We start from the raw sequence: 139,888 nt of genomic DNA on the forward strand, positions 1-139,888 counted from the left end.
GCGTGGATGTGAGTTGAGCCCAGCACAGAGGATGCTGCTGGCCCAGGTGGGCAGGGTTAGGTGCTGCTGTGTTTTACACAATGTTCTCCATCCTGTGTTCTCACTCGTGCCCTTGCATCCCTCTCTCCCCCAGGCTTATGCAATGATGCTGTCCCTGTCTGAGAACGCTCCCCTCCACACGTCCTCCCAGAACTCTCTGGGGGCTTGGCTGGACATGGCAGGAGCAGCTTCAGAGTCGGGGACCTTTAACCCCATCAACCACCTCTGAGAGGTCCACAAGGCACTGGCCAGAGCCCAGGTGAGGCAGTGGTGGTGCTGCAGCCATCCCAGCAAAATCCCAGCGAGCAGAAGATGGATGAGAGGGCCTCAGGGAGTCGTCTGGACTTTGGGCTGAGAAGGAAACCTGTCACATCTGACCTACACATCCTGCATTTTTATCTCTCTACAGTTTTCCTTTCTAATTTATCACAATGAACCCCTCCCAAACTGGATAACCCTGAAGCAGCCCCAGGATTTCACAGCCTGTAGGAATAGCATGAGCAAGACACGAATTGCAAGAGTGCAATCAAAGATTGGCCCCTCCAACCTTCCAAACCAGTGTCACTGAGCCAGCACAGCCTGAGCAGGAGCGACAGCTTGGAACCACAGGGCAGCATTTCCTTCCCATCCAGCTGAATGGTGAAGCACCAAGGAAGAGAGCCAGGTGTGACCTGTCCCTGGTGCAATTGTGACACAGCCACTGGAGTTATGCCAGGGAAAGGCAAATTCAACCCACTTAACTGACCCCCCAAAAGAATTTGGAATTCTGCACACCCACAGAAGCACCATCCTGTCCTTTGCTCCCAGCAAACACTGGCACAGTGCAAAGCTCCTTCAAGGTGAGGCCACGCTGCCTGCAGTCCTCGTGAGCCACATGCAGCTCCCAGCCTGGAACAGTGCTGAGGCTGGGGTGACAGATGTGTCACACGAACTTGGATGGTCCCCTGTGCCCTGAGCGAGGCTGGGAGAGCTCCCTGCCCCTCCTGGTTCCTGTGAGGCCAGCACAGGCTGGGAGTGCCTGGGACAGAGCCAGCGTGGTGGAGCTCCTGGAAATGCTTGTATTTGCCTAAGAAGAGAGGTCACGGGGTAAAGCCTTCCCTGGTTGTGCATAAGGAAACGTGTGCTGGGCAAACCCAGGGCAGCTCAGACACATCTGCTCGTGTGTCAGGGTTTCAGGGTGACATCACCCTGTGCTGATGGTATCTGTGGCACGGATCTCTGATTCACACCGTTGGTTTGGCCTGGTTTTCCCTCTGCACTGCCTGCTGCTGCTTGGCCTGTAATTTAAGTAGAAAGGTGAACATTTCCGTGCTCCAGCCGCCTGAGGGGTGCAGAGCATGGAGATAAGAATCCAGCTGTCTCTCTGACTCTAAAATTTCTCATAGAGATTTTATGAGTGATTTCCAATCACTTCCAAACCTCATCTCTACTGATACACAGCAGCCTCCACAAATCCTGTGGGCTTTGTGCTGTTCTCTGCTGCAATTTCCATCCACTGTTGGAGCAGGGAATTTGGAGATGACATTCCTTGTTGGAATGGTTGGGAAAGCCGTGGAAAAGGACAGATGGAGGGTTCTAGTCCAGTCTAGTGTGGGAAGCCTCATTCCAGCAGGCCAAAACAATGGGACATGCTCCCTGAGCAAAGCAGAGTCAGAGTTGGGTGTGACACATTTGCAAGTCAGCTTTGCACCCAAGAGCACATGTGAGGCTGATTTTGGGGAGCCTCAGAGTGCCCCCACAGGAAAGCATCCAGGGTGACTTTGGTACAGAGAGAACAAAAAGTAAATTAGCAGCACCAGTGTGTTTTCCCAAGAAAATTTACCCTCCCCTTTTTGGTTTTCCACAACATCCTGTGAAAGTGCCCAAGGCTCTGAGAGCACCAGGCGGTGTGACCGAGCTGCTTCATGTATTTGCACAAAGCTCCTGGGTAGGAGAGCCAGCCCTGCCGGAGGAATCCCGGCTCTGTGGAGAAGAGGGACAGCCCTGTCCCATCCCATCCCATCCACCCATCGCATCCCATCCCCTCCCATCCCATCCACCCATCCCATCCCCTCCCCTCCATCCCATCCTATCCCATCCCATCCCATCCCATCCCATCCCCACAGGCAGCAGCACAGCCCTGCCCAGGCACTTGGCCTTTAAATTATTCCCACAGGGGCCAACTGAAAATAATAAAAGAATTGTTTCTTTTCCTGATGGAATTTATTTTAATCTGTATATAACTTGTCATTTTGGGCTAATTCCTTTCTTATTTTATTTCTTCCTTAACAGTATTTTTTTACATTATCTATCATTCTTGTGAAGAAATCATGTTAATAGAAGTATGTAGTGAAGGACCAAAATGGTGCTGTTGAGGTTGGATGTTGGATAAGCAGGGAGCAGGAAGGTTTTGTCCATGTGCCAAATGACCCCAGGCAGTGCTGCCAGTGGTGCTGCTGATCTCCAGACAATCATCCCTCGGCTCCCCTTTGCCTGGAAGCTCCTGGGCCATTACAGGAAGGTTCCAGTGACTGGGAGCAGCACAGGAGGAGGAGGAGGAGGCCAGTGGAGATGCTGTGCCTCGATGGCCCTGCTCCAGGAGAACATGGAAACAGCCTTAAACTTGGGGATGGATCCATCCTGTCCCATTCCAGCTGCAGCTCCATGACTCCTGGCAGCTGTTTGGAACAAACCACGTGTCTGAGCATCTCTCTGCCGTGCTGGAACAGGACCTGTGGGCAGCAGTGAGTGTTTGTATGCTCTGAGCATGGTTTGTTCATCCTTGAAGAATCCTCAGGGCAGGTCAGCATTGCACTCCACAGCACGGGGAGGTGACAGAGCAGCCCAGGGAGTGGCACTGAGCTGGACACCAAAATGTGGGCCAATACTAAGGAATGCAAGTGTTATTGTGGGGACTTATTTGGGATATTTATGGTTTCCCTGTCCCTCTCTCAGCCCTGCTGCCAGTTCTGTCATTTCTCCAGAAGCAGCTGGTCAGGTCCTTGCTCTGACTGAGCTCACACTGTCGCTGTCCCCCTCCCCAGGCTCATCCTGTCTCTCCATGGATCTCCTGAGGGTCCCTGGCCAAGGACAGGGAGGTATTATCCAGCCAGAGATTGAGGACATAAAAATATAGGGTTTAAAATAATTATTTTTTTTCTTTTCATATTTCCTAAATCAGTTTCTCCCCATTTTCTCTAGCTTGTGTTGTAGAATCTCCCAACTCCTCTAATTTAGCACTGATTACAAGTTTCAATTTTTCCCATTAAGATGAAGAAACAGGAAGCCTCACTGAACTTCTGTTAACCTCTACCTTTTGTTGGATTGCACTTGGAACGTGCTGCAGCTCACAGCAGGTGTGGAGGTTCCATTTTACTGCTTTAGCAGAGAATCTCACCTTTTCAAGGCTGCTTCCTGAGAGGTTTGTGTCCAGGATGCTCTGCTAGCAGAGCACTGCTGGCTTCCTAGTGCTGGGGAAGCTCTGGGAGCTTTGGTGAGACATGGAGCTGTGGTGGAACACGCTGGGATCCAAGGCAGGTGAGGGTGGCAGGGATGGGAAGTGGCTGTGGTGTGCCCAGTAGCCAGGGCACTGCTCCAGGTGTGGTTTAAACCCAGAGCTTTGTGTAGGATCTATTTATTTAAAGTATTTTCACAGCTGCAACAGCACAGAGGAGAGAAGGAGAAGCCCTGGGGATTTTTGGAGTGGTCAGGTGGGGCTGGGAGCTGAGCAGGGCTGAAGTGTTGGTGCTCTGTGAAGGGCCCTCAGTTTGGCCAGGGCTGGACCTTCCTGCCTGAGCTGCTCAGGGAGGAGGATGTGGGTCTCATGTCTGTGCATTCCCTGCTCCCCACCAGCTCAGAGCTGGGGGTTGTTCCTGGTGTGATCTCTGTGGCTGGTGCAGACAGCTGGGAGCTCTCCGCTGGGATGAGCTGAGGTTCTCCCACGACTTGTGCTGAGGTGCCAGGTCCTGCAGGACACGTTGAGGCACCCAGTTCTCCTGCTGGGCTGCTGGCTTCTTCCCTGGGATGTTCCCTTTGGTGCTCAGGCCGCTCTGGGTGCCTTTCCAAGCTGTCCCAGGCCGTGCCTCGCCGGGCGCCGCGGGGACATCGCCGTGCAGGACCCCAAACCCAACGGGGGCTGCACAAACACCAGCGGGTGTGCTCAGCTGATTCCAGGACAAACACCCTGCTGGGCTCCTGTCCTCCCTCGGACAGCCAGAGGAAGCTTTTGCCCCCTCCCCAATCAGCACTTAGGCCCTCGGTGGCTGCTCTTGGGAGCAGCTCCTCGCTGCCGTGGCGGACGGAGCCTTTTGGAAGCACTTGCACAATGAGGTGAACGTGTTTGGCGCTGAGCATCAAAGCACTGGATGGTGACCCCCCCGTGCCCCCGGCCAGGCCAATCTGCTGAATTCCCACTCGGTTTTTACGTGCTGTACTGTGTGTGTGTGTGTGTGGCGGGGGGCGGGGGGCAGCGCTGGGGACCCTGCCCCTTTTTGGGGGGGATCCTGAGCCTTGGGGACGGCGCTGTCCCCAAGGGCAGGAGTGGCATCGCTCGGGTCAGTGCTGGCAACACAAGGGCAAAACCCTCTGCTCCTCGCTGGTGGTCAGTAGTGTTCTCACAAAGCCATGAAACTTCTCCGTAGTGTTGAGTGAAACTGTGACTAAAACGTTCTTGAATGATTCCGAGGTTCTTTTTTTCTCTTTCTTCTGTCGTTAATTCTTATTACCACTTTGGAAGAAGAAATTTAAAAATTAAAAATAAAAAAAAAAAAATTAAAAAAAAATTAAAAAAAAAAGAACGAAAAAGAAAAAAAAGGCAGCTTTGATTTTCCAAATGTGCAATTCACATGTGAACAAAGTAATTCTGAAAGTAATTCTCAGTGTATTTTACATTCTCATTTCTCTCTTCAAAGCAAGAGATGTTTTGCCCTGATGTCATTTCCAGCCTGCAGAAGATGTAATTTAAAACATATATATATTGTGCTTGCAAGAATCATAAATCTGTGCATCCTATGTCATTCCTTTTCCCATTGTTACAATACAGATATGATTTAGGTTGGATTTTTTTTTTCCTTTAGACCTGTATAGTGTTTTTTTAAATCAATTGTAAATGTCTGGTTTTCATATAATGTTTAAAAAACATTGAGAAAGAGGATGGTGCTTGTTCCATATCATTCTTGATTGTATATTGCTTCTGTTATGTTTATAAGTAAACTGTGCATGACTTGTGTTTAGCAGTCATTATTGTGTCCGTTTGTGAAATTTTTATTAAAAAGAAAAAATTCCGTAGATGCACTTATTGTATATGTGATTAGATTTTGCGTCCGAGGCTCGAAGCCTCGAACTGCCAAGGAAGAAAGAAAAAGTGTTGGCAGTTATTAATTAATATGGAATCGCTTTGTTGGGAGCATAATGAAATAAAAGATATGAAGTGTAGAAAATAATTAAAAAAAAGGCAATTTTACAAATTTCATTTTGATGCTTGTGATAAAAGACAAATGTACTTGTGTAGAGAAATTCCTTTAAAATAATGAATAGAAAAAGCTGATTTTGAGGTTAATGCTGTAGAATAGGAATGTATACCAAATGTAATCTTTCCAATGCTACAATGAATTTATACATGAGATTGATATGCAATAAACCTGTGTGCTTTTATAAGCAGTGGTCCCGTGAGCTTCTTTTAATGGAATAACCATGGAGAACATCCCAAATAATGGGACATTCGGTGTGTCACTGTCTGGCTTTGCTGCTCGGTGGTACCTCTGGGGTTTGATGTCGTGTTTGTGTGGTTTGTAATACTCAAAAGAGCTTCAAAAATTAAATTACGGCCACCCCACTTGCTGCTGAGGTCAGAATCATGGAATCACAGAATGGTTATGGTTGGAAAAGCTCTCCAAGACCATCCAGTCCAGCCTGTGCCCAATCCCCACCTTGTCACCCAGAATGGGGCACTGAGTGCCATGTCCGGGCCTTCCTTGGACATCTACAGGGATGGGGACTCCACACCTCCCTGGGCAGCCCCTGCCAAGGCCTGAGCACCCTTTACATTAAAAAATTCTTCTTCATATCCAGCCTGAACCTCCCCTGGCACATCTTGAGGCTGTTTCTTGTCCTGCTGTCAGGGAGTTGTGCAGAGCCAGAGGCCCCACCCTGAACCTCCTTTTCTCCAAGGTGAGCCCCCCCAGCTCCTTCAGCCTCTCCTCGCAGGACTTCCCCAGCTCTGTGCCCTTCTCTGGAAATGTTTCAGCCCCTCAACCTGTCTTTTGCTGTGAGGTTCCCAGAACTCGTAAAGGACTCGATTTCTCCCCCGTGCAAAGCAGGTGCATCACATCCCACTGAAGGGACGGGATGCTTGCACAGGGAGGAGTGAGAGTATTCCAGGGTGGGAGAAAGTGTTGGGATGGGGCATCAATAAGCTGATGGAAAATGTCAAGCGTATTTCCTTTCACAACCAGAGCGCAGAGCGAATGAACTGCCCAGTGATAGCGGTCAGATGGTTCAGCTCCAGGGGACCCTGGGAGCAGAAATTACTTGAAAGCCGGGTCTTTGAGCTAAAAACCCCATTACACAACTGATGAATGGCCTCGCTTCAAAAAGTCATTCATGGTGATCAAATGATGGTGTCCCACATTCGGGATAATGGCCCTTCCCCGGAGATCGGGAGGGTTTCAGTCCGAGCTGAACCCTTGAGTAGGAGCCCTCCTCTCGCTGGAGCCTTTCTCCTTATTAGCCCCGGAGGGGAAGGATAAAAAAATCTGTGGGATAAGAAAGCTGTGATAATGGGGCGATTGTCAGGCAGGCATTTCAAAGAATATTGCTGACAAGTGGACTTTGTCATGCACAAAGTGCTTGAGATTCACCACAAACAAGTGAGAAAAAGGCCCCATTTGGGGGATGGGGAGGAGCAGAACAGGGGGGCAAAAGAGAAGGTCAAGGAGAAGTCTGTTCCCAGTAAAGACACAGAGCACTGTTGAGCCTTACTGGGCAGCTGTCAGCAGCCTGACCCTCAGATCCTCTTTCCCAGTAGCTGCAGCGCCCAAAAGCAGCCGAAACTGATGTTTTGTGCATCCGGAGGGATCACCCGAGGTTACCTTTGACCACGAAAACCCATCTGAAGAGAACATCAGACATGCCTGTAGTAAGGGACAGTCCCTGGGCTGCTGAAACACCGCGTGTGTCGGCCAGAGCCCGAGGACAGCCGGGGCACACTCGTTTGTCACCCGCTAACGTGACAGGAGAACGACACCGAATAATCCCCCCCGCCTCCAGCGACCTTGCAGAGGCGGCTTTAGGGGATGAGGAATTCCGAGATTCCAGGGGCGCACACACCTGATGAACCCTCATCAAGAAGCAGCAAAACACTGTTTCTAGACTCTCTTAATTAATTTTTCACCCCCGGGAAGCCGGGGCGACCCCGGGACGGGGCGCGGCAGAGAGCAGAGCGCCGCTCGGAGCCGGGATGTGCGGGACACCGCACACCTCCATCCCGGCACGGTCTCGGGGGCCGGACCGGCACCTCCCCCGGTGCCGCCCCGGTCCCTCCCAGCCCTGCCGGTCCCTCCCATCCGTCCCCGCCGCCGTGCTGGCTCCGAGGGGCGCGGGTAGGTGCGGGCGCGGCGGGGTCGGGGCCGGGGCGCTGCGGAGGGACCGGGGAGCCCGGGGAGGGAGCGGCACCGCCATCGGGACCGGCACCGGGAATCCGGGGCAGCCGTGCGGGTGGCGGCCCCGAGCCAGCGGATACCGAGCGCCTTCCGGGGAGGGGACGGCGGGGAGCGGCTGTGCCGTGCCTCCCGAGGCACAGCCGGGCTCGTCCTCCCCGCTGTCCCCGAGGGTCCCAGCGGTGCCGGCGGGTGGTTGGATCCATGGCGGAGGGGTTTGGGTGCTTCCCAGAGCTGTATCCCGCCGTGTTCCCAGAGCGTTTAGAGCCTGCCCCCTGCACCGCAGCCCTGGTACCGAGTTACGGTGCCTGTGCCCGTGTGCCACCGCGGGCAGTGACACGGGCGATCGATGCCCTGTGTGGCCACCGAGCCTCCCTCCACCCCAGCACCGAGAGCTGTGCGTGCTGCGGCCCCCAGCCCCTCTGGGTTCAGGCTTGTTTATTGCCACCAGGGCTTAGGATAAGCTTCGTCCTCAGGCAGGATGGGGTTAAGAGCGGAATGTGGCGCTTTGCTCGTCTCAGGGACACTTGGCAGACCTCAGGACACAGAGCATGGGTCCCGCAGCCGAGGACAGTGGAATGAGCAGCATCTCTGTCAAACGAGCTGTTGTTGATGGGTCTGTGCTGTCCTCCTGCCAGTCATTCATGCAGGGAAAAGCACGGTCCAGCCTTGGTTTGTTTCCTGGTCTTTGAAAGGGAACAGCTTGGAGATGGCATTGGCACACAATGGGATCTCAGTTGAGGACAACTAAACCATACTTTCTCCCGAAGTTATGTAATAGGCAGAGGGCATAAAACGCTCTGTCTGTTCTGTAGGGGCAGAGTTCTGTAGGTGCATGGTTCTGTGCGTGGCACAGGAGGGGATGAGTGACCTTAACCCCACCTGGGAAGCCCCAGGGAGTGGGGCAGCTGTTTCTGTGGGCAGCGTGGAGCGGTTTGGGGCAGGTACGAGCTTGGAGGAGCACAGGGTTCACAGCCGGGAATTCCACAGCCTGGGGGAGGTGGCATTCAGGAGGGTGCAGACCGACTGTGGTGGCTGGCAGCACCCCAAAGGGGAATGAGGGGACATGGAGGTGTGGCAGCAGCGGGGCTCGGGGAGGCTCCAGGCCTGCCTGGCGCAGGTCTGGGCCTGCCCACTGCCTGAGGCACGGCCTGGCTGCTCCGGGCCTGGCTGCTCCAGGGTCTGGCTACTCTAGGGTCTGGCTGCTCCTGGGCATGGCTGCTCCCATGGCCTGGCTGCTCCAGGCCTGGCTGCTCCAGGGTCTCGCTGCTCTGGGGCTTGGGTGCTCCCATGGCCTGGCTGCTCCAGGGTCTGGCTATTCCCTGGTCTGGCTGCTCCAGGGTCTGGCTACTCCCTGGTCTGGCTGCTGAAGGGTCTGGTTGCTCTGAGGCTTGGCTGCTCCCATGGCCTGGCTGCTCCAGGGTCTGGCTACTCCCTGGTCTGGCTACTCCCTGGTCTGGCTGCTGAAGGGTTTGGTTGCTCTGAGGCTTGGCTGCTCCCATGGCCTGGCTGCTCCAGAGTCTGGTTGCTCCCGGGTCTGGCTGCTCCCATGGCCTGGCTGCTCCTCGTTGCTGACCACGTCTTAGAGCCCCCGGCCCAGCCCTGGCACACAGGTGACCCCACAAGGAGCAGGATGGTGACAGCATCCCCAGTGTGTCCATACAGGCCCGGCCTGAGGAGCACCCTGGGAAGGTGGAGGCCATGTTCTGAGCTGTCCCAAGGTTCCCATGGCTCAGCATAAATTCCTGCTGCCTTACTGGGAGGTGTTCAGCCACCTGTCTGTCTGTCTGTCTGTCTGTTTGTCCTCCTCAGCTTGCTGCTCCCCCAGGCCACCACCATGTCTCGGGGCTCCTCTGCTACCTCTGTGGATGACAAGACCTTGCTCCTGGAGTACCGATGCCACCCAGTGCGGCCAGAGCCCCCCAGCCCGACGTGTGCCACTGGGAAGCGCAGCCCCACCACGGCTCCCAGTGCCACCCCGCTGTCACCACTGGGCTCCCCCACCTCGGCCGAGCCCCGTCGCATCGTCCTCAGCACGGACAGCCCTGCCGCGCTGAAGGTGGGAACGCAGCAGCTCATCCCCAAAAGCCTGGCCGTCTCCTCCAAGCCTAAGAACAGCCCCTCTCGGCACCAGAGCTTCGGGGCGAGCCGGGAACCCCTGAGCCCCGACTCGAAGCGGGTGGCTGTCCCCATCCCGGCCCTGGAGGCGGAGGATGAGGATGATGGCGGAGGGGCCCTCAAGCGCAACCTGAGGAACATGTCCTACCGTGCGGCCATGAAGGGGCTGGGGGCTGAGCTGGAGCCAGCCAAGGCCTCTCCTTCACTGAAACCCGTGTCTGAGGATGGCAGCGCCCTGCCCGACCGCAGCCCTGGCAGGAGCAAGGTGGGTTTAGCCCCCGCTGTCACCCCTGTCAGGCAGGGATGAGGTCCTGCATTCCTGGTGGTGACAGAGGAGCTGCAGGGCCCACAGCTGCAGTCGGTTCTGGAGCTGGTTTGCTGAGCCTGGTGTCGTGACTGGTGCCTTGGGAAGCTCCGTGTCACCAGCAGATGCTGCAGGTGACTGGAGAGGCCGGGAATAGCTGACATGGTTTTTGTGGGGAGTGGAGCTGGACGCTTGGCAGGCGGCTGCGGGATGTTTGCAGGGTGGGGCTGGCCGGGAGAGCGGCTCCAGTCGTACACAAACATGGGTGAAGCACGTCTGGGGAAAGGGAGACTCCAGAGCAGGCAAAGTCCAGGTGTGAGAGAGATTTGACAGCAGCAGTGCAAGTACAGAATGGTTCTGAGCGTGACCCTGGTTATATGGGAGGTGAAAGCTGAGTCACCTGGGTAAGGCAAACAGCCCACACAAAAGCCAGGCTGAAAGAACAGGGTGGTGTGGACCAACTGGCACAGGTAACTCCCCCTTTTCCTGAAGGAGTTTTCCCAGGGCCTCAGAAGTGGTAACCACAGCAGGCTCTCCTCTTGCCCTTGCAGAAAACCCTCGGGCGGAAGCGGGTGCAGAAGCGTGGTGGCTCGTTCAAGGACCGTGAGTGCTCCTGTCCCCTGTCCCCTGTGCCTCAGCCAAGCAAATCCCTGCAAGGCCCTTCCCCACTGTGCTGCTCCCTGCCCATGGCCCGGGGCCATGGCTTTTGTCTCTGTTTCCCCGAAGCAACAGGAGCATTGCTGCCCTGCTTTCCCACTGGGGGCTGATAATGCTACTGTGCTCACAGATGGATGGCTCCCAGGGAAAATGGGAGAGCTGTGGGAGGCTGTTGGGAGCAGGAGCCGCTGGGTAATCAGTGCAGTGCAAAGTCCAACCTCATCAGGGAGTTTCTGGCCCGGAACTTGTGGCTCGTGGCCAACAGGACAAGGCAGCCGTGCTGGGAAGGGAAGCCATGAGCTGGGAGGCTGCTGTGCTGACCTCGTGTCTTGTCCTCTGCAGAGCCCCGGCTCTATCAGGAGATCCGTGAGAGAGGCCTGAACTCTGTCAGCCATGAGTCAGACGAGGACTTGCTGGAGGAGGCCCTGCCAGAGGAGCCATCCCCTCTGGGTGCTGCTATCGTGGTGCAGAGCTACCGCCCAGCCCAGGTGACCTGGAGCCAGCTCCCAGAGGTAGGAGCAGCAGCCCAGGGGGTCTGAGAGCTGTGAGGGGATAATTCCATGTCATTAGTGTTTGCACTGTGCTGGCTGGGACACACAGGGTCTGCCCAGGGCTGTTGGTGCTGCTGTGGCTGGGCTTCACCCACAGCTGAGGGAAGGCAGGTGCTCCTTGCTGGGCTTTCCCTGTGGACTGTGGGGAGAGTAATCTTCATCCAGGGAGTGGCAGCAGCTGCTGGGGGCTAGGGGGCAGGGGGATGCCCATGAGTCAGACGAGGACTTGCTGGAGGAGGCCCTGCCAGAGGAGCCGTCCCCTCTGGGTGCTGCTATCGTGGTGCAGAGCTACCGCCCAGCCCAGGTGACCTGGAGCCAGCTCCCAGAGGTAGGAGCAGCAGCCCAGGGGGTCTGAGAGCTGTGAGGGGATAATTCCATGTCATTAGTGTTTGCACTGTGCTGGCTGGGACACACAGGGTCTGCCCAGCTTCCCCACAGCTGAGGGAAGGCAGGTGCTCCTTGCTGGGCTTTCCCTGTGGACTGTGGGGAGAGTAATCTTCATCCAGGGAGTGGCAGCAGCTGCTGGGGGCTAGGGGGCAGGGGGATGCAGGAGTGAGTGGTGGTGGGCAGTGGTGGTGGTGTGTGATGTTTTCTGATGGTTTCTGATGGATTCCTTTAGTGTGTGGTGGTGTGTTGCAGTGTGTGATGGTTTCTGATGGTTTGTGATGCATTGTGCTTGTGTGTGATAGTGTGTAACGGTTTGTGATGGGTTGTGATGGTTTCTGATGATTTCTGATTCACGTCTGGTTTGTAATGGTTTGTAGTGGTTTGTGATGGGTTCCTTTGGAGTGTGCTGGTGTGCTACAGTGTGTGATGGGTTGTGATGGGTTATGATAGTTTGTAATGGTTTGTGATGGAGTGTGCTAGTGTGTGATAGTGTGTAATGGATTGTGATGGGTTGTGACGGTTTGTGGTGGTGTGTCGCAGTGTGAAATGGTTTCTGATGGTTTCTGATGGGTTCCTTTGGTGGGTGCTGGTGTGTGCAGTTTGGGATGGGTTCCTTTGGTGTGTGCTGGTGGGATGGGCCATGGGGTGGCTGACACAGCCAGGGATCCCGTGCAGGAATGGAGGAAGCGTGTGCCTCTGGGGAAGGCGTGGGTGTCTCCGCTGCTGGAGCTGCCCTGCCAGAAGGGATCCAGGCCCCATCTCCTCTGGGAAAACTGGAGAAAAGCAACAGTGGGAACATTCAGTTTGTCCAGCCCTAGTGAGTCATGTGGTGACGTTGTTTAAATTCTCTCCTCAGTTTCTTTGAGGACTTGGAAAAGCGACACCAGGAGCACCTCCTGATCCCTGACATCAGTGACATCGTGGAGGAACACGCCTCGAAACACTTCAACCCCTACATCAGCTACTGCTCCAATGAAGTCTATCAGCAGAGGACACTGGATAAGCTGCTGTGAGTACAGGCTGGCCAAGGAGCTGCCTCTGAGGAGCTCTGGGCTCCAGGGACTGCAGAGCTCCATAGCATGTAGGGGCATGGATGGGCCTTGTTCATCTCCAGGCCAAGTCTGAGTCTGTTGTTGGTACATCTGCGGCTTTACCCACCTTTTGCTGGGCTCACCATCTCTCTCTGGGTGCTTTTCCACCACCTGCTGTGGGATCAGTCCTGTTTCTGCCCAGCTGGGCACTTCAAGCCTGGCAGAGCACCCCAGGCAGTGCCATCACTGCTCTGCATTTCCAGTGTGTGGAGAGCTGCTGGAACATCCTGCCAACTGAAGAACAGAGTTAATGAAGCTTTCTTGTCCTGTTCCAGAACCACAAACCCCTTATTTAAAGATACCCTGAAACAAATTGAAAGGAAACCAGAGTGTGGAGGCCTGCCAATGATCTCATTTCTCATTCTGCCCATGCAGAGGGTAACACGGCTTCCTCTGCTCTTAGATGTAAGTAGTCACACAGTGGCACTGCTTGGCACTTCTGAAGAGGTGACTCTGCTATTCCCTTTGTTTGCTGAGCCTGGGACAGCCTCTGCTTGGAGTTCCAGCCCTCTGGGGCTGGGCCCTGTGTGCTGAGCCTGGATGCTCCTGTATTCAGGAGAAGCATTTGGATAACTCTCAGGCACATGGTGGGATTCTTGGGGTGTCCTGTGCAGGGCCAGGAATTGATCTTAATGGATCCCTCCCAACTCAGCATATTCTGTGATATATATCCAGAGCAATCTGCTCCTCTGGAGGGTGTCAGGTGTGCAGCTTAAAGCTCTGTGAATAACACTTCATGTCTTGGTGCCACCCATCTGAGTGGCCTGAGCTTCTTCTGTGCCGTGTCTGAGTCCCAGGGTGGGGTAGCACAAATGTCCTGGTCAGGCAGCCCAGGAATGGAAAGCAGGTCTTGCATTCTTCATGGAAATCTGCTCTAAATGGCCAAGCTGCTGGATGTGGGATTTCCAGTGACTGTTCCCAGTCTGTGCGGGTTGCAGGGGTGAGGGCCTTGGGTGGCCAGGCTGTGTCAGACATGAAACCCCCAGATTCACAGCTCCCAGCACTGTTAGACCTTCCTTTGACCATCTGGAACAGCTCAATCAATCTGTGGCAACCTAAAATCTCAGGAGAGTGGCTGATGCTCTCTCCTCTGAGGTGCAATGTCACTAAAGCTTCTTATCTTGGAATTCCAGACCGTCCAGCAAAAAACAAACGCGCGCACTGCAGCGTACGGAGCTGCCACCCGCGCTGTGAAGGCCATCAGCAAGGTGAGGCCCAGCTGCCAGCCCTCCACCTCTCCTCCTGCCAGCTCAGCCCTCTGGAGCACTGATCCAAAGCTGCCATTCTGGCTTCTCATTTCCCTCCCAGCATCAGTTCACTTGAGGCTCCTCTGCTCCAAACAGCTGCTGGATGAACACACCTTTTCCCTTCTTGCCTTTGTCACCTGATCTTGGTTTGTTCCTTTTTCTTGTCCTCTTTTCTTCTTTCCTCTTTGGCTCATTTTGTCCTTCCTGAGACAACTCTCACCATGGTTTTTGGGGATTTGGGCAAAGGGCAGTGAATGAAGCAGAGAGGGAAGTGTGGAGTGCAGTAATCACAAGCTGTGCCCTGTCCATGCTCCTGGATCTCATCTCCCTGTGTTTTCCCATCCACTGCTCAGTCACACAGGCCAAAGGGCCACAGAGACTGCGCCACCACTGTGCCTGTGGTGGCTCTTCCTTTCACCCCCGCTGAGGAGCAGCTCTTGGCAGCACATTCCTGCTGCTCCCAGTCTGTCCTGCTCTCACATCCGAGCAGAGTCCTCCCCTCTGTGTGACTGTCCATCCTCCTGCCTTGAGCTCTTCTCAGATGATTAATTCTTCCTCCTCCTGTTGCTCCTCAGTTCTGGTGCAGGTTCACTTGAGTCCTTCTCCACGCAGAGCCCATGTGCCATCTCTCTCCAGCAGAGCATCCCACTGCCTTTTCCCAACCTGGCATGAAGCCTGTGCCAGGAATTGTCTGTCTGTCCTGCTCAGGGCAGCAGGACAGCCCCTAATGCTGGGGTGGTGTGGGAGATGGATGGGCTCAGCTTCTGACCCTTCTCCATTTCCCTTGGGATGTTTTTCTCTTCCCAGCTGGTCAAGAGCTGCAATGAGGGAGCTCGGGCTATGGAGAGGACAGAGCAGATGTACACCTTGCAGAAACAGCTGGAATTTGGGAAGAAGAAGGTGAGGTCTTGTGGAAGTGGTGGTGGGAGTTCTTCTGGGGCCTATTTAGACAGGTCAGACCTGTGCTGGGAATCCTTCTGGGAAGCCTGGACTGGACTGTTGGATGCAGGCAGTTTCTAAAGGGTGTAGTAAAGCCATGACAGTGTCACCACTGTTGGGGTGCAGGGGCTGCATCTCTGGGTGTGCTGGAGTGGGGTGCACAGCTGCTCTGCCTTCCACCTGCCTCCTGGAAAATCCTTTTTAAAAAACACCTAAACACATGTGGCGTGTCCATCCCAACTGACCCCAGGACCACTGCAGGTTCACTTCCTGCCTTGATTTTGCCTGCTGCTGGTGAGGAGGGCAGTGCCTGAGCCTTTTGCTGGCTCTGTTGCAGCCTTTCCCCCTGATCTCGGTGTCCCGGTGGCTGCTGAAGCGGGGGGAGCTGCACCTGCTGCTCTCGGAGGAGGCCGGCATCTTCCGCCGCGGCGCCGGCCGCCTCTGCCACCTCTTCCTCTTCAACGACGTCCTCATCATCACCAAGAAGAAGAGGTGAGGGCCCTGCATTTCCCTGAAGAACAGCTAGGGGGATTAAACTCCGATTTCCCCAGCAGCGCATACCAAAGAAATCAGTGAGATTTCCATCTTTGCGAGCTGTCCCTTGTCAGCCAGAAGAGTCCCACTGGTGGCTTTGCCTCGGTGGGTGGGTGGCCAGCAAGTCCCCAGAGCCATGTCCCACCCTGAGCATCAGCTCCAGGCTGTTCTGGCAATGCCTGCTGAGCCTCCTGTGCTGGGCTGGGAGCTGGGAAGTGGCCCAGATCCCACAGCTGAGGCGCTGATCCCATCTGTGCCGCAGCGAGGAGAGTTACACGGTCATGAACTACGCCACGCTGGACCAGGTCACCGTGGAGAAGGTGGAGAGCTCAGACCCACCCTCCCCTCCTCCTGGCAAGGCTGGTGGGCACCTGCTCCGAGTGGTGCTGGAGAAGGACAGCGAGGGCCGGCGGGAGGAGGTGGTGCTGTCGGCAGAGACACTGTGAGTGCCACACTGGGATTTTGCTCTGGCCCTTGGGATGAACTGGTGCTGTGGGAATCCTCTGAGGCTTCTGCAGATCTCTCTTTACCCCCACACTCCTCCTCCTAGAAATGGGAATGTGCACAGCCTTCTCCCAGGCTCTGTTCCTTCCTCTCTCTTATATTTCCCTTATAATTCCCATATCAACTTCCTCTGTCCAAGTGAAGCAAAGCAGCTGGGCCATGTGTGCCACTTGGGAAGTGTTCTTACACTGAACAGTCTGATCAATGTGACTCCCCTGGAAAGCATTCATCCTGCTGGGAATGTCCCAGCTGCTGCTGGCCACAGGGATGCTGTCCTGAGGCTCTCTTTGTGTTTCCCTCTGGCAGGAGTGACCGGGCCCGGTGGATTGCAGCGCTGATGCACAGGGAGAAGGAAAAGCCTGACACCACTCCCAAAGGAGGTACCATGTGCCAGAGGGCAGCCTGGCTCTGCTGGGATTCTCTGTCACACCAGAGCATTTGCAGGCCCAGGTTTCTACCTGGCTCTCCTCCACTCCTGCCAATGGAGAGGAAACCCCCGTGCCTTGCTCCTTAGGAGTTGCCTCCCATGAAGTTATCAGTCACAATTGACCTTAAATACATTTCCTGGGAGGCACAGTGGAATTCCAGGAATGCCTTCAGCTGTTGTTAAAGGAGGTTTGACGAGCTTGGAGGGATTAGGGGCGGGGACAGGAGGGAATGGAGCATGCTGTGCTGTGGAGCGCTGGGTGGGCAGCTGCGGGGACACGGCTGAGCAGGGGGCTGTGTCTGCTCACTGTCCCTGCTGTCCCCTGTCCTGCAGACCTGAGCCAGGTGGAGATCACCCGTGCCTACCTGGCCAAGGAAGCGGATGAGCTGTCCCTGCAGCAAGCAGATGTTGTCCTGGTGCTGGGGGGAGAGGATGGTGAGTGCCAGGGAGCGTGGGGCTGGGTGTGGGGCAGGCTCTGACCTCAGCAGAGCCAGGCCAGGGGGAGCCTTCAGTGATTCCCAGGGAGTGGGTTTTAGCAATTGCAGAAGCTTCCAGGAAGCCCTGGCTGCTGGTGGGACCCGTGGCACTGGCTGGTGCTGTGTCCCAGCAGGTGACAGTGGCTCCTGGGGGGCTGAGGGAGGTGGCACTGCCATGGGCAGCTGTTGTGTTCCTTAGGGGTGACTCCTGTGTGCAGCCTGTGGCTGGCACCAGCAGTAGAGACCTCAGAAATGAGAGAAAACACCCCCCAGAACAGGCAGTAAACCAGAAACCTCCTCCCCTGCCATCCCTGTGGTGCCTTGTGAAGGCTGCCCTAGAACAGAGACTAGATGGAGCTAAAGAGTAAAGTAGGGATTTATTGGGAGGCTTCAGTGGATACACCTTGGGCAGCTCAAGAGCCCAGCCAGGGCTACACCCCAGGTGAACCCAAAATGGTCACAAAAATGCATGACTGGTCACAGGGTCTCTCAGTTTTGTAAGTTTTGGTCCATTTGCATATAGGAGTTAATTGTCCAATTCCAGCTTTAGCCCATGAGGTCTCATCCTTCTTGTTTTTCTCTCTTCAGTCCACATTGTTTGTGCTCCTGGGCCTGAGATTTGGATCATTTGTCCTTGGTCCCCAGCTGGAGCAGGAATTGTTTTGTCTCTTTGCTCTGTGCAGAGAGCTCACCAACCCCTAACATGAAGCCCAGACCCACACACTAAAGCAGCACAGAATCTGAAAAATAGAAAAGCCAAAACCTGAGGCATCACCTGGATAGCTCTAGCCAGAACCTCCAAGGGAGCAGAGCTGATTCCCCCAGGATTCACAGCCCTTCCTGGCCCTGTCAGCAGCTCTGTTCTCTCCTAGGCTGGTGCTGGGAGGATCAGCTGCAGGATGGGGAGCAGAGCTGGTTCCCCCAGGATCTGCAGCCCTTCCTGGCCCTGTCACCCGCTCTGTTCTCTCCTAGGCTGGTGCTGGGGGGAGCGTTTGCAGGATGGGGAGCGGGGCTGGTTCCCCAAGGTTCCATGGCCCTTCCTGGCCCTGTCACCCACTCTGTTCTCTCCTAGGCTGGTGCTGGGGGGAGCGTTTGCGGGACGGGGAGCGGGGCTGGTTCCCCCAGGCCTGTGCCCGGCCCATCACGAGCCGCGTGGCCGCCGAGGGCAACGTGCGGCGCATGGAGCGGCTGCGCATCGAGACCGACGTGTAGGGACAGCCCGGAGGGACCCCTCTGCCTCAGGGACCCCCAGACCTCTGCAGACTGAGCCCACGGAGAGGAGGCAGCAGCAGAGCCTTTCTTCTTGAACTGTGTTTGTCTCAGGTGGCAGATCTCATCAGGCAGGACGGGTCTGTGTGGCAGCTGTGACACAGTGGCTCTTCTGTGAGAGCTGGCACCGGGCACTCCTGGCAGTGCTGGCACTGGTGACCCAGAACAGGCTCTGGGAGCAGCCAAGGGCTTGGCTCAGGTCGGAAAGCTGGAGCTGTTCTGGGCTCTGAGGTGCCCATGTCACCATCTCCGTCCCTGCTGGCAGCTGGGCCAGCACCTGCTGCACACCTGGTGTGGGGAGAGCACACCCCAGGCAGGCTGTTTGGAGCTTAAATCCATGAGTTTGGTTTGTTCCTCAACCCAGTTTCTGCTCCTTTTTCTCTTTTTTCTCCCCCACAATAATTCTTGGGCCCTTTGGGCAGAGCTGTGCCCTGCACAGGTGAGGTGATGCCAGACACATTTTGGTCACTTGATAAAATACTTGATGCCAGAGTTGTTCCCATGGAGTCAGCTCTGGGACCAGGAATGGGATCTGCTCCAGGCAGAGGGGGAAGCAGGGGCAGGATGAGGAGCAGTGCTGCAGCTCCCACCTGCCTTTCCCTCCTCCCAGATGGGGAGGGGGCTCTGCTGGGGAGCTCAGCTCCTCACACCCCATGCAGGGGACATGGCAGCTACAATTTTGGGGTGAGCCAGCCCCATACACTGCCAACTTCACATTCACAGGGGCACTGTTGATGTAAGGTCTGTTCTGATCAAACAACTGTAAATTAAGGTAACAATAAATCCTTGGATACCCATGAACCACGTGTTCTCTGTTAGTGGTGAGTGTCCCTGAGCATGCCAGCTCCAAGGAGCCAGGTTGTGCCAACCATGAGCCCTAAAATGAAGCTTCGTTCTGCTGGTGGCATTGCATGTTCTGACACAATATCTACACCTCTTGAAACACCCTCCAGAGCCCCTGCCAGCCTGCTGTCACCTGGAGCAGCTGTCAGGTGCATTTGAGTGAGACACACAAGGTAAGTAGAAACTCAGCCAGACGTTCTGTTTATTTCTTTTAACTGTGGAGAAAGTAACATTTTTCATCAGTGCTAAATTAAAGAAGATCCAAAAAGGGACACAGTACAAGAAAAGAGGAAGCAAACAAACCGTATTAAGAAATATGAACAGGAAAAGAACATTATATAAAAATACAGGTACAGGGCTTGCTCTGAGCAGCTGCCAGGAGTCATGGAGCTGCAGCTGGAATGGGACAGGATGGATCCATCCCCAAGTTTAAGGCTGTTTCCATGTTCTCCTGGAGCAGGGCCATCGAGGCACAGCATCTCCACTGGCCTCCTCCTCCTCCTCCTGTGCTGCTCCCAGTCACTGGAACCTTCCTGTAATGGCCCAGGAGCTTCCAGGCAAAGGGGAGCCGAGGGATGATTGTCTGGAGATCAGCAGCACCACTGGCAGCACTGCCTGGGGTCATTTGGCACATGGACAAAACCTTCCTGCTCCCTGCTTATCCAACATCCAACCTCAACAGCACCATTTTGGTCCTTCACTACATACTTCTATTAACATGATTTCTTCACAAGAATGATAGATAATGTAAAAAAAAAATACTGTTAAGGAAGAAATAAAATAAGAAAGGAATTAGCCCAAAATGACAAGTTATATACAGATTAAAATAAATTCCATCAGGAAAAGAAACAATTCTTTTATTATTTTCAGTTGGCCCCTGTGGGAATAATTTAAAGGCCAAGTGCCTGGGCAGGGCTGTGCTGCTGCCTGTGGGGATGGGATGGGATGGGATGGGATGGGGCTGTCCTCTTCTCTGCAGAGCTGGCGTTCCTCTGTCAGTGGCTTCACCTGCCCAGGAGCTTTGTGCAAACAGACAAAGGGGGCCCTGGGCCCTGACCAGGGTGATGTGGTGACACTGCAGTGGTGACATTCCCCGCTGCTGCAGGTGGCCAACTCCTGGCAACGACTGGCATGGCACAATAACTCAGGATTCAGGGCTGGGAGAGCCCATTCCAATGGGGATTTGCATTGACCAGATGAGCCAGCTCTTTGTCTCCATCCATGCAGAATCTCTGACTTCCACACTTGATTTTGGATTCCTTCTTCTTGGAGTAAGTGACGTGGGCAGCACCACAGACTGACAAACTCCTGGGCCATGGACTCACAAACTCCTGGCATGAAGAACAGGCTCCAGGCCCCTGACAAGCTTGTCCAGCACAGCCTGTTCTGTCAGGAGGCACCAGCTCTGCAGGTGAGTGCTGGAGCCCTGCATGTTTTCCCCTGGCAAATGGTCACTTACAGTAAACCACCATGGAAAACTCAAATTAAAAAAAAATAATTCAAGTGAGGTGGTGCATCCACAGGAGGCCCAGTCTCAGGAGAAACAGACATCAGTCCTGACAACACTGTGGTGCAGCTTCCCATAAATATTGATGCATAAATACCTGATTTGGACCATGATTTCAGCCCCCTCCCCAAGCCCAGCACCCAAAAGTTGAAGGCCAGCAATGTGTCACAAGCTGTCAAAGTCCACTGTCCCCTGACCAGAACTGATCCCTCCCGAAGTGCTCATCTGGTCTCTGGCCAAAGGCACGCAGGTCTCTGGAGTGGGCACACGTGTCCCCACGGCCAGCCCGCGCTGGCACAGTGAACTGGTTAAACTGGGCGCTTCAGCCTCACTCACACACCCCAAAAGCAGCAGCTGGGGCTGTCAGGAGATGAGAGCTGCTCATGTGGCTCAAAAATGAGTTCGTTACAGGTCATTGGCTTCTTCAGGTGGCTGCTTGGTGAAACCAAGGGAGCACTCCCACAGCAGGATCTACTTCTCTGCTGGCTGGAGCCCCTCCGGGGGTGGCGGTGGCCTGGTGGGTGGCAGGGACTGCGTGGCTGGAAGAGAAGACAGGACAGGTCAGTCCTTGCTGTGGGCAGCCCTGCTGCAGGGCTGACCCTCCACACCACTGCCCTGCCTTGGGTAACATTCCCTCCCCATTCCTCCTCTGTGGCAGACATATTTTCTGGAAAAATCCCTTCGCCAGGACTCTTCTCCTGGGAAGCTGAGAAGCCTCAGAGAAAAAGGAAAACAATATTATCTCATTTGCTTCTCCTGTGTTTTGCTGCTTTGGAATGTGGTTGGAGATTGTTTATCCAACAAGTGGTTTTTTTAATTGGTTTCATGTGAATTGTTTTTACTTATTGGCCAATCAGGGTCAAGCTGTGTCGAGGCTCTGGAAAGAGTCATGAGTTTTTCATTAGTATATTTTAGCCTTCTGTCTGTATCCTTTCTGTATTCTTTAGTATAGTTTAGTTTAGTATTCTTTAATATAATATAGATAATAAAATAATAAATTATCCTTCTAAGAACATGGAGTCAGATCTCTCAATCCTTCCTTTGTCTGGGAACCCTGCAAATACAAGACTCCTCCCCATTCCCCTCCCCACTGGGAGCTGGGAGCACTGTTCCCAGTCTCTGGGTTTGGGTCAGACCCTCCTGCCCCCCACCCAGCACCCACGGGGGTCACTCTGAGCCCACAGGTTTGGGCAGAGATGAGGTGTGTGGGGGTTTCACTGTGGTTGGTGCATGGGATCAACATTCCAGCTCATGCTCAGAGTGGGATTTGTGCCCTGGCTGTTCCAGGGGCACATTTGTCCAGGCTGTTAAACAGCCTCAATTCTGAGACTTCACAAACCTCCCTGGTGGCTGCAGTGACAGCAAACAGGTGAGACCAACTGAGGGACTTGGGAAGAGGCAGGTGCTCCCCTAAGTGACTGGACTGAGCTGATTTACCCTTCCCAAACCCACCCCCCTGGCACAGGACCCACACCCTGAGCACGGGCACAGCCTCCCCTCGGGTTCTGCCCCGTTGTCCCCTCCGTGGCCTCACCTTCCCGGCAGGTGGGTCCCGTGTGGCCGTTCAGGCACAGGCACTGCCCGTTCCGGGCGTTGCAGTAGGAGCTGCTGGGGGCACACTGGCATGCCAGGCGGCACTCGGGGCCGAACTGCGTGGGCCGGCAGTCTGCGGAGGGCACAGAGCTGCTCAGGATGCTGCCCGTGGCAGCAGCGAGCAGGAAGGCTCCGAGCTCTCCCGGGATGCTGCAGGCAGAGCCGGGTGCAGGAGAGGGCAGAGAGCTTTTTGCTGTGGTGACACAGGACACCGGAGCATCCCCAGGCCACCAGGATGTCCCTTCAGCCTTTGACCCTCAGCCTTTTGACCGTGTCCATCTGAACACACGGGCTCTGGAGGCTGGGGGAGAATTTGCATTCAGATCTGACTGCAAACAGGGGCCAGAGAGATGAGTGCCACTGTCAATGTCATATTTTCTGGAAAAATGCCCTTGCCCAGGATTCTTCTCCTGGGAAGCTGAGAAGCCTCAGAGAAAAAGGTTAAACAACATTTTCTCATTTGCTTCTCCTGTGTTTTGCTGCTTTGGAATGTGGTTGGAGATTGTTTATCCAACAGGTGGTTGTTTCACTGGTTTCATGTGAATTGTTTTGACTTATTGACCAATTAGGGTCAAGCTGTGTCGGGACTCTGGAAGGAGTCACAAGCTTTCATTATTATCTTTTTAGCCTTCTGTAAGTATCCTTTCTGTATTCTTTAGTATAATATAATATAATATAATATAATATAATATAATATAATATAATAATAAATTAGCCTTCTAAGAACATGGAGTCAGATTCATCATTCCTTCCTTCGTCTGGGAACCCCACAAATGCAATATGCCACTGCCCCTCTCGCTCTGTGAGGTGACACACCAGAAAAAAGCATCTCCCAGCTTCCTGGGAGCAAACCCCCCATCACACAGGCCCCTTCCTCCCCTGCCCAGCCAGGGCTCAGCTCACCTGCAGCACACGTGGGGCCGGTTTTGCCCGGGGGGCACAGGCAGCGCCCCGTGACCGGGTCGCAGGGGACATCGCTGGGGCAGTCGCAGAGATGCTGGCACCCCTCGCCATACGTTCCTTCCTTGCAGCCTGTGTGAAACACAGAATACAGCCCCTGGCCTGTGTGCCCAGCCCTCAGGATGCCCAGGGAAGGGCAAGAAGGAGGAGGAGGAGGACGGGGGTACCTGTGTGACAGCGCTCGCCCCGCAGCCCCGGGGGACAGCGGCAGCGCCCGGTGGCGGGGTCACAGCCTGCCCCGTGCTCGCAGTCACAGCGCTCCCGGCAGCCCTCTCCATGGAACCCCGGGGGACAGCCTGGCACGGGAGAAGCTTGTTAGAGAGGGGGTGAGCAGAGCTCTGCAGCAGAGCCCCAGCCACCTGGCAGGGAGGAGCAGAGAGCTCAGCTTGTGCCTGACTCGCGCCCCGGTGCTCCAAGCCCCGCGTTCAGTGCCACGGGATTTGCTCGGTGCCCAACACTGCGGGGCACTGGGGACATGTGTGCCTTGGGATGGCATCGCTGTGCCAGCGGGGTCACACGGGGATCAGAAATCACCCTCTGCCTTGGAAGGGCTCACTGCGAACCCTTGGAAAAGGGAGAGCCCCCCAGGGTGTGACACTGCTGTCACACGTCGCCCCGTTTTTTTTTAAATTTTTCTAAGCCTTCTGATGTTTGCATTCTTGTAATGAACTTTTTCACGCACTTTATGCAAATAACTTGTTGTTTTTCATTCTTTTACGGAGGAGGAGAAATTTGACAGACTGATGGTTTATCCAGTGTCATTGGAGCGGTGGCACTATCACCCTCCAATCCACTGTCACTTTTGGAAATCTATAAATGTCGGAGTCTGAAATTAAAAGCTCTTTATTTTTGCCTTGGAAAGCTGCATGTCCACATCGTTTTATTTCATGTCCTATAGCAACAGTCACACCCACAGAGCACCCCTGGCTCTCCGGACGAGCTTTAGACACCCGCCATGCCCCAAACCAAGGGTGTCCCTGCTGCCACCACTCACTGTGCTCGCACAGGGGCCCGTAGTGGCCGGCGGGGCAGCGGCAGGTGCCGGTGGCCGGGTGGCAGGTGGCGTTGTGCAGGCAGGAGCAGCGCAGCTGGCAGGCGGCACCGAAGCTCCCCGGAGGGCATTCTGCGGGCAGAGGGAGCGGCAGAGCTGCTCAGCAGCCCCACAGCCACCTCCAGAGGGCTGTGCCAAGGCAGGGCTGGCACAGCTGGGATGACAGAAACCGGACCCAGCGTGTGAGCTCCACAGTCAGCAGGTCAGGGATCCGGGCCAGGGTTACCTAATTCGCAGGATTTGCCCGTCCAGCCCGGGGCACAGGAGCAGGAGCCATCGGTGGGGTCGCAGAGCCCCCCGTTGTGGCAGGAGCAGGGCTGCTGGCAGCCCAGCCCGTAGCGGTGCTTCTCACAACCTGCGGGGCCAGAGGCAGCGGTGGTGGGCACAGGGACCACGAGCACAGATCTCAGGGCAAGGAAATAATTTCCTTTCCCAAGCAGTGCCTGACAGTCCCGATGCACGACACTTGCCTTGCTGACAAGTAGGGCCAGCTCTGCCCGGAGGGCACACGCAGTCTCCAGTGACAGGGTGACAGGGAACTCCAGCCCCACAGGGGCACAGCCCTGCACAGTCCTGGCCATAGCGGCCAGCAGGACATCCTGGAGGGAGGAAAACCTCAATCAGGCTGAAGCAGGGCTGGGGAGGTGGGAGGTGAGAGAGGGAAAGTTTTGCACAGCACTGGAGCTGAGCGAGGGGATGAGAAGGAGCCTCCAGCCCTGCCCTGCTGTGCCATGGGTTCATGGAATGGTTTGGGTTGGAAGAGAGCTTAAAGATCATCGGTTTCCAGCCCCCCTGCCATGGGCAGGGACATCTCCCACTAAGCCAGGCTGCTCCCAGCCCTGCCCAGCCGTGGCTGTACAGCAGTACAGCGAGGGCACGGTGTGTCAGGAGAAATCATAAAATATCATAAACTATACGTATACTGTCATAAAATAAACACAGCAGAAAACATTTCCGTGGCTAAGGCAGACAGAAAACACGTTCATCTGCAGGCTCCTTCCCTGGGACACAGCAGGAGGGCACTGCTGCCAGGACAGATGGACAAATGAGCTTTTCCCAGGATTCAGTCCTTGTTCTGCTGCTCATCCCCCACAGGGTTTTTCTGCGGGCAGGGTCTGCCTCTCCCACCTGTCAGACCCCCCTGAGGAAGCTCCCCTGTTTCCCCAGCCCCTGTGGCTGGAGCAGAGCTCACCGATGGCGCAGTCGGCGCCGATGAAGCCGGCCGGGCAGTGGCACATCCCCGTGGCAGTGTCACAGCTGCCCCCGTTCCTGCACTGGCACGGCCTCGCACAGTCCCGGCCGTACCAGCCCGGGGAGCACTCTGAGGGGACAACAAACAGCGGCTACAAATACAAGGAGAAGGTGCAGACAGCCCGGGGAAATCCAGCAGGTGGATTTGCACGGATGTTTAACCCGGGAGCAGGCAGAGAGCTCTGCTGGGAGCTCTCTGTGCCAGCCCCAAAGCACCCAGGACTCACACACATCCCTCATGGCACCGGGATTTTGGGATGGCACAGCCTGCAAAGGGGATGGGAGCAGAGCAGGACTCACCCAGCTGGCAGGCGGGACCATGGAAGCCAGGGGGACAGACACAGGCCCCGGTGACAGGGTGACATTCCTGGGTGGCTCCGGCGCACTGGCAGATCTGAGCACAGCCCTCCCCGAAGGTCCCTGGCAGGCAGGCTGTGAGGAGACAGGGCACCAAGGTGGCTCAGCAGCCATCCCACCCCTCTCTGCAAGGCTTTTTTTAAAACATTTTATTTTAAGCCCGGATTTAGAAAGCCTTTTATGGCAGTAAAATTCTCCGCCACCCAAAAAGCGAAGAGACTCTCATGCAAAAGGTTCATTCACTCCAGGAAATACTTGGATTGAAAGGAAAGGCAAGTACTTAAAGGCATTAGATGACTTTAGCTGTGCCAACCCTTCCTGCCCTCACATTTCTGCAGGCTCCACACACAGACATGGCACACCCAGCACTGTCCTCTGCGTAAGGAACGTGCTCACACACCTCTGTCTCTTCCAGACTTGCTCATACCCACAGGAGCTCATTTTAATAGTGATTTATTACTAATCCTCTGCATAAATACCCAGCTCTGATTTCCCACTTGGCTCCCTCTGCCCTGCTAACATTCCACAGGCATGCACCCAGCTGCCAGCCTGGGAGTTGCTCCTTGGCACAGCTTCGCTCTCGGGCTGTTTGTCCTTATCTTTTTTTTTTTTTCCCCTTCTATTTTCTGTAGGAATTGCTTGGCCCATCCCGTTCCCAGAGCCTGCCAGCAGAGCTGCAGGAGGATCATTCCCATCTCTGTACATTTTTCACATCCAGAGCCGGTCAGTCCTGGCGGGCAGCCGCACCGGCCGGTGACATGGTGACAGGGCACTCCCAGGGGACAGCCACAGCGACTGGCACAGTTCTTCCCAAAGAAACCTGGCAGGCAGGCTGTGGGAAAACAAACAGTGGGATGTCAGTCTGCTGCTGTTGGAGCTCTGGAGAGTTTCAGACTTTCTGTGCTGACCCCACTGCATTGACCTGAGGCTGTGGAGAAGGCTTCCAAAATTGATTGATAGCACTGAGATTATGGGTGTGGAGTTGGTTAGAATTGTGTAATATCACATGGTGGGAAACTTAGAGTTTGGGGTTTTAGAATATAGTAATAAATATAAAGCAAGATGGAGGATTTAGGGTGAGGGCTGGTCCTTCTTCTTCCCTTCTTCTTCCTTTTTCACCTTCTTCTTCTCCTTCTTCTTCATGGGTTTGGGTGGTATTTTGTAATTGGACAGAAAAGTCCACATTGCGGACTCTTGAGTGATCAGTTATTGGGTTAAAAGTGAAAATAATTTAGGTGTCATTTCTTAATTGGATAGTTTAGCCTTCAAAGACCTTGTAATGAAAGATTGTTGGCCATTTGTGCCTTGTTAATGAAGAACTGCAGAACTGACTGCTGTGAGGCTGTAACACAGATAACAAACAATAAACACCTGAGTCTGAACGTGAACCATTGTCTCAAATGCCTTCAATCCTGACCTTGACAGAGGAAAAAGAAAGCTGAAAATGGGCATTCTGCCTGGATTTAAGTTGTTGCTAATTCCTGGAAACCATCAGAGCCTCCTCTGAGGGGCTCCTGCCCCAGCGCCAAACCAACCCAACAGCATCTCATGTCACAGCCTCAAAATACTTTGCCACAACGTGTAACTCTCATGAAAAATGAAGTTTCCCTCTTCCCAGGCTCTGGAGCAGCTGATGTTTCCCTGGGTTTCCCTCACCCAGGGGTGTTCCTCACCTTTCTCACAGCGCCGGCCCCTCCAGCCAGGGGGGCAGTCACAAGCACCGGTGACGTGGTGGCACGAGACGTTGTCCCCACAGTCACAGAGCTCCTCACAGCGTGCCCCAAACAGCCCCTCTGGACAAGCTTCAGGGATGAAAACAGAGAGGACAAGTTGCACAAAAAAAAAAAAATACTTTTGGGGGCTTTTCCCCTGTAGTTCCACAGCTGACTGGGTCTGTCTCTTGTGCACACACAGCTTGAAATAGAGCCATGGGGAGCTGACAGGACCCTAGTCTGGTTCTTTTTTATAAAAAACAGCATAATTTCTACTTTTTGGGTGGGTTTCTTCATTAATTTATATTGGAAGAAACTATAGAAGTGCTTAACACTGCCTGGTGCCCCGTGCTGCTGTGTGGGGTTCTGGGACCTTGTGACAATGCTGGGAGGGGACACTGTCCCTCAGGATGCGGCAGGACCCAGGGAGGTGATTTGTGTGGCCAAGCCTCAGCTGCCAGCAGAGCTGTTCACAGCCTCCTGAAGGGAAAAACATCCCCAGCAGGAAACCTGAGAGTGGCTGGGAGCAGCTGAGGCTCTGGTGGCAGCTCCCTTGTGCCAGCTGCCAAGTGCTGCCACTGCACTTCACACCCTGATTTAAGGAGGTGCCAAGCTGAGGTGTCATGACCCCAGAAGGGAGGAAGCTTGTGGATCTCTGCTTGGTGTGCTGATATGTGATGAGGTCCCTGTCACTGAAGGCCAAAAGATTTTTCAATCCCTTCCTCAGAGAAGGAGATTGCCAGGAGTTTATTTTCTCAGCTTTTACAGAGATGGGCTAATTGAGAGATGTTTTAAAAGATTTTATTCTATTATCAATTATTGAGAGATTGAATTAGAAACTAGTTTTAAGAATTCTTTACAAATCCATTTCCCACAGCCAGGGTGTGTGTCACAGCAGACATGGAGCCACCAAGGGACAGATGCCATGGCCTGCTGGGGCTTGGGACCAAAGCCAGGCCCTGAGGGTCAGTGTGATACAAGGACAAGAAGGAAGAGTGGGAAGGGGACAATCCACTGTTACTCTTAAAATAATCCTGGCAGAGGAAGGTCCTCCCTTGGCATTTTGGTTTCCTCACGCTGGGTTGCTGCCCTGCCTTGATCCCTGCTTGCAGCCTGTGGTTTTGCACTGCTGCCTGGGGGTCTGTGCCTTTGGGAATGCCATCCCCCTCCCACCAGCACTGCCACAGGCTGCTTGGGGTGTGCACCAGCACCTTCAGGACAGCCCTCAGACAACAGGAACCAGGTGGGGTGGAACTGGATGAACTTTAAAGTCCCTTCCTACCCAAACCCCTCTGTGACTCGATGGAAGGAGAAAGGGCACAGCAAAACAGGGGCACAGCCAAAACCACCGCACTGCCAGCTCCCTGCTTGCTGAAATCTGAATTCTCTGTCTGTGCTTGAGCCCCCAGATCCTCCAGGTGCTGGCAGAGCCACGATGCCCAGCTCAGCCCCCAGACACCCCACTCACCTGTGTCACACTTGTCGCCGGTCCAGCCGGGCTGGCAGAGGCAGTGCCCGGTGCGGCGGTCACAGAGCCCCCCGTGCTGGCACTCACAGCGCTGCTGGCACTCCAGGCCGTGCTGCCCCTGGGCACAGGCTGGCAGGGGCACAGGGTGAGACACTGCCCTGGTGCCCACCCTCCCAGCTCCCACCCTCCCTGCACACACAGGAAGGACCGAGCGCCCCAACCCCTCGCGCGTCACCTCCAACCTCCACAGGAAAACTGGTGGAGTTCGGGATGCTGAGAATTTTAGACTTTTTGTGCTGACAGACTCTGACTCCCTAGAGAACACCGCATTTGACCTGAGGCCGTGGAGAAGCATCCAAAATTGGTTGATAGAATTGGGATTATGGGTGTGGAGTTGATTAGAAGTGTATAATATAACATGGTGGAAAATTTAAGAGTTTAAGGTTTTAGAATATAGGAATACATATAAAGAAAGATGGAGGTTCCAGGCCAGAGGCTGGTCATCCTTCTTTACCCCCTTCTTCCTTCTTCTCCATGGGTTTGGGTGGTATTTTGTAGCTGGACAGAAAAGTCCACATTGCGGACTCTTGAGTGATCAGTTATTGGGTTAAAAGCGAAAATAATTTAGGTGTCATTTCTTAATTGGATAGTTTATCCTTAAAAGACCTTGTAACAAGGGATAGTTGGCCATTTTGTGCCTTGTTAGTGAAAAAAAACTCACTGTTACCAGAACTCACTGCTGTGAGGCTGTAACATTGACAACAAACAATAAACATCTACGCCTGAACGCCAACTATTGTCTCAAGTGAATCCTGACCCGACAGAGGTAGAAAAAGCAAGCTGAAAACCATCAGAAAGCCATTCCAAACCAGGCCCTGTGTGCCCCAGAGCTGTTTCCCAGCTGTTTCCTCACCCAGCTCGCAGGCCAGCCCGGTCCAGCCCGCAGGACAAGCGCAGGTCCCCGTGGCCGGGTCGCAGGTGCCGCCGTTGTGGCAGAGGCAGCGCTGCTGGCAGTTCTTCCCATAAAACCCCTCCGGGCAGGCTGAGGGACAAACAGGACAGACATCCCGGTCAGGACACAGCTCTGGAGGCTTGTGCCACGCTGCCAGAGCCGTGGGTGGATGGTCTGGTATGCAGCAACACTGATTTTGATGCAATGACAACTTTAGGTATGTCACCTGCTCAGGTGTGTCACTGTCATATTTTCTGAAAAATCCTTTGCCAGGATTTTTCTCCTGAGAAGCCTCAGAAAAGAAATGTAAACAATAAGTATCTGATGGCTGTGGAACGTGGTCTGGTTTACCAACAGGTGCACCTTTGATTGGTCTCATGTGGATTGTTTTTACTTAATGACCAATCACAGCCAGTTGTGTCGGAATCGCTGTCTGTCAGGAGATTTTATTGACTCCTTTCCTTTCCTAGCCTTCTGATGAAATCCTTTCTCTATTCTTGTTACTATAGCTTTAGTACAGCATCTTTAATATAACACAATATCATAATATAATAAATCAGCCTTCTAAGAAACATGGAGTCAGATTCATCTCTTCCCTTGTCCTGGGACCCGCGAACACAGCGACACGGGTGGGCACCATTCCTCGCCCACCCCGAGGAGTGGCATCCCTCCCCGTGCTGCCAGGGGAAGCAGGGGTGTGGGAAGGGTTACCTTGCTGGCACGAGGGTCCTGTCCACCCCTCGGAGCAGAGGCAGAGGCCGCTGATGTGGCTGCAGGTGGCGTTGTTGAAGCAGTGGCAGGTGAGGCTGCAGTTCTGGCCGTACCTGTTCTCCGGGCACGCTGCAGGGGAGCACAGCAGGCAGGAGTGGTGGGCACAGGGTGGGAATTACAGCAGCCAGGCTCCTGCCAACCCTGCCAAGGGCTGGGAGAGGATGTGTCAGGGGTGGCTGGCTGCTGTGTGAGAGGGTTTTGTGGGGTTACAGGGAAATAATGTGTCCTACAGACCTGGCATCCGAACACAGACACTGCTACCATCACTGTTACATCTTTCATTTGTTTGGAAGCAGTTTTTCTGGATGCCCAAACCCTCATTGCATCCAACCACAAATGCCCAGGCAGAGCCCCCCCAGTCTTAACCCAAATTAAACTGCACACAGAGAAAATCACAAATAGGGAACGGACAACCCAGAACTCTGGTTCCTATGACCTGGAAACAGAGACAGCCCTGGCTCCAGAGTGCCATGGAGGGCAGGGTGGGCATCTCCCACAGACACCTACCCTGGGCACAGCGGGCACCAGTCCAGCCTGGGGGACACTGGCACTGTCCGGTCACAGGGTCACAGTGGGCACCATTCAGGCAGTCACAGGCTTGTCGACACTCCAGTCCGTAAAATCCATCAGGGCAGGCTGTGGAAAACAAAGGAGAAATCCACACAAAATGCAGAGCTGGAGCCCTCCAGGGGGAGAAGGTGCCTGCCCCTTGGTGGCCTTTGTGGCCAACGTGAGGCTGCACCAGTGTGACAGTGCTGCTGAGGGCAGCAAATGTTGGATGCAAGTTCACTGTGGACATTCCAGGTACAGGAGAGGGCAGTGGTGGATCAGGAGAGTGATGGCTTGAGGTTCCTGACCATGGAGAGGCTGCTGGGGGAGCTGGATCCCTGCATCCAGGGATCCTCCAAGAGGCTGCTCCAAGACTCTGTGTGCAACATGTACACACTCAGGTGACCACAGCAGCTGTGCAACCACTGGGTCACCTATTATTTACATTTTCGTAGTGCTTTTTTCCCCCTAAACCTTTTCCCTCCAGAAATAAAACCAAAGGCAGCAGCTTGCAGACTTGTTGCTCCGCCCAGGGCCATCCTGAGGAATTCCCTTTGCTGTAACAGGATAACAAAGTCAGACAGGGAGCACAAAGCCTCTGGGATGGAGGCCTGGTGCCCAGGGTCAGGAACTCACCATGTTCACAGAAGGTTCCTCGCCAGCCTGGGCTGCAGGTACAGGCCCCACTGACGTGGTCACAGGTGGCTCCATTGTCACACTGGCACTGGTGCCGACAGCTCTGCCCAAACCACCCTTCTGGGCACTCTGGAAAAAAATGAGACTGAGGAGTTTGTCCCTTCCTGGATCCCAGAGAAGCTATCTAAGGCAGGAGCTTGCATTCTGAATGGAATAAAAATATCTGACAGCTGAACCCACAACCAGCGGGTTCTAACCCACCCCTTACAGGTGTGTACCCACATCACCCTGGGCACGGGATCAGCACCACAGCCAGGGCAGGGGATGGGCTGGAGCCTTTCCCTGGAAGCCCTGCAGGCCCTGGTGGGTGAGAGGGCAGGCAGGGCAGGGGCAGCACTCACTCTGCTCACAGTGGGTGCCCGTGTAGCCGGCCTCGCACAGGCACTGCCCGCTCTCGGCGCTGCAGCTGCCGTCGCTGTTGCTGCAGTTGCAGGCGTGGGCACAGTCAGGGCCCCAACGCCCCAGGTCACAGGCTGGAAAAACACAGCAAGAGCCATCACTGGTGAGTACCAGAGAGCACGGGATGGGCACAGCGATGCCTTCATCAGCAGGCACAACATCCCTTGGGCACAACGACCAACACAGCTGCAGAGAGGCCAGCGGCACTGCCAGCACAAGACAGACAGCAAAGAAACCAAAAGGATTTCAGAGCGATTTCCCTGGCAGAGGCACGGCACGAAGACGAGAATGGGGAGGTGGCAGCATAGCTTGGCACGGCCAGAGTGGCGTTTCCCTGGCAGAGGCACGGCCAGGACGAGGATGAGAATGGGGAGGTGGCAGCATAGCTTGGCACGGCCAGAGTGGCCCAGGAGTGGGGGTGGCAGAGCACAGGGGCTGTACCTCGCTGGCAGTGGTGCCCCGTCCAGCCGGGCGGGCAGCTGCACGTCCCCGTCACCGGATGGCAATGTCCCTCGTTGCCACAGCTGCAGCTCAGCTGGCAGGCAGGGCCGAACCAGCCGGCTGGACACACTGCCAAGGGAAACAGGAGGGACTGCAGGTGGCTGCTGGAATCCCAGCCCCAGGTGGAGCTGCTGGGTGCCGCGGTGCTCCGGCAGAGCACTGACACAGCCCTGACACCCCGAGTGCAGGTGCTGAACGGGACAACGGGCTCAGCATTCTGCCTTCTTTTCCCCTGCTGCAGAAGTCACTGCAGTGGAGATGGGCTAGAAGGACTTTGAAGGCCCCAGGCTGCACCCCAATGAGTGAGGAACAGAGATGTGCACAGTGCTGAGGGTGGCAGTGCCTGGTCGGTCACTGGATGCTCCAGCTCGGCTGAGATACCCCCATTGCAGCTGGAGGTGAGGAACCCAGCCCAGGCTGCACTCACCATCCTGGCAGCGCTGCCCGGTGTAGCCAGGTGGGCACAGACAGGCTCCGGTGGCGCGGTCACAGCTGGCGTTGTTGGCACAGTCAGGGCAGATCTCCTGGCAGCCCGGCCCCCAGAGACCCTCAGGGCAGGCTGGAGCGTGAGCAGACAGAGAACACAGAGCACCAGGATCAGAGCTGAGGTGGCAGAGGGAAATGTGAGACCTTTTGGGCTCCCTCTGGCCGTCAGTGCTGCGCTCATGCGAGACGTGGATTTTGTTCGCAGCACGTGGCTACCAGCGAGCACAGCATGGCCCTGCCTGTCTCTAAGTGCTATTCTGAGCTCACTCCAGGATTTTCATGCCAATTTTGGATTTGCAGCCACTTGCAGGGAGCTCCAAGGGCTCCTCAGTGGGAAATGGTGCTGCTGGCACAGGGGCTCCACAGCTGCCGTCACACCGTGGACAGCACATCAGTCACTGCTCTGGGACCCACTGGGAGCTGCAAAGAAGGAGCAAAAGGCTAAACTGCTAAAACCAGGGCAGGAATCCTTCTCCAACTGGTCCTAAGCTGCTCCAGGGCCTGGAAAAAAGGCAGCTTGAAACGTATGGTAAGCACTGTGCACACGTAGTTTCATTGCTCAGCCAAACTCTTTAGGAGCAGGACATCTCTATGTGACTAATTCCTTCCAGCTGCTGCAATACTGCAGAATCATGCAAAAGCTTTCCATTTCAGACTTTCTAGTTTTCCAGCAGTTAAAGAGTAATCTGGTGAAGGCAATGAAAAACATGCATCAATAAAGAAAGGTTCCTCTCCTGCACTGAGGACTGCAACAACAAAAAACATCTTCATCTTTTTCATCGTGTTGTTCAAGACTCACCATCAAAAGCTGCAATTTTCTCTAATTTTCCACAAAGATGATTCTAACTGCACTGGGTGTTTTTAAAATGAGTTTTAGTAAAAGAAAAGCAACAGGTCTACACCTAAATCCCTCCCTCCACACTGAAATCCCTGAGTGTTTGCTCTGCTGCCCGTGCTCACCTTGGGCACAGTCGTGTCCTGTCCAGCCAGGGGGGCAGTGGCACTGCCCCGTGCTCCTGTCACAGGATGCTTCTCCACAGGCACAGGGATGCTGACAGCCTGGCCCAAATGTCCCCTCAGGGCACTCTGTGGGAGAACAGCAAGGTCAGAACATCCTCCCCAAGATACCCAAGAGCATTTTACCAACCTGGCCCTGCAGGCTGAAGGAGCCTCTGGGTCTGTGGAGGGTTCCCACAGCTGTGAGAGGTTCCCACCTGTGCTCATGGTTTAGTGGGCATGGTGGTGTTTGCTCAAAGGTTGGACTTGGTGATCTTGGAGATCTTTTCCAACATTTGGTGCTTGCTCAAAGGTTGGACTTGGTGATCTTTGAGGTCTTTTCCAACATTAGTGATTCCAACATTAGTGATTTAGAGATGTGACCCCTCTGTGAGCCACTCTGGTCACCTCCAGCATTGCCACCACCACCTGGTCTGTCTGCCTGATGTGTGTCCTTTCAACAAGTATTTCTTCATGCAAGAGTGACCACTCACACCCACAAAAACTGAGGCCAGACTGATCTCCAGTCTTTGGACAAGGACTCTGGCCAAGGCACGCTGCTGTCTCTGGGCTGGGGTGCAGAACACCAGGGTCACAGCCCCACACCAAACCACCCTTGGCTTTTCCAAGGTGCTCTGGGGGTTTTTACCCCTCTGGCTGAATGCCTCCAGGATCTGAGCAGCAGGATTTTAAGAAGCAGCCAGGTTTGCAGCAGGACACAGATGGAAAGAAGGAAAGAAGGAACATCCTCATCCAGAGGAGCAATAAGTGCTTTTCCTTCCCTCTGCTCTGATGCCAGCGTGGTTCTGCTGATCCCAGCTCGCTTTGATCTTTGCATCCCGTGCCACAATTTAGCAACGAGCTGGTGACATGCAAACTGAGGGCTCCACAGCAAAGATCCTTAAATCCTCTCTGAGTCCCCCATGAGAGCTCCACGCTCACCAAAGCCAATGTTCTGAAAAGCTTCAGCAGAGGGGAACACGCCGGCACCGACAAACCGCGGAGGAAACGCAGCGCCTCCATTTCCAGTGACACAGTGGAGTTTTTGTTATTCCTCCTCTTTGCTAATTGATGGCAGATGTTTGTCTTCACCCTTTAATAATTTCCAGATCCGAACAACAGCCAAGAGCCTACTATTTCTATACAAATATTTGTGTTATTTCCTGTGACTCCCCCCTACAGCCTTCAGCTCCTTTCTTACCCTTTTTAAAAATATCCTGAGCGGGAGCACCCAGCCTGACAAAGCTCCAGGGGCCACAGCATCCCCCCACGGGGGGCTCAGGGCTGTCAGACCCTGCCAGGGAGCACAGCCCTGCAGGAGCTGCTCCCATCTCTCCCTCCAGCACTGTGGTTAGCAATTGCATCGGGATTTTTGCTGCTTTCTGCAGCTCTTGTTCTGTCAGAGATGGGGCTCTGCACCACGACCCTTTGCTGGCAGATCAATGAGGCTGATGGTTGCAGCTTCTGGGCTGGGGTGAAGCAGTGCTTGGCTAAACATCAGTTAGTGCAGAAGCTCCTGGGATGCTCCAGTCCAAATCCAGATGCTGGCCACTTCCAACCTCTCCATGCAGCGTCTGCTGCTGCTGCAGTCTGTCTCCAAATGTCTAACTTTTTGCATTTTCTGCAGGTCCTAACCAGCTGAAGGGGGTTCAGGAGGCCCCAGCCTGACAAGGGCAGCAGTGGGTTGACTTTTCAGTCGCCACTCAGCTCTGTGGTTGGCAGAATGTATTCTTTTCCAAACACTGCGTTCATATTTTGTAATCATCACCTCGGGCCAATGACTCACTGCCTTTAGGTTCTCTCAAAGCACCTTTGTCTGCCCAAAGTGAAGCTCTCTGGCACACAAACCACCCCCAGAATCTTGAAATCTGCACCCTGAGTGTTGGACAGTTAGACATCCACAGAGCTGGGCAGCTCAGTCACCATCCCATCAACTGGCCCTGCATGGAAGAGCACAAAACTGCTCTAGGAGGTTCATACAGAGGCAGAAGTTTGAATCCTAATGTAAATTAAAGGTAAAATTCTCCTTTGCACTTGCAGAGGAAACAGAGTTTTCAAAAAAAAATTAGAGAACAGAGCAGAAAATGTGATACTGGTTGTGCTGGGCAGGGATTGCCTGGAAGGGAAAAGACATCAAGGCCAGGGAAAGATAATTAGATCCCAATCACCTCCATCTACCCACACAGAGATGTCCAGTGGCAGGGTGAAGAGAAACCTTGTTCTCCTTTTCTGAATCTTATACCAGGAATTCTCTCTCCCACTTTCCAGAGGCAGCAGTGTCTCACAGAGACCTGTGGATGGCAGCTCCTGTGTCCCCTGAAGTTTCTGCTGGCCACCCATCAGATCATCTGCAGTGGGCTGGGGCTCTCAGGGGATTCTGGAAGTGCTTTTGTGTCATTTTGTGATGCAAAATGCTGAGGACTGGTGAGTTTCCAGCACACTCAGAGCTGCCCTGCAGGGCCCTGCCTCACCTTGGTCGCAGTGCTCGCCGTGGTAGCCTGGGGGACACTCCTTGTGACACTCCCCGGTGACAGGGTCACAGGGCACTCCTGGAGAGCAGCTGCACTTCTTCTTGCAGCCATCCCCATAAAACCCAGGGTCACAGCCTGTGAACAGCCAGAATTAGAGAGAAAGAAGCTCTGAAGTTACTCCTTGCCCCTGGGTGCTGAGAACCCTTCCAAGCTCCACCAGCCACTGTCACAGCTGTCCCACATCCCACTGTCACAGCTGTCCCACCAGCCACTGTCACAGCTGTCCCCACCCACCACACAGCTCCTGCTGACCACTCAACGTGGCTGAGTGTGAGCACGGTGTGCTTCTGAGTGAGCAGGAGGTGAGACAGTCTGGGAGGGTGGAAAGCAAGCAGAGCTTTTCCCTGAGAAAGTTAATGGGGAAAAGAGGCCGTGGGAGGAAAAAGGGGGATGATCTGGGGATGCTTTGTCGGGACAGAATGACACCAGTGTGTGAGTGTGGATCTGCTGAAGGGAGGGAGGGCTCTGCAGGGGTACCTGGACAGGCTGGATAGATGGGACACATCCAGGTTTAACAAGTCCCAGTGCTGAGTCCTGCACTTGGGCCACAACAACCCCTGCAGTGCTACAGGCTGGGGACAGAGTGGCTGGACAGCAGCCAGGCAGAAAGGGACCTGGGGGCACTGATGGACAGCAGGCTGGACATTAGCCAGCAGTGTGCCCAGGTGGCCAAGAAGGCCAATGGCTCCTGGCCTGGATCAGGAATGGTGTGGCCAGCAGCAGCAGGGCAGGGATTCTTCCCCTGTGCTCAGCCCTGGTGAGGCCGCACCTCGAGTATTGTGTCCAGTTCTGGGCTCCCCATTCAGGAAGGACATGGAGGGGCTGGAGCGTGTCCAGAGGAGGGCAAGAAGGCTGGTGAGGGGTCCGGGACACAAATCCTGTGAGGAGCAGCTGAGGCAGCTGGGGTTATTGAGCCTGGAGAAGAGGAGGCTCAGCACAGCCCTCATCACTCCCTGCCAGGAGGGTGCAGCCAGGGGGGATCAGGAACAAGAAGACACAGCCTTAAGCTGCACCAGGAGAGGTTTAGGCTGGACATTAGAAAGAAATTCTTCACAGAAAGGGTGAGTGGGCTTTGGAATGGGCTGCCCAGGGAGGTGGTGGCATCCCCATCCCCGGAGGTGTTTAAGAAAAGCCTGGATGCGGCGCTCAGTGCCACGGTCTGGGTGCCAAGGTGGTGTTGGGTCACAGGTTGGGTTTGACGACCTCAGAGGTGTTTTCCAAGCCATCTGAAGGTGTGGCCCTGTGCCTCACTCACTGTCCTGGCAGCGCTGGCCGCGGTAGCCGGGCTTGCAGCGGCAGGAGCCGTCCCTGGCGTCGCAGTCCCGCGAGTTGCGCTGCAGGCACCGACACTCCTCTGAGCAGCCGGCCCCAAACGCCCACTTGGGGCACGCTGCAGGGACAGGGAAGAGCTGGTCAGCGAGGGGCAGAAAGCTCCTTGCCAGAAGGGTTGGAATTCAGGGATAATCCGAGCGTACCCAGGTGGCAGAACCGGCCGTACAGGCCGGGATCGCAGAGACAGGCGCCGTAGATCCGGTGGCAGTGACCCCGGTTGGCACAGTTGCACTTCTTCCTGCAGTGCTTCCCGAAAAATCCCTTGGGGCACCCTAGTAACAGAGAGAGGTTTCCTGGGAAGATGAGCCAGTTTCAGCAGCTTGTTTTAATTGAGAGAAACACACCGGAACCAGAGCTGTGTTCAGTTCTCGGAACCGGAGCAGGGATGCAGCGAGGGAAGGGATGCAGCCAGGGGGAGAGAGATCAGATTCCCTGCACCAGCTCCAAATCAGCTGCGCAGTGTCACAGGGGATGTCACTTCATGGTGCTCCAGGGCACCCATCAGCTCTGCACTCACTGTCACCAGCAACTCCGCTGGCTGGGACAGAAAAAACCCACCCACAGGGCTCTGAGAGGTCAAGTCTGTCCTCCGTGAGAAAGCAACCCACGAGGCTGCTCCTGTTGAAAACCCACAGGGATATTTGCACTATTAAGTGAATAAAATTATTGTTTTTTCTCTGTTATGCTAAAGATCTCGATATTGGAAGCACATGGCAGACAGGCTGTGTCAGCAGAGTGCTCTGGCCAGCAGCTGCCCAGCAGCACGTGCCTTGTCCCTACGAACAGAGGAGCAGAGGAAATGCCACCTTGGGACAACAGAGCAATCCTGCACTGTTTATTTTCATTTTACCTTCCTGTTTTCCCTCTGTCCCTCTCAACCACCTCCTTCCTACAGAAAGAAGAGGTCGGGGTATCTCTTGTGTTCATTTGCATTCTGCTTCACTCTCCTCCTTCAGTAATAGTTCCCATATGCTCCCAACATGTGACTGAAGTCCTTTTGTCTGAATCTCTGATTGTCTCCCTCTTTCTGGTTTTCAAATTATGTCCCCCGAATTTTAACCCTTTGGGAGCAAGAAATGAGCATCACCAGCAGTGACACCTCCTTTGGGTACTCTGGGTACTTTGGGTAACTACTGCTGTCACAGCTTTCCAATGCTTTGGGTGGAAAATACCTCCACAGTTTCCATGGAAATTAACCATGGAAATTGTGGGTTTGACATTCTTTTGTGTCTGCCACTGAATGCCCCATGAAATAGAGATCCCTGCCCCCAGTCATGGATGAGCAGAGAACAGGGACTGCAAAGGTCTTTGAGTGCAAAGACAGAACACCTGTAGCACTGTTTTGTGGGGGAAGAGTGCCATTTACCACTCCATTTGCTGTTTAAAATGACATTTTTCCACACAAGGCTCAGTGGCTGATGGACTCAGATGGAGCAGGAATGTGTTGGAGCTGCTCTCACTGGGATGGCTCAACAAGAGAGCTGGAAGATGCTGCTGATCTACCCTGAGTTCCCTGTCAATCCTACCTGGTGCCAACCCTCTGCTTGGAATTCCCTTTCAGAAATCCCCTAAAGTTCAGTATCACCCCAAACCCCTCCCCTAAATCTGTAACTGGAAGATGCTTTTGTGAACCTGCCCTTTACCCCTCCCCAGGATATCTCCAATTAGCTGCTGATTTATCCCCTCCCCTTAAACCGCCCCTGTTTAAAAACCCTTACACACCATCGTCGTTCTGTGTCTTTGGTCCCTGACCCTTACATGGAATAAATCCTTTTGGAAACCATTCTGAATGCCTCTCCCTTATCCTTGCTCCTGCTCTGGACACTTAACAACTTCTGCCATAGGGTTTAAGCCCTACAGGGGGAGAGAGATCAGATTCCCTGCACCAGCTCCAAATCAGCTGCGCAGTGTCACAGGGGATGTCACTTCATGGTGCTCCAGGGCATCCATCAGCTCTGCACTCACTGTCACCAGCAACTCCGCTGGCTGGGACAGAAATAACCCACCCACAGGGCTCTGAGAGGTCAAGGCTGTCCTCTGTGTCCTCTGTATCCCAGACTGTGCTGCTTTCAGGGAACAGCCCACTCCCGGCGCAGTGCTGGGAGCTGGCTGGGGAAAACTCGCACCACATCAAGTGGTGGCAAATCTCTGCTAAGACATTGACACCAGGAAGGAGAAGGAGGAGGAGGAGGAGGACAGGGATGGCCCCCAGCACCACAGAGAGGCTGAGGGGACGCTGGACTCACCATCCTGGCAGAGCTCTCCGGCCACGCCGGGCGGGCAGCGGCAGGCACCGCTGGCAGGGTCGCAGGTGCCGCCGTTCTGGCACCGGCAGCTCTGGCTGCAGTTGACGCCGAAGGTGCCGGCTGGGCAAGCTGGGGAGGGAGAGAGAGGTGAGGGCTGCAGCCACTGCACAGCCTGGAGCAGAGGACAGAGCTGCACTCACTCTGGTTGCAGAGCAGGCCAGCCCAGCCGGCCGGGCAGAGGCAGCCGCTGCCCTCGGCGCCGCACGTGGCTCCGTTCTGGCAGTCGTCGCAGGTCAGGCTGCACTCGGGGCCAAACGTGTGCTCCAGGCAGACTGCAACGAGAGGCACTATCGTAGTAACGGTCCCCTGAACGGGCAATAATTAGCATTGACTCCATGATTGCAGAGGACTGATTAATTGTTTTATTAAGCTATACTATACTATTAAAAAGCCTATAAAATCGGTGCTATGATGCCTGATGGGCAGGAAGAATGATGCATAGAATTCTATGATATCAGAAGGCTAATTAATAACTTTATTATACTATATTACACTATAACTCTATTCCACTAACAAGAACTATCACTAACTAACTAGCAAACCCATGACTCTGCCCGAGAGTCCCGACACGCACACATGGATCCAATTGGTCAATGAATCCAAAACACCATCACCAGAATCCAATCCAGCAATCGCCTCAGGTAAACAACAGAACACATTCCACATGGGCACAAACACAGGAGAAGCAAATGAGATAAGAATTGTTTTGATCATTCTTTTCTCTGCTTCTCTCACAGCTCCTCTCTGTTCAGAGGGCATGTGAATAATACACCATAATCCTTACAGACAGTCTGATACAGCTTTGACCTAATTGGTCAGTCAATCTAAATACCATCACTAGTGTCCAATTAAGAAATTACCCTTTGCTAAATAATCTCCATAACACAGTTCACATGTGCACTTTTCTGCACATCACTGACTCAACAAGTGTAATAAATGGAGATAAGAATTGTTTCTAATTCTTTTCTTTGAGCTTTCTCACAGCTTCTCAGGAAAATCCTGGGAGAGAACTAGCTCTCTCTCTGTTCACAAGATACGTGATTACCACAAGGCACCACGGGTGAGAACCTCCCCGAGGCTGCTGCAGCAGCCTGGGCAGTTTGGAGCCTCCCCAAGTGGAGGCTGCAGCAGAGCTAAATGCAGAAAAGGCACTCAGCAGGCCTGCTGTGTTCACCAAACAATTAAACCCAGCCTGCACCGTCATTCCTGAAGAGCTCCAAGCAAAGCAAAGCACAGCACTGACCGCTGCTGCACCCACCGAACTTCTCTGACAGCGTGTGCTCCCCTCGTGCTTCCACCTCCTCCTCCTCTTCCTCGTAGTCGTCGTTGAAGAGCTGGGTGAACTCATCCCGCAGGATGGCCACGTGAGGGATGGGGCGGATGACGGGGCGCCGGCCATCCAGGGCCTCCACCGTGTCCTCGATGGCTGCGGGGCAGGGACAGAGGGGACAGCGTCACAGCAGGGACCAGACAAGGTCCCTGGGAGGTGAACGGGGGGACAGGACCTCTGCAAGGTCCCTGGGAGCAGGGACAGGGGGACAGCACCTCTGCAAGGTCCCTGGGAGGTGAAAGGGGACAGGACCTCTGCAAGGTCCCTGGGAGCAGGGACAGGGGGACAGGATCTCTGCAAGGTCCCTGGGAGGTGAACAATGGGACAGGTAAACAGGGGGACAGGACCTCTGCAGCAGCAAAGGGAAACCAGAACTTTCTGTGGCTCTCGGGTTTGCAGCACTGATCTTGCCCTGTTCTGGCACATCTGAAGCTGGTACCTCTAGAGTTGGCACTCACCATCACAGCCACAGCCATCCGTGCTGAGCCTGTACCCGGCATGGCAGGAGCACTCGTAGCCCCCAGGGTAATTGTAACAGTCTTGCTGACAGCAGTGAGAACCCGTGTCACACTCATTGATATCTAAACGAGAAACAAAGGGTGTTAATACACTGCAGAGTGGTGGCAGGAGCTGTAAACCGCTCCCTGACTCGTTCTGGGGAGATTTTACTGCTCTGCTGCCAAATGCTGAGCCAGAATTCTCGAGTTCTTCCTGAAATCAGGGAGCTTCGTGTTAACAGATCATCCTCCCCATCCAGGGAGGAATCCTTGAGGGAAGTTCATTGTGATTCCCAGCTGGGGATTGTGGTTACAGGTGTCCTTACAAGCAGGGTGATTCCGGCTGACTAACTCCTGCTTGGGGCAGTTTCATCCGGGAAAAACTAATTAGTTTGGAAGTCATAATTACTGTCCAAGTCACAAGTGCTGTCCAAGTACAGCCTGAGGGAAGTTTGGGGATATCTTTGAGCAGAGCAACATTTCATCTGCTCTCACTTTCCATCAGTTTCTATCCTCTTTAGCCTGTTTGAAGTGCACATACACAGTAGCCAAGAGGGATCCTGACCTAAGATCCCAAGAGGGATCCTCACCATTATCTGGGATGTGCTTGGAAATCAAGGTCTGGCTTTTTCCTGTTCCTTACCAGTGCACGACTTCTGGTCCTCTTCCAGCCTAAAGCCAAAGTTACAGGTGCAGACTGGGCCAGAGCTGGTGTGGTGGCACGTGTGGGAACAGCCCCCATTGTTGGTTTCACAGCTGTTCACAATCTCCATCTCTATCCCTGGAAAAGGCAGCCTGGTTAGGATCCTGTGGGACACATCTGCACACACAGCTGGCCCCTGCCTGCCCCCACCAGCTCCTGGCACTGCATCCCTGCTGAGGAGGGGGATCTGCAGTGGGAAAGGATGGAAATAGCTCAGCACAGAGGCCACTGCTGGGCTGGGAAGTGGGGTATAAAAAGAAACCTCTGGATCTCACGCAGCCTCTCAGGGATGGGGTTGTGGAGCAGGCTCTGGACAGTCTCCGGGATGAAACTGCTCCCACTCCTGCCAAGCAGCAGCGTGTGCTGCCAACCAAAAGTTGGCTCAGCCTCAGAGCAGAGCTGTTCTGGTGCCAGGCAGAAATGGGAGCAGCAGAACACAGCTAAGTAGGGAAACATCCAGATGCCTACAGCGAGAAGCGTTAGCTCCTGACATGTCAAAAGCGGTCGGCGCAAACATCAATTGCAGCCATAGATCATCCGAGCTTGGCAAGGTTTCTGTAAACTTGTCTAGTTAATTAAGCTTTCTTAAACTAAAAGGAACTTGTTTCATGGAGCTTTGACTCAGTCCTGAACCTCAGGAAGACAATTTCTGCCTTCAAGAGCGCTGAGTTTTTCGTGCATTCAGAACCAAGGAGGATGAAAGAAAGGGAGCTTGATGCTTCCCAATGGATCTGTGCTTGTCAAAAACAAAAGCTGTGCCACAGTGGAAGACTCTTTCCAGATTTCACAACGTGATTTTCATCCCTCCCTTCTCTTTTCTTACTAAAGCAGCACAAAACAGGGTTTTGCCTAAAAGAAATGTGCTAGGAAGGGCAGGGAGAAACCTTTCCTGTGGAAAGGCTGCTTTGCTGACCCCAGGGCAATGTCAGTGTCATGGTGTGAGACTGGCTGTGTCCCTAAGAAGAAAGATATGTACATAATCAGGCTCTTCAACCTCATGTCACCATCCTGGTGCCCCATATTGCTCTGTTTGATGCCTTTCAAGACCCGTTTGTGGCCTGCAAAGCCTTGCCCTCCTAGCCTTGCCAAGCTCCAGCAGCTGCACAAGGAGACCCTCACAGCACCCAGCAGCACCAGCTGCCAGCACTGGGACTGCCACGATGGCTGTCATCTGTCACAGGCTGGTGGCTCTGGCTCAGCCTGGCCCTGCTGGGGTGCAGCAGCTGCACGAAGCTGTGAGGACAGTCTGGCTTACTCTTGCATCACAGAGTTTATTTCTTTCCTTGATGGGAGCAGATGTGATCCCTTCTCTGGCTCAATTCCTCCAGTGACACATCTGCAGCTGACTGAGCCTGTCCAGCAGAGTCCCCAAGAGCAGAAGTTGGCTTATTTGAAGCCAAATGGCTCCAAATCAATTGCCTTAACCAGCTAAAGTGGCTTTTGTGGTGACTTTAAAGACCAGAGCAAGATTTTTATCTTGGTGGGGGAGTAAACAGCCTCAAAACTGCTTGTGAAATCCTTCAGCAGAGATTGCCACAGCTTGGCCCTGGCAATTCCCAGAGGGCAGTGACAAACATGTGCCTGCAGCAGCCCAGGTGTGCCCTGTCCTGCTGGGCAGGGCTGAGTGTTGGAACCCTGGTCACTGAGAATTTCAGACTTTCTGTGCTGACAGGCCCTGACCCCCAGGAGAACACTGCGTTGACCTGGGGCCTTGGAGAAGCTTCCAAAATGGAATGATGGAACTGGGATTGTGTGTGTGGAGTTTGGATAGAAGGGTTTTCCACCACAGGGTGGAAAACTCAGAGTTTGAGGTTTTAGAATATAGCAATATATATAGAGCAAGATGGAGGTTTTAAGGTGGAAGGTGGTCCTTCTTCTTCTCCTACTTCTTCACCTTCTTCTTCTCCTTCTTCTTCACCTTCTTCTCCTTCTTTTTCACCTTCTTCTCCATGGGTTTGGGTGGTTTTGTGTAATTGGATAAAAAAGTTCTCATTGCAGGCCACGGGTGGTTGGTTATTGGGTTAAAAGTAAAAATAATTTAGGTGTCATTTCTTAATTGGACAGTTTATCCTTAAAAGGACTTGTAGAAAGAGAGGGGGCTCAATTTTTACTTTGTTGGAGTTAAGTACTGCAGAACTCATAGTTTGTGAGACTGTAAAGTAGATAAGAGCTAATAAACATCTGAGTCCCAACAAGCAATACCATCTCACACATTTAATCCTGACCTTGGCAGAAAAGAAATGAAGACATGACGGCTGAGCCCGCAGTACTCACGGTAGCAGCGCTTGCCATCCGCGCCCAGCTCGTAGCCCGGGTTACAGGTGCACTTGAAGGAGCCCCGGGTGTTGAGGCACTGGTGTGCACACATGGCCAGCCCTGTCAGGCACTCGTTCACATCTGGGAGAGGGAGAAAGCCCAAGATAAGTAGGCTGAATTTTAAACATCCTTCCAAAGGACTGTTGTTATGGTATTTGAGTTCTGCACTGGTTTCTTGCAGCCTGAACTCTTCCTTGGGGTCCAGACCAATGAAGACACAGAGTTAAGAGTTTGGAATTGCTGTAAAGCTTCCCAGGAGATGGGGACACAACAGTGGGACATTCACAGAATCACAAAATCAATTAGGCTGGAAAAGACCTTTGAGATCATCAAGTCCAACCTTTGACCTAAAACTACCTTGTCACCAGACCACAGTACCCAGTGCCACATGCAGTTTATTCTTAAAAAAAGAATAAAAGACTCCACCACCTCCTTGGACAGCCCATTCCAACGCCTGATCCTCCTTTCAGGGAAGGACTTCCCCCTAATGCCCAGCCTAAATCTCCCCTGGAGCAGCTCTGTTGTTGCAGACAGCTCCAGCAGGGCTCTTGCACAGACACCACCTGAGCCACCCAAGGGAAGGCATGTGTGGCAGTCTGGGATTTTCTGGAAAAATCCCCTTGTCCAGGATTCTTCTCCTGGGAAGCTGAGAAGCCTCAGAGAAAAAAGGAAAACAATATTATCTCATTTGCTTCCCCTGTGTTTTGCTGCTTTGGAATGTGGTTGGAGATTGTTTATCCAATAGGTGATTGTTTCATTGGTTTCATGTGAATTGTTTTGACTCAATGGCCAGCCAGGGTCAAGCTGTGTCAGGACTCTGGAAAGAGTCACAAGTTTTTCATTAGTGTCTTTTCTTTCTGTCTGTATCCTTTCTGTATCCTTTATTATATTTAGTATTCTTTAATATAATATAGATAATAAAAGAATAAATTATCCTTCTAAGAACATGGAGTCAGAACCATCCTTCCTTCCTTCATCTGCGAACCCCGCAAATACAAGCGGCATGTCCTTCCCTCCGCTCTGTTCCCACTGAGCACTCCCTGACCCACCAGACACAGAGCTTTTCCTGCAGGGGAGCTCTGCAGGGCACTCACCTTGGCAGGCCTTGCCATCAGGGGCCAGCAGGTAGCCGGGGTGGCACTCGCAGCGGGCGCGGCCGCGGTGGCTGTGGCAGCGATGCATGCAGCCCCCGTTCCTGTCAGAGCACGGGTTCCTCACTGCAGGCAGAGCACAGAGCCGGGTCACCCCACACGGATCCTGCACACAGCAGCAGGAAAGCCTGCAGTCTGTGTGAATCCCAGGCAGAAAATCCCTGTACACGCTGTGAGGTGCTGCAGAAGGCTGGCATTAAGCTGGGTAAAACCCTGCCAGAGAAGCTTGGCATGGGCACATCCCTCTGCAGAGATTACACAGCAAGTGCTGGCAGCTTGCTCCAAATACTCCTACCCAGAGTTTTGCCAATCTCTGACCTGCCCCAGGACCAGGACAGATGCTCCAAACCTCTCTGACTGCTGGTTTTTTACATCCCAGTTGTTTCTTTTGCTGTAGCAACTTCACAGCTCAGGATTTCCCTCCTTCCTGCCTTTTGAATGCCAACTGCCATGAACGAGAACAACCTTGTGTTCTGTCCCCTTCAGCTTCTCTCCCTCCTGAGCCAGGAGCAGGTCAGCCAGACAGGGAGAAGATCCCACCCCACTGCCACACTCTGCTGTCCCTCCCCTCCCAAAGTGCCTGTGCCTTCATACAGTTTCATTTTTGTTGGCTACAACTCCTCCAGCTCTTCCCATCCCTTGGAACAAACCACAGGACATGTCCATGACAACCAAACACACAGAGTTTTTACTGGAAATCCCCCAGTCTGATCTGCTGGACATCTGAGCATCCCCATCCCCACAGCTCCCAGCTGGAATCCCTGGCTCCCCAGCCCCCCAGGACTCACGGATGCAGCGTTTGCCATCCTCGTGCAGCTGGTGGTTGTGCCTGCACTGGCAGCGGTGCTGGGCCAGGGTCACCTGCACACAGTCGTGCTCGCAGCCACCGTTGTTCAGGGCACACGAGTTCAGAGCTGCAAGGGGACACAAGGTTTGGCACAAAAGGAGTTTGGGTTGTTGTTATCCTATTATATCCTATTATATTATATCCTATTATATCCTATTATATTATATTATATTAAAAATGCTATACTAAACCTATACTAAAAATAACAGAGAAATTATATAGGCAGAAAGCTAGAAAGGAATGAATAATAAAGACCCGTGACTCTCAGAACCTCGACACAGCTGGACCATGATTGGGCATCCAGTGAAAACAACTCACATGGACCAACCAAAGGTGCACTATGCTACACTAAAGCTATACTAAAAAGAACAGAGAAATGATACAGGCAGAAAGCTAGAAAGGAATGAATAATAAAAACCTATGACTCTCAGAACCTTGACACAGCTGGACCATGATTGGGCATCCAGTGAAAACAACTCACATGGACCAACCAAAGGTGCACCTGTTGCATTCCACACCAGCAGATAATTATTATTTTTCTTTTCTTCTGAGGCTTCTCAGCTTCTCAGGAGAAAAAATCCTGGCAAAGGATTTTTCAGAAAATATGACAGTGACATTTGGGTGGCACCTGGGGACACAGGGACACAGGTTTGGCACCTGCATGAGGGAAGGGCAGACTGCCCACCCTTAAAGCTGGTGTGAATTTAAGATTGGAGCACATTCAGTGACAAGTTCACCACCAACCTGATGAGCCAGGAGGGTGTTAAGTGGGAGATGCAGCTGCAAAAGCCTGTGGGCAGTGCAGGAGAGGCCACCCAGCTCCGTGCCAGGTGGGCACCCTGCTCTTTCAAGGCAACATCAGCTCAGCAGTGTTGGGCAGAATAAAAGCTGGTGACCCACCACCTCCCATTCCAACGCCTGATCCCCCTTTCGGGGAAGAACTTCTCCCTAACCAGCCTAAATCTCCCCTTAAAATGGCTCTTTCCCACCATAAGAGGTCTCCCCGAAGGTGATTGCAGGACACAGGGAGCTGGGTCAGGTCCTGTCCAGCACTACATGGGAGGGAAGCATGTTTCCTGCCAGGCATCCGCCCTCTCAAAGGGCGCCGTGTCAGCAGCCAGGCTCTGTGCTGCTCCTGAAATTCCCATCCTTTAGTGCCAGGACAGTCCCTGCAGGTGCAGAGGAACAGCTGCCTCAAGCCATTACTGCTGAGAGAGTTGTGCTCAGGCACATGCAGGTTTTCCTGTAAAAAAACCCGAGTTTCTGGCTCTGGGATGTGCAAAAGTCACCGAGGCCCAGCAGGTTGTGGGAACACTCAGGGGAAAATGTTTTAAGATGCATCCTGTGTGCCCATAGCTGGGCCAGGTGTAATAACCCCCAGCTCAGGGCTCTGAGCAGATTTCTGTGTGGAACCCGAGGCACGTGGGGTCCCTGCTGCTGTGAGCAGCAGTGTCACCCAGACAGAGCACACAGAGACACAGCAGCTCGATTTCATCCTCAGCACAGGCAGGACTGGGAATTGAGCTTCCAAACTGGAGTTCCTGGCCGTGCCACAGCTCTTCTGTGTGGCCTTGCACAAGCAGATTCCAAGCAGTCAGGAAACAGAAGGTTTTGCGTGAGCTACAGCATAAAACATACCCATGACCATCTCTCCCCAGACTGATCCTTCAGGTGATCACAGTGCCCTCCACAACCTCAGAGCTCTGGAAGCAGGAGGGCCTGGAAAGCAGCAGCCAGCAGAAGCAACACGCCTCTGAATCCCAAGGCAAGCTGGGTCCTTGCTCTTGTACATGAGTGAAAGCAAATCTTTGGCTGAGGACAAAAACTGGAGCTCCTGGCCGTGCCACAGCTCTTCTGTGTGGCCTTGCACAAGCAGATTGCAAACAGTCAGGAAACAGGAGGTTTTGCCTGGGCTACGGCACAAAACAGACCCCGTGACCCAGCACGTGGACTCCTCACAAGCCTGCTATCATTAATCAGCTGGGAACATCATTAATCAGCCCCCTCCTCCTCCTGTTCCTGTAACTGGGATGTCTCTGCAGGATCAGCAGAGGAGAGGGATGTTTAACTGGGGTGGGAGCACCTTGTGAGCAGCCAGGGCAATGTCAGAAGTTTCATTTTTATTGCTGCTCTCCAGGACCATCAACCTCAGATCCAGGAGGAATTTGAGCTGGGAAACTAAACAGGGAAGGACTTTCTGGAGCTGGATTCATGGACTCTGGTACAGAAGTCATTGTGGGATGATGACATGCCTCCAAAGCCATACAAGTCCCCTCTTGGAGCACTGGATGTCTCCTGAGTTAACCCACCCAACTCGTTATGCACTGAGCTCCTCCAAAGAGAGCTGTCTCTTATGAGAATTGGGAAATTGGTCTTTAAACTCTGTTCTGTCTCTCAGGAGCCACCAAAGTGTCACAACCCACTGGGCTGGTGGAACAAGGCTGGAGCTGGCCCCGGCCCAGGATGGAAACCCAGCCCTGGCTGCCTTAAGCTGAGCAGAACCATCAGCTCTGGTCTCACACGTTTCTGACCTATTTTTCAAACTCCAGAATAAACTCATGTGCTGGCTCAGAGGAATCTTACAGGAAAGCTAAAAATATCTCTAATGAAAACCATCTCTCCCCAGACTGATCCTTCAGGTGATCACAGTGCCCTCCACAACCTCCAGAGCTCTGGAAGCAGGAGAGCCTGGAAAGCAGCTGCCAGCAGAAGTCTCTGCTTGCAACACACCTCTGAATCCCAAGGCAAGCTGGATCCTTTCTCTTATACATTAGTGAAAACAAATATTTGGCTCAGGACAAAAATAAAGGCAAGAAAAATATATATATATATTCATTTTTTTCTGCACACCCTTCCCCTAAAAAAAAAAAAAAAAAAAAGCTTTGACTCAGAGCTGAGGATCACTCTCATTCCAAATGTTAAAATAACTCAACTTTTCATTTTATGCCTCTAATTAGCTAAACAACATTTGGGGGAATAAAAGCTGCTTGACAGGGTCAAGATTTTGCCATACAAATCATAAGGCTGGAGCAAGAACTTGGGGTTTATGCTAGTTGTGCTGGCATTGTTTCCTTTAGTCCATTTGGAAGAAAACAACAGAAATACTTAACGTTCCTGAAAAGCTCTGGGTCAGAGTTACACTACTCAAGCTCTAGCAGAGATGGGTGGTCATTTAAAAATATTCTAATAAATTTAAGTGTTTAATAACATATATTCAAAAATAGCCATAAATAATGTGCTTGTTGGAGAGCCTTTTTGTTAAAGTAAAAAAAGAAAACAAGTCAAACAATGCTGATGCCTGCCAAAACATTCCTTCATCTGGGAAAAGCACTGGGCCAACATGGAACAAGCCAATGCATCTTGTGTCTAAAATAACCTCCCAGGATGCAGTTATTCAGATGAATTTGAAGTTGAAATAACAGCCTCCTTGCACACTCCTAAAAAAAATCCAAAGTCTGGGTTCCTAGGTGCAAGATTTCAGGAGAGAGAGCCCGTGTGAGGCTGGGTCTCCTCAGCTGGCTCCTCACAATCACAGCCAGCAGACCTCGCTGCTGGCCTTGTTTTAATTACTGCTCGGGGTTTTTATTCTGTTTACAGAACCACTCTAAAAATATTTCCATTCCCAGATGCTCTGCCGAGCTTAACATTTCTGTGACAAGGCTGCCAAGCCCAGTGTCATCCTGTACATCACACAGATTTTTGTAATTACAGCTCAGACAGATTTTCCACAGATGATATTTCATTGTCTGAGAGAGGGAGGTTCCTTCCAGCCCCGCTGTCTGAGGGGAGTGCAGTGCTGCTGGAAGATGCTGCTCCCAGATTCTGACCCTCTCAGGCCTGGGAAATGGATAAAGAGGGATGGAAAGGAGATTTTTGCTGCTGATTACACCCGGGAAGTGGATTTGTGCAGCAGCAGCCTAGCACAGCAATTGATTTAATACCTGATCTCTGCACCCTCCAGCTTCCCTTCTGACTTTTCATCTCTCTTCTCACTTCTCCTCTTCCCTCCCTCTCACCTTCCCTTCAGACACAAGTGATTTGCCATCAGAAGCAGAGAGCTGATACCCAAAGAGTGACTGTGAGCAGCTGTGACTAGAACTGAGCAGGATATTCCTCCTGCAGCATCACACAAACCCCCAGCAATTCTAAGAAAAGGCTGAAAAATGTGTGACTGGGCAAAGAAAAGATCAAATTCCCTAAAATGTGCGAGTTGTCTGCAAAGTGGAAAGCCCCACCAAGCACACGTGGTCCCTGCACACACAGTTCAAGCCCACACAAACCTCCTGGCATGGTCCTTCTGTTCATTATATCACCCCTATCACTGAGATTTCTCCATTTGAAGTTCTCCTAATACAAACAGGGCTCCATCATGTAATCCCTAGCTGATTTCTCCAGACCTCAGACAACTTCCAGAAACATGTTGTGTGTTAATCCAGACCATCTCCCTGCTCCTCAGGCCAACAAAAGCAATTGGCTCCCATTAAACCCCTCAGCCTCAGCCTGGCCTGCATCCCTCTGCTGAAACAGTGGAGAAGGACCTGGAGATGTCAGCTTCCTGCCTCCTGCCCATGTGGTTCTGATAAAGAAAGAGGTAATTTCAGGACGCCCAAGGCCTCTCTTTGTTCTGTTTCACTCGCAGTGGAAGCGGCTGCTCCTTTTCTCCCTCTCTCAGCAGCCATCGGAACAAAGACACAACAAAAGGATCCTGCACAAGGGAGCTGCAGAGCACCAGCTGAGAGCTGGGCACAGGAAAGGGGTTTTAAGCCACTTTTGTGCCCTCCTGAGTCACAGCCCCAGGTACCAGCTGACCCTTGGCCACGCTGCTTCATTGTGGGGGAATCGTGGAGCTCCATCTCAGCGCTGCTGATCCATCATCGGAGCCTTTGTGGGTTTTGTGGGGACCAGAAAGCATTTAAAGAATGAAATCTGTGATTTGACAACCCTTAAGGAGAAATTTGACTGCAAAGGCCTCTTTCTGTACCCAGAACACTCTCACTGGGGCAGTCAGGAGCTTCCTACCACCCAAAATTGGGCTTGTCCCAGCATGGAGCTGCGAGCTTCCCTCAGCAGAAGGACAAGGATGGATGGATGGATGGATGGATGGATGGATGGATGGATGGATGGATGGATGGATGGATGATGGATGGATGATGGATGGATGGATGCTCACTGTCTCCAGTTCCCTTCATTCCTGGACTATTCTCTATATCTAGTGGCAATATTTTGTGTTTTAGCAGCACAGAATCTCTACAGAGAATGAGAGGACATCCCAGCTTGAGGAGAAAAACAGCTTTGAGCAGTTAACCCCAAATCCCTCAGAACTGACCACAAGGCAACCTGGTGTCTGTGGGTACAACAGCACAGCCACAAACACCAGCAGAGGAGGCACCTCTGTGCCTTGCTCTGTTCTGAGCTTTTCTAAGGAAAAGATGTTCCACCCTCCTCACAACTGGGTCAGTACAGAGCTCTGTGAAGATGTGACATATACACATGGACAGGCACAAATCTGTAAAGAGAAAAAGCCACCAGCCCTGAAATGAGAAAGCCCCATTTTAGATTCATTTTAGAAACATTATGAGATAATTATGCAGTGAGAGGTTTTTATTTGCCCTGCCTGGTCTGCTTTGCTTTCCTGGGTGCTCTGGATCCCAGGGGTACCAGCACCACAAACTCACTGCAGATCCTGCAGGCTCCACTCCCCAAAGCTCCAGGAGCTGCCCCACTCACTCATGATCAGATTTCCTGAACAGAGACCTCTCACTTTTGGCAGATGAATTCCAGCACTGCACTTCATGGCTAATATTGGCTCACAAGTTTAATGCAAAGCAGGTTTGCAGCGCTGGGCACGGGCAGCAGGAGCGGGGCTGGATCCTGTGGGAATGCTCAGCTACACCAGCAGGGAAGCCTGGAGAGCGAAAGAAAATGATGAAAATTCCTCTTAAAGAAGATATTCCTCCATTTAGAGATGCATTTAATGCTTTCCCTGAGAACTGTTCCACCTTCTGGGGCTGCTGAGCACTCCTGTCCCACGTTTTGTTCCGCAAGGCACGGGCGGCTGCGGGGTTATTGTTGATTTTTTTGCCCCCAAAGGAGAGGAAAGATGAGAACTCTATATATATCAAAAGGCTAATTAATTACTTTATTATACTATATTATTCTATATTATATGACACAATGTTCATATTATTCTATTATATTATATTATTCTATTAAATTGTTATAATTAAATATTAATATATATTGTATTATATATATTATTATAACGTTATAATATTATACTATATAGTATATATTATATATTAAATATATTATCTAGTATATATTATAATTATCTATTATATATTATAATTATATTATTATATTAATTTATACTATTATATTATATAGTATCATATATTATATTATATTATATTATATTTATTATATTTATTATATTATATCATATTTATTCTATTATATTTAGATGTATATTACATTACATCTAAACTGAATCTGTTAAGCACCCAGCTCTGTACATAACTGTACTCTTTTTGTGACTGTCAGCCAACAGTCCAACACTTGGCCCTGATATGCCAAGGAAACAAAACACCATCACTTTGGGTAAACAAATCTCCATATTGCATTCTACTTTTGCACAAACACAAGCACAGCAAGTGAGATAAGAATTGTTTTTCCTTTCTCTGAGGTTCAGAGAATGTGAAACCCAGAAATATTCCTGGGAAGAATTGTGCCTTGCTTTTCTCCATGAGGAGAAATGCGGCTGCACAGGATCACTGCTCACCACAAGAAAGGGAGCAACATATCCCAGAGGCAATTAGGAGATGACAGACCACAGCACACTTACATGTGAGCAGCAGCAGCTCGTCACCCCGACACGAGTGTTGGAGTTCAGTGCTGGCTGCCAGGCTTGGCTTTGTCCCTTCTTTGCCATCTTTTTCCTTCTGGATTTTTTCCAGTGAAATATGGGGATCCTGCACCTTAAATCTCACTTGGTTGGGTGTCACTATGTACTGGAGGCAGCTGTGGCCAGATGTGTGTCAGTGCAGAGCTGGGCACGGTGGGTACAGCTTCCCTGGGTGGATTTTTCCTGCTCACATCACCATTCCCAACTGGAACACACAGGCAGACTCTGGAGCGTGACTGTGTTCTGAGAAAACTCTGCAAACACCATGGCCCGGGAATTTTTTCCACTTTTGAGGGATATGAAAATAATAGTGGAAAATGTGTCAAATGAAGCAGTGGTTTAATTAAAACAGCCACAGATGCTGGAGGCAGATTCCAAATTCCACTCTGAGCCTCCAGTCTGGGGCAGGCAGACAACAGCATTTCAAGGAATTGGCCTCAAAATCAGCTGCAGGGCAAACCTGGTGCCTGGATGGTGATGTTTGGACAAGCACCATCCAAGAGAGTACATGACCAGCATCCCAGAGAAGAAGGTTTTGGATTATTATGGCCACAGTTCCACACACAGCCACATTTACTGTCACTTGTCTGTCACACCTGCTGCCCAGTGAGAAAATACTGAAATTTTGAGGAAATACTGAGGTCAAAATGAAGCCTGACTTGAAATTCCTCATTATTTTTATTCATCTATCTGTTCTGAGAATGCCATATCTGATATATCCTGAATCAAAAGCAGAAGCATCAGAGCACTTGAGAGTTACTTCTCCTGAACCAGAGTAAACTCAGGGACAGCAAAACAGCCCCAGTTTTATGTGACCACATGGAAGAACAGCAAATGTTCTGAACCCAGGGATTCTCCTGAATCAGAATAAACTCAGGGACAGCAAAGCAGCCCCAGTTTTATGTTACCACATGGAAGAACAGCAAATATTCTGAACCCAGGGACAGAAACTGTGAGGGAAGACACAGAAACACAAAGGAACCCAAACCCATTATCTCACATTCAGGGCACAGAGAACGGGAGGGAGTGAGGAAATCAAGGTTTTCTGTTCACTGCCATGGATTTACCGGTAGGAAGAGGGCTGCAAGGAGAGATTGCCAAGGGCTTTGCAGGGCAGCCTTACCGAGGCAGGTCCTGCCGTCCGTGTGCAGGCGGAAGCCGGGCTGGCACTCGCAGTAGAAGGAGCCCAGGGTGTTCACACAGCGGTGCTGGCAGCCCCCGTTGTGCACCTGGCATTCGTCAACATCTGCAAAAAAAACCAAGGGGAAAGTGGGTAAAAATTTAGGCAAGTGCACGGGAGGGGGTCTGAGCTCAGGAATATTTATCCTCTGCTGCCCGACTCTGGATCTGAGGAATGAAAGCAAAGGGAACAAGATTGGCCATTTTGTTATGTTCGGTCAGTCAAGCTGTTTGTGAAATTCCAGGGACAAACTTGCAATCAGTGAACAACAACCACAAAAACCCAATTTGCTTTGTCAGCCAGCACAAACCATCCTCCTCTGATCACCTGCCAATGGTCACCTTTCCCACTGACTCCAGAACAATGGATTAAGTCATATTTTACACTTATACTTGCTTATCAAAGTCTCTGAGGCAGATTTCTCCCTGTGCCATGATCATAAACATGGAGATGATGAGGACAGGGCTGCACAGTTCCTTAATTCCTGCCATTTGTGGGTGTGCACAGCTGTGCACCTACACAACCTCTCAGACTGGGAAGGATCAGAGTGGGGAACCAGATCCCACTGCAGGAGCAGCAAAGCACCCAACCAGCCATTCCCTTCCCCACGGAGAGACAAACTTCAGCACCTTGGGTCTCTCCATTTGGGTTTCTCTTAGCAACTTCTTCACCTCCAGCTCCCCCAAACCCCTCCCAGCAAGGCCAGCCCTGAGCCAGCTCAGTTCCCATCCACGGCTGTTACTGAGAAGATAAAGAAACATTTCCTGAGTGAATCATGGCAGGGTGGGTCCCCGGCCGTGTCCTCACACGCCAGAGGTGCAGGAACGTGCCCAGTGCCCCAGCCCAGCTCTGCTTCTCCCACAGCTCCCACTGGGCAGGAAAAGGGCACCAAAAAAAAAAAGGAGCAGCACAGCCTCGGCTGAGCCAATTTTTATATTCGTCAGACTAATTGCCAAGAAAATCAGCCAGCAGCAAGGGAAGGTCTGGGTCAGGGGTGGAAGGGGAAGAGTGGGAAAGGTGACGCCTGTTTGAGTCTGAGCTCTGCAGTGGTAATACAAAATTACATACAAAATACAAATTACCTGCAAAAACAAAATCTTTTCTCAGAGCACTTTTCTTAGCAAGGCTTAAAACATTAAAAGCTAAAGCTCAGAGGTCATTAAAAACCCCTCCTCTGTCCCAGTGATTCCCAGGGAACCCCCAACCTTGTCTTGGGGTGTCCTGCTGCACTGGCCATGCTGGGCTCCTCCTGCAGAGCTCCCACTGCAGCTGTGGGCTCCCTCAACCCAGCAAAATGCTCATTTCTGTAGTGCCAGCCTTTTGCTTTATTCAGTGGACTGAGCCTTTTAGGAGGTTTTAGTATTTTCTTCCTGGTTTTTTTTTCCACGACACTTAATACTGAAAGAAAGGAAAATGAATAGATTTTTGAGGTGAAACATAAGCTTTGAGTGAGGCTCTGTGAAGAGTGAGCCAAAGCCAAAGTGGCTTTTCAAGGGGAAAAATGTGATGGCATGAGTCTGAGAGCTGGTCAAAGCAACCTAATTCTGATTAAATCATTTTCCTCTGCACACACTTGGGACACTGCAGAGCCATAGAGCCCCTGAGGCACTCCCTACTCATCTCTGTGGGCAGGATTAGCTATTAATACACAGAACTGGCTCTACTCAGCTCAGGAACAGGAAAACCGGGGTTTGGGAAGGTTTTATGCAGCATAATAAAGTTTTTTGGTCTGCATTTAAATGACTATTCCACTGCTTCCCTTCAACTCTAATCTGAAACTGTTGAGAATTCACTGTCCAAGAAACTTAGTGATGTGTTGAGTAAACTTCTTACTTTCACCCCATTACTCATACTCAGTGATTTTACATCTCTCTCCGTGGCTCCTCTTCCCTCTTTGTACTTTTCACCCTCTAAATCTCTGTGATTGCAGAGGGCTGTCCCCATCCCAACCCCCTCCTGGCTGGGGAGAGCGGCCATAAAATCACCTATCACCTTCCCTGCCACCCAGAGTCCCTCTTGGAGCCTCCCTGATCTCCTCTGCAGCACTAGGGAGATTTTGGGACACCCTGCACCGTGGTGTGACCAAAACAACACTGTCCCCAGGGGCAGATCCACCAGCCAAGCCTGCAGCAGCAGCACCTCCAGGACTGCCCGAGGCTCAAGCCAGTGAGTCAGCTGGGAATATGGACTGGTGTGGCATTCATTCTCTGAAAAAAATCCCTTTGCCCAGGATTTTTCTCCTGGGAAGCTGAGGATGCTCAGAGAAAAAGGAAAACAATTCTTGTCTCATTTGCTTCTCCTGTGTTGTGCTCATGTGGAATGTGTTTGGAGATTGTTCACCCACAGGTGATTGTTTCACTGCATTCTGCTGTGAGTTGTTTTCACTCTTTGGCCAGTCAGGGCCAAGCTGTGTCAGGACTCTGGAAACAGTCATGAGTTTCCTTCTTATATTTTTAACCTTCTGTAAGTATCCTTTCTGTATTCTTTAGTATAGTACAGTATTCTTTAATACAATACAGTATCACAAAATAATAAATTATCCTTCTGAGAACATGGAGTCAGAGTCATCATTCCTCCCTGCAAATACAACAGACTGGGAAGCAGCAGGAGCAGCTCTGGGAAGGCCAGGTTGGCCCTGGTGCAGGTGCTGGCAGCAGCACCACGAGCCCTACGTGACACCGCGAGCAGCGCTTCGTGGCACGCCGGGGTTCTTTTCCTACTGGAGAGCTGACAAAATCTGGTTGGAATTAACAATACCAAAGGAGAGCAAATGAGAAGCACACAGGCTTCTCTTCAGCTGACTCTGAGCAAGCCAGAGCCGTGCCAGGACAGGGTTTGCCAAGCCCTGCTCTGCATGCACGGGGCAGTGGGTACCAGGCAAAGCCAACTGAGGAGGAGCCCAAGGCAGCAAGGGCTGGGGATGGGGCTTGGATCAATGAGATAGCAGAAATATTGGTCCCTGCTGTGTAAGGAAACTGGAGTTCTGCAAGGAAGGCTCATCCCAGCCTCCTCCCTGAGCAGAAACAACCCCTGAAACCTCAGACACCTACAGGGACTAACACAGGGAACACAGCAATGAAAAACAGGGAAGGTGAACACAAACCCATAAAAAAGGTTTGGTTAGACACCTACATCAAGGACTAAGACAGGGAATACAGCAATGAAAAACTAGGAAGGTGAACATAAACCCATAAAAAAGGTTTGGTTAGACACCTACATGGACTAACACAGGTAATATGGCAATGAAAACCAGGGAAGGTGAACACAAAACCCAAAAAAAAGGTTTGGTTAGACACTTACATGGACTAACACAGCAAATACAGCAGTCAAACATACGGAGGATGAACACAAACCCAAAAAAAAGGTTTGGTTAGACACCCACATGAACTAACACAGGGAATACAGCAATCAAAAATAGGGAAGGTGAACACAAAACCAAAAAAAAAAGGGGGCACAGAGTGAGGAGATGGCTTAGGCTGGCTGCACTGCCTGAACACACACAGATCCTTCCAGAAGGAGTACTGATTTATCTCCAACAAGAGCTACACATCAGGGAGAAGAAAGTGGCAACAGCAGCTCTGCAAAGTATTAAATATTTGGTAGGGAGGCAGTTTATCTCCTTGCAGGGCTGAGGAGGAGGCGATGGAGCCCAGCTGGAAGCACAGGCAGGAGAACACTGGAGGTTTGCTCTGTCTGGCTGAGCAGCAGTGCCAGGCTCTAATCCCTGCAGCAATTAGCCTGGATTACAGAGCAGGGCTGCAGGGAAAAGGTTAATTAAAATCCACCACGATGAGCATGTGTGGGATTTAGTGACTTTATCTTTCCAGTACCAGTTTGTTGAAGATAATTCAGCAATTTCAAGGAGTAAAAAGACTGGATGGAGAGGACCCAACAGTCCCTGCTCGTGGGCAGGGGAGCACAGCCATCCCACATTATGGACACAGATTAGAATGAAAAAACCCTCTGCATTACTTCATTTTTTGCATGTGTCACACAGTCCCAACACGAATAACCTGAGGAATTCAGATATCCTGTTATTCCACACTCCCTGTGTGCAGACAAAGCAGCCATGGCAAGGTCCAGCACTGCAAGGAGGCCATGGGAGAGGACAATGCTTCATCTCCTCTCTGCTAGCCTGGAAGTTTTTTCCTCCTCTAGGCTGAGGAAGCACGGCTGGGCAATCAAAAGGCCATTTGGGGCAGTCAGAGCACCTCCACACCCTCAGCTTTCATCTCATCCTAAACCAGGCATTTGAGAAAGGCCTTGAAGAGATGCAGGGAATTATTGAGGCCAGAATTCCTTCCACTGCAGGTGGGAGATGCCCAGCACTTTCCCACACCACCTGTGCCATCCCAAAGGCACCTCAGGAATGGATGCATCGGCTTCAGAACAATCTGCTGCAGGGAAAACTCTGCTTTGCCTCAGTTCCTGGCTTTGTCCTCAGCTCACCTCTTCCTTCCCCCGAGCAGTGGGGTGGAAGAGTTGCCCAGCTCCCTCTTGTGCTCCCCTGAGTGCCTGGGGATGGGGCTGGAATCAGGAATTACTCAGCGTGGAGCAGAGGTGCACGCAGCAACAAGCACCTGGACTTGCTCTGGACTTGCTGCTGCTCTCACCCTCTCCAACCTTCTCTCATCACGGTTTTACCCCATTCCCTGTGCAGGCTGTCACTCTGAGTGAAAGATCTCCCTGTGCCACGCTGTGGATTCCCAGACACGGAGCTGGGAATGGAGCCCCTGTATCGGGGTAATTTTGCCTGACTGTGGGAAGGATGATGAGCAGGACTCCATGATATCAGAAGGCTAATTAATTACTTTATTATACTGTGTTATTCTCTACTATATTACATGATATTACACTACATCTACGCTGAAACTGAACAAGAACTCAGCTGAACAAAGTCTCGTGACTGTCTCCAGCCCGACCATCAGGACACAGCTTGCAGAGATTGGTCAAGAAAACAAAACACTCACACCAGAATCCAATTACCAAATCCCTCCAGGTAAACAATCTTCCATAATGCATTCTGCTTGTGCACAAGCACAGGGGCAGCAAATGAGATAAGAATTGTTCTGATCATTCTATTCTCTGCTTCTCCATGAAAAAAACCTGAGAGAGAGAATTGTCTCTCTGTTCAGAGAAGGTGAATCCCACACCCCCGGCTGGAAATGCTGTTGAAGGAGCTAATGGAACAGGATCAAACAACAGCTCTGCTGGTTTCTGGCAGCTTTAGAGAGGAAATCACAGCACCAGGCCCACCTCACTGTGGTGATGGATTGTGAGTCCCCAGCAGAGCACAAAGCCCCTCCTGTAGGGGTGGCTGTGCAAGGACACAACACCCAGCGCTGCCATCAGCCCCAGCAGAGCCTGTCTGCACACACGGGGCACATCAAGGCACCCCCGAGCTCAGTGACAGCCACTCCTCCTGCACAGGGGGGCTGCACAGGGCACCTCCTCCCTCTCCTGGCTCACGCAGAGCTGCCGGTGATGTGCACACAGCAGAGCTTTGTGCCTCGTGGCAGCTGCCTGCTGAGGGGACACGGCTGTGGGGACGTGCGTGCCGGCTGGGCAGATGGGAGCGGCAGGGAAAGCAGCACATGCACACCCTAAAAATCACACCGAGGCAACATCTGGGGCTATAAAAGCACACCAAGAGAACTCCTCAAAGAGAAGCTCAGGCAGCAAAGGAAAAATTAACCAAATTAAGCAAACGCATGGTGATACCAGTTCAGGGTGAGTCACGAGATGGATAAAAAACCCAAGAGAAAACCCCTCAGCTGTGCAGCCCAGAGGCACCAAGGATAAAGCCAAGCCTGCACAGAGCTACCTGTTCATGGAGCTGAGAGGAGCAGAAACAGGATCAGGATCCTCAGGATCTGAGGAATTCTGCACTAGGGAAGGGAAGGTTGGATCCAGCACAAAGCTGGATCTCAGGAGCTTGTCTTGGAGAGTTACTTTGAGCCAAAACAGTTGGATGGAGACAGCAAGCACAATGTGAGCCTGAGACAAACATCTGATCTATAAATAACAAAGCAGCAACTCGCCCCTTCCTGAAACTCTGGCACATCTCACAACTCTTCTGATATCACTGCTTGGGGCATTTATTTATTAGCATTATCCCAGGATGAGATAATGCATTCCTTGATGTCTACATTACGCCCAAGCATCCCAATTCTTCAGTGACCTTCACACATTCTCTATTATCTCCTAAATCCCCACAAGCTTTTCCTGCCGTGGAGGCAGCTGAGCACACCCAGAGGAGGAAGGGAGGGTGCAGAGGCAGAATTCACACCTGGCTCCGTGTCCCCATCTCCCAGCCCACGTGAGCCACGTGCAGTGGGAGCACCAAGGGCTCCCTCCCCTCCACCTGCTCCATGGGAAGTCTGGCCAAGCGCTTCCCACGCTGCAGCAGGCTGGGAATTGGCTTCCAAAGGACACTGAGGCTGAATGTTCCAGGGCAGTGATCCCTGACACGGCTTCTCTGCCTGCACCCCCTGGCTGTGCCCAGCTCTGCTGCTGCCAGAGGATTCCCCTTGCACAAACCCAACCCCAAATAACAGCGAGCCCTGTCCTGGGGGAGAATCTGCCGAGCAGCACTCACACAGCCCCAGCAACCCCACAGCCTCACCCAGAGAGAAAGGCACCATTCTTTCATGCTAAAAACATGAAAATTGCGCTTTTTGCCCTGGACTGAGGAGAGATCCTTGGGAGCTGGGGAAAAAAATTAATCTACATACCCTAGCAAAATGCATGCATTTGGCTTTTTAAGGAATGTGGCCCAGGAGCTATCTTTAACCCAGCTGGACAGCAACAGATGTGAAGAAACTCCTGTTTCTCTCCCCCTCTGCCAGAAGTGACTTTTCAGAGTAAGAAATGCACTGAAGAATAATAATAACAATAGCAATAGCAATAATACTACTACTACTAATAATAGCAATAATAATAACAATAATAACATCAGTATTAATAATAATACCAATAATAATAACAATAATAACATCCATAATAATAACAATAATAACATTAATAGCAATAATAATAATAATAATGTAAAAATAAATATAACAATAGAAAGCACAGGTACATATACACTATATACAGCCAGGTCACCAGTCTGTCACTTGGGTGGCACCAGCCTGGGACCTCCACGCTGCAGCTGGGGGGAATCCGGGGACAAACCCCTCGAGGCAGAGCCCTGCAGGGAGCCCCAGCCCGGTATCCAAAATCCGCCAAGAGCCCTGTTCTAAAGGGACCTTCCCCGGCCGCCCACGTACCTGGCCGCAGGTCGGGGTACCCCGCTCGCCCCAGGTAGCAGGGGTAGCAGCTCCTCCACAGGTACCGGTAGTGCTCGCCGGAGGAGCCCGGGATGCCGCTCAGGCAGCCCAGGCACCACAGCAGCGCCCAGGGCCGGCCCATGAGCGCGGCACGGAGCGGCACGGAGCGGGGATGGAGCGGGGACGGAGCGGGGATGGAGCGGGGATGGAGCGGGGACGGGGCAGGGCAGGAGGAGGGATGGAGCGGAACGGAGCGGGGACAGAATGCGGACGGAGCGGGGCAGAACGGGGCAGAACGGAACGGGATGGGGCAGAGATGGAACGGCACAGAGCGGGGACGGAGCGGGGATGGAGTGGGGACGGAGCGGGACACGGCAGAGAGGCAGCAGGGACGGAGCGGGACACGGCAGGGATGGAGCAGGGACGGAGCGGGACACGGCAGGGATGGAGCAGGCACGGGACGGGACACGGCAGGGATGGAGCAGGGACGGGACGGGACACGGCAGGGATGGAGCAGGCACGGGACGGGACACCGCAGGGATGGAGCAGGCAGGGGACGCGGGCGCAGCGCTCGCAGCTCGGAGCAGGGTGCGCGGGCGGTGCGGGCGGCTCAGCCGCGGGGCGGTCCCGCTCCGCCCCCGCTCCGCAGGTACCGCCGGGCCCGGGAGCGCCCCGATCCCCCCGGCATGGGGGGAGCTGTCCGGGCACCGCCGAGCGCTCTCGGGGCTGTCCCCGCGGGGAGAAACGCGACCCTCCCGCGGCCAGGGGGACACGGCTGCAGCCACCCGGGGCTGGGGCTGATCCTCCACCCTGAAACAAACCCGAGGGTTTGCCCCAAACCAGGCTGAGGAGGGATGGAAGGCAGGCGGGGGGGGGGGGCAGGATTTTCCCCTGGAGCACCAGGCTGGGGTTTGGGACATTGTTGAGTAGATATTTGAATAATTTAGTAATGTAATTTGTATTTTTTTTTAATTTTGTAAAGTTTAATTAATTATTTTTTTATGGTAGATAAATTGTTGTGAAATTTTTGTTTGTTACTGTTAGGAATTTTGTTTTGGTTTTAATTATGCCCTGCCAGCCCCAGGGCTCTGGTTGATCATCCACCCTGAAATAAACTTGTGGATTTGCCCCAAACCAGGCTGAGGAGGGATGGAAGGCAGGCAGGGGGGGTCAGGATTTTCCCCTGGAGCACCAGGCTGCTGTGGGGTTTGGGAAGTTAATTGAATAGATATTTGAATAATTTAGTAACGGGGTGGTTTTTTTTATTTATTTTTGTATTGTTTAATTAATTTTTCTTTTTTTAGTGGTAGATAAATTGTGAAATTTTTGTTTGCTATTGTTAGGAATTTTCTTTTGGTTTTGATTATGCCCCACTGGCCCCAGGCCTCGGGCTGATCCTCCGCTCTGAAATAAACTCGTGGATTTGCCCCAAACCAGGCTGAGGAGGGATGGAAGGCAGGCAGGGGGGTCAGGGTCTCCCCCTGGATCCCCAGGCTGCTGTGGGGACCCCGGGGCCACACCAAGCAGGGAGTGTTTCACTGTGGAAGTGCCTCGTTACCATCACACCTCCCCAAAACAACGCCAGCTGCTGAAACAGCACCAAACACCAAAATCCTGTTCTTAAAATAACGACAAAAAGCAAAGCTTAATCACCAAATTTACGCTGAAATGAGGAACAGCCACCACGGCTGCTCCAAAGAAAACCATAACGCTCACTCCCGCTTCCTGCAAGAAAGGGAATTTTATTTTACCTTTTTCATTAAATAAGAAGTAGGAATAGCTTATTGGATTTTCCAGAGGCAAGCTCAAAAGCCTCATTTAACTTCCTGGAATGTTTTGAAACAATGTGCTCGCAGGGCTGAGCTGGGGGGAGCAGGCCCTGCTACTCGGAGGCGTTTTCACAGTATTATTTGGCCATAGTAAAATTCCAAATTAAAACTTGTGGTTTAGGCTGCAGTGAATAGCATTCCGCGAAAAATTTTGAAACAAGCTGAATCCAGGAAGAAAACAGGGATTTCATGCTATTGCTGCAGCAATTTCCAAAGGAAGGTGGACTCCAGACACGAGCCCCCTTTGCTGACTGTCCCAAGAGCAGCTTCCTAACATTGGAGGGACCACTTCAGCTCATCTTAATATTTACACAAGGCAACAGCCCACATGCTTCTCATTAATATTTTGATTTTAGCAAAAAATAACAGACAAATTTTTGGGTCAACTGCTTTGTGGAGAAAAAAAAAATGACCTCTGAAGGATGCTGTGTTTGGATATGGTGTGGAGAAGCCCAGCCTGATGTGTGCACACACACCTTGCTCAAACTGCCTGGTGGGTCCAGCAGAGTCCCCAGGGAGATGCTCAGCACTGAGGGAGTATTGTACTTGCAGGGACCCAGGAATGATGGATCTGACTCCATGTTCTCAGAAGGCTAATTTATTATTTTATTACACTCTATTGTATTAAAGAATACTGTACTATACTAAAGAATACAGAAAGGATACTTACAGAAGGTTAAAAAGATAATAATGAAACTCATTACTCTTTCCAGAGTCCTGACACAGCTTGGCCCTGACTGGCCAAAGAGTGAAAACAACTCACAGCAGAATGCAGTGAAACAATCACCTGTGGGTGAACAATCTCCAAACACATTCCACATGAGCACAGCACAGGAGAATCAAATGAGATAAGAACTGTTTTCCTTTTTCTCTGAGGCTTCTTAGCTTCCCAGGAGAAAAATCCTGGGCAAAGGGATTTTTTCAGAGAATGTGAATGCCACAAGGGAGCGAAGAGATGGGACAGGAGAAGGGGAAATGTCAGAGGGGTCACTGAGAGCCGCCAGCAATCCCAGCTGCACTCCCCATGTCCCACAGTGAAGCCCCTGCCCTGCTGTGCTGCCACCCTGCCAGGAGCCACTTGGAGTTATTAAATACTTCACCCATCCCAAAACACCCCGTGGCAAGACATGGATTGTCCCTGCTGGCCCAGAGCAGGTCCTGGGAATGCTGCCTCCAGCCTGAGGCACTGCCATGGGAGCTCTGACACCCAGGTGCTGACAAGCAGAAATGAATGCTCCACAGAGCTGTGAAAAAATGGGCTAGGCTGGGTTCCTCCGTTCAGAAATGTCACCAGGACTTGTCTATCTTAAATTATCCTTGCCTGGAATGCAGATGGGTCACAGTGAGCAGCTGTTCAGGGAGTCCCTGACTCCTCAGGCAGCCACTAAAGGGATCTTTCAGGACCTGGGAATTCCTCCTGCAGCTCCCAAAACAAGTGGGACTTCTGTGATAAAACTGCTCAATCCCCTTTCCTTGGACTGTGACAAAAACCTCAGCACAGGGAGGATAATATAATATAATATAATATAATATAATATAATATAATATAATATAATATAATATAATATAATATAATATATTGATAATGCTTGTGCTGCTGCACATGTCCTTCCTAGTTAGGGATGGAAGGGAGAGTGATAATTGAGGGTGGTCAGCTTCTGTGCTTGGCACACCTTGTGAAGCCACACTGCCAGTTGTCAAACTGGGAATGAGACTATGAAGAGTCACAGATGGGAAATGAACAGTGGCCCATCCATATTAACAGCAGTTAATTAATTCTTGCATTCAGAAATGTTGGAATTGCTAATCAAAGAGGCCAGAATTACTGGACAGGTTGGTAAACTGACAGAAAGCCATAATCCTTATCCTCATTGCAGCTGTGGCTCTGTGTCCTACAAGTTTGGTCACAAAACTGAGACTACTCCAGGCTGGGCTGACTCAGACTCCTCCAGACAGCTCAGGCATCAAAAGCACATCAGGCTCAAACACAAACTGAGCCCTGCTTATGTAATAAGTTATCCTTGGCCAGGCCAGAGCCAGCTCCAGCTTCCTCCTCACCTAATTTACTTCAGCTGATTAAGTACCAGGAGTTGTTTGGAGTATGGCAGCACGCAGGCTCTGCAGCAGGTCATTACTGCAGCTGGGAGCCAGCCAGGAGAGCAGCAACATCCTTTACCAGGGACAGGGATGGGCCCCTGCCTCTCACAGAATTTCATTCAGATTCAGTCTTAAAATTCGTGTACAGAGCCAAATAAATCAGAGCTGGTGATGTGGTGCTTCACAGCTCAGCAGCATCACGAGCCCCGGAGTTAATTCATCCCTGCACAGGCACAGTCAACCTGCTCAGGTAAACAGGAGTGCTGGAATCATCATCCTAAACCAAAACTAAAACCTAAACTAAAACCTAAAACCAAAAACCAATCTAAACCTAAAGCCAAAACTGAAAAATTAAAACCAAAACTAAAAAACTAAAAAAACCATGAACCTAAAAAAACCCTAAACCATGTTTCTTCTGACATACATGTAAAAAAAAAAAAAAAGGCACTCCAGATAAAAGGAAATGGCCAGATGGAGACTGGGAAAGCAGAAACATGCAGGAGATGGAACATGGAAGAGGTGAGGAAAGGAACAAGCTGAAGGATGAGGTCTGTGATTTGGGGCCAGCGTGTCCTGGGCTGCATGCTCAGATATATTCCAGACAGATTTTTGAACTTCTCTATGTGCAATATCAGCTGGGAACTAAACTGAGACTCCCATGTGCTGAATCAGGTTTATGTTTATGCACAATCCAGCTCAAATGTGAATTTTCATTTACATTTGGAGCTAAATCCCTTGTCCTATGAAGGCCGTGCAAATTACAAATATACTTCTCTATGTCAAGTGGTGCTTAGAGGGATAAAATAAACAAGAGCTTGTGAGAATTGTGGTTTAGGGGCTGGTTTATGATGTTTCCTAAGAGCTCTCCACGCCTGCTCCTGGGGCAGAGCCCAGGGCACATCAACACCTGAGCTCCCCTGGAGCCTGCCATGCCTCACAAACCCTGGCAACACAGCAAACCTCTTTGTTTCCTGTAAAAAAACCCAACACATCACGTCTCAAACGCCTCTGCAGACAGCTTTTCCACTGGAGAGCAGATCAGAAATCCAGGCCATGCCCGTGGCTCCTCCTGGCACTGATTCCAGGAGCAGCTGGGCATCACTTTGGATGCAGCCAGAAGAGATGCCAGCCCCCAGCCCTGCCCTGCCCTCACCCAGCTGTTTTGCTTCCCTCATCGCTGCTCACCTGGAAAACAGCAGCAGAAAAAAGGAATTAAGTGATTTTTTTGGGGACAAAGAGCAAATATTTAAGAGTTTCTCCCAAACTTGGAGAGTTTGGTTCTTTCTGAGTGTTCCCTTCCTCCCTGCAGAGTGAACCAGCACCTCACTAAAGGGGTTATAAATTATCACTGAAGAGGTATTGGGGACAGACAAAGGTGATAAAGAGATTTTATCATCAGAAGACATGAAAAAGGCACTTTATTATTAGAAATCCACAGTTCTTATAGAAACAATGGTGGACCTAAGGCCTGATTGGCCTTTAGGAATCTTCTCTCACCTATTGGTCAAGAAGGGATAACTCCTTCTTGTAAACATCTTGGACAAAGAGAGAGTGCCTGCCAGGTGCAGAGATTGGGATAATAATGGTTTTAATTGTTTCTCTGAGCTTTCTCACAGCTTCCCAGGAAAACCCTGGGAGAGCTGTCTCTCTGTGTTCAGAGGATATGTGATTGCCACACCAGCATCTCACCAGGTGTGTGCCATTGACACTGGCCAAAGAGAGTTATGAGCACATAAACTGCATTTCTCTGCCACTCTGCATCACCCACTCCAGCTGGTAAGTAAGGATGGGAGCTGGTGGCACCTGGGGACTCGGTGCCAGCGCTCAGGGAGGGTCTCAGCCCAATCCCCAAGGGCCCAGCACTGACTTGCTCCTCTCTGGTGGCTCCAGCAAAGCAGCCCAGCATAAATCCCTGCTGGCTGTGATCCCTCTGGCTGGAAAGGGAAAGGGAAAGGGAAAGGGAAAGGGAGAGGAGGGGGTTCCAGGTCAGGAATCACTCCTTGACAAGGTGCCAGCTGAGGGGTGACCAGCAGTACATGGACACACTGACATGGACCCCACCCCAGTGTGGTGGCATCCTGTGGCTCCCCAGGTGTCACATGTGGCCATCCCACCCTCCTGACAAGCCTGCTGAGCTCCCACAGCCAAACACAGCCAGAGGTTTTGGCCTTTCTCTGCAGGGCTCAGATTCTCCCTCCATCTGAGGTCCCAGACTGCAGCCAAGCAACCCCAGCACGAAAGGAACTCCGGGGTTTGCCCTGGATCCTGCAGTGGTTCCCCACCTGGGGAAGAGGTTTTACAGCAACTTCTGTGAGCCAGAGAGAAGTTTGATAAGAGGATCCATGTTTACCCCTGAAAGAATTTTCTACCAAGGTTTTGACATAGAAACCAATAAAGAAAAAGCATAAATAAGAGAAACCTGCAACTGTCTATTCTAGGTTCCAGAAAAAAAAAAAAGAAAAGAAGGATAAATAAGAAAAACCTGCAGCTGCCTATTCCAATGGCACCCTGCTTGTCTCTCATGACCAATAGGTGTAAAGTTATGAGTTTTGAAGAATGTATAAAAAGCATGCATGCCAGAATAAAAGCAGTTTGAAGCCCTCTGAAAATGGAGTGTTGCTTTGGATTGTCGCAACTACGACACTCACCCACAGCCTGTGCTTCTGCTGGTAGTGAATCAACACAATTTAGGCAATTCTGGGCAGGAAAAGCAGCACACTGAGCAACAATATCCTTCTCCTTCTGACCAGAGATCAGGTTGGAAGCACTTGAGTGGCTGAGATGAAGGTTTTTTTCCTTCAAAACCTCTCCTGCCTTAGCAGCACACTCTGGTCCCTGGTATTTTCCTGCCTCTCCACACGAAGCTGATGCTATTGCAGAGCAGTTTGCTTAGCAGACACTTCAGAGAGAACTCTGGAAGTCCCAGCTTGATGTCACTCCAGGCCAGGAATCAAATCCCAAGGATGAAGCCTTTTAAGTGCTGACCTCTGAACCCCCAGCTCCTCTTCTTGGGCCACCCTCAGGAGAGGTGTGGGCTCCAAACCCTCCCAGCCAACACAGGCCTCCAAATATCTGACCCTGTGGTTTGGAGCTTTATTCAGGCTCCATCAGGACTCTGACCAACACAAGCTGAATATTTTTGCAAACTGTAAACATTAATCAGTGCCTTAAACTCTTCCCCGTCTGCACAAACACAGATCCAACCCCGTCCTCTGCTGAAAGCATGTGAGAGCATGTGGGGAGTTTGGAAAGAGCTTCTTATCTGATGTAAAAATAGAAATTAATGTAAAAAGGGGTGAGGACAGCAGGGTGCCCTCGCTGACACAGTAGTGGGGTTGTTTGAGAAGTGCAGCCATGGGGGAATAACTCAACTGGAAAGATTTACACCCCAGCAAAGCAGGAGTGAGGCAGCTCAGTGCAAACTCTCCTCTCACTTCATTTAAGGCTTAATCTTCCCTAAGTGTCCTGTTCTGGCAGGATGGGACCTGCAGACAGGGCAAATCCACACAGGATGGATGAGGGGCTCCAGGATGCACTCAGGGCACCCACTGCCCCCAGAGAGAGTTAGAGGCAATGAGGGAGAGACAGGGAGCAAAAAGCTACAAATTATTCCAAGAATATGTGCAAAGGGATTGACACTGTCCCCCCCGTTAAAAGTATAAGAAATAAAGACAAAAAAAAACAAAACCAGAAAATAAAAAAAAAATTTAAAGGATTGCTTGTTTCCACCAAAATCCTGAACCTCTTAATCATCAGAGAAGCTAATCCTCATCAGGGGAATTCTGGGGAAACTGGAAATATTTTCACTTGGCTAAGATAAGGGCAGAGCTGTTTATTTCACACATCTCTACAGTGGTACAGAGCCAGGAAATACTTTTCAGTTATTTTCAACAAAACAAGACAAATGTACCAAATTGGCAAGAAAGTGACATTTTTCTGTGGAATTCTTTAATGTCCGAGCCGATATCCACAGAAACAGCTCTTTCCCTGTTCGTCAGCAATCTCTGTTAATTATTTGAATACTTTTGGTCTTCTGCTAAGCAAACCAGGGCTGAAAACATGCAAGAGCTCTGCCACAAAGCCACGACCGTCCCAAGCAACCCCCAGCGTGCCCTGGGTGGGTGTTTCAGGGTCTCTCCAGGGAATCCAGGGAGATTTGGGGCTCTGCTCTGCAGGAGCCTGGGGAAGGCTTTGCCTGCCCTGTCCCATGAATCCTGGAGCTGTGACACCATCCAAAAACTGTCCTCTTGCTCTTGGCTCTGATGAGCAAAGGGCTTTTTGCATTTCCCCGACTCTGAGCCGAACCTGCAGGGCTCACACCAGTGGAAGATCCCACCCGGAGCAAGGCAGGGCGATTCCAGCTGTGGGAGCCCAAAGGGCACCTGGAGCACAGCTGGCACCGAGGGTTTCCATTTAAAAACACACTGGGGCCTCTCTTCCACTCCATTTTGGGAGCAGGTTTAAGGCAGAGCAGGGAACAAACTGGGAAAGAAAAATCTCATCTTTGAAGCAATAAAATACAAGGGACGGCCACGATTCCCACCTTGATCACCACAGCACTGTCTGTGCTGGAGATGCTGCACAAAACCCAACCCAGCTGCTTTTTGCTTTTGCTGAAGCTTTTCTTCCCATTTGCAGCTTTCAGTGCCAATAAGAAAAAGCAACATTAACAGGTACGAAATGTCCCCCCCTCCTTCCTTGCCCAAAAACTCCAGATGTCACCCAAAAGATTCCTGTCCTGGAGGAACTCCCAGGGATAAGAACACTCCTGAGATCCCAACTCTCTGGCTCACTCTCTAACAACCCTCTTGTTCATGAAAACGAGAAGACAAAACTTCTTTGCATTACAGACCTGTTGTTTTAGAAGTTTTATTTCTTGTCTTAGAACTGTTACCCCCTTCTACTAAAATTCCTTCAAATAGACACACACACAAGTACCCTGGATAGCATTAACCCACAGAAATCTAGACTAAAAGGTCGAAAAATATAAAATAGACACCTTTATGCATTTTCTACCAATTTTTGAACTCAAGTCGAGAATGAGAAACGTTCCCCTGCCGAAACCAGAGCTCTCCCTACCCCTGAGCAGGGCGTGGGCCAGACCTTGAAGGCACAGAGAGCACTTTTCTCAAATTACCCTTTATTAGAGTGAGTGACTAATCACCAGGTGAGAAGGGAGGAATCACCACCCCCTTGTTACCGGATCCCTCCTCAGCAGCTCCCACTGGGGAGCTGAAGGAGCTCAAACCTGGGTTTCTCCCCCGAAGCATCCTCATCCTCCCCCAAATCCTCCTGGAAGCCATGAACCAGCACTGGAGATGCTCTCCACCCCTGCATCGCTGCTAGACCACTCCATTATTTTCGGACGCAGATCAAAATCACCTAAAGTTTAGGGAATTCCAAGTTTCAGCTGGATGTGTGAAATATATGGGGCGGTTTCAAAAAGATTTATCAGCTGCTGGCAAATTTCTGACATTTGGCACCGAGCGAGGCACTTCAAAAATGTATCTGTGCTTAAGAAATTGCTTTTTTTTTTTTTTTTTTTTTTTTCTCTGTAAAGCAGCATTTCCTTCTTACAAGAGAGCAGAAAAATGGAGACAAATAGGGTTTGAAGGCTTTTGGGCTGGATGGGAGAAGAATGGGCTGCAGCTGTGCCAGGAACGCGCTTCAGCCACGCCGTGCTCCGGGTTTCCTTCTGCTACTGCAGATAAATCTTGGTTTTTCCCTTGCTCACCCAGAGCCAGCCCCATCCCCATCACTCCCAGACTTCTGCTGCCTCCAGGGCCAGCTGCAGAGGGAATCCTGTGGCAATCCCTGGGGATGGTGACAGGGAGGGTCTTGCAGGGCCACCCCTGGAAGTGACACTTTTATTCAGCATAAACCCAGCCCCAGATCAGCCCTGCAACAACAGCAAGGAAAGTTTGTGGGCAGCACACCAGCCTGTCAAGTCATGAAGAATTAAATGTATTTCCAGCCAAGAACAGAGCTGGAGAAGGACAGCAATCAAAACACGGCTGGTGTGATCAAAGAGCCCCAGCCTTTAATTCCCTCAGCCTCTTCTAATTCGGTCCTGTCTGGGCTCGGAGCGCCCTGGCTGCTCAGAAACACCAGACCCTGCAAGTTTTGGTTTACTTTTCAGAAATCCTGAGACCTGCTAGAGCTTAATGAAATCCCCAAGGGTTTATATTTGCTTAATCCCCTCTCTGCAGCAACCTGCAGACAGCTCGTTCCAAGGGCTCGGGGCAGGGCAGGGAGCTGGAGGAGGACTCTGGGCATTCTGCACTCGGCAGGGCCTTAAGAGTATGGAATCCATAAATTCTAATTCCATTTTCACATTAGAATATCATAGATTCTAATTACATTTTCAGAGTAAGTGCCTAAATGCAGGGTCTCTTTGAGGGGAGGTGTGGATCCACATGAAGCCCAGCATACCTGAAGTATTATTATTGTTATTATTATTGTTATTGTTATTATTATTATTATGTTTAACTGAAGCTTTCATATAAAATTCCCTTTACTCTTTCTACCAGATCCAGTCTCAGCAGGTCCCCTGTAAGCCCTGAGTTTCTCCAGAGCTGGAATAATCCTTGCCTCCACATTCTGTCAAAATAAGCTTTGTGGTTGGGCTCTGCAAACACTCCTGCAGCTCCCTAGAGCTTGTATTTATCGAAGCATTATGGAACTTCCTTCCTCCCTGACTGAAACACACAATCCATAAAAAAAGGAGGAGTGTTCCTCATCCCCCAGCTCGCCACAGGCTCGGCATCACTGCCTGAGGGTGAGGATTTTCCTCTCATCATTTTAGGGCTGAGTTCTGTGAGCTTTGGACAAACTCTGCAGTTCAAATCCAAGCTGAGGATTGATCCTGGCTTGGACTGGACACAGCACAGATGACTCAGGTGCAGCTGCTGTGTCCTGATCACTCCTCCCCTTCACATCACCCAGAAATGTCATTTTCAGGTGATTTTTCAAAGCAAAACAAGCCAGTGTTCAAGAATGCTACAGAGCCACCTAGATCCTCAGCAGTGAGGGGTTGATTTTTCTTTATATGAATATATTTTTTAATTTATATATATCTCTATATATATATATCTATATATATATAGAGATATATATCTATATATATAGATATATGGGGCTGACATGTTTATGGTGGTGAGACACCAAGGGACTCGTGCAGCAACTGGAGCAGGCACAGAGTTCTGTTCACTCCTCCTGGAGATTCCCACACACCCTTGAAACCAAGTATGGGCCGCCCCAAATCACCCCACAGGCTCCACCAACATTTGATTTCCAAGGTCACACACAGTGGACGTTGAGGAGCTCCTGGAAAACTTCTTAGTTTTAATCAAAGTGCTGTGGAAACCTAAATAAATTCAGTATGAAGCTTCCTCCGTGATTTCTGTCAAAACGGTTTCAAATAATCTGCGTGTGAAATACCTACGTTTGCTTTTTGTTTCCAAGGAGGAGTTAGGGAAGAGAGCACTGCTCTGAACTTTCACCCATATAGCACACTTTTTCCCAGATAATCCACGCTCATTCAAAAATGAAAAATTCTTCTTTTGAAAGAATCCCATCCTGCTCCTCCAGCCTCGCACCTGTGCGAGATTTGCTTCAGATACATTCTGAGCACAAATCCCTCCCGAGGAAGGGACTGACAGCATCATCCCCTCCCTGGGGCAGGACACTGTCCCGGGGTGTGTGCTCCACCATCCTCCTGCAACACCTGCACCAACATCCTGTGAGCAGACAGGCCCGGGTTTGGGGGATTTACAGGTAAGCCTGGCTTAATCTGGAGGGTTCAGAGCATCAGGAGATTTGATGCTGGATGTGGTACCCACCCTGCTCCGCCCCGGCATCCACCAGCTCCCCCTGCGTGGCTCCTGCCAGGAAAGGGTTGAAATAAACTCCTGGCATTCCTGTTCTTTATGAGAATTCCCAAGTCGTTTAAAGGGAAACAGAACCCAAGCACATCTGGTGTTTTATTTATGGAAGTTACACACTCCCACATGAAAGCAGCCGTCCACTTTTAACCTGATAACAAACCCCCACTTCTCCCCCTGCCTTCGGGCTAAAATCCATTAATATTCATGGGCTGTTGTCAGGTGATTTTACAGCTCCGGTAAAAAAAAAAGGTCTGAAGGAAGCTCAAATGCCAGAGGCCTTGAACAACTTCCCAGTTTTCCCAGAAGGTGACAGCCATCCCCAGCTCCGGAGCACAGACCACAGCCAAGAGGAAAAAGGAATTTCTGTGCATTATCCTGGTGACCCCGAAAGGGGAGAGCTCTCCAGAGCACACAAAGCACCTCAACCAACTGCATGCTGACAATTCCCTGGGAAGGAGGACAAGGATCCAGTTCTCTGGGAAAGGAGGAGCAGGGTCCAATTCCCTGGGAAAGAAGATCAAGGTCTAATTTCTTGGGAAAGGAGGACCAGGGTCCAATTCCCTGGGAAAGAGGATCAAGGTCTAATTCCCTTGGAAAGGGGGACCAGGGTCCAATTCTCTGGGAAAGAAGACCAGGATTCAATTCCCTGGGAAAGAGAACCAGGGTCCAGCCCCCTGGGAAAGAGGATCAAGGTCCAATTCCTCCTATTCCCTGGGAAAGGAAGACCAGGGTCCAACTCCTAAGGAAAGAGCACCAAGGTCCAATTCCTTGGGAAAGGAGGACCAGGGTCCAAGTTTTGATACCAGTGTGCCAACCTCAACCCTATCCCAGCAGGTTCCTCACCTTGGATAGAGCCAAGACTGGATTAATTCCCAATATTCAGGGAATTATTAATTATTAATTAATTATTCCTCACCTTGGATAGAGCCAAGAAGATTGGATTAATTCCCAGTATTCAGGGAAAGCCACCTTGCTGCTGGGACTCTTCCTTCAGCAATCCTATGGAGATTTATTTATAAAGAAATGTTCTCTACAAATATAAGGAATATACTCCAAGATCTGGGAGTCCAAAACCAAGTGTTCAAACCCAGGATTATTGTCCCAGGAAGGTCAGGGCTGCTGAGCTCACAGCACACACCTGGAGCCAGCAAAGGCTGGAGGATGCCCTTCCAAATTCCAGATCAATTTCTTAAAAAGGATGGTCCTGAAGGAAATAAAACATGTGAAAATTTGTTTTTTCAACAGAATCTGCACTTAGAGCTGCAGTGTTGTATACATACACATATAAGGAACTGTTATCTGCAATGCTGGGGTTTTTTTAAATTTCAATAATCTTTAAAAAAGCTTTTTTCCCCGGTGGCTTGGTTGGCTGGTTTTGGGGTGCTTGGGTGGGTGGTTGTTTTTTTTTGTGGTTTTGTTTTGGTTTTGGTTTTGTGGGGTGTTGATTTTGGGGGTTTTTTTGGTTGGTTGCTTTGGTTTTTGTTGGGTTTTTTTTGGTAGGGAAGTAAATTTTCATAAGACAGAAAAGCAAACAATGGTTTCTGCATTTTGTTTGACAAAAAAAAAAAAAAAGAAGAAGAAGAAAACTAGTAGAGTTTATACAGACTTAAAGTGGTCAAAACTGGGGTAAAACAGTTTGGTTTTTTCAGTCCAAAGGGATAACTCTGCAGGTTTTGGATGGGAGACAGGCACTGCAAAGAGAGCAGCTCCAGGGACAGATCCCGAGCAGAGCAGAGCCCAGCAGAGATGCTCTACCCCCTCCCTCTGGCCGAGAGGACACCACACACACTCTCAGAGAGAAGCTTTGGGTAATTATTCCCTAAAAATGAGGCTGCTGTAGAGCACCTTCCTGGAACCAGCTGTACTGGGAGAAAGGCTGTGATGTCCTGGGGATTTGAGCCCCTAAAAACTCAATATTCCCCCAGGACCACGCCCTCCTGAAAACCTAAAGGAAATCAGACAATTTGCTTTCTCCAGCAGTAAAATGCTGAACTAAGGAGTTAAGCACAGGACTGGCAGGACACTGTGGGTCCTGCAGGCACTTCTGCGTGGCTGAATTTGGGATGAAAGAGGAGCTTGTCCTTTCTTTCCTCTGAAATTGTGCCAGGGGGATGAGGCTGCACAATCCTCCCAGTGTTGGGGGCTCTGCTGAAGTTTGCCAGCACAAAAATCCAGGCTCCGTGGGGTTTTTGTTTCTTTGTTGTTTTCCTTGCTCCTTTTTGTGTCGTTTCCCCTCTCTCCAGCTCAGCACCCTCTGGGATTTCCATCCCTGTCTCCCATGGTGCCTCCAGGAGATCCACCAGCAGGGGTGGCAAGGACAAGATGCAAGACACAAAGGTGTAACCAGAGTTGTGAAAAAGAGAAACTGTAAGGATGTATTTTAGATTTTCCCATATCTCCAGAGTTCCTGTCCAGATTCTCCTCCTTATTAATCTAACACTCTGTAAACCCAACTGTAAATCTATAAACCCAACGCCTTTCTATGGATTATATCAAATGCTGAGACAAACCCAGCCTGGCTCCTCCTGACCTGCAGTAACAGAGACATCACAAAAGAGCCCTGACAGACAGCACCTCCAGGAAATCTCAATTTTTTTTTTTTTTTTTTTTTTTTTTTTTGGGAATAAAAGGAGCCTGTGCTTGCTGGGAGCTGCGTGGTGTACAGGGAGCAGATTATCAGCACAGCTCTGCAGCTTCCTGTGGTGCTCAGATAACGCTGACTCCGTGCCACGGGCACTGCTTCCCACAGGCTTCTTCCTTCACCCCTTATTTCTTCCCTCATTTCCCAGACTGATGTCATCTGTCATCCTTGGGTAGCTTTTCAAGCACTGCTGATGTAGCTGGTGCTTTTTGGTTATCATGGTCCTGAACCTGACAGGAGGGTGCAGCCAGGTGGAGGTCACAGGGAACAAGGGGAAACAGCCTCAAGCTGTGCCAGGGGAGGGTCAGGTTGGACATCAGGAGGAATTTCTCCATGGAAAGGGGGTCAGGCCTTGGAAGTTGCTGGGGTTGCTGATCCCCGACCTCTGGGCCCTCCCTGGGGGTGGAGTCCCCATCCCTGGAGGTGGCACTCAGTGACAAGGTGGGGATTGGGCACAGCTCGGACTGGGTATCTTGAAGATCTTTTCCAAAATGAATGATCCTGTGATTCCGTGATGTTTTCCTCATGCAGAACCATATCTGTACCTGCTCTGGCAGGAAGATCAGCGTGAGGCGCTTTTGGGATGCTGGTTAAGATGCAGGAAAATGTAACACCACACGTGGAGAGATCCCACATGCACAAACACACTCACATACGTGCCCTGTCTGGGTTTGGGGAGTCCCAGGAGAGATGAAGAAGGGACCACAGGCTCACTTTATCACAGTGGCATCATTCCCACACATACCAGCCGTGCATGTGCAATCTGACACCCCCTCTCCAGTGAGAGCCAGCCTCCCCAGAGCGATTGCATTATCAGTCTTGGCTCCCTCTGAACTCCTCACAAATATAAATATGTCAGATGGCCAAATAAGGTTTAATCAATACCATAGTCAGGGCTTTCAATCCTCATGAAGTTAAAAGTTTCAGAAGCAAGCTGTCTGTAAATTTTGCAGGTCTTTTGGAACTCGATTCCTTGACGCAGAGTTAAGGCGTGAAAAGTTGTGAAGGGTTTTATCTGCTCTTTAAGGTATTTATTCTTTAAAGAAGAGGAAAATTGTGCTCAAATATTTCAGTTCGGGTAAACACATTTCTGCTCATCGCTTTTCCAGCTGCCTCCTGCAAGGTGAGGTAACCACACTTCCAGGGAAACCATTCCCACTGGGGAATCTTCCCCACCTAAGGGAGACTTCTGGGATCTCTTCATCTGCCTCCATCCTGCTGGAATGTGTGTGCCAGGTCAGGGCAAGGTGCTGCTTTGGGCTGTGCAGATGTTTTGGGGGAACATCCACAAGAGAACCCAGCTGACATGGATCCAAGAGTATTCCCATACCTGTGCCAGGTGTCCTCCACACAGCTTCTGTTAATGGGCATAACAAATGCCATTATCAAATGTCCCCTCTCCACTCAGATCACACTTTTTTCCCTATGGATGTCACATCATTTGTGGTTTTTTCAGCTCTTTGACCAACGTGAGCCTCAGGCAGACTCACCAGAGTCATCCTCCTCCTCCTGCCCACTCCTAAATCCTGCCACTGGTTTCTACCTGCCGCCACGCCCAATTTGTGGAGAGTTTGGGAAAATTTCTGTTTGGTCCTGCCGAGGCTCCTCAGGAGCTGGAGAGGGGGGACAGAAGAGCTGTTCCTTTCCCCAGGTCACCCTCAGGCTCCCAGAGCTGCTCCCATGGAGCCAGAGGCAGAGCCTGGCTTGGCTTAGCCAGGGTAACCTGAGACACTCCACTTCTGCCATAAAACCCTATGGACTATAAATATCTCCCCATAGTGGAGAGAATTCTTTTTTGACACATTATATAATGGATGCAATAAAAAATATACTGTGCCTGGCAGCCTTTCCGAGGCTTCCCTTCAGGAGCTCAGAGCACAGGCTGGGCTTTGATGATTTTTTTCCACTGTATGGCCAAAACTGTATTTAATGGGAAGACGGGAAGATGACTCTCCTGGGAAAGAACCTGTATTCCTCTTATACAGAAGTGAAGAGACTTCCTTCAAAGTTTCCAACCCTTTGAAGCAACCTCAGCTCTGTGAGATCACAGAGGCTTTGCCAAGGCTGAAGTTTAAGTGTCTCCAGCAGGTTTGTCTCAATTTTTAGTTGTTTCTCACACCAAAATCTGTGCCAGGGTGAATCTCTGTGCTCACCTGGTGACCTTCAGTGGTGTGTCCCCATGGCAGGTGGCTTCTGAATGGACACCAGTGACCAAGACTTGCTGCCAGCACAGCAGTGAGAAAAGCACAGAGCTTCCTTCTCTCTGCTTACAAAGCCAAAGTGATTCACACAGAATTAAGGGGAAAAAATTAGCAAGATCTAGTTGAGGTTCAGAAGAAATGCTGCAGCACCAGGCTAAGCTGCAAAGGGTTCAGACAGGGGCTGGAGGAGTGGAAGGCTCTGAGCACCACACGTGCCCAGGCAGCAGGTCTGGGCTCCAGACACATCCCTGGGCTCACTCCCACAGCCAGGGCTCACAACCCTGGCTCATTCCCAGGTCTCCAGCTAAACATCAAAAGTCTCTCCTGCCTCCTGAGTCCTTCTAGCTGTGATTCCTCACACAAGGAGCCTGTGAGTGCCCATCTCTGCACTGGGGGGACCAGGCTTCCAGGTGTTTCCAGGGAAGCAGCAACGACAAAGGATAAATCTCAGCTACCAGAGTGAGACATGAGAGCTGCAGGCATGGCAAGAGTCAGTGTGACATCCAGATGTTTCACTGTCCTGGGTTATAAGATGTGAGTGGGGGTGTGTGTTCTATCACCATCTGTCAGAGGTGGGGCAGTTCTCTTCTGTTCATTGGGCAGTTAAAGTGGGGGGAGGCGTTTTTGGAGGGTTCTCAAGAGCCACGGTCACGTTTATAGCACAGGAAGGTCTGTGTAAAATTATTGATCATCGATCTCGTTATTTATATTTCCCCAAAAATATTGCCCCTCACGTTCCCAGATGCATAATGGGTGTCAAGTGTAAGAACCTTGGAAAATAGATGGAAAAAGTTACACTAGCAAATGGCTTGTTTATGCCATAATTGGTATTAGGCAATTAATGGTGGGATGAAACATCACAGTGCTGCTGAAAACAAAAAGCAATGCTGGGTAAAGAGCATTTAATGAGCACGTTTTATGTCGTCCTCAGCAAGTTTACTGCCAAGCCACAAAAGACATTTATACACACTCCCTTTTGTCTCTAATGAAAGGGTCAGGGCTACTCGCTTCTGGGGAGATTCATGAGTTTAAAAAAAAAAAAAAGCATAAATGTAATGTTTTAAACTGGAAATTCACCTCCTCGAAGGAGCAGTTGTTTTGTGTGGGAGAGGTTTCTGGCCAGGGCCAGTCCTGGCACAACCAGGTGCAGATCAAACACCTCCCCACAGAAAGATGGGGCTCAGTGACAGCCAGCCACAGGGACCTATTGTACAGCTCCAATAGCCAGATATGCCAAATATCTGACATTCCAAAATCTCCACTATTAATGAGGTGAGATCCTAAGCAACTGGGGGAAAAGGAGACTGAAATAATGTATTTTTTTTGCCAGGAGTCACTACTCTGCTGTGCAATCCAGGGCAGGTTCCCAGCCTGTACAGAGGGGGATAATGCCTAAATCATTTTAAACCAGAAAAATTACCTGGTCTGCTGCTTCCCAAAACTCATTTTCTACATCTGTTTCTGCTACGTATTTCAAACACCCTCACTCTCCACTGAATATTGGGAAAGGTCAATGCCAATTCTGCATTTCCAACCACGGAATGTGCCAGGATGGTGGCAGGGAAGAGACAGGTACCTCCAAACACATTCCTTAGAAGAGATCCAGGTCTTTTTCCCCTCTCCCTTCCTTCATCTCTGCCACAGGAGCCCATGGAATGCTCCTCATCTTCCTCCTCCTCATCCAGACACAGCCCCAAGGCAAGGCCAGCAGGGAGCCAGGTGGGAACAGCCACGGGAAGTGCTCAGGGGAGGGAGTTGTTGTCCTTGTTTTCTTTATAATGAATCTTTCTTTTCAGTTTGGAAAAATAAAAAAAAGACCTTTCAGGCTATTTCTAGAAGGGAGCTTGCTAAAGTGGGAGATACAGGCAGGAAGGAATGAGCTGCCAAGGGCCTGGAAAATGGTGTATCCACAGAACTCCACAAGTGGGGTATCAAACACATGGAACCTCACAGGAACCTCAGATTCCTGCTGAAGAAAGCTCTAGGTAAAGTGTGAACATTTTCCTAATGAATTTATCCTGTAAGCATTCTGTACTCCTATTTTTTTAACCATTTCTTCAGTTTAAGAACACACATTTTTTTAGGAGTATATCCTGTTGCACCAGAGACCACAAAGTGAAAAGCCATGTCTTCTTCTCACATAAGTACAAAACCATCTCCAGCATTCTTCCAGTAAAATCCTTGGAGTTTTCTGGGGATTCATTTTGCAAGTTAAATATAAAATGTCATTTTATGGGCAAGTTTATCACGGCAAATCCTCACCGAGCTCCTGCAAAGATACGAATCAACACAGAATGCCTGATTTTGCCACACGCGACTGGTTTGGGCTGCAGAAATCCAGCTAAAGAGCAGCCTGACAACATCTGAGAGGGCAGGAAATAGCGGGAACTCAAGCTTCTCCCGGTGAAAACAGCAGAGGAAGCGATGGACAATTTGCAGCTGGTAAGGAGAGGTATCCTCTAATGACACACATCTGGCATCCATCGGCGGGGCCGAAACCCAACACCCCTCACACAACACAACAGCACGCCAAGGAAAGGCACAACATCCCTGGATCCTCTTGAGCTGCTGAGAACCCTCCTGCCCCTTCCTCCACTTAACCCAGCCCCTGCCTTTCTTACACCGGGCTGGGTTATTTTGGCCCTTTGATCTCTGACAATCAGATCAGGACCGTGAATCACAGAACTGACTCCCATTAGCCGTGATTCGAAACAGCTCCTGGCAAGGGGAGCTGGGTTGGACCTCTGGGAATGGTCTAGCCAGTCTTTAAGCAAGCCACATCAATTTCTGAAGGAAAAGAATCCCTATTTTAACCGGCAAACATGGGTTATTCTGCTTCTTTTTGAATCTGCAGCGGGGTCCCACCTCAAACCAAGGCTCTGCCACCTACAAGACATGATTGAAGAAAGGCAGATTCCCTCAGTGGGGTGAAAACCACCAAAAACTGTTGCAGCTGAAATAGCTGCTAATAAAGTCCGGGGTAAGGAAGCAAAAAGGGTTTTTCCATAGTATCCACAGATGTTTAATTCAGCTGTGCAGTAAGATGTTCAGGGTCAAAAAAGGGGCCACTCCTGGGGAGAGTTTTTGGTAGGGGCTGAACAGTGGCATGGGGGCAGTGCAAAGATCAGGGCCATAGGGAATAGGGAGGGAGTGGCTGAGGGACATAGGAACAAGGGGAAGGAGCCAACAGGGTCTAACAGAACAGGGTTGTCACTATAGGACACGAAATAAAATGATGTGGGCACTGGAATCTCCAAGGTAAAAAGAAGGGAAGTTTAATTTCTGACTCCAACATGTATAGATTTTCAAAAGTGACAGTGGATTGGAGGGTGACAGTGCCACCTCTCCAATGACCCTGGACAAACCAACAGTCCATCAAATTTCTCCTCCTCCAGAAAGGAATGTAAAACAATTAATTATTTACATAAAGTGCGTGACAAGGTTCGTTACAAGAATTTAAATATCAGAAGGCTTAGAAGAACAGGGTGACAATGGGTATCTTTTGAGGGAAGCTTCTTGTGTCTCCCTAACCCAGGGAACACCTCTTGGGGTTTCCACAAAAAACTGCTTCCACCACCAACCTCCTGGTGGCCACTCATGGGGCTGGACCAGCCAATGGCAAAGAGCAAGACAAAACCCAATCACCATGGCAGTAAAATAGAGATTTTTGGAGTTCACTTGAGTTAGCAATATGAATTAAGCATTTAAATTTTAGCTTGTAGAATTAGCTTGTTGAATTTTGACCTTTTACTTAAGAAACCTCTGCCGTGGTACAAAGGGTATAGGAGAAAGCAAATTTCTGAAGCTTCTTGCATAAAGAACAATGCCGGGAGAAGACCAAGGGATGCAAGGAACCCAGATAAAGGGTAAAGATAAAGGGGCTCCTCTGTCTCCAAGCTCATCATGACAGACAGATGTACCCAGGTAAGAACCAAGGGACCAAAAGCACATGCACAAAGGAGAAAAGTTCAAAAGCTCAATCATGAGGAAGACCACAATCTTCGGCCTTAGAGACCATCAAAGACCCTCGTGTGACCACCACAGCAAACCAGAAGGGCGTGGATCTAATTCCCATGCGAGGCGAGGACAGGCGGGCCAGGGGTTGAATATGCACGAAAAGGTGCAATGTCATGCGTGTGGAACACCTTTGTGGATAAAGATGTGGCTCAGAACGAAGCTCAGGGCACAAGTTTTCAGGAGAGCTATCTCACTTGTACAGGGTGCTGACATACATACCCACTTCATAACCACATCAGGGTGTGGAGTCTGTTTATTCCGCGGATCGCTTCAGCCGTGCCCGAAAAGCCGCAGTGTGCCAGGCTTTCCAGCCAGCATCCCGGGCTAAATGGAAAGACAAACACGAAGGAATGACTTCAGAGAGCAGCTCGGGGCCTGTGCCCAGCCCGTGAGCTCGCTTGGCCTCTTGGCATCCCGTGCTGGGCCTGCTGCTGCAGCGAGGAGTGGAGGATTTCCAGATCCATGGGTTTATTGGCTTGGAGAGGCGGGAAGACAGGCAGTCAATATCCATTAATGTACCGCAAACTAGAAACACCTGTTGGTCTCCAAAGCTGGGTTTTGGCTGGTTTACAGAGAGAGAGGGTGGAACAGGTGGCCCTGTGGCCAGCAGGAACGTTGAGGGGGTGCAGAGGCCCCACAAATATGGAATTATGGAAGGGGAAAGCGGCCGCACCGTTCCACGCAGCACATGTGTCACTGTCTGCAAGCTGAGCCACGGGAAACTGCAGCCCCATAAAATTAAGTGTGTCTGGGAGGAAACCAGCCATGCTGGGGCTGGGGAGTCTCAGCCCAGAATGGTGAGGGTCCCCTGGACTCTCCTTTCAGTCTGGAGATTCCTCTGCTGAGGAATGTGTGGGGAGAACCAGTCCCAGGGCCACGGTTCCAGCCCCAGCACGGCTTTGATGGTTCTTGTGGGTCCCTTCCAACCCAGGATGCTCTATAATTCTGTAATTCCATGATAAAGAAGCTGCAGAGGAACAAATTCCCTGAGCTGGTGCTTTGATCCTGGTGTCATTGATGGAAGAGGAGTCCCATTTTCCAAGGTAACATTTTCCATTTGAACTTTGTAGAAAAGTAAGAAGTGGCCATTAAAAACTCCTCCACTGGCTGGTGCCACCTGGATTTCTCTGTGGGGGTTGTTAGTGGGAGATTTTCTTCCTCCTCCACTATCAAACAACTCAGTTGGGATCCAGGCTGCCCAGAATATCAAGCTCCAGCCCAAGGGAAAAACACAACAGGATCTTGCACGCACTGAAACTCGGATCAAGAATGTGTGGAAAGTGTCCTACTCTCCTCACATAATTCACATGGATTAGACCTCTGGGGAGGGAACCCTCTGAGCATCTTCCCAGGAAAAAAAAGGTATTTATAACGACTGGAATCTCAACATGTGTTTGTTTCTGAATTATCAAACCCATTATTCTGCTGTGCTGAGCCCATGCAGCATGGGAGACAAAACAGAAACACAACAAACAAGGAAAAATTGAAAGGCAAACCTGTTGCTGAGGTGGGGATAAGGCATTTCAGAGGCTGCTTGAAAGATGTTATCACCTGCATGAGAATACAGCTTCAAAACGATGCCCCAGAGAAAGCAGCACTTAATGAATTAAAAAAATGTTTTCTCCAACCTTTCCAAACCCAGAAACGGAAAGCATAACATACCAGTGATTTACTGCAGAGTGGGCTGTGTGTTTAAGCATAAATTAATTCTACAAATTCCAGGCAGCTTTGCAGCAATGCTTCTCGTTCCTGCTGCTGCCCTCACTCCTCATCTCACTCTCCAATCCTCCTCTTTCACTTGGAACCTGGCCCCTGTGCCCATGGCTAGCGTGGCTCCTACACCACTGACTTGCAGCAGATCCTTTGAAAACAGGGGAAGATTTGGTGAATGATTGGATTTGATGGCCTTAAAGGTCTTTTCCAAACTAAAGGATTTGATGGTTCTGTCACAGTCAGGGAATCAAGCTGTTCACTGTCATTTTTCTTTTGTGAATCCACTAAAGACCTGAAGATTTTAGTCTCTCACTCACAATCCTGTTCTCACTCACTGCAAGAAAACAGTAATTGGTGAGGAACTGTGAGCTTGGAATGGTCCTTGGCTACCTGACCAGGGGGATGGGCTCATTCCTCTCCAGAAACAACCCAAGATTTCACCTTTAATTCAGTCTCCTTTTCACTCGTGTAACAAATCCTCTTTATTACCAATTACACGATGGGATCCCAGAGGTCCAGTTACACTGGACCATTTCACAATTACCTGGAAAATAATCCATTCTCCTCCATAAATGTCCCTTGACTCACCTTTGAGCTCACAAGCCTGGCTTTCCCCAGGTGATTTACAGGAAGAAAACACCTCGGGCAGACTCTGCCTCTCTCAGAGCCATAAACTCTGCCCAGCCCTCACCCAGCTCTGTGAGAGGCTGTGGTTTTGCAGCCCTGGCCCCTGTTTAATTGGTCACAGCTGGCTGGGAAGCTCCAGGGAAATCCTTTGCAGGGAGATTAGAGCAGGGGCTGTGGCAGAGGAGATCACGGGAGGTGCTGGGAGCTTCAGCCCTCACCGAAGGGGATGCAGAGCTTTGAAGATGCCATCCAGCACTTCACATGACTTGGCCCAAGGTACCCATCCCTCACAACAAAACAGGGGTTTTGTCTTCTTCAGGTGGCTCAATGAGTCATTTCCTTCCAAGTTTTCTTACCCTTGGCAGATCTTAACATGAGGAGCAGTAAAGATCTGTGTGACCATTTCAAATCAGTGGAAAAGATTCCACTCTGATTTATTTGCCAAGACCTAAGCAGAGGGCTACAACTCATCCAAAGGACTTGAGCCATATATTTTCTTCAACCCAATATGATAATCTCTTTTAAATGATCATGAAATCCTTAATTCTTGAGCTCAGCCCAAGGACAAGCTGAAAAGAACAAAGCCAGTCATATTTCAAATCCACCAGAGCCCATCAGATTTAACTCTGCTTCACCCACTATCGTGTCCTTTTAAACAAATGGCCAGCAACGCTTTTTACTTTTGCCTCTGCACACTCTCCATCACTCACCAGTGGAGCTGGACAGAGCTGGACAACATCACACACATCCAAAAGGCTGTTGGTGTACTCCAGTTCACCTTTAGAAACTCAGATCATATGAACTACCCAGTTACTGACAGAGTTACTGCCCTGCAGCTCCGTGGGGGCTGGAGGTGGTGCTGGGTGTGATGCAGCGCCGTGTTTGACCAACACATCTCAGTGAAGGACTCTGGGCTCACCCCCTGGTACAAGTCCCAGGACACTTCTTTAGCAGGTACAACAGCAGACGTTCCCTGGCTCCAGCACACTCCCTCTTTTCTTCCAAACTCCCTTTACAAAAGATGGTTTTTAGCTGAATAAGCCCCTACATTGCTTTGGCTTGTTTCCTCTCACAGATTTCTTCAAAGAGCTCGGCCTTACCTGTTTGCCAGCTCTTAAATACCATGCTTGGCTGATGGACAAGCCGATAGCACAGGATGTGGCCAAGCTCTGCACAAGCTGCCCTTGTTCCACTGCCTTCCTGAGCCAAAATACAAGAAAATCCCAGCAGGAATCTCCTCTGGCCTCGCAATCCTCTCCCCTCCCAGCAGAAGGCTAACCTTGTGAATCAGGAGGCTGCTTATAAATAAAAGTATTCGGACTTCTTGGCTGCTGGAGAAGTGCTCTGCTTAATTTAGCCCTGGTATTATTAACCGTGGATTCCCTCCAATGAGCTGACAGCTGAAGAACAATTGCAGCCATTTAATTCCACAGAACGGATTTTAAATTGGCCTCGTGCACTGGAAGCATCGATCACAGTATCTTGCTACCGTCATTCTGAAGTCTGCACCGGGCTCTGCTTGGCCTGGGGAAGTCACCTGAGCCTGAACTGGCGCTGTCACGCGAGTCTCTCCGCCTTGGAAACAGCATCTGGCTCCTGGATCCAAGAAAATACTGCCAGTGCTTTCCTTTGCTTCCAAAGACTAAACCCTTCCCACTTCAGCTTCCAACACCTCTGAGCGTCTCGCAGTTCCATGCTTCTCTGGCCTCCAGCAAACCCCTCTCTCCCAGCCCTAACACATCCAAAGGCTTCCATCTGAACAGCTCCAGAGAGATTAGCAGGAGAAATCAGGTCCTTAGTCAATCAAACAACACGTCAGAGGCCGGGTAGATGAGGGCAGCGCTATAAGAGAGACAATACTGGTCCCCTGAAGCAGGGTGACAAAGCCACCCGAGCCTGCTCGAGGCACAGACACTAATCACAGCCCTGCTGGCCACAGCTGACCTCTCCTTTGTGCCAAGCCAAAGGAGGTTTGGGCTGGCCCATGCTTCAAAACACAGCCAGGCTAATTAGGAACAGTGCTGGGCCCCCATCAGAGCCCCGGGAGCCTGAGTGTGGCTGAAACAATCCACTCTGCTGGGAGGCTCCAGGGAGGGAAGGGTGAAGCTGAGCAGCTGATTTCCAGCAGGACACACAAATAACACCAGCAACAGCCACCTTCCCAGCCCTGGCACAGCCACCTCCCACACACACAGCCCCCGTCCTGCTGCACCCGCTGGGGTCACCAGCCCTTGGAGCACTGGGTGGTCCAAGGATTCCCAGGAAGGCTGGGCAGGCTTGGAGCAGAGCCCAGGCTCCCCGACACCCCCTCCCTCCAGCAATGAGCCTGCACTGAAAGGTCATTTACATCCAAACCTCCAAGAAGGAGCTCTAAAGGGAGCCTCACCCCAAACTTTGAATACTCCATTTACAACCCTTTCATCTCTCAAGGATGGAAGATACCAAAGGAGCTCAGGACAACTCGGCTGCTTCCTCAGTCTGTGGTCACTGTAATATTTAGAGAATTCACAGAATTCACAGAATCACTGGGTTGGAAGAGACCTTCAAGATCATCGAGTCCAACCCAGCCCCAACACCTCACCTAAACCCTGGCACCCAGTGCCACATCCAGGCTTTGTTAAACACACCCAGGGATGGTGACTGCACCACCTCCCTGGGCAGCCATTCCAGAACTTTATCACCTTTTTGTAAAAAACTTTTTCCTATTATCCAACCTGTATTTCCCTTGACACAGCTTTAGACTGGACTATTGTCCAGCTCAACCTCTGCTGCAGTTTGCTGCAAAGCAAAGCTCACCTGATGGCAGGTAGACAAGCAGAGCAGGGGGGGAAAAAAAATCAATTCCTACACTGGCAGCAGCTGACAGGATCAAAAAGCCACTAAGAGGCAACAGAAAAGGTGTTGAAACCTGGACAGGCACATGCAGAGCTTCCTGCAAGAGCTCACACAGCCCCACCAAGGGCTGTGCCTTCACCACGGGGTGATTGAACCCAGAGTGAGCCAATGCTCTCCCTGTCAGCAGCTCAGGGAGCAGGAAGGACAGCACCTCACCCTGGAAAAGGAGCACTGGGGAGCTGCTGGCTGCCCAGCCAGGGTAAACACCCGACTGCTGCTGCTGCTCAGGGCTGGCCAGCAAAAATATCCCGTGCTGAAAGCTCTGATAGGAGCCTGGCCAGGACAGGGAGCGTCCTGCCTCTAAAGCAAACACGTCTGTGTTTCTTCCCAGGCAAGAAAAAACGGTCCCATTCGGATCAGAGCCGGGTTTCTTGAAGATGAGTGAGGCGTGGAATAGCACGGCTTCGCTCACGTGGGTTATTTTTATTTTCATGTCCTTTTCACCAAACAGCCTCGTCCTGCCCACATCCAGAGCCACTCCAGACTCACTCCATCCTTTCTCAAGGAGGAACCATCATCTCACACACCAGGAGAGCTCCTCTGACAGGTGACAGACAAGGAAACAATGAGTCACTGATGAGGTGTCCCTCCCCAAAGCAGCCTCTCATCCTATTAAGAAAATCCAGCACAAATGTTGACTGATGAGCAAAGCCAACCACCCAGAGCACTTTTAACAGTGAAAAAGAAGATAAAAATCCAGACAATTAGGGGTTTTCACCAGAAATTTGTCCAAAAGAAGTATTTACCAAAGAGAACCATTGATAGGAGCCAGTAAGAAATTAAGATGAAGGGAAGGATGATCTTGTGACTTCTTCCTGTATCCTCAATCAGCACATTCTCTGTGGCAAGGACTGTGAGTTTTGAAACATGCTACAAATAACCAAAGGCATCAAGAAACAGACAAAAATAATATAAATTTTCTGCAAGCTAAGGCTAATACAGCTGTTTCATTGGTATTTTGGAATTTTTCAGGGGCAACATCTCTTTAAAAACAGGATGGAAACCACAGTTAAAATGAAACTGGAAAGTCAGGAGAGCTCTTTGAAAGCTCTGTCCTTCACCTGTGGGTAATGAAAATGCTCAAACCTTTACAAATTATAGGTCTGGGAAAGAGCAAAGTGTTGTCTGGCAGAAGGGGATGGCAGAGAATGGGATGGCAGGGGTCATCTCTGCCCTGGGTGTGAAATATAAATCACCCTGGAATGAAAATAATTTGAGCTTGCAAATGCAGAGGAATGTTCCTGGTTCAGCTGAGCTTTCCTCTGCCAGGAGGCAACAGGGCAATTAATGCTTTACAAACTCAGGACAAGCTGCACAAAGAATGATTTATCCCCTCTACTTCACATTCTTGCCTGTTCCTTGTAATTAGTTCACTCCAAAATGCCAGAGTTTGGACTGCTTTCTGCCTTTAACTTCAGGTAGCAGAGCCATAATTTGTGTCCTCGTGTCTCCTTGGCCATCCCTTTTTCACAGCCCATTCCCACCACTCTGCCAAAATGGTGACAGTGGGATCTGACAACAGATATTCAGGATCTCAGACCTTGATTTAAAATATGACAGGCGTGTTACACCCAAAGCCCCAATTTCAGGTTCCCTGTGCAAGGTATTTTCACTCCAGTATTTTCCTCTCCTCCAAATCAAGCCAACTATTTCCCTTTTATTAAAATATTGGGGGTCTCCAAAATGTGTGTTTGATTTTCAAAGCTGCAACCAATTATAACTGTGGGAATGGCTAAACATTTCCAAGTGTGAAAATGCTTTTTACCTCTTAGGTTTTGCACAGGAAAACACACAACATTTACCCCATCAGCTTGGGTGAGAGAGGACGTGTGTGTTCCCTGCACTGATGGATTCACACTTCACCTTTTTGCCCTTGCTTCTGATTACTCAGGGTTAGAGGGTCTGAGGTTTTGATAAAATGCTCCTCTCCAGCCCTTCCAGGTCAGCTGCCCTACCTCCACACATCTCTGGTTCCAAAAGAGGACAGGACTGAGGGTCCCAGAAGGAACAGACAGAGTCATGGATGGCAAAGGAAAAAAGTCTCGTTATTTACTGTGGTGCAATAAATCAGCATCACCTGAGGATGATGTGAGCAATCACTACTGCCCTGGACTGCTGGAACCCTAGCTGCTGAGAATTTCAGACTTTCTGTGCTGAAAAAGTTTCTCCCCAAGAGAACACTGCATTTGACCTGAGGCCGTGGAAAAGCTTCCAAAATGGAATGATGGAAATGGGATTGTGGGTGTGGAGTTTGAACAGAAGTGTGTGATGTCACAGGGTGGAAAACTTAGAGTGTAAGGCTTTAAATATATATAAAACAAAATGGAAGTTTTAGGGCAGAAGCTAGTCATTCTTCACCTTCTTCTCCATGGGTTTGGGTGGTTTTGTGTAATTGGATAAAAAAGTCGGCATTGCAGGCCATGGGTGGTTGGTTATTGGCTTAAAAGTAAAAATAATTAGGTGTCATTTCTTAATTGGACTGTTCATCCTTAAAAAACCTTGGAGAGAGAGAGAGTTAGGGCTCCATTTTTAGTTTGTTAGAGTGAAGTGCTGTAGAACTCAGGGTTTGTGAGACTGTAACATAGATAAAAACTAATAAACATCTGAGTCCCCACAAGAAATACCATCTCACACATTTAATCCCAACCCTAATAATAAAAAATAAAAAAATTTAAAAAAAAAATTAAAAACACCACACTGGACCCTGCAGACTTAGGAGTGAGAGGGAGAAGAGAGACAACCATGTGTCCCTGCAGCCCAAGGAACATTCCAGCTTTTAGGGGTTTGCTATCAACTATCATGTTCCCAAACCAGAACATCTGTGAGCCACCAAATATAGGAAACCCAATAACCTTCAAGAGGGAGCTTGTATATCTCACAAAGGTTAATCAAATAAAGCTTAGCAGCCCCAAAATGCAGCCTGGCCAAAGATACGAGGTTCCTTTCCGAGGTGGCCACACTGCCCTGGGCCAGCTCGCCCCACAGCCGTGACCCCGGGGTTCTTTTGTTTGACCCAACTTTAATCAGCTTCCTTCTCCGATTCCAGCAAATCCTGCCACGGATGGCAGCCAGGAATAAAGGCTATTGTACAGCACCGAGCTGTGTTTCACAGCAAGTCACGATAAGTATTTCCTTTCCAAACATCCAAGTTCCCCAAGCACCACAAAAGCCAAGAGGAGATTGTTGGAGTTTTGCAGATAAAACAACGGCGACGATGAAACGTAAATAAATCAGGGCATCCCTCGCTCCAAAGCCTCTCCTCTTCCAGCTCGGAATTCAAGGAGGAATTTGGCAGGGCTGCTTACTGTGCTGGCAGTGAGGGCCCTGGAAGCCAGAGGAGCAGTGACAGAGCTGCAAGGATCCCTCTTGGCAACTCCCACCCTTGAGACTAACGCCATAACCACAGGTGGATGCAAGGAGGAGGATGAGGATGATCCCATCATCAGAAGGGCAAACATCCCATCCCTGGTGATATGCCCAAAGCCCCAGAGAACACTTGAATAGTCATAAAAAACCCTGTTTAACTGTTGGAACCCTGGTCACTGAGAATTTCAGACTTTCTGTGCTGACAGGCACTGTCCCCCAAGAGAACACTGCATTGACCTGAGGCCATGGAGAAGCTTCCAAAATGGAATGACAGAACTGGGATCATGGGTGTGGAGTTTGGATAGATGTGTGTAACATCACATAGTGGAAAACTCAGAGTTTGAGGTTTTAGAATATAGTCATATATATAGAGCAAGATGCAGGTTTTAGGGCAGAGGCTGGTCCTCCTTCTTCTCCTTCTTCTTCACCTTCTTTTTCACCTTCTTCTTCTCCTTCTCCTTCACCTTTTCTCACAAACACACATGTGTTTGTGTGGTTTTGTGTAATTGGATAAAAAAAATCGGCATTGCAGGGCATGAGTGGTTGGTTATTGGGTTAAAAGTAAAAATAATTTAGGTGTCATTTCTTAATTGGACAGTTTATCCTTAAAAGGCCTTGTAGAGAGAGACACAGCTCCATTTTTAGTTTGTTACAGTGGAGTGCTGTAGAACTCAGGGTTTGTGAGACTGTAACATAGATAAGAACCAATAAACATATGAGTCCCAACAAGAAATACCATCTCACACATTTAATCCCGACCCTGGCAAAAAGAAGTTAAGACTCGACATTTAACCCTTTTGGAAAGTTGATTTTTTTCTTTTGCTTGACAGCACGATGCTCAACGCACAAACTCTCAAAATTTAGGATAGGAAGGAGATTACCTCAGGGAATGTCCAAGGGCTTTCCTTGAGAATCATAGGAAAACATCAGGGCTGTGGTGAAAGGATGCTTTTCCAGCCAACAAGTGGGTAAAACAGCCAGAAAACGACTCATGCAAGATCTCGAGGCAACAAATACAAGCTGCTTGTGCTGAAATCGAAGGGATCTTTCTAGAAAAGTCCACTGGGAGCTGCTCCCACCTCTGCACTGAGCTTCCCTGGGAGCTGGCTGCCCCATGGTGGCGTCACCTTCGGGCAGCCCAGAGGGTGAAATGGAGCTAAACTGTAAGTAAGCCTGAGCAGCCACGTTTCTCTGTTCTCACCCAGCGGAGTGTAAAATGGACACGGAGACACAGAATGCTCAATTAGGCTTCTGAAATCCACCTTTCCAAATCGTCCCCATAAACCCACTAACAAGGTTATGGTTTCTCCAGGGGAGTGTCTGCTTCTCAAAACTCGTGAAATGCAGACCATGGTTTATATTTCCCACTGGGAATTGCTGATGTCAAAAGCAGAAATGTTGTGAACAGGGGCACTGTCATGTGTGTGGTGCTTTGTTGGAGGGTAAGGATGCAGAACAAGCATCCATCTTCCTTTCTAAATCTGTTTAAAGATTTGCACAATGAAATTTTCTCTCTGTTCACTGATCTGGACAGAGCTGTGGTGATGGCCAGCTCCTCTCTTCATTCTTTTTCCCTCACCTCCTCTTTTCCTCCCACTTTTCATTGAAGAAACTGCTCTAAACTCCAAGAGTAATGGGACTGGTAGGAATATATCTCAAAAGAATCTGGCAAACCTAGAGCAAGGAGCATCAACTGATGACACAGAGCAAGACAAGTGGTGGCCCCTGGTCCAGCAGCTCCCTCTCACCCACCCCACCCCTCTGCTGAGCCCAGGACTGTGGAGAGCCTTGGCCTAAGAGAAGCCATGAGGATCAATCTATTCCAACTGATGCATCCCAGGAAGGAGCACACTGCAGCCACCAATAGTGTAACAGGGCCTTCAGGTCAGTTACCAAATAAACATACAAAGCTGTGATTAAATTACAGCCTCTTGTACAATCTGGGACCACCTGGCAACAATTACAGCAGCACTGAACCGAGGGTCCCCCACGCACGTGGGCTGTGCTGGCTGCAGCTTCTCCCTCCTACTTGCAAGTTGGGAGCCCCCCTGGCTTCTCTTCCCATTCCAGCTAAAGCTGTAACTAATTAGTGACAGAAAAAGCAGGTCTGTGATTACACATTTCATTCCGTGTCATTATAACTGGCACCCCGCGCAGGCTTCCAAAATGGCTCCAAAATTCTTGGCACAAAACCGCCCGCGCCGGCTCCAAAACACTAATTGTGCACTCAGAGAAAAAGGGATCACAGATGGAAACAGTGCAAGGCAGGGGTTGCAGTTTTGGGGCAGGACAGCTTGTGCACACCAGGAGATAAATCTGCAAAGTTATCAATTGTCAAAGGCAACTCAAAAGTATGAGGCAGCCACACGAAATCCAAGCTGGGAACAGGCAGGGATTACCTTCCCAAAAGGAACCCAAAGCTGGTGGGTGTCAACTTGTCACGCCCGAGAAATCAGTTCTAACCCACTGTACATGGAAATTTAATAACCACGTTACTGTGTTCCCACTATTGAATCTCCCATACATCCAATATTGGCTCTGGTTTTTCCTACAGGAACACAATCGACTTCCTGATTTCTCTTCTGTGCTAAATCCTGCTCCTGGCTCACACAACACCTTCTGCCAAGGCTGCACTGACTGGGGAAGTTGTGATTAGGGAAGTTTGGTGATTAGGGAGGTTTTGTGATTAGGGAGGCTTGGTGAAGGTTTAGGTCAATGTGCCATTCTCCAAATATTCACATTTGCCATCAAAATACACCATCTTGCCAGACAGAGCTATGTGCCTGCTTAAAGAGCCTTTCTTTTATCAATTCTTTTACCACACAGGGACACCCTGGGTTAGGCCAAACCCCACAAACTTTGCACCTTCGATGCCCTAGAGCTGAAATCCCCGAGCCTCAGCACTGGCTCTTTTAAGGACCTGATGGTTTTTCAAACCCCCTCCCTCCAGGAGAGAAGATTATTTACAACACAAAGGTAGCATTGAAGCCCAAACACTCTCTCCTGGAACTAATGAACCCGTGATGAAATGCTGCTTCACAAAGCCAGTTATCTTCTCATCTAAGGCTTTAGTCCTTTCCATGGCCAGGGATCCCTGGGGACGGCAGTGATCCCCTATCAATCCCGTGCTGGCAGAGCACTGGAAATTGGGAAGCTCTTTGCCAAGCATCCTGCTCATCCTGACACCTGTGGGTTGCAAATACTTCCCTGCACAGCGAGGCAGGAACAACTTCCCATCTCCAGGTGTGTTCCAAGGTGTTCCAGGGCTGCAGCCTCCAGGTTTTCCCAGCTCTGATCATGCAAGAAAGGCTGTATTTCTTTTAGTCCTTTCCTTCAGGCCTCAGCAACGTAAGAGGGAATGGGATGCCAGGCCAAATTACACAGTGGTTTGGTTTTTCCTGAATCTTTCACCTTAAACACCTAAAAACCACATTTTCATCAGGCTCCCAGCAGAGCCAGGCCTGGCTCCAAGGGAGCCCAACTCCCTCAGCTCTCAGAGCAGCTCAGCGAGACCCAAAGCATAACAATGGAAAATATTAGAAGCAATTTCAGCGACACAAATCAGGGGTTAGAAGACAGGGGTGTTATTCTTGGCAGTGCCCCAGATTTCCTGAATGAGCCGGACAATTCCCTGCTCTGTGCTGCAGGCTGGCACATACCGAGTGGAAATCATAATAACCTACTTCCCAGCCCGGGGGCGGCTGGGGGCTGCGGGTCTCCCCCTCTGTGCCCTCCAGGCCTCCTGCAAACGAGCTCCTAATTCAGAGCGACAGAGTTTAATGTGATGAAATTTGGGGAAAGGGTAATGACACTGTTCGGGGGGGAAAAGGGAGAGAAAGAATAAATTATGGGAAGCATCACCGCCTTCTGCTCAGAGGCCAGGCTGTGTCCTTTGTGAGAGCTCAGCCAGGCGGGATCCTCGGGAAGTCGGAGACATGAGACTGATTTAGGAGGAAGAGCCACGAAGAAAAGCAATGTTTGGGCTCCCCGAGGCACAGCCCGGCCACCCCCTGCCTGGGCAGAGATGTGCTCCCCGGGGAACCCACGATGGACTTTTAACCAGCACTGAGCTCCATCTCAGGGGAGAGGTTCAGGAGTTCAGCCACAGCCCTTCAGCTGACTAAACAAAGAGCCTGCAGCAGCCAGGAGGTGATGGACAAAGCAAAGCCGCCTCTCAGGGAAATTAAACTGTCAGCCAGACGCATTTCCTGCATTTCCTGACGAGGCTTCCAACCTGCACCACAAGCCTGAGCTGCTCGCCCCGTGATGGTGCACATGGTCGGGCTCTGGGGCTGTGCCCAGCTCCAGGGCTGTGCCAGGCTCTGGGGTTGTGCCAGTCATGAATGCTGTGCCAGGCTCCAGAGTTGTGCCAGCCTCCAGGGCTGTGCCAAGCTTCTGGGCTGTGCCAGGCTCCAGGGCTGTGCTGGGATCCAGGACAGAGCAGGGCTTCTGGGCTGTGCCAAGCTTTGGGGTTGTGCCAGTCATGAGTGCAGTTCCAGGCTCCAGAGTTGTGCCAGCCTCCAGGGCTGTGCCAAGCTCTAGGACAGAGCAGGGCTTCTGGGCCGTGACAGGCTCTGGGGTTGTGCCAGGCTCCAGGATTGTGTTGGGTTCCAGGGCTGTGCTGGGCTCCAGGACAGAGCAGGGCTTCTGGGCTGTGCCAGTCATGAGTGCTGTGCCAGACTCCAGAGTTGTGCCAGGCTTCAGAGTTGTGCCAGGCTCCAGGGCTGTGCTGGGCTGCAGGACAGAGCAGGGCTTCTGGGCTGTGCCAGGCTCTGGGGTTGTGCCAGTCATGAATGCTGTGCCAGGCTCCAGAGTTGTGCCAGGCTCCACGGTTATGCTGAGCTCCAGGATTGTGTTGGGCTCCAGAGTTGTGCCAGGTTCCAGGGCCATGCCAGGCTCCAGGACATGCCAAGTTTCAGGGCTGTGTCAGATTCCAGAGCTCTGTCAGGCTCCAGGACTGTGCCCAGCTCCAGGGACAAGCCAGGCTCTAGGGCTGTGCTGAGTTCTAGAATTGTGCTGGGCTCCAGAGCCATGTCAGACTCCAGGGTTGTGCCAGGCTCCAGCACATGCCAGGCTCCAGGGTTGTGCCAGGCTCCAGCACATGCCAGGCTCCAGGGCTGTGCCAGGCTCCAGGGCTGTGCCCGGCTCCAGGGCCATGCCAGGCTCCAGGGTTGTGCCAGGCTCCAGCACATGGCAGGCTCCAGGGCTGTGCCAGGCTCCAGGGCTGTGCCCAGCTCCAGGGCCATGCCAGGCTCCATGGTTGTGCCAGGCTCCAGGGCTGTGCCAGGCTCCAGGGCTGTGCCAGGCTCCAGGGCCATGCCAGGCTCTAGGGTTGTGCCAGTGGGGCAAGGACAGCAGGTCCCCACGAGCACTCCTCCCTGCTCACCAGGTGATAGATGAAAACCCAGTGGAGTTGGCAGAAAGAAACCCCATTCAGTGTGGGGTAACTCACTCTGGAGCCTTTTAACAGGCCATTTGTGACTAACAGAAGTTTTTATTTTAATGGGGTGATTACAATTCAGCTGCTTTCTGTCCAGCCCTAGGGTTGATCCCATGGGTTTTCATCACGTCTCAGACTGATGCCTCCTCAAAGGAGCATTAATTCTCCTTCCTACCTAGGGCCAGGCTTTACCTCCACCTGAGCTGAAAATCAGAAGACAGCAGGACCTCACCTGAATAAAAACTTGAGTTCAGGACAACTTTGGCCAGCTTTAGACCAGCAGCTCAGGCTGAGCTTCTCCAGGCCACATCACAACAGTGGCAGTGTCACCCACACCAAACCTAGTCATGGTCTCCTCTTTAGGCTCTATACAGCTCTCCTTGGTGCCTTTGTGCCTCTCCATGTCCTTCCTGAAGGTGTCAGGGCCTGGCCCAAGAGCACAGAAAAGCTGGGGGTGGCTGAGCTCCAGCTCCTGCACACACATCAAGAGTTCCAGGCTCAGAGGGACTCAGATTTTCAACATCTCCAGCTGGAAGTGGAGATCACAGAACTTAGCAGATATGCAGGCCCCTCACCTAATCATGAGGGCTTTACCTGTGTTATTGAACCCAGGTGGAATTTAAGCAGCATCTCAGAGGCCACTTGAAGGCAGGCAGCTCAGTCTGAGAGTTAAACTATCAGTGATCAGGCAGGGAAAGAACCTGATGCCATCCGAAAAATGCAAAGGGTGCCTTGACTTCTGACCTCTCTCCTTCCCAAAGAGATGAACAGTCCAGGACAGAGGGCAATGCAAGGCAACAAATTCCTCTGCTGCCACCAGAAGAGAAGGGACAAAAGACAGAGCCCTGCCAGGGTCAGGGATCCCTGCCTTCCCTTGTGACAGCCCTGGGGTGACAGGAGCAAGGCTGGCTGTCAGAGGGCACACAAGGAGAGGAACAAATACAAATATTCTGTGAGAGCACTGAGGTCTCTGTTTCTATGAAATTTTCCATCTCTTTCCAAGCTATTTGCCCCTAGCAGAGCCCACAGCCTGCCAGTACTGTCCCCACAGCTCTGTAGTGGGGACATTTCTTCACCTGTAAGAGCTCAGAGACACAAATTGCACGTGAGGAAGGGGAGGACAGCCCAGTTCTGCTTCAGCCAGCCTCCAACCTGTGCTAACAGTGAATTCCTCTTCCAGGCACCAGGACAGCTCTGAGAGCCCAAACAACTCCCCTGACCTGGGACAAGGTGCTGGCACCTCCCAGCTCATGATGGTGTTTGGGATCACACCATCAATGTCAGACAGTGCCACATGCTCCAACAAGGAGGTGGCTGGTTGCACACGAGCCTGCAGTGCTGAAAATTTCCCCTCACATGGGCTGGGGTGTCATTGTCACCCTCAGAAATGAAGGGATGGGACTATTTTCAAGCTAAGAATGCTTTATTGCTCAGATAAACATCAGTCTCAGAGGCTGTGGGATTTTAGAGGAGCAAGAAGTCAGCCATAGCTCAAAGTAGTCACAAGTTCTTTGTTACAAGGCAATATAGAACTTTCTAACCCAATGGACAGTTGCCACAGGGTTTATTTTGCTTTTCTAACCTATCACCTTTACTTCTGCTGCACTGTGGATGCTTTTGTCCAATGCCTTCTGTCTCACTTGCACACAAATGTTTAACTGCTATAGCTTCTATAACTGTTATAACTTAATCTGTTATAACTTCTAAATGTTTAGCTTATTCCATAAAACCACACCCCTACATTATAAATCCTTCACCCTCTCACCAATATCTCACTTACTTAAGCATGTTCTTTCTTACAGCTATAAAACATAAGTTTATGATTTTTCTGCCTAGTGTCTGTGTATTGTATTTTGACATCAATCCAAGCTTCTCCCAAGGCTGCAGATCAAACCCTTCAGTGTCTGTGAAGTTTCTGTTTTTCCAATTCCCACAAGGAGGTGTTTTTATTTTTAAGGAGAAATGATGACCAGCAAAGAGCAAACAGAACCCTGCAGTGAGGAGATGCCAGTCCCCAAGGGAGAGCAAGAAGTCCTCCCTGGAGAGATCCCACTGCACACCAGCCCTAATTAAACTGTCAGCAGAGATGCCCTTCCCCTGCCCCGCGCTCCTGGAACACCATCAATGATCTCTGGAGGAGGACAGGAAGGGCCACAAATCCTGCTGACACGTTCTGGCACAGCTCTGGGGCACTCAGCAGCACGCACAGCCTGACCCCAGACTCTACACACCAACCAGGGGAGCTCCCAGCACCCATAAACAACAGCCTGGCTGTGTGCCCCTGCCCCAGCGCCTCGCTGATGGTCACTGACAATTCCCTCCCAGACCCTCCTACATCTCCTCTGCTCCACAAGGACACACTGAGGAGGCCAAAGCCACCAGCAGGAAAAAGCCAGCGCACCCCTGCAAACCCCCAGCCTGGAGCTGCTCAGGGTGAGGGTTTATTTACACAGAGCCCAGGCACGTTCCCTGACGTGGGAAATAGAAACAAAATCTTTTAAAACACTTCTCAGTTACCCTGTGGCTGTAAAGCTAGGAACAACCCAACACCCCAGGACAGAGATCAGCACACACACCCTGGCTTGGGGAACCTGCATGTTGTATTTGTGGGGTCCCTCGTGGCAGGGAGGAATGATGAAGCTGACTCCATGTTCTCAGAAGGCTAATTTATTATTTTATGATGCTATATTATATTATGGGATACTGTACTAAACTATACTAAAGAATACAGAAAGGATATTTACTGAATGCTAAAAAGATAATAATGAAAACTCGTGACTCTTTCCAGAGTCCTGACACAGCTTGGCCCTGACTGGCCAAAGAGTGAAAACAACTCACAGCAGAATGCAGTGAAACAATCACCTGTGGGTGAACAATCTCCAAACACATTCCACATGAGCACAACACAGGAGAAACAAATCAGATAATTATTGTTTTCCTTTTTCTCTGAGGCTTCTCAGTTTCCCAGGAAAAAAATCCTGGGTGAAGGGATTTTCCCAGAAAATGTGAATGCCTCACAGGCAGAGCTGTCCCATTTGCCCGTGGGATGCTCCTCCAGCTGCTGCCTGTGTGGGTCTGGAAAGAGAGAGCACAATTCCCACCTCAGCCCTCACCTGGAGGCTGCCCTGCTGCTGCTCTCAGGGGCTCAGAAGATGATTCACAGAGCAATGTAATTTTATTTTCTGCCCCCTGCCTGTGCCTGTTGCACTTGAGGCACATAAATATCTGTTTTTCTGTCCCAGGAATAAGGTTACAGCATGTCCTGGGTGTGAACCCAGTGGTATCCAGTTGGGTTTGAAGGGCTGGGTGGGGACAGAGCTCACCATCTCCAGGTCATGATCCACCTCAACCTCCCCAGCAGCTCAGCAGCAATTCCTGCAGGAGTTTCTGGGCTGCTGTCACTCTGCTTTTGTCCCTCTCTTCTCCCCTGCATTGAGCAGCCCCTGAGGGCCATTCCCAGCCCTGGTGATGAGAAGGATGAGTTCAGAGCATGCCTGAGCAGCTCTATTTCCTTTTCTCTGCTTCCTTCCTGCATGGAATTACTCATTTCCTTGGCAGGAAAACTCATTACAGAAGGTGCTTTTCTGAGTTCAGCTGAGGTTATTATCTGCTCACTGACAGGGGTTACAAGGCACCCGTGGAGCTTCCTCTCCCCAGTGGGTTGTTCTCCTTGCCACAGCTTGGAATAGGAAGAATAAAGACTGGTTGTTTGACACACCTTTTTATCCCTTTTTTTTTTAAAAAAAAAAAAAGCTTTGCTACAAGCAGCAAAGCCTGAGGAAGGCACACACAGCCTCTCCACAGAACAAAAGGCAAGCAGCTGTGGGAGACACCTTCCTGTCTTGGAGGTCAATCCCAACCCTGCCTGCCTCCACCAGGGAGCTGCCTCTGATTGCCCTGATGGCAGGGCAGGGCAGACCCCAAAATGCTCTGCTGTCTGCTATATCAGACCCCAAAATGCTCTGCTACCTGCTATATCAGTCCCCAAAATGCTCTGCTGTCTGCTATATCAGTCCCCAAAATGCTCTGCTGTCTGCTATATCAGTCCCCAAAATGCTCTGCTATCTGCTATATCAGTCCCCAAAAATGCTCTGCCACCTGCTATATCAGTCCCCCAAATGCTCCATCTGCTATATCAGACCCCAAAATGCTGTGCTACCTCCTATATCAGTCCCCAAAATGCTCTGCCACCTGCTATATCAGACCCCAAAATGCTCTATCTGCTATATCAGACCCCAAAATGCTCTGCTATCTGCTATATCAGTCCCCAAAATGCTCTATCTGCTATATCAGACCCCAAAATGCTCTGCTGTCTCCCTATCACTCAAATCCAAAGCTGCTTTCCTGTGGGGAAGGTGGAGAGCAACTCCAAGGTGTAAATCAGAGAAGAATCAGGCACGGAGGCAGAAATTGATCCCACAGCCCAAGGAGAGGGCAGGGCTCTGCACAAGGTAACATTTGGTTCTGCACATTAAGTTTGGTCCCATTCAAGAGGTTTTTCCTTGCTCTCAGCACCTCAGAAGTAGTTCCCAGTTAAATGTTTCCCCAGCTGGACGTGGCTGCAGGGTTTGGGGAGTGACACAGCAGCTGCCTCCTGTGTCAGACAGAGAATCTGGAGGGAAATGGGGAATGTGGGGCCCACGGGGATAAAGCTGCCTCTGTCTTCCTCAACAACAGCATAAAATCATCTCACAGGCTGATATTTGCACATCCCCATCATGTGCAGACCTGGATACATCTCACAGCTTCCCCCACAGCTGGGAAGGACATGCTCCCTTGCCTGTCTGGCAGGGAATCGCCCTGGAAAAGAGCAGGAATCCAGCCACAGGATCCCAAAGCCTCAAATTCTGGGTGTCCACTCCAGACCTGAGCAGTGCCACCCCCTCCCCTGGCTGTGTGTCCCCTCCTCCAGGCTGCCACTGCAGAATCACCACCCTGAGCCCAGCTCTCCCTCTGCATACAGCAGGGAGCTGGCAAAGGGTGGATGCAGAGATCCCAAACCTCTCACAGGGGAAGCTCCAAATCAGCCCCACAATAACCAACCCAGCCCCTGACAAACCTTCTCAAAGCAGCTTCCAGAGCTTTATCCAGTGGAACCACTAGAAATGTCAATCTGGCCCGGATTTTAAACATTTAGTAGCATTTGTTTGGCAAGTGGATGAATGGCTGGGACACTGAATGTAGAAATTCCCCAGAAATGGAAAACACTGCACAGTGCTTCCCAGGAAGACAGAGCAGCATCCTTCTGATGCAAGGAAATAATAAGAAGAAGAAGAAAGAATAAGAAGAAAGAATGTTGTGCTGGACACAGCAAGGCTCCACAGCTTGGCAGGGAACACTGAGGGTCCCTTTCACTACTCCCAGGAGCTCCCTCCAGGGTGGGAGCTGGGGGAGTAAATCAGGGACTGATCTGAAGCGTAAATAAATAAAAGCGACACATTTTTTGCCCCGGAAATTTGGTGTTGTGTGTTTGTGAGAATTGAAACACAGATAATACTTCTGAAGCTGATTTTTAAAAAGCTCCCTTGGCAGAACATGAAACTGCTCCACCAAAGCGAATCAGGCAAACAACAACAAATATTTGGCACCAGCAGATGTGTTGTGCATGTCCACTGAAAATATTTATCCTAACTCAGTCGACTTGTTTGATTTTGTCTGGATGTTCCTACCAAAAAAAAAAACCCAAATAAAAGTGAACCTTTAATCCCTGGGAAGGAAACCTTCAGCAACTCCTGCGTGCCAACCAGCACGTGGAAGCACAGCTGAGAAAAATAAAAGCAGATACCAATATTTTGGGGTTTTTTTGTTTTCTATGAGCTGTTAACAAATTATGAAGGAAATTGTTGTGTTCCAGAAGCAGCTGAGAAAGCAATTCCCAGGCACCAGGCTCCAGCCCACCAGGATCCTCGTGGTACCAGGAGCTTTCTCCAGCCCAGCAGGAAGGAGAAGGGGAGATGGTGGATGCAGGGTGGTGTGACCATGACAAAGAGGCTCAGGAATGGGGAGGAAAAGCTCGAAATAGTGATGCAGGACAGCTCAGGGCTCCCTGTGCCCCAGCAGTGCCCTGAGCAGCCTCATCCCACCCTCCTGGGTGGCTCTGTTGGACACTCCAGACCCTTCAGGCAGCTCTCAAGGACAGGCAAATATTGTGACAGCCTCGGTGCCTCTGGGTATCTGGGTGCTGCAGACGGGAAAGAGCCACACAGGAGATACTTTATCTTCAGTGTTTCTCTTTTCTCTTGTGTTTTAAGGAGTCTCTGGCACAGAAAACGGGGAATGAGCCAGAAGTAATGGAACACAGGGAATCCTGCTGTGTCCTGCTGCTGGAAAATCCCCTTCCAGCCCCTCTGGGATAGCTGGGATTCCTTCAAGCTTGGTTATGGAGGGCTGAGCAAAGCTACCTGCTGTTGTCACTCACTGGGACGCTGCACAAAGGGATGCACAAACATCCCTTCGCTGGAACACACCCAAGGATGCTCCAGCTGAGCAGATGCTGCTTTTCCCAGTCACCTCCAGGAACTCCAAGGCCATTTTCAGGCCAGATCCTGGAGCTGTGAACACACTTCCTGAGCTGCCAGAGCCGGGTCCAACTGGAGCAGCTCCAGCATCCCTGCAGGTGCCGACACCGCGCTCCGCTGCCCGCACAAGGGAACTTGGCAGGGCAGCTCCCAGCTCCTGGAAAAGCCTGAATGGGAACTCCCAGAAGTTTAGAGAGAGGAGATCTGGGACAAAACCTTGCCCAGGGAATGTTCTGCTGATAGTCCTTTCCCTGTCTGGATTTCACAGCTCCTGGGGTGAGATCCCTCCGTGGCTTCCCCTCTGTGCTTCCATCAGGATCAGTTTTAGCACTGGGCTGTTCTGATATTTGTAACGAAGCAGAACTGAAAGTTGTTTCATTTCAGTCCCTTGATGTGTGATGTCAAACCCATCCCTTAAGGAGCTGAAGGGACTGCTGGGGCTGAAGAGCTCCCAGCCTTTGAAGTGGAAGCAGACAGGACACCCATCCTTTCAAAGCCTTCCCTGAAAACACAGCCAAGAGTCAGACTCTGTTTGCTCCTTTGTTACCAGGACACAAATCTCATCACCAGGGTAATTACCAGCAATTACAGGTTAGGAGGAATTCCTAAAGTCAGGACTTAAAAGCTGTCTTGAGTCCAAGATGTTTCTTTGAAACGACAACTATAATTTCTATTCTGCAAATGCTTGTACTCCCTAATGAGGCCGGAAGAGCAGGTGGAGGGTGGAAGCAGCTTGGGCACATTGTACTTTGGCTGCTGCATAGGTAAGAAAAGTTCCTTTTTATTGTATTTTTTTCAGAGAATGTGAATGCTACACCTTTTTTGTGCTGTAACACTGTTCAGGGCCCCCCTCTGCAGGGCCTGCCTGGGCTCCCATCCCTGGCCAGCTGGGAGCCCAAGGGATGCTGTGATTAGGTGGGCAAGCACTCAGGGTATGTTCCAGCCCTGTGCTCACCTGTGCAAGCCCAGCTCAAGCTCTTCTGACATGGACCTGAGCATGGTCCAGCTCAGGGAGTGAAAGGAACAAGGTGACCTGTCCTGGATTGCCAAGCAGATTGTATTCTATTGCCATCTGTAGGGCAGGTGTCTTCTGTTCAGTGGGCAGTTTTCCTTATCTTTTCACAGCCAATCCTCCCTTGGGGACATCTGCTGATAACAGGCTATGGAATGTCCCTGCATGGCTGATAAGAACTACAGCATCCATGGGAGATGTGAGCCCAGAGGGAGGAGCCAAGCATTCCTACCTGGATATAATCTTGAGAGTCTGGGACACCAGCAGAGCTTTCTCCACTGGATTTCTCAGAGGAACAGCTGCTTCTTCCACTGGATCTTCAGAGGAAGACTGCACCCTTCTACAGGATCCCTGCTCCAGCAGAACCACACCTGGCACTGCAGGAGGGCTGCAGCCACAATTCCAATTGGACTGGTACCAACAGCCTGACCCACAGGGTGTCAGGCTGTGTTCTGACTTTGTCAGCGTTGTTTTAGTTTAATGCATTGCTTACTTTATTTTTATTTTCTTCCCTAATAAAGAACTGTTATTCCCGCTCCCATATTTTTTGCCTGAGAGCCCCTTAATTTAAAATTTATAGCGATTCGGGGGGGGTGGTTTATATTTTCCATTTCAGGGGAGGCTCCTGCCTTCCTTAGACACCTGTCTTTCCAAACCAAGACATGACCCTGCAGCAAATCCTGCTGACCCCAGCAGTCCCTGCCCCACCCCATCCCTTGCACCACAGCCACATTTACTGTTATTTTAGCCATCAGCCCTCACTTCCTTAGTGTCTGTGGAACTTTCCATTTCTCAGGAGGAGCAGCCCAAGGTGGAGGGAGGAGCACTCAGAGCACCCACCTGCGCTCGTAGCCCGCGCACCAGCGGCGTTCCCCGCAGTCCTGCTTCCACACCCGGGCAGCGCGGCTCAGCGCCTGCACGCACGGCTGCCGCAGCGCCACCACCCCCAGCTCCTGCTCTGCGCACACGTTCGGCCTGCAACACAGAAATGCAGGGCTGTCAGGGATGCAGGGGATCCAGAGGGATGGAGGGGATCCAGAGGGATGCAGGGGGTCCAGGGGGGCACAGCTGCAAAGGGCTGCCACAGCCCCATGACCCCCAGCTCCTGCTCTGCACACACGTTTGGCCTGGAACACAGAAATGTAGGGATGGGAGGGATGCAAGGGAACCAGAGGGATGCAGGGGATCCAGAGGGACGGAGGGGATCCAGAGGGATGCAGAGGGTCACAGCTGCAAAGGGCTGCGACAGCCCCATGACCCCCAGCTCCTGCTCCACATGCACATTCAGCCTGGAACACAGAAATGTAGGGATGACAGGGATGCAGGGGATCCAGAGGGGTGCAGGGGGTCCAGGGGGTCACAGCTGTGAGGGGCTGTTGCAGCCCCACAACCCCCAGTTTCTGCTCTGCACACACATTCGGCCTGGAACACAAAAATGCAGGGCTGTGAGGGATGCAGGGGATCCAGAGGGATGCAGGGGGTCCAGGGGGTCACAGCTGTGAGGGGCTGCTGCAGCCCCACGACCCCCAGCTCCTGCTCCACGTGCACATTCAGCCTGGAACACAGAAACGTAGGGATGGGAGGGATGCAGGGGATCCAGAGGGATGGAGAGGATCCAGAGGGATGCAGGGGGTCACAGCTGTGAAGGGCTGCTGCAGCCCTACAACCCCCAGCTCCTGTCTGCTCTGCACACACATTCGGCCTGGAACACAAAAATGCAGGGCTGTCAGGGATGCAGGGGGGCACAGCTGTGAAGGGCTGCTGCAGCCCTACAACCCCCAGCTCCTGTTCCACATGCACATTCAGCCTGGAACACAGAAATGTAGGGATGGGAGGGATGCAGGGGATCCAGAGGGATGCAGGGGATCCAGAGGGATGCAGGGAGTCACAGCTGCAAGGCTGCCACAGCCCCACGATCCCCAGTTCCTGCTCTCAGGGATGCAGGGGATCCAGAGGGATGCAGGGGAACCAGAGGGATGCAGGGGATCACAGCTGTGAGGCTGCCGCAGTTCCTACTCCATGCACACATTCAGCCTGGAACACAGAAATGCAGGGATGGGAGGGATGCAGGGGATCCAGAGGGTCTCAGGTTTAGCCAGGTGTGTATTCTCTTATCATCTCTTAGAGGTGGGGCAGTTATCTTCTGTTAATTTGGCAGGTTTTCTTTATCTCTTCCACAACCAATCCTCCCTCAAACTCAGGGTTTACACCTTGAGTATATATACATTGGTTTTATTTATTATATATCATATATATAATAACAGATATTTTATAAATAATATAGTAAATAATATCTACTTTTTATCCCACTTTCCCAGTGGATTATGCCAGGAAAACCCTCGGCTCCCTCTCTCCAAGGGATCCCACCCCTTCCCTGAGACCCAGTCCCACTTACCCCAGGGGATTCTCTCCTTTTATCTTTTGCCTCATCTCTTTACTGGCCATTTCTAATATGTCATATTATAAACAGAAATTTATATTTTACCTCATCTATTAAGATAGGTTCCTGCCTTCCTTAGCAGACACCTGTCTGTTCAAACCAAGACAGGGGGTCAGAGCTGCGAGGGGTGCAGCGCTCCCACTGCCTGGATTTCCTGCTGGCAGGGCAGGAAGGGCTTGGGCAACCTCCTGCATCCACCCCCTCAATGAGTTAATCACTGCAGGGAAAAGAAACGGTGCCAGGCCCACCAGCCACAGGGGTGGTTTCATGCTCATTCAGAGCTAAGGGCTGTGAGGCTAATTCCAATAAATCAAAGAAATGTACTTTGTTTCTTCTCTAATCCAAACTCTTTCTCCAAGCACAAGTCAGTGGGTTTAACTAAGGATGAAGAGTGAGACATTTCTCCCTAACTCCACGAGCCACTTGGCATTTGGGGCTGCTTCTGCTGCTTCCAACAGGAGCAACAGTTTCTTCGAGATAAGAAAACTTTCTATTCTATTAAAAAAAAAAAAAAAAAAAAGTGAAAATAAGTCATTTGGACATGGTGAAGCTTAGAGGTCACAGCTGGCATCCGACTTCTCCAGGCTGCTCAATTCCAACCCCGGCGTGCTGGCACAGGGCTCTGCTCCAGTGCCCTGTCCAAGAAGTCCTGAAAGTAACTGTCAGGGCAGGAGCACAGAACCCTGACGTGGGGAGAAAAAGCTGCTTCTTCCAAAACCTTTATCTTCTAAAGGACAGGCTTTTTTGTAAAGAATTAAACCCCTCGGGGAGGGCGGCTTGGAGTCTGCACCCCACACCATGGACAAAGGGAATTACAGTGATCCCCTGGCTCTGAGAGACCATCTTCTGGCAGGAGGCCAAATTTGCAAGGAAGTTTTCCAGAGCAGCCAAATGATTAACACCAAACTGTAACTGTAAAATGTAATTAAAAAGAGCAGCCTACGTGCTGCTGGAGTAACAGCAGCGGGCAGGGAGGAACGTGGAATAAGAAGGATTTGTGAAATGAAATAAAAGCAGCAGGTCTTGGAAGAAAGGGCAAAGTATTCACACAGGAATCATCTCTTGCACTCAGACAAGTTTCAGCTAAACCAAGGAGTTCCCTCCTAGAAGAAAACACTATCCACATTTTCAATTTTCTATTCCCCTTTTCTGCACATCTAGAAGTAAATAAAGAAACCCACAACAGCTTGCTCCCCACTGCCCCTTCACTCTGTGATCTGAAAACACTGCGTTTGGCTCCTGCTTTTCCATTCCCTGCCCGACAAAACCCCTCCGGAGCTCTTTTCTTCCTACTCACATGTGGGGCTGCAGTTTGCTGCCAGCAGCCAGCGGCGACATTCGCAGCGCCACGATGAGTGACAGTGCCACGGCAGGAAACTCCATGGCAGCTGCTCCTCTCCCTCCAGGTGCTTCCAGCGGTTATCCCGGGAATCCCGCAGCCTCCTCCCCACAGGCTCCTGCTCCCAACGTGCCAGTGTCTGTCCTTGCAGAGGACAAAGCTATGGGAGTCCTCGTATCGTTCCTGGATGCTTCCTCCCGCTGGGTTCCGCTCAGCGACTTTCTTCACTCCATTGGAAATTACAGCGCAGGTTGCAGCTGGATTTTTCCCCAAACCAAGCCCGGCTTCTCATGCTCGTTTGCTCGCAGCGAAATGCACTGAAGTGACTTTTCCCTCTGGGATTTGCTTCCCGACAAAGCTGAAGGACCTGGGGGCTCACAAGACCTGGGTTGTGCCCGGCAGAGCAGCCCCATGTGGGCTGAGCTGCTCCGGAGCTGCGATCCCCTTCCCCAGGCACTTCCAAATCCAGCCCTTGGCAAGGAGAAGGAGAAGGAGAAAGGAGGGGTGCTCTTCTGGCAGGAGAATCTCACCTCGCAGGGCTCTTCCCGAAGCAGGCAGGGTGATCCTTCACTCCATCCACAGAGGTGCAGGCATCCTCCTGCCGCAGCTCCGCACCTTCCTCCCGCGCACACACGCACCACAGCAGCTTCCCCGCGGGCCAGGGGACTAACAAAACTTCCCCCTGCCTTTCCCAGGTCCGGCTCCTTTCCCTCACATGCTCTCTTGCCTCTTTCCTCGCTGTCAGTCAGAAATCCCTCCCACGAGCAGTGCCCAGCCCCGAGCAGAGGAGGGGGAGGATGGAGGGATGGAGCAGCGGTGCTTCGGGGCTGCTCCTCCACATGCAGCTCTTCTGCACTACCCAAGGCTGTGTGCGGACACACCAGCCCAAATCCCTTTCTCAGAAGCTGGAAAAACATCCCACAGAGATTCAATCATTCAGTCTTTCCCATGCACTCCAACAGACAACAAAATTGATGGCTTCCCAAGGAAATTCTGCTGGCAGCAGCTGGCACAGCAGGATGGGGAGGAAGAGGAGAGCAGGGATGCTGCACTAAACATCTCAAGCACCTGCCAGCAAACCCTCCCCAAGGGCCAGGAGGAACCAGAGCAGCAGCTGGGCACCTCTGAGCTGCCCCAGGGCCCTCCAGAGCTCACTTGGCCTGGGGCAGGTGCTGATTTCCATCAGAGAAGCAGGATAAGGAGGAGGAAGGCTGGGATAGTTTCATGGACATATTTTGTGGGTGAAGGACAACCATTAATCAAGACTAAAGTCCCCAAGGGCCATGCCCAAAAGCTGCTGGCCCTTGGAAAAAACTGAAGCAGCTGCTCCTTACAGCAGAACCCTCCCAAGGTCACAGCAGTGCCATAAATCCTCAAGTAAGAGAAAAGAGCAGGTGAGGGGGGTTAATGCTTCCACTTAGCAGTAAAATATCAGCCAAGCCTAACGGATGGGAAGAAAACATCATTCATTCTTCCTTGAGAAGAAAGGCAGCTACATAAAGATGTTTTATAACAACATGGAGAGCTCCAGGATGCAATAAATCCAGGCCTCTCTTTTTTCTATCTGGGATTAAAAAGTTAGAACTTTCTTACAGTAGGAAACAGGCTGCTCACAGTTAGACTTCCAGGGATTCCTCCCAGTGGGCAGGGACTGGGCAGAGCCGGGAGTCGGGCTCCCTCTCCAGGACACGGCCCGAGGCCAAGGATGGGGATTGATCGGTCCAGCCACAGCTGCCACGCTGCCAGGTGACAATCCTGGCTGTCACACAGCCAGGGACACAACTGCAGGGTCCTGGCTGGCCTGGCGTGGTCACTCTCCCAGCCACAGCCACCCCAGACAGGAAAAGCTGCGCTTTGAGGAGTGACCCAGCACAAACTCAGCTCTGCAGTCCTTTTAAAGTCCCTTTAAAGCCAGTAGTGAGGTTTCCCACCTAAAAAAAAAGCCCATGTGAGCAAGGGCTGTGGAGAGCGGGGGATTCATGGGACACATGTGAAAGACAGATATCTGAAACCCTACCCTGTCTGTGAAGTCAATTTAGTATGTTTTCAATTTTATATCATTTCCCAGCACAGCCGCCCGCCAAGGATGTCATCCTCTGGCTCCATGTAAAAGAGCCCTGAAAGTGGTCCAAGATTTGATACAGTTCCATAAATACTGATGATAATATCTGCAGTCATGCCAGAGACCACAGAAACTGAAACATTAGCGTGCCATTCATTCCCCAGCATTATTTAATCTTTGCTATCAAGCGTGCTGGATGTGATATGGGCGCCAGGGCTCTCCATGCACAATCCTGTCCCTATCCCACCCTCCTCTGGTACCTTCTCAAGCTCTGTCCTGATCATATTTAAGGATTTTGCACATCTGACCCAGATGTGCCTCACAGCAGCTCTGCCTGGCCTCTGTAGACCCACACATCTTGTTCCTTTATGAGTATATGAGTCTTGCCCAGACCACCTGGGCAGAGCAGAGCATCATTTTGGCTGAGCTCAGGGCCTCCCACTGTTCATTGTGTGACGTGTGTGGGTTCTTGTCTTAGCCCTGAAAATCCACAGCAGGGCTGAGACAGGCCTCATACACCTCTGGGTGTGCAACCCTGGTGGCACCTGGGACCTCACAGAGCCCCAGGTGTGTGACAGCTACAACACCTGGTACCTAACCCAGCTCTGGGCAGGGGATGTGGCAGCACCCACCGCCTGGTACAGCCCTGCTGTGTGATGGTGACAGCACCTGACACCTTGTACAACCCATGTTGTCCAGGCAACTGTTTGGATTTTAGGAGTTGTCATCCATATAAATGACACACTCAGGTGTTTTTCATCATTTCCCTTGTTCAAACTCTGAAAGATTAAGATCGTCATCCTGATAATTTCCACCATGCCAGAAGGATGGTGCCCAAGCTGCACAGTCCTGGAAACCGGGAGACTCCAGACTTTAGTGGAGAAGACACACTGCCCATTTTCATTCCTGTCACACTCTTTCTTAACCATCAATTACTGACTGTGACTGAGAAATGAGACACTGAGGTCAGATTTATGATTTAACTGGCATTAACAAGTTCAAGTTTTCTTTCCTGGCTGAAATGTCACTCCCTCAGCTGACAGAAGGTGTGCACGATGCTCACAGCACCTGACACAGCCCCGGCCATGCGACAGTGATGGTACCCGCTACCTAATCAGCTCTGAGCGAGGGATAATGACAGCACGCAGCGCTTTGTACAGCCCCAGCGTGCGACGGCCGGAGCTGTGCGTCCCGCATCCCGCCGGGTACCGGCCGAGCATCCCTGCCGGGGCTGCAGTGCCGCCTCCCGGCGCGGCGCGGAGCGAGAGGCCCCGCGGCCGCTCCGCCCGCCCCGCTCCGCCCCGGAAGGCTCCGAGCGCCCGCCCGGCGCCGCCGCGATGCTGCAGCTGCGGGACGCGGACGAGTCCGGCCCGGCCGGCGGCTCCGGCAGCCCCGGCAGCCCCGGGGCGGCCACGCTGGTGCCGGGAGGAGCCGGGCCGCCCTTCGAGCCGGCCGTGCCGCCGGCCCGGCAGACGCTGCGGCCGCTCAGTGTGCGCACCGCGGGCCGCGCCGGCCGCCTGCGACAGTACTTCGTGTTCCGGGTGCGCGCCGCGACGGGAGCGGGCCGGCCGCGGCTCCCTGAGCTCTGTCTGCCTTCTCCCCCTCAGCCCTGAGCTCTGTCTGCCTTCTCCCCCTCAGCCCTGAGCTCTGTCTGCCTTCTCCTCCCTCATGCCCTAACTCTGCCTTCTCCCCCCGCAGCCCTGACCTCTCTGTGCCTTCTCCCCCTTCAGGCCCTGAGCTCTGTCTGCCCTGAGCTCTGTCCGCCTTCTCCCCCCGCACGCCCTAACTCTGCCTTCTCCCTCCGCATCCCTGACCTCTGCGTGCCTTCTCTCCCGCAGCCCTGAGCTCTCCCTTCTCCCCTCCACGCCCTAACTCTGCCTTCTCCCCCGCAGCCCGGCACCATCGAGCAGGCGGTGAGCGAGATCCGGGTGGTCGTGCTGCCCGCCGAGGACGGGGAGGTGCAGAGCGTGTGGCTGCTCACGGAGTGAGTGCATGAGGGACGGGACGGGCGCTGCGGGCGGGGAGAGGAGAGCCAGGGCAGCCTCGGCCCCGCGGGGTTGGTCCAGAGCCGCGCAGCCCGCAGCGCTGTTCTGTATGTAACCTGGCGAATATTAACGCCCACACAGGGCCCGGAGTGGCCCAGGCTGGCTGCAGCCATCATTATTTCATTATTTCTTTATAACCCAGCCCTCCAGCTCCAGATCAACACTCCCTAGTTAACCCCTTACGAAATCCAGTCCCACAGGGAACCCACGCCTGCAGTAAATCTCTGGCACAGCTTTAACAAACTGTCCCAAAGCCCCATGTGTGCAGCAGGGCACAGACTCTCAGCCCTGCACTGGCCCTGCTGATTCAAAGCAAAGTGACAGAAAATACAGCGTCACCGGGACTTGAGATTTGTTCTCCTCAGCAATTCTGCTTTCTGCCAAACTCTTGAGTGTTCCCAGCCAGGAGTCAGAAGCACTTAAAGCTCAGTGGCGTTCTCTCCCCAGAATCGATCACTGGAACAATGAGAAGGAGCGCCTTGTCCTCATCACGGACTGGTCCCTCCTGGTTTGCAAGTACAACTTCATCAGCCTGCAGTGCCAGCATGTGACCAGGATTGCCCTCAGTGCTGTGGACACCATCTCCGTGGGGGAGTTTGTGTTCCCACCCAAATCTCTCAACAAGTAAGCAGCCACAGGTTATTTGGAACAGATTGAGCTGTCAGCCTGACCACTGGAATGGTCTGAGAATTCTTCCTTTTGTTTGCTTAACTTTGCAAACAATTCCTGAAGCTTTACCAGAAGTCCTCAGGGTAGCTGCTGGTTTGCTGGGGTGGTGAGTAGTTGCACTAACAGCAAGTTGCTCAAGAACTTTCAAGATAAGATGAGTAGACTGGGGAGCAGAAACGCTCACCATTACATAATGCAGTAGTAGTAATACCAGCTCAGTGTGAGTAGAAAGCTGTGAGTGGCAGGTCCCCTGTACACAGGGGCTGTCACAGGCTGTGAAGGATGGACAGAGAGTCCCAGGTGGCCAGAATGTCCCTTTGCACGTTCCAGGGGCTGAATTATTGCGTTTCTTTCCTTCAGTAAAATTTACTATAATTTGTATGTCAAGACAGCTTCTGGTTCCAAGTAGGTCTTTTTCAGACAGAACATGTGTACTTAACCTTGCTCAAAGCCAAGTTTTCCCCTGTTCATTCTGCACTGTCAGGAGGGAAGGTGTCGGTATCCGCATCCAGTGGGACAAGCAGAGCAGAGCCTCCTTCATCAACAGGTGGAACCCCTGGTCCACCAACATCCCCTACGTGACCTTCACCGAGCACCCCATGGCAGATGCTGATGAGAAGATCTCGTCCCTGTGCCGGGTAAGGAGCTGCTCCAGGCAGCTCGCTGAGCTCGTAGGGTAGACACAACTTCAACACAACACATCAGTTAATCAAACAAAATCAGTTACATCAGAGGTGGAACTGGGAGCTCCATCTCCCCAGTCTCCAAATTTTGACTTGCAAGGTGGCCCCACTGCCCACTTTTGCCAGTCACCCATAACTGGACGAAACACAGAAGACAAAACTTCCAAAGATGCACAGTCCTGTAAAGCCCAAAAGCAAATGGGTCTTGGGCTGTTTCTGCTCTTACTTACCCAATAGGCTCATGGACTTCTCATCTGCCAGCTAATTAACAGACAGTTTAATTGCTCACTGAAAACCTTCACCGAGTTGGTTCTCTGTTCTTTTTGTAATAGGTGCTTCCCTCTGAAGGTTTGCCTAAAATTAGAACACTGTTAAGCATAACACATCAGTGATCAGGGCAGAACCATGGTCAGAAATAAACACCCAGTCACTGATAAATGTTCACCCTAAGTCACATATCAGCAGTGTCCTGTGTGAAATCACTGAATCACTGAGGTTAAATATCAGACTGTGACTATCACAGCCCATAGAGCCCTGACAGCTACAGCTTTAATGCTAATCCTTCACCATTCCCTATCTGCTTAACAGTTTGCAAAACAATGCAAAAGCAAGATGATTTCTTTTCTTCCAGCTGGAAAACTTTCAGACACAGCTGATCCAGGCAGTGAAGAAAGCCCACAAGGAGGGCCCAGTGCCAGGCAGTGCTAACGGGGTGTTGGTGCTGGAGCGGCCCATCCTCATCGAGACCTACCTGGGACTGATGTCCTTCATCAACAACGAGGCCAAGCTGGGCTACTCCATGACAAGAGGCAAAATTGGATTTTAAACCCCCTTGTGTGTCACCTGTTCAAGGGCAAGTGAGTTGCTGGTGGTGGTGCCCTGGGGAGAGGGTGCTGAGGGCAGAGCACGTGATAAAGGAAAGTTGGTCAGGGGAAGGAAAGGAAAAGAGAGGGGGACACTGAGGACAGTTCCCAGGTTGTTTAGGGAATGCACAGGCTGTATTTGAAGCAGACACAGGGTGGTGTCAGCCTTGTATTTTGTACCTGATTTACAGCCCTCACTGGTCCTTATGCAGGGTGAATGAGCCATGCTGTTGTGTCCCAGTGCCTGCTCTTCCCAGTCCATCAAGTGCCATTGGAACCTGCTGAAACCCCCAGGGCACAGCAGAACCTTTGTGCCACGGCCCTGCTGCGCCCCTGTGAATGGTGTCAAACTCTGTGTGTGCTTGGGACTGCTTTGTGTTGTTCAAGAGGAATTGCTGTTCCAATCACCATGATCTCAGTGCTCTGATTAATGCCTGTTAGGGATTTTCAAAGCTGTCAGTCAGTCTTTAACAGTATTTGCTAGCTTTTGCTAAAGCTGCACTGTTCCACCTGCTCAGCAGCAGTTTGTGAACTCAGTATGCATTTCTGAGCTTCTTGTAAAAATCCCTCTAAGAACCTACTGGAACTTCCTCTCTACTTCTATTTCTTTGCTGCAGCCATAGAATAAAGACTGTTGTGAGAGAACGTTGCCAAAAGCCTCACAAACACATTTGCCTTCAAAGCTGTTCTTTGTAGAACTGAAAAGGAATTCTATTTTGGTTAGACTGATACTCTTAGCCATCTTTCTCAAATCAGCTCTAGTTTGGGCCAGGACTTTTTAATGGAGACAGAGAAAACTTTCAGCACTGTGTGTCAGCCTTGGTTCGTACATTCCTGCACTGAACCTCTCATCCAGGGATGAAATTCAGAAGCAGCCCAAGAGATTACAGCTGTAATTGCTCAGGAGGTGGCTCTAACAAGCTTTTTCCTTGTGCATGACCTTCTCTCCATGCCCTTTCATCAGAGCTGGATGAACACTGTGCCACAGTGGGGGGTTTTTTTCATCTTAATGTAGGTGTTTGTGAAACTCCTGTTGCAGTTGGTCCTGACTCCAGCTTTCCAAGCTTCTCCATGTATTTTCTAAGTTACCTGTTCAATTTTCATTAACCTTGCAGTAAAGTTAAATTTAACCCTTACTTGGTATTTGTTCTTCATTTTCTGGAGACTGAGGCTGTGAAATTAGGTAACAAAAGAAAAAACATCCAGTAAATTCCTAAACAAGAGGTTCCCTCCTTGGAAGGACTCAGGGGAAAACAAGGAAGGATATCCAACTGCTCCTTCCCTGCCAAACCATCCACTCATATGTGGCACTGGAGTGGGGACAAAAACTCCCATTTCAGTTACCTGATTCAGCATTCAGATTCCAGTTCAGCATCTTGGAAGTGTCAAATTGTGATCCCTCTGGCAAAGATTCCGTGTAACAAATCCATGGTGGCCCAGGCACAGTTACTGTCACCCAAAATTATTTGTGTGCAAGTAACAGTTTCCTTATGCTGGGATAAAATCACTACATCATCACATCACTGATCACACTGAAACAGATTTTCAAGTGCAGAGGTGCAGGTTTATAGTTTGTAACTATCAAAATATTTATTGGAAATAGAAAATTTAAATAATAGCTATACATTATATATACACAGAGCTACAGTTTTAGAAAATAAGGGTTCAGAGTTGAAAAAGATCAACTCCCCCAGTATTCAGGTTTTCTTGCAATAGACACTCATTCCTTACATTTCACTTGCTACATCACTTCATTCCAATGCAGTCACAGTATTTCACACACTGAGCTTGGAGCTCCTTCAAATAAATAACTTATAAATACAAACACTTCAGACTGGGCAACAGGTTTTCACTCCTTTCCTCTTTCTTCCTCAGACTTGGGAGCAGTTTTAATGCATTTTAGTTCTTTTATTTTACTTCTTCTCTTTCCAAGTAACACACACAGAAGTGGTCCTTACTCAGGAGCAGCATGGAGTCCCCACTGGAATGCCAGGAGAGAGACACAATCTGGAAGTCACCTGCAGGAAGAGATCAGTGTGTCAGCAAGGAGCTGGCAGCCCATCCTGCTGGAGGAAAAGGCAGCTGGAATCAGCCACACAAATCCCTGCTAGCCCTGTGCTGTCCCTGAGACATTTCCTGTGTCTCACTGTGAGCTCCTCTTTTCCTGAGGGTGAAAACACCCGTTTTTAAACAGCTCCAAGAACACACCTGAGCTATTTCCAGGATAACACTCAGATCAGTTTATAAATGGAATAATATTTTTCAGCGAGTCTGGATGCTTTGCTTCTTTTCTGTCAAGGTCAGGATTAAATGTGTGAGATGGTATTTCTTGTTGGGACTCAGATGTTTATTAGTTCTTATCTATGTTACAGTCTCACAAACTATGAGTTCTGCAGCACTTCACTCTTAACAAACTAAAAATGGAGCCCTCTCTCTCTCTACAAGGCCTTTTAAGGATAAACTGTCCAATTAAGAAATGACACCTAAATTATTTTTACTTTTAACCCAATAACCAATCACCCGTGCCCTGCAATGCCGACTTTTTTATCCAATTACACGAAACCACTCAAAGAAGAAGGTGATGAAGGAGAAGGTGAAGAAGGACCAGCCTCCACCCTAAAACCTCTATCTTGCTTTATATATCACTATATTCTAAACCCATAAACTCTTTTAAGTTTCCCACCCTGTGATATCACACACTTCTATCCAAACTCCACACCCACAATCCCAGTTTCATCATTCAATTTTGGAAGCTTCTCCACAGCCTCAGGTCAAATGCAGTGTTCTCTTGGGTAGAAACTTTTTTTCAGCACAGCAAGTCTAAAATTCTCAACACCCAAGGTTCCAACAACTGAGCAGCTGCTGAGAGGTTGTGGCAGCTACTGCTCACCTTCCCCAGGCACCTTCACGACGACGCAGCCAGCTGGGGACCAGAGGTACACTCTGCTGGTGCCCGTGCATACAGCCAGGCGGGGCTGGCACGGGTCCCACTGGAAGCACTGGATTGTGCACAGCTGCTCCAACACCACTGCCAGCTTCAGCTTCCTGATGTCCCAGATCCACACAGCGTTGGGAATGTTATCTGCAGAAGAAGCAGCAACTGTGTGATAGCTGGAGGATAAAAGGATCATGTGTGGTTTTTCTAAATGCACAGGAAGAAACAAATTTGTACGACACAAACCTTTAGGTACACCCCAGAGTTAGCACCACTTGAGTTTTGCCAAGCAGAACCTTCAGGAAATATTGCAAAAAAAGGTAAAAGTGATCTAGTCCATCTCCCAGTCCTTGTCTGGCTTTTATCACATTTGTCTGTCTGATGGGTTTTGCACCTGACCCAGAGATTTGGCATCCAGGCCCAAACAGTCCTCAGGACCAAAGGGAAAAATGGAACACTAATTCCATGACTTTCACTATTCAGGAAGTCAGAATTCCTCCTGCTACAGTCCTGCCTTTTAAGAAACCCAGGCTGTAAGGGGGAAGATTTGTTTCATTTTCAATACAGTGTGCTCACACAAACTTGAAGAAACATAAAACCCCACTATTTTCATTAAATACAGAGCCAAGGCTGAGTTCATGCCCTGATCGGCAGTTCTGGCAGCTCACAACAGTTAACACACACTACAAGACAGGCTGGGATTCCTCTGTAGTTATTATCTCACAACAGAGCTGATTTTACAGGGTCATGACTCTTTTTATAGAGCAAAGGATCATTTCTGCTAAGGAAAGCCCCACATGCCCCACATGTTTCCCCTCCAAGGCAGGGCAGTCGGAACTTACCATTTTTGGTTGCCAGGAAGCAGTTATCTGCACTGAAGGCCAACATCCCAACTCCCACTTTGGGATTTGCCCTGTCAGCAACTGGTTTGATGTAGTGTAAAGAAACTGGCACTTGGCAAATGTCATCTGCAACAGGAAATAAAAGTATTTCACTAAGTGAGCCTGGATAGACAACGTATTTACATCCAACTGTTAAAACCCCTCATCTCTGAAGTGATAGGACAATATTTTACTCTTCTCAAGATGTTCCAATCAAAATTTCAATTGCTTTAAGGTACTACACCTTCACACAGCCACCCTACTACTATTCCTGCCCTCCTACAGAAAAGGAAAGGCTGGAAATTCAGGCAAGACTGAGATTAAATCAGGAAAATGAGGAGAGATTAATTTTTCTATTACCTTTTAACTAGTATTTCAAACACTGTTAACCAAAGGTGATTTACAGTGCCCACAAAGACTGAGACTGATTTTTACTGCCCTAGAGAACAGCCAGAGGATCTGTTCCACTCTCAAAGGGGCAGAGTTCACCTACAATGTTTATTTAAAGACTTCCCAAGGCAAACTCAAGTGTCTGGTTTGAGTAAACTTTGGCTTACATTTATTCTGTGTGCTGAAGAGAGAACTAGCCAATGCTCTTGTTGGAGGGAAAGAAAGTCTCTCTGTGCCAACAGTTGGGGATTTCTCCACTTCTTTATACACAATCTACAAAGAAACAAGTGAGAGCTCTACAGAAGGGCCTCAGAGAGTTTGAACATGGGCTGTTACCAAATACCCACATCCCACTGGCTCATTTGCACATTTAGTACATCTCAGCATCCCCTGGTTCATCAACAGAGGAAAGGGCTTCAGCAGGCAGATCTGGAATCCAGTATTCCCAGTGAATCACGGGCCATTTGGAACCATGATCAGGAAAAACACTCCAGAGAATTAGCCCCAGGGAGTGCACCTCATTCATTATTTCTGACAGCAAATTAAATCATCCCCATTACAGCAGGAACATGAATCTCATTTTTACAACCAAAAATCTTTACTCTGATTTTGTCACAAAGTGCAGCGCTGCAGAAGGAAAATAGCAAAAATATTTTAGTGTGCCTGCAACATATTCCTGAACACAAGCACCAGGATAAAACACAGCAACTGCAATTCCTGTCTGTGTAGTGGAGATTAACAGAGCTATTTCCATTTGTTTTCCATGACATATTTTACACCTAACTGGAAGTTAAGGCATTTTTCAGCCGTGAGAAGCTTTGCTGAGGTGCTTTAATGGCTCGTGCCTGGCTTCTGGTTAAGAGGCAGAGTCATGTGAATATTGCAGGCTTACAATCCATACACAAACTCTTCCAGGAGGTCTGTTCAGTCCCTCTACAATGGCAAACAGCACCACACACTGTTCTCATTACCTCCAGGGATGAGATCAGCTCGGGATTTTGGGAACAGCAGCTCTGCACCTGCTGCCAACAGCCCAGAATCTGTCAGGCCTTGCAGGTACAGGTATAAAGGATAAAAATCAATGCTGACAGATGTTCCAGGAAATGCCCTTTAGGTGAGCTGGATGAGCCTGTCCACACAGGATGGAAAATCTGAACACAATCCAGTTCCAGCACTGTTTAAAGTTAGGAATTGTATAAAGCTGAGACAAATCTCTCCTGTTCAGTTTTCCAGTTTGCCATCAGCTGCACACTCAAATCTGTAATGCAGCCACCACCTACACCCAAAATACATAGGCACGTGACAGGAGAATCTATTACTGCTCAAGAGAGATGACCATAGACACATATTCCATCAAATTTTAAAGGATTCCCACATTTTTGTTACATTCCCAGGTTACCATGCAATTTCCCAAGCTCTGGCAGGAAAAAAAATCCAAAAGTCTCCAGAATTAAATGGATTCAGCAGCATCTTTCAGATACAAACGGCAGCACCCAAGCTCTGCTAAGGTCTCCATGGATTTGGGATCCACACTTACAGTCTTTTTGCTGGTAATGGTTGCTGGATGCCCAAGCTCTGTGATCTTCTTCCACGTCACATGGTTCAGGATACGCACCTGGCCCAGGAAGCGCGGCAAGGGGAGACTGTTAGGGCAAAGTTCTTCATATGATTTAGATAAAAGAGGCAGGAAACACTTCTCACCTTTTCATCAAAGCTGCCAATGGCCAGGAACTGGCTGCTGGGACTCCAGGCAATTGATTTGATGCCCAGGGGCCACTCATAGGCACGGTAGGAGGAGAGCAGCCGCCCATCGAGGGAGTACAGCAGCACCTTGTACTGAAACACAGCAGAGCCACTCCAATCCAGCAATGCTGCTAAAAACCACAGGCAGGCAAATCATCCTGCCAAAACCTGCCTGTTTATCATGCAAGTTAAATACAAAGCTACAAATGGTCCCTCATCTATGAGTTAAGAGGCTTCCTTGCTCTCTTTTGGGTTGAGTACTTTCAGTAACTGTAAAATCACTGTGCAGTGCAGTGTCAGTAAAGCTGGAGAAAACTCTTACACTCTTCCATTAATTCAGTAGCAGCTCCTGCAGTGTTTACAATTTTTTTTTTGCAAGATAAATTAGAAATAATTAGCTGTCATTGAAGGTTTAAAGAACAGCGACATCCACTTGCAAGGACACCCATCCCCAACACACGTGTAATATTTAACAAAGCTGGACTCACACCCTTTTGTGTTCAAAAGAAACATTTTAAACACTAATTGTTTTAGTCACTGCTTTAGACATGATGGCCAAAGACCAGCTTGAGCTCTTCAAGAAAATAATCTGCTTTTCCTCTTACCTCCAGGCACGTGTCCCACGCTGCCAGCACACAGCCATTGGGAGCCCATTCAATCCCAAACAGATCCTGGGTTTCAGTGTCAAAATGCTGCCCACAAAAGAGAAACCACAAAACCATTTGAAATATGTCAACAAATCCTGCTGCATCTAAGCTGACAGAATGTTCAGTTTTAACTTTTCAAGGGCTACCACAAACACAAAAGAGCTTCTTGTATGACAGAGTAGCAACAAAAATATTTCCTCTTGTAATACATGCTGCATTCAGTGGATCTTTGAGAAAAGAAAAGCTGAAAGTTTCTATACCTTCAAATGAACAGCGTTTCATAAGAAAATTAAATTAGTTACACTGAATCGGTCAAAAATCCAGGAAGCCTAATTCCTTGTCTTAAAGTCCAGTACAGGATCACATAATCCCAGAACAGTCTGAGCTGGAAAGGACCTTACAGCTCATCTCATCCTATAGACAGGGACACCACCTTCCACTATCCCAGGTTGCTCCAAGCTCCATCCAACCTGGCCTTGGACACTTCCAGGGATGGGACAGCCACAGCTTCCACTACAAGGTTCATTAGGGAAAAACTCAGGAACACAACAAACATTTAGGGGTATTCCCAAGTTTTCTCTCAGCTTCTGGTGAGGCTCAGAATTCCCAAATTAGAGGTGACACAAGATACAGGCAAGTTCTTCGTGAGGTTAAATTGATGAGATCCAGCCTGGGGGCAGTGCCACCCTCCATGGACTGACCCCATGTGTGAACAGTTTATATCACATCTCCCAAGCACCAAGCACTTGCTACTCTGACTGTTTCTAATGGAGTAGTGTGCAGTATGTGCAGGTAACCTCCAGAGCAGAGGGGGAGCAGAGGCAGAGCTCACCCTGAGGAGCTGCCAGTTTCTGCACACGAAGATGCTGATGAAATCCTTGCAGTCGCGTCGCTCCGCCACGGCCATGTAGCGCCCGTCCTTGGTGAAAGCCACCCCTGCCACGGGACAGATTAATTAAAACTGGCTTAAATAGACATCAGACAACAAGGCACAAGAGCTGATGAGTCTTCAGCGAGGCACAGTTACTCGCAATTCAAAGCAGAACTAAAAGAGGAGCCACAATCTCTTCACAGAAGGTCACATTAATCAAGGCAAAGCACAGTGTTACTGATTCATTGTGTCAGCAATTTTTAAGCTCAGAATGTACAATTTCTCAGGATGCAGAGCTCCAGTGTGCTTCAAAACACATCTAACCACTGACAGTTGTTATATAAACCCAACAGATTTCAAATAACCACTTCATTTAGCCTGGCTAAATGGATCAGTTATGCAACCATCGGGTCCCCACCAACTCTCAGGCATTGCTCCCCATCCTCCTGGATTTTATATGGAATACATAATTGTCTTTGTCATCTCTGGGATACAAGCCTTGGGCAGGAAACTGCTCACCACAGCCATGTGGTCTGACAGCCCTGACACAAGCTTCCCTTTCCAGCCTTTCCATATGCAGAAGATGACAAAAGTCACTTTGGATTAATGTTTTTCATCACAAGCACATCCAGCATAATTTAAGGTCTTAAAGGATCCCTCAGAGGCAAACACAACACAGATGCACATGTGAAGAGCAGGCACATGGATCAGCTGGAATCCTTCACTCAGACACCACAACCTGGCTGCAGGTGCTGCTCAGAAGGGATGGGACCAGACCTGTTCCCACAAATGGGGTTTGTCATCACATTAAAGTCATTTGCCCTTTCTGCCACATTAAAGGACCATTCCTAGCCAGGTGTGTGACACTTACCTTGCTGGCATGCTTTGGGGTACTTGATGTAAGACACAGACTTGGTGCACAAGGACCACACCGTGATTCGCAGCTGGCACAGAGACAGGGAGCAGTTTTGGTTATTTGTGTAGATTTTAAAAAAAAATTAACAGGAAAACATCAACATAATTCAGCAACACAAAGTGGATCAATGAAACTTCTGTGACTAATTAATTCTGCAGCTATTTTGTATAACACAATGACCTGGGAAGCAGCTGTGAGAAGTGGATCAATGAAACTTCTGTGACTAATTAATTCTGCAGCTATTTTATAACACAATAACCTGGGAAGCAGCTATGACGAATTCTTTCCCAATTTCTGGCAGTTAGCAGGGAATTTACCCCAAGCTTACACAAGCACTCTAGATGAGGATACAAAATTCACACCACTGATATGGAGAAAACCTCTTCACAAGCACTGAAGTTCCTGACATTAACACAAAAGTCTTCCCAATCTATTGCCCAGAGTCACTGTGCAGCTGGACAAACAGATTCATCACAGAATCTGGAGGAAAGATGGGGAGCTTCCTGCCTTTATGAATGGATGACAAGTTACAGCCCCTCCAGAACACTGTATCCCTTGGGAAAAGGCTATCAAGTATGAACATTGAGCTGTATTTTACATTTAGAAACCCTCAGCTTTGATGGCTGATTTGTGTTTTGCTCTTCCCTCTTTGGGCACACACGAGGAGGCACCCTTACAGAATTACTGAAAAATTCAGACACCCAAACCCTGCTATGCAAAGCAAGGCTTTACACTGGTGTTTGGGGGATTTCGGGAGAACTGTGCCTCCACAAGCACCAAGGCAGACCCAGCCTCCCCACAGCTCCCCAAGGTCACAGCTGCACTGCAGGCTCTGCCTTGCCATCTGCACATTACCCAATTAAAAACAAATACTCCCTCTCCCTTAGCAACGGCAGCCCAGACACATGGGCATTCACCAGGATGGCACGTGAACCTTTGCCTTTGGAGCTGGAGCAAGGAATGCTTCCAGGCTCAGGTTATAAACTTCTGTTTTCCTGCATTTTACTGCACCAAGGAACAGCTACAGGTAGGACTTTTTTCAGTGAAGCACCTCTACCACAAATGCGCCTTTCCCTGAATTATTGGGCAGCAAAATTAATTCTGATCCATTATGTAAAACACCTGCATTGTGCCCATTTCCTCCTCCTCCCACACCCCAACAGACTCAGGAGGAAGGTTCTCCTACACCTTTTTGCAGGTTTGTCCTCAACACAGCTTTTCCTTCCCTGAAGTACCTGGCACTGCTCAATGGTGACAAAGGATGCTGAGGGAGCAGCGTGTGGATGTGCTTCACTGGTAACACTGCAGGCTCTGTGTTGCAACAGAAGTTGGAGGTTTTTCCCTTGCTGACATGATCCGTTTCGGTGGGAAGCAGAATTCGAGGGATTTACAGGGCTCAAACCTAGCTTCAGAATCCCAGTAAACACTGCCTCCCCATCAGAGGTTCATGGAATCCCAAACAGACCTTTCTGCCTTACACATCAGGAAACTTCTGAGATTTGAAGAGGATTTCTGTGTTACTTTCTCCACGGAATCACAGAATGATTTGGGCTGGAAGGGATCTTAAAGCTCATCTTGTCCCAGCCCCTGCCATGGACACAGACATCTTCCAGTAGACCAAGCTGCTCCAAGCCCTGCCCAACCTCGCAGGGAAGGATTCCTTCCCAGTATCTCACCTAGCCCTGCCCTCTGTCACTGGCAAGCCATTCCCCCCTGTCCTGTCACTCCATGCCCTTGGAAGTTGTCTCTGTCCATCTTTCCTGTAAGCTCCCTTCAGGCACTGGAAGGCCACAATGAGGTCACCCCAAGGCTTCTCCTCTCCAGCTGGACAATCCCAGCTCTCCCAGCAGAGCTGCTCCATCCCTCTGATCACCCTGGGGCCTCCTCTGGACTCTGAAGGAGCTCCAGGTCCTTCCTATGCTGGGACCCCAGGGCTGGAGGCAGCTCTGCAGGTGGGGTCTCACCTGGGCAGGGCAGAGGGGCAGAACCTCCTCCTCTAAGTTCAGCAGCTCCTGGAGGAACCCATGAGAGGAACATTAATCAACTTTTATTGATTAATGGCCCTGGGGCCACTCACTTCCGGCCACCCAAACCCAGCTGTCAGTCTGCTCCTCAGGCAAGATTTACTTTAAAAATACCAACACAATGCCTCCACACATTCCTCTGCAGCAACTGCAGCACTGAAATGCTACTGGGGACTATTAATTGCAGCCCTAAATGCACTGGCTGCCCTGCCTCCCCTGAGCAAAACACACAGCACACATTCTCCAACCACTTAATACAAGCTTAGCAGCTGCAGGCTTTGAATGCTGAGGGCTGGATCATCATTTTTCCTGACAAAGGCATCTGAGTGCTGCTACTCAGCCCCATGAACAGCTCCCTGGCCTGCTGGGCACCAAACACACTTCCACCCTGGACCACACTGCCTGCTCCAAGCCTCAGGAGGCAACACCTTGCTGCTCATGTTGAGCTCGAGAGCACACAAATCTCTGGAGATGGGACACAGCACACCCCGTGCTGAGTTTCCACTGTCACCTCTGCCCTGCCTGAGGCTCAGCCAGACAAAAGGCAAGGCCACCTTTGTTTCAAAATATTCCTGCATCCATCTGTGCTCCGCCATGGAGGCACAAAATCATTTAGGATGGAAAAGCCCTCAAAGAGCACTGAGTCCAACTATTTCCCCAGCACTGCCAAGGCCACCATTAGACCATGTCCCCAAGACACTTCTAAATGTCTCTTAAATCCCTCAAGGGATGCTGACTCCACCCCTCCCTTGAGGAGCCTGTCCCAATGCTTGACAACCCTTTCCATGAAGAAACTTTTCCTAATATCCAACCTAAACCTCCGTTTGCTGTAAAAACAGCAGCTTCTCCAAAAGGGTCAAGCTTTGTGACTCCTGAAGGAGGACAATAAGGGTTTTCCTGTTCTTCACTGCTGAGCACATACTCCTGGCACTGGACGTTCCAGTGCCATCACACCCTGATACTGCTGAGGGGGCACTGCCCTGTGTGCCCCCAGACATGGACACAAACTGCTCAGTGCCTCTGCAGCACTGGGGAGAGCCCCCAGAGCACAGCCAGCACACGTTTCATGGCACAGGCACACACACAAACACAGCTGCAAAAACCCAGGCTACAACTAAACAAGATGCCTCTAAGTGTCTGATAAGCAAAGCCCTCATCTTCACTCCATCTATCAGCCACAACACACCTTTAACATCTAACAAGCTCATAGAACCACAGATCATCTTAAAGATCATCTTGTTTCAAATCCTCTATTCACAGATTCATTGAGGTTGGAAAATACCACCAGGATCATCAAGTCCAATCCAACCTGTGCCTGATCCCCACTTGTCACCCAGCCCACAGCACTGAGTGCCACCTCCAGGGATGGGGACTCCACCACCCATCTCTCTGGGCAGCACCTTCCAATCCCTGACCACCTTTTCCATGAAGAAATTCCTCCGGCAAGCCCTGTCCAACCTGGCTTTGAGCACTTTCAGAAATGTCAAGAGGATCCATTTGCTTTCCTTCAGATCCTTTACCTGCAGCTGTTGGTTAAGCTCTACCTGTGTCTGTAAATTCTGGCATTGGAAGGAGTCACATGGGGTTCAACACCTTCCACAGGACACACTGATAATGTGGAACTGCCTCCCAGAGTGGATTTCAGTAGAGAAGGAACACAAAGAAACCCTACAAATTAGCTGATGAATTCCAAGTGTCAAAGGATGGTGCCAGACTCTTTCTTTAGGTGCCAGTGACAGGACAAGGAGTAATGGCCAGAAACTAAAACACAACAAGTTCCACCTCAACATGAGGAAGAATTTCTTTCCATGGAGGGTGGCCAAGCACTGGAACATCTTCCCAGGGAGGGTACGGAATCTCCCTCTCTGGAGACATTCCAAACCCACCTGGATGCTTTTCTGTGTCACCTGCTCCAGGTGACCCTGCCTTGGCAGGGGGGTTGGACTGGATGATCTCCAGAGGACCCTCCCAACTCCAACTATTCTGGGATTCTGTAAGGATTTTTCTGAGGCACTGGTAAGTACAGATTGCTAGAAAGAAATTAGCCCAACCATAACCTTTAAAAAACTCAGGGAATAAAAAACTTCCCTGTGAGCTCTCAGTGGAGTTCACACACTGACCTGAGGAATAACAAGTGGTTACTTGGTGCTGTTTGGAAGTGACCAAAGCCCAGCTGAGCTGGCTGACAGGGAACCCCCAAACCCTCCAGGCAATCAGAGGATTTGATAAGACACTGATATTAAATATCCTGAGCACTGCCCACGTCCATCCCCCCAGACTGTGGATTTAGCAGGGAGGGAGTAAACACAGCTCTCTGACAGCAGCTGTCTGACAACAGCTAATTTAGCAACCTGTTTACAGCTGGAAAGGAAACTTATCCCAACACAGATGCCAACTTGGCAAAGGCTTAATGAAATCCTCTAAGGTCAAACCGAGTTCTGTTGGGAGGCAATAAATCCTTCCTGGTCCACCCCCACATGCACGTGCCAGGAGATCTTCTCTGGGAGCCTCACACAGCCCCAGCCTGCAGTTCTGCCTCCTCTGCTGCTGCCTGACCAGCAGGGATGGCTGCTCTGCCTCCAGGCTGGAATTCTGGGCTTGTTTTTAATTTTTATTGCTGCTATCAGGGCAATTCACACCTGAGAAAACCAAGGGCTAAACTTATCACCCTTATCTAGAGGGATAGGGGAGTGGGTCTGTAAACACACTGCTGTCCACAGCCATATCCCACTAACATTGGGATTTGCCCAAAAAAAGGGGGAATCTTGCACTGCAGCATGTGAATTCTGTGCTAACCAGTGTTATGGCACAAGATCCTGTCACCTAAAGCACTTCCACAGGTTTGGAAAGAGTAAACACAAAGAGAAAGTGTCTCACATGTTGTTCTTGGCTATTTTCTGACCCTTCATTGTTGTACTCAATAACAGCAATCATCAGCTCTAATCCAAAAGGTGGAAAAGTCAGAATCCACAAGCCTTCCAAGAAACCAACCATCCACAAACCAATTTGGATTCTACATTAGTAGCATTCCCCAATATGGGTCTCAACAAGCATTAAAGGTGTTACAATTTTAATTTCACAAGTGGTTCCACCAGCGGTCTGGCTCTTGTGTGTCAAATCAAACAAATAGGAAAATATTTCCAGGATCTGCATCTAAATCTCATCTCATAGGTCAATAAGCCTATGAGTTTTAAGTTTTAATTTAAAATCACTCTGAAACATTTATGGTTTGGGGTTTTTTAACTAGAAATCCTGAGATTTTCTCACCGTGCAAGCAACATAGTGGATTTCTAAGACTGCTTTGATGAATGCCATCAAAATCAAAAACATCAGGATATGTTCTAAACCACACAATTTTACCTTCAAATCTGAAGTGTCCATTTTCTACCTTCTCACCAGAAGCAACAGGACAAAATGTTAGTGGAACAACAAATACCAAACCTGGAACTAACCCAAGTTAGACACAGGAGTGCAGAGCTGCATCCGTGCTCTCCACCACCGCTGCAGCTTTAAGGGCTTTGGGTTATTTTAGGAGGCAAAGGGCAGACAGCAAACATCTGACACCGAGGGGAGCAAGCCTGCCTCCACACTCACATGGAACTCGGTGGTGTTGAGGATGTGACGCCCGTCCGGACTCCAGCATGAAGCCACCAATCCCGCGGAGCCCTCGTCGATCTTACAGTGCCACTCCGGCTGCTCCAGGGACCAGACCTGGGGCAGGGAGCAACCACACAGAGCAGGAAGCATCAGCTCATCCAAACCTCTGCTCAGGAGGATTCCCTGCAGCTGGCAACAGGCTCCTGCATCCCAGCTCAGGGAGCTCAGCAACACCCAACCACCCGCAGCCATGAAGGACTGGCGCTGGATCCCGCTGCAAAAGTGAGTCCCGTACCTCTGCGTGCTCATGGAAATGGCAAATGATGTGGGGTTGGGTTTTTTCTGTGACAAATACTCTGAATATCCAACATTTAAACAGGTTTAGTCCATTTAACAAGCTTGCATGTTGTTTATTTCCTACTGCGTTAAGAAAATCTCCAATTCTGATCTGTTTTGCTAGATATTTTTATCCTAAATATTTTTTTTCAAACTAAGATGTTTGTCGTGGCTTTCAAAATCTTGGCATGCTGGATTATCCTCCAAACCGTGTTACCACCAACATCAGGTGCTTCAGCAAAGCCTCAGAACAGTGCTGGCTGTTAAGCTCTCCCTCCCATCACACCCAAACCCCAGCAGGAAGCACACCTTGTGCTGCTTTCACCCTCACCTGGACAATGCCCCGCTTGTACATGGCACACAGGATGAACAGGGAGTCCGAGGACCACTCGATGTACTGGATCTGATCCAAGCAGGTGTAGAGCTGGAGGATCTGCAGGGAGCTGGCATCCCGAACCACCAAGCGGTGCTGCACACACGAGGCCTGGGGGGGACAGGGCTGAGCTGAAATGGGGCAGGATCCTGGATGGAGCACCAGGGCTGTCCCTGCCAGGCTTGCTGTGATGCCAGGTTTGGTTCAGAGAGGGTCAATGTTGTGCTAAAATAAAAAAAAACCCTCCCTGTGGGTGGTGAGCCACTGGCACAGGGTGCCCACAGAAGCTGTGGCTGCCCCTGGATCCCTGGAAGTGGCTAAGGTCAGGTTGGACAGGGCTTGGAGCAAGCTGGGATAGTGGAAGGTGTCCCTGTCCATAGCAGGGGCTTTGACCTAGATGAGCTTTAAAGTTCTTTGTACTCCAAACCAGTCTAGGATCCTGTATTCTTTCTATATGCGCTGAGCTCCACTGCAAACTACAGTGAGAACTAACCCAGGGAAAGGGGGTTTTACAGTAGTAAATACAATCCTCGATTCCATCACTGCTGGGTAAGTAACTCCAGCTTTTAAAACATAACTTTCTGTCTTATTGACATAGAATCCCTTAATGGTTTGGGTTGGGAGGCACATTAAAGTTTATCCAGTTCTACCCTCTGCCATGCCAGGGACATTTTCACTGTCCCAGGCTGCTCCAAACCCTGTCCAGCCTGGCCTTGGACACTTCCAGGGATCCAGGGAATCCACAGCTTCTCTGGGCACCCTGTGCCAGGGCCTGCCCACCCTCACAGGGAATTCCTCCCCACTATCCCACCCAACCCTGCCTTTTAGCAGTTTGAAGCTGTTGTCCCTTGTCCCTCCTCTCCAAACCGTTGTAAAGAGTCCCCTCCATCTTCCCTGTAGGCTCCCTTCATGTACTACTTAATTTAAAGCACTAATTAATCTACCTGATTAAGCTTAATTTAACCTAACTCAGGCCTCCGGTATTGACCCTTCGTGCCTCAAAGCCTCTGGGCAGCAGCCTCGGAGCTCAGGCCCGCAGGCTCCGGGGCTCCATCGCTGCCCCGGTGTCCGCCCTCAGCCCGGCCCGGCCCGGGCCCCGCGCAGCGGCCGCTCGGGGGCCGCGCCAACCGCCCCGTCCCGGGCCGCACGGCCCCGCTGATCGCGGCCGGCACTCACCAGGCATTTTCCGTCGGGGGAGAAGCGGCCCAGGAGCCCCGAGAGCTTGAACAGCTCCGAGAAGTTCATGGCGGGCGCGGCGCCGACGGGATTCGAACCCGCCGCGCTCCGCCCNGGCGCCGCGGGGTTCCGCCCCCCCCCCCCCCCCCCCGCCCCGCTCCGCTCCGCCGGGGCCCGCCGGAACGGGCGGGGCCGCGCGGGAGGGGCGGCCCCGGGGCACGCCGGGAGTTGTAGTCCCCGCGCCCGCCCGGCAGGGGGCGCCCGGCGGCGGGAAGCGCGCGGGAAGGCGCCGCATTGGTATGCAAATGAGCCGCTAATGAGCCGGGTAATGACGCGGTTAATGAGCTGAGGGGCGCGTTCCCCCTCCTCTCTCTATCCTATGGGAGTCCTCCCTTATCTGGCGCCTTTCCGCGGGCTGCGTCCCGCGCATGGAATAGCCCCGACTAATTAACCGGCCCTTCTGGCTAATTAGTCAGCCCTTCGGGCTAATCACTACTGCCGGCTAATTACCGACAGCAATGGGAGCACAGGTGGGATGTCCCGCCAGATTCCCCGGAGAGGACAGAGGAACTAATAATTGGAATAGAGATACCCCAGCAAAAAGGATGTGAACTGACTGGAATCAATCAATCAATTAGTCAATTAATCAATACAGGCACACCAGGGGAGGGACAGATCCCAGATATCCCCCCTCAGAGGGCATATTCCTTTGGGAAACAGCCCCCTCCCAGTGCAGCCAGCCCAGGGAGCAGAGGAGCCAAGGGGGAATGGGGAGGGTGACAGGGATGGCTGTGTCCCCAAAATACAGCCAGGGTCCCCAAAATACAGCCAGGATCCCCAAAACACAGCCAGGGTCCTCAAAACACAGCCAGGGTCCCCAAAACTGCTCGTGTGCATCCCCAAAACTGCTCTTGTGCATCCCCAAAACTGCTCTTGTGCATCCCCTCCCCCTGAGCAGCCAAGGGGATGCACAGCTGCCTCCCTTTGTCCCCACGGTCTGCAGCCCCGGGATTTTTGGGGTGGTTTCCTCAGAAATGAGTGAGGAAGGGCTTAAGGATGCCACTGCTACCAACACAGCTGATAAATCTGCTGCAAATCTCTGCAAGACTGACAATCAGTTGGACAAACTCAGACAGAGACTGCCTTGGAGTCCACAAATACACTTTTTTTTTTTTTTTCTTTCATACTGTTTAGTTTAAAATCTGCAAACAGTCATCCCAGCATTACATGAAAATGCAATTAATCAGCATTACATCCCCAAATGTCCCAGTGGCAGCACAGCCTGGTGGGACCCCCCTCCCTGTTTGGGGGCCACAATCACTTAAAAATAAACCTCATGATCAGAGGGTCTGAGGATTTGAGTCTTGATTTGGTTACGGATTATTTGGGTTCCAAAAGCTGGTTCCAGCCCCACCAGTGTGTTTTTTTGGTCTGGAATCATCCAGGGCAGCCAGAGGAATGTCCTGGGTTCTGACAGTGGGGGTGCCTTTTGGGGGTGTCTTTTGGTCCCCAGTGGGGACAGGGGAGCTGAGAACAAGCAATGATTGCCCCAGGATGAGCAGTGACTGCCCCAGGATGAGCAGTGCCACTGCCTGCCCTGTCACCCAGGGCAATGACAGTGACACAGGAGTTTGTGATGGGTGTCAGTGTGTGACAGGGTGTCTGTGGGTCCGTCATTAGCCTTCTGGGTGATGGTTTTTAATCAGAAATGTTCAGTCTTCACCCAGTGCCCCTCTCCTTGTGCCTTGGCAAGTCGCTGCTCCCGGGGACCCAGCACAGGGAACCCCAGAGCCCTTCCCCACCCCGGGAGAGATGATCTGGTCACTGGCTGAATGCAAACACAAAACCTGCTCAGCCCACCCATCTGATGGGGAGAAAAACCTTGATATACTCTGAGTGTTTTTTGCTGGAGGTTCCATCCCTGGCAGTGTCCAAGGACAGGGCTGGGAGCAGCCTGGGACAGTGAGAATGTCCCTGCCATGGCAGAGGGTAGAACTGGATAAACTTTAAAGTCCCTCCCAAACCAAACCATTAAGGGATTCTACGAAATACAATAAGTTATAAGACAGAAAGTAGTGTTTTAAAAGCTGGAGTTACTTACCCAGCAGTGATGGAATCGAGGATTGTATTTACTACTGTAAAACCCCCTTTCCCTGGGTTAGTTCTCACTGTAGTTTGCAGTGGAGCTCAGCGCATATAGAACAGAATACAGAATCCTAGACTGGTTTGGAGTACAAAGAACTTTAAAGCTCATCTAGGTCAAAGCCCCTGCTATGGACAGGGACACCTTCCACTATCCCAGCTTGGACAGGGACACCTTCCACTATCCCAGCTTGCTCCAAACCCTGTCCAACCTGACCTTGGCCACTTCCAGAGATCCAGGAGCAGACAGAGCTTCTCTGGGCACCCCTCTTGGACCCAAACCAAGCCCTGATTCTGTGGCTGATCAAAGCGGGGTGGCCACTCCTGCACCCCCCGCGGCCGCCCTGGCGTCCCTCTGGCGCTGGTGACCAGCTTTAATCTCCTGGCACGCTTGGCTGAGCACTCCCCACCCCCTTGCAAGTGCCTCCTATGGCAGGAAGGAGCGCAGGAGCTTTTTTGCCTCACTTTCCACAGAGCTTTCAGCAGCTCCAATGTCATTGCCTTGGCGACCGGGACGCTACTCCGGGGTAGTGCACTGAATAACGTAGATCCTCAATCCCAGGGCACTCCTGGCTGCAGGAGACCTCCGGGGGAGCTCAAAACTCAGGTAGGAGGGGGAAAAAAAAAAAAAAAGCCCGACAAAAGGAAACCCCTTGCTCTGGCGGTGTGTGAGTTTCTGGATAACGCGGCTGGAGGATGATTTGCGGCGGGGTTGTGACACGGTGGTGAAGTGTCTCGGGAAGTTTGCTCCCAAAGTGGGTTAACTCTGGAGTGAGAGCGCTTTTGGAGGAGCCTTGGATGGGAGAGGCAATGGAAGGGCTGGATCCTGGTGGGATCCTGGGCTCAGGTCCCTGTGCAGGGCTGCCAGGGAGGGAGGGGGAGCAGCCTCAGCTCCTTCCCCATCACTGCTGGCACAGAGGATTTCTCTCCAACCTGCCTCCCCCTCGGGAGAAAATTTTTGACAAGCTGCTGGACCCCACGGAGGGGTCCTGAGATTCAAAGAGTGCTGCAGGAAAGCTCACTGGCTCTCCATTGCTTTGACAAAGCTCATTTGGCAGGGGTGAATTTAACAGTCTGAGATAAATGAATGATAGCACAGGGCGGTGTTGGCACTGTGGGACTGGCAGTGTTTTTTCAGACATTAAGTTGTTTGCTGTGGGCTGGATGAGCCTGATGGGTCTGGTTGTGTGGAGGAGAGAAAGTCCAGGGTCAGTTCCCAAATCATGGAGCAGCTCTGTGTGAGGGGTGGAAACAGCTCTCAGAATTCCTGCTCTCCCAGAGTCCTTAGGAATTAGTGATACCCGTTACATTGGGTTTGTGCATTTATGTTCCCTTCAGGTGGCTGCAAAATGCTGTCATGTTTCCTCCTGGGCTGTTTGAGTTGTGAATAACAAATACTGAGCATTTCTGGTGCTAAACCCGAGCCCTAAAGTTGATAGTGATCTCAAAGATTCTCCTTCCAGAGAGTGCAGAAACTCAGTGAGCAAACTCAGCCAGTTCCAGCAAGGCTGAGAGCCCACAGTGCCCTTCACCATCCTCACTGTGATGAAAAAAGTTGAGTTTATAACCATTCCAATAAGGTATTAGACCTTATTAACCATTCTAATATTTATTAGAATTTATATTTTATTTATTATGTGACCTGTGTGGTCACAACACGTGAGTGAGGCACGGTTGGTTCATCTGCTCTGCTTCTCCAAGGAGTTGTTCTCCCATACTGGGCTGGCTGTAGGGACCTTGGTCCCTGCTTTTCCTTCTCCCTCTGTCTCTGGGGCTGGGTTTTTCCACAGCACCGTGGAAAACTGACTACGTGGAGCTTTTCCATGCTAATCTTTGGGAATTATTTCAGTGGCCGTGCACAGGGAAGCTCCATGGGCAGGGGCAGCCCCGCAGGGTCCCGCATCCCGGGGGTGGCAGCCCCGCCGTGGGCTCAGCCGGGTCCTGCAGGGCTCAGAGCTGGGGGATCCCCTTTTAGGAGGTTTTCTCTGCCCGCTGCCGGGCTCTTTTCCCGTGTGCAGCCTCCCTGCAATGCCCTGACTAGCAACAGAGGGAAGCAGCAATCCAGGGAACGCTGGAGCGCAGCTCTCCCAGTGACCGCCGGCAAATCCCACCGGCAACCCTGGATCCCAGCACCAACCCCCTGGTTTGCACTTTTTGGTCTTTTTTTTCCCTTAGAAACCTGCAATAAATCCAGTGCAGGTCCCTCCCGAGCTGTGCCAGCCGTGCCAAGCATCCCCCACTGCCTCCCTGCCACATCGAGGTGGGATGGATGGACAATTCCTTGCTGGAATTCTCCTTGCTGCACCCTTTCCCTGGGAGAGGAGATCCACACTTTAACGAGCAGTTTGGGGTCTCTGCAGGTGATAATCCTCCTGGGGGAGTCTGGCTGGAGAACTCTTGCTGGAGGAAGTGAGGATGAACCCCCAGGTCTTCCCTGTGGTGACAGCAGGGAGCTGAGCTGGGCTGTGGCTGCTCCTGAGCTCAGCCCCGGGTGCCATTTGCTCAGCCTTGGGCACAGAATTGCATCCGAGCCACCAGGAATGCTTCCAGAGCAATGCAGAATTAGGCTCTAAGGCTCTTCCCAATTTCCCTTTGATTTTTTTGTTGCACAAAGCTCCCACAGCTTCCCACCCTTTTCCTTCTGCAGGACCTCACCATCACAGTGCTTTCCCAGCTTCCCAAATGTGAATGCCTCCAGCATTCCCTGAAAAGGGGCTCTACATGGCACCTCCTTTCAGAGGGAATTAAATCAGCACCAGACAAATTTGGGAGAACCCTATTTGTAGGTAAATTGTTTGGTAAATTCTTTACCAACCCAGGTGCTTGGTGCTGGGCTGTCACTCTTGCTGCAGAGGTGATGAGCAGGGATCAGAGCAGCAGGGATGTGCTTTACCAGCACCCACCACCCCAGCTTCCCTTCGTACCCCTTAATTCAGAGCTCAGACACCAGAAGAGGCTGGCCTGGCTTTGCACACCCACACTGTGCTTTGAGAGAGTGAAAGGGAACTTCCGAAACGCCCTTAAAATAGTCAGATTTCTTTCCTTCTGAGAACCAGGGCGGCCACGTGGTTAGAGCTGGTGTCACCCGTGCTGACCACACAGCCGGGGCGGTGCAGAGGTGCTTTCTCCTCGGCAGGAAAAGGCCTGGCTACTTCCTGAAGCTGCTCTGGGCCAGGGAAAGCAGCATGGAAGAAGGGTAAGAGTGCCAGCAGTCCTGTTCTGTCACCTGCGTCTGTTCTAGGCTTCTCTCAGAGCTGCTTTCGTTTCTCTGTGTGTCACACGTGGGGTGAGGAGGGATGGGAGGACATCAGACTCTGCTTTTAGCTGTCCCTGACATGGGACCCATGGGGATTGAGCCTCAGGGCTGCCTCCTGTGCCCTCCTGTGCCCTCCTGTGTGTGGGAATTCCTCCAGGCAGGGTGGCTGCGGATGCTGTGTTTTGTCGAAACTGACGGGGAAATCTTCCCTGCTTTCATTTTAACTCTGTCCCCTGCAGCCAGTCGGTCCCCAGCTGAGTCCCAGGGGCCCTGGCCACCCGAGCATCCCTGGCTCAGGGAGCAGCTGCCCTGCACTCCCGCCCAAAAGGCAGGAAGTGTCGGGTTTTCACTATGAGATGTCGCAGCCGAGATGGGATGCTCACAGCAGCGTGGGGAAAAAAGACAGCCAGATGTGCCTGGGGGTGTCAGCCAGGGCAGGGAAGAAGTCCTGCTGCTTGCAGGGAGAGGCCGAGGGAGGAGGATGATGGTTGCCCAGGGGGGAAGGCAGCACGAGGCTCAAGATGGCTCCGTGAAACTTCCGGCTCCAGCTGCTGGCTCTGAGAGGCTCCGGGCACCCGGGAGAGCTGGGCTGGGCTGCTGTCCTCCAAGAATCCTCATGCAGGGACAAGGGGAACGGGCTGGGCCGAGCCTGGCTCTGGTTGTGACTGTGAAGCAGCATCCAGGAGGCTTTGAGTGAAAAACTGATTCATTCTGCTGAGCTTGGCTCATCCCTGCCTGCTGCCCTGGCCTGCACTGCTGGGGCTGGGGACACTGTCCCCCAGCGTGGGCCACGGGGTGTCCAGTGCTGTGGTCACTCATGATGGGCTCTGGGGGGCTCTGAGTGTCCCCCACGATGGCTCTGAGGGTCTCTAGTCCTGTGTCCCCCACAATGGTTCTGAGGGTCTCTAGTCCTGTGTCCCCATGATGGTTCCGGGGGTCTCTGTTCTGTGTGTCCCCCACGATGGTTCTGGGAGAATCTGGTCCTGAGTGTTCCCCACGATGGGCTCTGGAGGGTTCTGGTCCTCTGTGTCCCCATGATGGCTCTGGGGTCTCTGGTCCTGTGTCCCCCACAAGGGACCCTGGGATCCCTGACTGTGTGTCCCCTGCCACGGGCTCCAGGGCTCTCTGGCCCCTGCTGTGCTGCTGGGAGGAAGTTGGGATTGAGGGATTCCTTGAACAGCTGCTTTGATGGAGAGAGATGGCACAGCACAGAATGGCACAGCATAGCACGGCACAGCATGGCACAGCACGGCACGGCACAGCACAGAATGGCACGTTACAGCACAGCACGGCACGGCACAGCGCAGAATGGCACGTTACAGCACAGCACACAATGGCATGGCACAGCACAGCCCAGCACAGGACAACACACAATGGCACAGCACAGCACAGCTCAGCACGGCACAGCACAGAATAGCATGGCACAGCATGGCACAGCACAGAATGGCACAGCACAACACAGAATGGCACAGCACAGAATGGCACAGCCCAGAATGGCACAGCACAGCCCAGAATGGCACAGTACAGCACAGAATGGCACAGCACAGCACAGAATGCACAGCATGGCACAGAATAGCACAGCACAGAATGCACAGCACAGCACAGCGTGGCACAGCCCAGCCCAGCACGCTGGCAGTGCTAACCCTGCTCTTTCCCTTTGGCCAGGGTGATCTATCCTCTGTCGGACTCCCCTGCTCTGAAGATGTCCCAGGCATCCCCGGCTGACGAAGGCCCCACGTTCGAGCACCTCTGGAGCTCGCTGTAAGTGGGGTGTGCTCATTCCCCGTGGGGGTGCTCGGGGGCAGCAGGGGCTCTTTGACAAAGACAAATTTCCTTTTACATCCTCTCTTTCCACAGATGCCTTTGCCACCTGCTAAATTTGGCTCCCTGGTTTCAGACTCTGCTCAGGGCACTCCATTTGCCATGTCTGTCTCAGGGGTGGCTGCAATGCTCCAGGGAAGCATGGGGACAGTGTCAGGGCCAGAGCAGAACTCCCCTCAAGCTGGGACCCTTAATTCCAAAATTAAACATCTTCCAGCCCCACCAAGATCTTTGCAAAACTTCTGGCCTTTGAGCTTCATGCTCTGATCCAGCAAGGGGAAGGATTGTGCTTCATTCCATCTTCTTCCTCCCTTCCTAAAGACAACCCAAGTTGACAGATATGCTGGAGTAGCTGGGTGGATGCAGAAATTCCTACATCTACTGCTCTGTCAGGTGGAAACAAAAGCAGAGGATGGAGGAAGAAGTTGGGAAAGGGACAAGGTTTAGGGGACTGTGAGTTGCTGGGGGTGGTGGTGGTGGCACAGGCTGTGTTGGAGCGCTGGGAGATGACTGTGCCTCAATTTCTGCTCAGGGAACCAGACAGCACCTACTTCGACCTGCCTCCAGCCAACCCCAGCAGCAGCAGTGAGGTCTCCAACAGCACCGAGGTCACGATGGACGTGTTCCAGATGAGGGGCATGACTGACTCGGTGATGGTGAGTGTGCTCAGGCAGCAGGGATGGGGACCTGAGCCGGGCACACACTTGATTTCCCTGCAGGGGTGGGCTGGGGGCTCTGGGGGAGGCATTTGCTGCTTCATAAACCAACCTTGCTGGCACTGGTGGAGGGTTAATCAATGGCACAAGGGTCAGCAAAACCGTGGCTATTTGTTGTTAGATAACATCAGTGCAGGCAGCAGCGGGGAGCTCTAGGGCAGTACCTGGACATCGGCAGAGTGTCATTCGCTCCGGGACAAAGCCATTTGTGAGCTGCTGGAGGAGCACGCCGAGCTCGCAGCTCTGCTCCCAGCACAGCCCCAGCTCCGTGCCGCTGCCTTTCCTGCCAGAAGCCTTTGCTTCTGCCTGAGACAAAGTCTTGGGAAAGCATCGCTGCCGTGCGAGACATCCCGGCCGCTTGTGCGTGTTCGGCAGCGCCCGGGAGCATCCCTGAGGCTGTTGGATGCATCTCCCTGAGGGGAGACACTGTTTCCCTCCGGAAAATTGCTGTTTCCCTCCCGAAAGTCGCTGTTTCCCTCCAGAAGGTTGCTGTTTCCCTCCAGAAAGTCGCTGTTTCCCTCGCCGACAGCTTGCCTCCCCTCCCCCAGCCCCTTTTCCCTCGCTTTCCGCTCGCTTTCCCTCCCTTCCCCGGCCTTTCACAGCGGGCAGGAGCCGGGCAGAGCGCTGCTAATTGTGGCTGTGCCCCTCGCTGGGCGAGCCTCGCCTTTCCCGCCGCTCCCGCTGTAAGCACAGCCGAGCCCGGCGGGGACGGAGCAGCCTGGGGTGCGCGACAGAAAGTGCTCTGGTAACGGGATGGGGAGAGGCTGCGGAGGGACCACTCAGCCCATGCTGATTCCTGCTGTTCTTGGCACACATCGGTGCCACAGTGGTGCTGGTGCTCGGTGGCACTGAGCAGGTCACCCCAATGCTCTGTCAGGCATCCATCCCTAACTATTCCTGTCTGTCCCTCTAGAAATCCATCCATCCATCCATCATCCATCCATCCCTCCATCCTTCCATCATCCATCCATCCCTCCATCATCCATCCATCCCTCCATCATCCATCCATCCATCCATCCATCTATCCATCCATCATCCATCCATCCATCCATCCATCTATCAATCCTTCCATCATCCATCCATC

The 139,888-nt window shown here is 51.0% G+C and overlaps 5 protein-coding genes across 7 annotated transcripts in view; 3 read left to right on the forward strand and 2 right to left on the reverse strand.

The window, feature by feature from the left end:
* The window catches only part of PRDM16 (PR/SET domain 16), a 296,734-nt gene extending 294,632 nt beyond the window's left edge, over positions 1-2,102 (forward strand). The window contains exon 18 of the mRNA XM_041476600.1: positions 134-2,102. Within this exon, the coding sequence (XP_041332534.1) occupies positions 134-268 (135 nt within the window). The 3' untranslated portion in view covers positions 269-2,102. The remainder of the gene's footprint in view (positions 1-133) is intronic.
* A 5,477-nt stretch (positions 2,103-7,579) lies between these two features.
* ARHGEF16 (Rho guanine nucleotide exchange factor 16) lies at positions 7,580-18,955 on the forward strand. Its single transcript, XM_041476552.1, has 15 exons — positions 7,580-7,616; positions 9,486-10,056; positions 10,647-10,698; positions 11,095-11,264; positions 11,518-11,631; positions 11,993-12,012; positions 12,547-12,699; positions 13,057-13,186; positions 13,915-13,989; positions 14,836-14,928; positions 15,305-15,459; positions 15,764-15,943; positions 16,312-16,385; positions 16,766-16,867; positions 17,981-18,955. The coding sequence occupies exons 2-15, from the start codon at positions 9,511-9,513 to the stop codon at positions 18,118-18,120; spliced, it is 2,004 nt and encodes a 667-aa protein (XP_041332486.1). The 5' UTR covers positions 7,580-7,616; positions 9,486-9,510; the 3' UTR covers positions 18,121-18,955.
* A 250-nt stretch (positions 18,956-19,205) lies between these two features.
* On the reverse strand, positions 19,206-62,797 carry MEGF6 (multiple EGF like domains 6). The gene is made up of 34 exons (XM_041476553.1): positions 62,638-62,797; positions 55,310-55,432; positions 47,224-47,349; positions 46,379-46,501; positions 45,243-45,365; positions 42,909-43,046; positions 42,227-42,349; positions 41,697-41,864; positions 40,579-40,710; positions 40,379-40,507; positions 38,276-38,404; positions 38,056-38,190; positions 36,741-36,875; positions 34,234-34,359; positions 33,215-33,346; positions 32,728-32,856; positions 32,229-32,360; positions 31,828-31,956; positions 31,150-31,278; positions 30,583-30,711; positions 29,833-29,961; positions 28,920-29,048; positions 27,413-27,541; positions 26,443-26,571; positions 25,683-25,814; positions 25,324-25,452; positions 24,602-24,730; positions 24,358-24,486; positions 24,075-24,203; positions 23,248-23,376; positions 23,024-23,152; positions 22,062-22,193; positions 21,003-21,066; positions 19,206-20,684 (listed from the first exon to the last, which is right to left on the reverse strand). Exons 1-34 carry the CDS (start codon positions 62,777-62,779, stop codon positions 20,555-20,557), a joined length of 4,380 nt encoding a protein of 1,459 aa, XP_041332487.1. The 5' UTR covers positions 62,780-62,797; the 3' UTR covers positions 19,206-20,554.
* Positions 62,798-112,029: 49,232 nt separating this feature from the next.
* On the forward strand, positions 112,030-116,116 carry TPRG1L (tumor protein p63 regulated 1 like). 2 transcript variants are annotated; one of them, XM_041476709.1, is made up of 6 exons: positions 112,030-112,261; positions 112,613-112,704; positions 113,213-113,389; positions 113,919-114,072; positions 114,749-114,974; positions 115,193-116,116. In XM_041476709.1, exons 1-5 carry the CDS (start codon positions 112,058-112,060, stop codon positions 114,941-114,943), a joined length of 822 nt encoding a protein of 273 aa, XP_041332643.1. In that variant the 5' UTR covers positions 112,030-112,057; the 3' UTR covers positions 114,944-114,974; positions 115,193-116,116. The 2 variants fall into 2 exon arrangements, with proteins under 2 accessions (XP_041332643.1, XP_041332642.1); XM_041476708.1 differs by having other exon boundaries at positions 114,749-116,116.
* A 690-nt stretch (positions 116,117-116,806) lies between these two features.
* Positions 116,807-130,986, reverse strand: WRAP73 (WD repeat containing, antisense to TP73). 2 transcript variants are annotated; one of them, XM_041476500.1, is made up of 12 exons: positions 130,870-130,986; positions 129,652-129,804; positions 128,982-129,098; positions 123,319-123,391; positions 122,409-122,512; positions 121,535-121,621; positions 120,888-121,022; positions 120,724-120,801; positions 119,354-119,459; positions 118,758-118,883; positions 117,871-118,062; positions 116,807-116,998 (listed from the first exon to the last, which is right to left on the reverse strand). In XM_041476500.1, exons 1-12 carry the CDS (start codon positions 130,936-130,938, stop codon positions 116,889-116,891), a joined length of 1,350 nt encoding a protein of 449 aa, XP_041332434.1. In that variant the 5' UTR covers positions 130,939-130,986; the 3' UTR covers positions 116,807-116,888. The 2 variants fall into 2 exon arrangements, with proteins under 2 accessions (XP_041332434.1, XP_041332435.1); XM_041476501.1 differs by having other exon boundaries at positions 129,652-129,918; positions 130,870-130,973.
* Positions 130,987-139,888: the final 8,902 nt, after the last annotated feature.

This window comes from Pyrgilauda ruficollis, unplaced genomic scaffold (genome assembly GCF_017590135.1).
Source record: "Pyrgilauda ruficollis isolate IOZ18807 unplaced genomic scaffold, ASM1759013v1 scaffold39, whole genome shotgun sequence".
Lineage (NCBI taxonomy): Eukaryota > Metazoa > Chordata > Aves > Passeriformes > Passeridae > Pyrgilauda > Pyrgilauda ruficollis.

Bases quoted from the DNA above. Each gene is read 5' to 3' on its own strand.
- TPRG1L (XM_041476708.1), top strand. From the start codon at position 112,058: ATGCTGCAGCTGCGGGACGCGGACGAGTCCGGCCCGGCCGGCGGCTCC. The intron at 112,262-112,612 runs GTGCGCGCCGCG...TCTCCCCCGCAG, and splicing joins GACAGTACTTCGTGTTCCGG to CCCGGCACCATCGAGCAGGC. The intron at 114,073-114,748 runs GTAAGGAGCTGC...CTTTTCTTCCAG, and splicing joins AGATCTCGTCCCTGTGCCGG to CTGGAAAACTTTCAGACACA.
- WRAP73 (XM_041476500.1), bottom strand. From the start codon at position 130,938: ATGAACTTCTCGGAGCTGTTCAAGCTCTCGGGGCTCCTGGGCCGCTTC. The intron at 123,392-128,981 runs GTGAGTGTGGAG...TCTCTGTGCCAG, and splicing joins TCAACACCACCGAGTTCCAT to CTGCGAATCACGGTGTGGTC. The intron at 118,063-118,757 runs GTAAGTTCCGAC...CTTCTTCTGCAG, and splicing joins CTTCCTGGCAACCAAAAATG to ATAACATTCCCAACGCTGTG.
- MEGF6 (XM_041476553.1), bottom strand. From the start codon at position 62,779: ATGGGCCGGCCCTGGGCGCTGCTGTGGTGCCTGGGCTGCCTGAGCGGC. The intron at 31,957-32,228 runs GTGAGTGCTGCC...ATTTTTTTCCAG, and splicing joins GGGCACCCACTGTGAGCAGA to AGTGCCCAGAAGGGTGGTTT. The intron at 22,194-23,023 runs GTGAGCTGAGCC...TGCCCTCCGCAG, and splicing joins CGGCCCCACGTGTGCTGCAG to ACTGCCGGCCCACGCAGTTC.
- ARHGEF16 (XM_041476552.1), top strand. From the start codon at position 9,511: ATGTCTCGGGGCTCCTCTGCTACCTCTGTGGATGACAAGACCTTGCTC. The intron at 10,699-11,094 runs GTGAGTGCTCCT...TGTCCTCTGCAG, and splicing joins TGGTGGCTCGTTCAAGGACC to AGCCCCGGCTCTATCAGGAG. The intron at 16,868-17,980 runs GTGAGTGCCAGG...GTTCTCTCCTAG, and splicing joins GGTGCTGGGGGGAGAGGATG to GCTGGTGCTGGGGGGAGCGT.